The 138707-nt window shown below is 58.2% G+C and overlaps 3 protein-coding genes and 2 long non-coding RNA genes across 11 annotated transcripts in view; 1 reads left to right on the top strand and 4 right to left on the bottom strand.

The window, feature by feature from the left end:
• LOC109497903 overlaps positions 1-743 on the bottom strand; it is a 3846-nt gene extending 3103 nt beyond the window's left edge. Inside the window, exon 1 of the long non-coding RNA XR_002740898.2 lies at positions 1-743. This exon is cut by the window's left edge and continues 400 nt beyond it. This is a non-coding gene — a long non-coding RNA (uncharacterized LOC109497903).
• A 3812-nt stretch (positions 744-4555) lies between these two features.
• PCK1 (phosphoenolpyruvate carboxykinase 1) lies at positions 4556-9530 on the top strand. Its single transcript, XM_003983348.6, has 10 exons — positions 4556-4717; positions 4889-5147; positions 5629-5810; positions 5958-6161; positions 6297-6484; positions 6826-6988; positions 7439-7663; positions 7758-7889; positions 8255-8350; positions 8496-9530. Exons 2-10 carry the CDS (start codon positions 4924-4926, stop codon positions 8948-8950), a joined length of 1869 nt encoding a protein of 622 aa, XP_003983397.2. The 5' UTR covers positions 4556-4717; positions 4889-4923; the 3' UTR covers positions 8951-9530.
• A 6822-nt stretch (positions 9531-16352) lies between these two features.
• Positions 16353-25386, bottom strand: LOC102899910. Its single transcript, XR_002154329.3, has 3 exons — positions 23395-25386; positions 22102-22221; positions 16353-16695 (listed from the first exon to the last, which is right to left on the bottom strand). It is a non-coding gene; the product is annotated as an uncharacterized LOC102899910 (long non-coding RNA).
• Positions 25387-36421: 11035 nt separating this feature from the next.
• On the bottom strand, positions 36422-58377 carry ZBP1 (Z-DNA binding protein 1). Of its 6 annotated transcripts, XM_045053453.1 has the most exons (11): positions 58213-58342; positions 57160-57361; positions 53806-54027; positions 53182-53247; positions 52631-52804; positions 51245-51409; positions 49447-49653; positions 48248-48478; positions 41412-43714; positions 37604-37770; positions 36422-37300 (listed from the first exon to the last, which is right to left on the bottom strand). In XM_045053453.1, the coding sequence occupies exons 2-9, from the start codon at positions 57191-57193 to the stop codon at positions 43473-43475; spliced, it is 1341 nt and encodes a 446-aa protein (XP_044909388.1). In that variant the 5' UTR covers positions 57194-57361; positions 58213-58342; the 3' UTR covers positions 36422-37300; positions 37604-37770; positions 41412-43472. The 6 variants fall into 6 exon arrangements, with proteins under 6 accessions (XP_044909388.1, XP_006929695.2, XP_006929696.2 ...); XM_006929633.4 differs by having other exon boundaries at positions 37604-43714; XM_006929634.4 differs by having other exon boundaries at positions 37604-43714; positions 48248-48433.
• A 10299-nt stretch (positions 58378-68676) lies between these two features.
• PMEPA1 (prostate transmembrane protein, androgen induced 1) lies at positions 68677-124816 on the bottom strand. 2 transcript variants are annotated; one of them, XM_023251075.2, is made up of 4 exons: positions 124276-124816; positions 78714-78865; positions 73243-73296; positions 68677-72780 (listed from the first exon to the last, which is right to left on the bottom strand). In XM_023251075.2, the coding sequence occupies exons 1-4, from the start codon at positions 124382-124384 to the stop codon at positions 72232-72234; spliced, it is 864 nt and encodes a 287-aa protein (XP_023106843.1). In that variant the 5' UTR covers positions 124385-124816; the 3' UTR covers positions 68677-72231. The 2 variants fall into 2 exon arrangements, with proteins under 2 accessions (XP_023106843.1, XP_023106842.1); XM_023251074.2 differs by having other exon boundaries at positions 78714-78868; positions 124276-124815.
• Between the last annotated feature and the right edge of the window lie 13891 nt (positions 124817-138707).

Genomic DNA, 138707 nt, shown 5'->3' with positions numbered 1-138707 from the left:
ACGTGCATCATTTCTGGGTGGCGAGCGCCCCTTGTATGCCTCGCCATAAGCCTGACAGAGAAATCTCAAAAGAAAATACACAAGGTTTTATGGAGCCACTATTCCCACGGGCCACTAATGACTGAAACGGGAGATAACCAGCCCTCTAAGAAGGTCCGAACACCTGGTTATTAACATTCACTTAACAAGCCTTACGTGCCCATCTTCGCGGCAAAGATCAGGCTTTGTGAACGTGCACCGAGCAAAGTGGTTTACCCCTAGATTCACTTTTATTTCTTCACCGTGGAAAGAATATGCCCACAAAACCGTGGCCCTCCTGAGGGAAGATTCCCTGAGGATATAATTTGCTGTCTCTGCTGGGTGAGTGCACATTCAGTCCAAGATTACGGTCTTCGGACGTTGCCAGGCTGTGGAGAGAAGCGAAAAGGGTTAGGTCACAGGGTGGTGGCTGGGTGGAGGGTGTTGGACACCTGCCCACATCCTAGGGAGGGCTTCTGAGAAGCCTCTGCTGTACATCCGCTCCCTACACCCAGCCATTGTTGGCACACCTTCAGAATAGAAGACTGGACCTCAGAATCGTCTTTGCTTCTTAACTGAGGGAAAATACACATAAGACCAACCCGTCTTACGGGGCGCCTGGGTGGCCCAGTCGGTTAAGCGTCCGACTTCGGCTCAGGTCACGATCTCGCGGTTCGTGAGTTCGAGCCCCGCGTCGGGCTCTGCGCTGACAGCTTGGAGCCTGGAGCCCGCTTCGGATTCGGTGTCTCCCTCTCTCTGTGCCCCTCCCCTGTTCACTCACTCTGTCTGTCTGTCTGTCTCTAAAATGAATAAACATTAAAAATTAAAAAACCCAACCCATCTTCAAGTGCACAATTCAGAGGCAGTCCCTGTCTGGTTTCCGACACCTTGAATCCCCTCCCCGAAGGAGACCCCCTCTCCCCGTTAAGCGGGATTAACATAATATTTTCAGGGCTTTTTCAACTACGTGATCCTATGGCTCCGGAATAGAGACTCATTCAGCTCTGCAAAAATACCCTCCAGACTGCGAAGGCATTAGGATTACTCCATAAATGTAAAACAGGTAAATATTTGTCCTGAACAAACACAACTGGGGTGGACCGCTGGGCTTGCCTTGGCAGATGATTGCGTGGCAAATCGTTGCACAGCTGAACATGTTTTCCTGCTGTTTGGAAACCTCCATGGCTGGGCCAGTCAGCGCCCTTGGAGGCCACAGAGGTCCGAGTTGACTTGCACACATGCCTTTGGATCCAGGACGAGGCGTGGGATTCACACCGCTAGTTTCTCATCACCTTCTGGAAAACGGTTGTCCTTTTTCATCTTTACCGAGGAAGGGTCGTGGTTTCCTCCGAGTTCAGATTCCTGAACCGAGGGGCAGTTTTGCGGTCACCCCGATCAGTGGGGGAGGGGGCGGGGTGGTGAGGGGAGGCCACGATCGTGTCGTTAAGAGCCTCAGCTTGGGAGGATGTCCTGTTTGCAGCCTCGGAGCCTCCCCTGTTTTATGTCACCAAGAAAAGAGTTGCTTGTGATTGGTGGATTTTGAATGTGCTCTGGCTGAGTTTCTGGTTCAAACAAAGATCCAATCTGGACGCCCAGTAGGTGCCACCGATGAAGTCAGAAGGGCTGCCTGTGAGGAGGGCCTGAGCGCGGCCCACGGGGCCCTCCTCCCCTCCGCTGTGAGGAGGCTCAGTGGAATCCTTCCACGTCCCTCAGAGCACAGTGTGGACACCACCCATCTAGACTCGCAGGAAATCCAAGCACTGGTGGGGACGGTCTTTGGACTCTCTGGGTTTTTTTTTTTTTTTTTATCAGCCCTCAAGTAACCAAGAAACCACCCTTGCCTGTCTCCTTCAAACTGTTCCCAGCATCCTTTGTGAGATCCTACCCAAGTTCAGGGCTTCCTCTCCCACTGTTGACCCCGAAGTCGGCCGTTCCCCACCCCCACGCTCACCTGCCCACACCTTTTGAGTTCTGGCAAGCCCTGCCCCGGTCTCCGTTCCGTCGTCACCTCTCTGCTCTGCTCGGGCATTCCGGAGGCCTGCGCCCTCCTTCCTCAGACCCTCAGACCCAGCCTGCCGCTTAACCGCCACCGCCAAGTGGGTGTGGAACCCCACAAGGGGAAGTGGAGAAGTCACTTTGGGGTCTGAAGCTTTGTTTTCCCCAGTGCCTCCTGTTTCTTTCTCCTTCTTGCAACAAAAACCAGTTCTGTCTGGGATCAACGTTTTATATGTTGTTAAAAAGAGGAGCAGTCTTATATCTCAGGACACAGGGGGCCAAGCCACCCCCGAAAAGTCAGGGGTCCCTATGGCCTTTACTCCAGAGATGACAGATGCAATTCACATCGTGAGCCCAGCAGAGGGCGCCGTCCACCGTCCCCAGCCACACCGGGAGCATGAAAACTCCTTGCAGGGGGTGGACCAGCCGGTGGTCTTCCTTACAACTTAGCCTACGGGGGAAATGGGGGGCAATCCAGATGTCTCCGGCCCAGCCCCTTGAGATGATTGCTTAATGAGTCCCCTACGGGGCAGGCATCCTCCAGGGAGAGAGACAAGGCGGGGCCCCATCAACAGAGGGGTAAATGAAGTTTGTCCTTACTTCTGCTGTGTCCTCAACACCCCAGTTTCTGTCTGCAACACTGCTAACAAACCCAGGGCTTTCAGGGAAATCCGCAACCCAGTTTGCCTTTTCACATCTTGATGACGGACGGTTGCAAAGGGATAATGCCATCCTTCCCTGAGGCAAATGTGGGTAATTCGACAACGGGCTGGAGGGCGGCGGTGACCGATGCTCCTACATTTTAATTGAGCTAGCTACTTCTCTCCAGGAAGACTCAGAGCATAAACACCTTGAATTTACGGGGAGCATTTAGAAATGCGGGTAAGTTCTGGTTTCTCAAGTTTGTGTTCAAGCTACGTGCTCTTTGAGGGAATCAAACCTGTTAAGGTTTTATCAGCAAAATGGGAACCTCTACCCATTTGGTGAGAGAAACCGCACTGGTATAAATGTGTGTGTTGCGTGTTTATGGTTGTGCATTTGAACGGCTAATCTCACCGGTGTCACATGCTCAGAAAGTGTCCCTTGGTCGCTGAGCACTACTCGTGCTTGAATTTAGATATGACACAAACTTAGACGGCTGACCGCACCTCTAAGAACGAATTCCAGTGACCTAAACAGGAAGTAATTTTAAATAAATGAAAACCTTTTTTTCCTAAACGTTTATTGATTATTAAGAGACAGGGAGAGACAGAACACGAGCGGGGGAGGGGCAGAGGGAGGGGGAGACACAGAATCCGAAGCAGGCTCCACCCAGGCTCTGAGCTGTCAGCACAGAGCCCGACGCGGGGCTCGAACCCACGAACCATGAGATCGTGACTTGAGCCGAAGTCGGACTCCCAACTGATTGAGCCACCCCGGCGGCCCATCTCAGAGTCTTGTATTTCTACAGTTCCTTACAGACACAGTCACGGAATTATCTCTGAACCCCCCATGGTGGAGGCAGGTAAATCCCTACCCCCCCCCCATCCGAGGGACAGGGCACCCCCTGACCGTGCCGGCGGGTCCCCTGTGGAGAGACGGGGCCTGGCTCCGTGCTCCCGACTTCTCACCCAGTGATCTCGAAATGCCAGCAAGCGACTTCAGAATTCATTACATTGGACCGAAGCTCCTACAGCTTGCAAAGCACATTCTTTACAGCTGTTATAAAGGTCTCATTGCTCAAGGGTAATCTAGCGAAACCACCAAGCCCCCTTCACTCCCCAGGCGCTCAGAATTGCAAGGGCAAAGGGAAGCAACTGCATCCAGCCCGGACCTGCTTGGAGGGTACGCGGAAAGTTCCAGAAAAGGGAATGGCACCGCACAAGGGGCGGTATGGGGCGGTACTCCAGAGCCCCGTGTGCTTAGGCTCCAATCTGCCCTCTCTCGCCCTACAGCCAGGAGCTGGGAACAGCCGCTGGGCCTCTCTGGGCCTCGGTCTCCTTGTCAGTTCGTACCTACGAAAATTAACAAAAGAGGCGGAAATCCCTGCCCTCACAAGTTTATATTTTGGGCGGGGGGCCTACAGGGGACTCTCTGGAAGGTTATTTGCCCCCCGTTAGGTCTGACTTTTCCCAATGAGCCACGCGTTCGCTGATACTTGGGCGCTCTCTTTCCATAGGTTTTGACCGTGGGGTGACACCTCACCGTGGCGGCGTTCTGCCAGCCAGAGGCCATCGGTACACGGAATGTGCTGCCCGGAGCCTTGGATGTCCGGGAGGAGCTCCAGCCAGGCCCGCAGGATCCCACCTGCCTGTCAGTGGAAGGACGGACTGTTTTACATCAGCAGAGTGAACTGGGTCAAAGTTTAGTCAATCACAAGTTGTGCAAGGACTTGTCGCGGCCGGTCTGCGACTCTAGGCCGCCCAGCACTCATTAACAGCTATCTGTTCAATGATTATCTCCCTTGGGGGTTGTGGTGGTAAGCCCGTCCAGAAGCACAATGGACCGGGGCCGCGATCCAAAGTCCTGCCCCTGACGTCAGAGACGAGCCTCCCCGGGTGTAGCCGAGGGGCGGGGTCCTCCTCCTCAATGGGATTTAAGGCCGGGAGGTCCGGCCTCCAAACAGCGAACGCGGCCTTCCCATTGGGAACGGTTGTCCACCGGCCGGAAGCGCCTCGTGGGAAACCCTTGGATCTCTCATCGAGATCATCCGAGAAGGAGAAAGGTAGGTAGAGCTTTTTAATTTGCGTGTCTAAAGGTTACGGAGCCGACGCAAACTCGTTTCCTCTTTTCCGCAGCGCTTCGACTGTCTGGTGAGGTGCCACCAAAGAGCCGCGTTGAGTTTCCCTGGGGGCGTCTGTTAGGTCGTTCAAGGGGCCTGTGTTTTCTATTTCAGGGAAGCGTCGTGGCCCTTAGCGCAGCCCTGCAAAAATGCCTCCTCAGCTCCCCAGCAGCCTCAATTTCTCGGCCAAGGTCGTCCAGGGCACCCTAGACAGCCTGCCCCAGGCGGTGAGAGCATTCGTGGAGAGTAGCGCCAAGCTGTGCCAGCCCGACCATATCCACATCTGTGACGGCTCCGACGGCGAGAACCGAAAGCTGCTGGACCAGATGGAGGCCCAGGGCGTGATCAAGAGGCTGCGGAAATACCACAACTGGTAAGCCGGCCCCCAGCCCCGCCGTTCCCACCGTCCCCGCCAGCAGAGGCGGACCCGAGACCCAGCGGGGGCCGGGGTGGGCCGTCGACTCTTGAAAAACTTAGTGAAATGGCCCGAACCATAGAGACTGCAGTTTAATGACATTCATAGAGCGGCTCAAGTCGGCCGTGAGATAGCAACATAGGGACACTCCCTGCGAACTCCATCCCTGACGAGGACAGCCAGACCCGCCCTCTCCTGAGAGACAAGCTCAGTCTGGTAACATCTCCTCGGCTGCGCCCCGGTTGGTGCGGTTGTCCACACGTGTGGGGCACCGTCCGTGCGCTGGGCACCTGTGAGGTGCGGGAAGGGCACGGTGCTGCACGGGACTGGTCCGTTCCCCCCTGACGCCTGGCGGCAGGGAATCCCGTGCACAGAGGCAGCGGGGGAGGGCGACACTGCCCCCTCCGTTCCTAACCAATTTTTTCAAAATTTTTTGCAGCTGGCTGGCTCTCACTGACCCCAGGGATGTGGCCAGAATTGAAAGCAAGACGGTCATCATTACCCAAGAGCAAAGAGATACCGTGCCCATCCCCAAAACCGGCCCTAGCCAACTGGGTCGCTGGATGTCCGAGGAGGACTTCGAGAAAGCATTCAATGCCCGCTTCCCAGGGTGCATGAAAGGTGAAGGAGACAGTTGCTTGACTGGGAAAAATCAAACAGAAGCAGAGGGCGGGTGCCGGTAGGAAGGGCGATGTCGCCGTGTTGTCGTCTGTGATGTCGGGCTCATTTCTCACCCCTCCCCCCCCCCCCCCGCACCGGCCCCTCCAGGTCGCACCATGTACATCATCCCATTCAGCATGGGGCCGCTGGGCTCCCCTCTGTCGAAGATCGGGATCGAGCTGACGGACTCCCCCTACGTGGTGGCCAGCATGCGCATCATGACGAGGATGGGCACCCCGGTCCTGGAAGCGCTGGGCGACGGGGACTTCGTCAAGTGCCTCCATTCCGTGGGATGCCCTCTGCCTTTAAAAAGTAAGTGTACCCTTTCCGGGTCCGAAGTTGCGACGGCAAATCAGCCTCGCCTCGAGCCCTGGGCCTTTGCCCCGGGGACCCCCCCCCCCGGGTGGGGAGGCAGCACGCTCACCCGGGCTGTGTCCTCCTGCGCAGAGCCCCTGGTGAACAACTGGCCTTGCAACCCAGAGATGACCCTCATCGCCCACCTGCCCGACCGCAGGGAAATCATCTCCTTCGGGAGTGGGTACGGCGGGAACTCGCTCCTCGGGAAGAAGTGCTTCGCCCTCAGGATAGCCAGCCGGCTGGCTAAGGAAGAGGGGTGGCTGGCAGAACACATGCTGGTAAGTTGCAGGAAGTCGTGCACCTGCACGGCGGGGACCTGGGGGCGGGGGCGCGTGCGGAGGTCCAAATGCCCACGCGTGTGCAGTTCCCATCAGGCAAGGCCAGTGTGCCCCGAGGACAGGTTTAGAAACCCCACGGAGGATTGTTAATGCCTCTTTTGAATCACTTCAAACCGGAGCTCCCTTAGACTTTCTTATTTAAAATGTTCGCTTTGACAGCTGAAGACATAGGTCTTGGGAACCTACCCTTTTGGGGCTTCTGGGCACTCTCCCAGACTGAACCACTGGCCACCGGGAGGGACCGGAGGAAGCAGATTAAGGAGGAATCTTGTCCTCAACAGATCCTGGGCATCACCAACCCCAAGGGCCAGAAGAAGTATTTCGCAGCAGCCTTTCCCAGTGCCTGTGGGAAGACCAACCTGGCTATGATGAACCCCAGCCTCCCAGGGTGGAAGATAGAGTGTGTGGGAGATGACATTGCCTGGATGAAATTTGACCAAGAAGGTGACTCTCTTAGACCTAACCGTTGACGATGATTGCACCTAGGTGAACTTTTGGCTTTCAAAGCGTACCAGATTCTCCCAAGTCCACGGTATTGGGCTTTTTGAGTCTGTTCTTTCGGATCTTGCAAAGCCCTAGGAATATGTTTTCTGCGAGCATTCTTTAATTTAATATAGGATCTGAATTGAAATGGGGCCCCATATGCTGCTGCTTGTTTATACAATAAATGTGTTAAAACACTCTTGGTGGAAAACCGACGAGGAAGGAAGGGTTGTAAAAGTGTCAAAGCGGAAAATCATGCTCGGATGAGAAAAGAGGAATCTCTTCTAGGGAGGAAGAAAAAAGAAAAAAGATTTGAGAATTCGGTGCAAAGATTAGCCTGGTCAGAGCTAAGAATATCCGTTACGTTTTGTTTGGCATTTGTGTCTACCTTTCTGGTTGACAACTTTCCAGGTAACCTAAGGGCTATCAACCCAGAAAATGGCTTTTTCGGGGTGGCTCCTGGAACCTCTGTGAAGACCAACCCCAACGCCATCAAGACCATCCAGAGGAACACCATCTTCACTAACGTGGGCGAGACCAGCGATGGGGGCTTTTATTGGGAAGGTATCGACCAGCCGCTGGCCCCGGGCATCAGGCTCACATCGTGGAAGAACAACGAATGGTCCCCCCAGGACGGTGAGCCCCCTCCTGGAGACCCCAGGGCCCCAGCCTCTAAGCACTACTGGTTTGGGCGAGATGCTAAGGGGCGCCTCCTCTCTTGCTGTTGCAGGGGAACCTTGCGCCCATCCCAACTCACGCTTCTGCACCCCTGCCAGCCAGTGTCCCATCATCGACCCTGCCTGGGAGTCTCCGGAGGGGGTGCCCATCGAGGGCATCATCTTCGGAGGCCGCCGACCTGCCGGTGAGTCTCTCCTTCGTTCAGGCTGGGAGCATGGGTGTGTTGGCTTCCAGAAAGCGTCCATGGAACCTCTCCTTTTTCGTGACCTCGCCAGAGGGCACCAAAGATCTCCAGCTTCCAGAAATCTGGGATAATTGGCAAGGCTGGATCCTTGACGGGCTGTGGCTCTATCTCATTAAACTTCCAGCTGCGTGGCCTCGGGGGTGTAACTTTGACAGCGGTTTTGTGCGCGTTGGCTTTGGGAGGACAAAAGCAGCTCAAGTAGAAAGATACCGTTCCTCTGTGTCTTTCCATTTTGGGAGATGCCCTCGCCAGCCCAGGGGTCTGTGTCAAAGCCTTTACGGGGTGTTCCTTTTCTCCTGCTATAGGGGTCCCTCTGGTCTACGAAGCTCTCACCTGGCAGCATGGAGTGTTTGTGGGGGCGGCGATGCGATCAGAGGCCACAGCAGCTGCGGAACACAAAGGTAAATCTGAGTGAACGACTCAAACCGCAGACTAGAGGGATTGGTGTGCTCCCTGTCTCCGCGTGCTCGTGCCAATGATAAATGGCGCCAGTATTGTCCCATAAGAGCGTGATTTACCAGCGGGATCCCCCCCCTCTGTTCATAGGCAAGGTCATCATGCACGACCCCTTTGCCATGCGGCCTTTCTTTGGCTATAACTTTGGCAAATACCTGGCCCACTGGCTCAGCATGGCCCAGCGCCCAGCAGCCAAGCTGCCCAAGATCTTCCACGTCAACTGGTTCCGGAAAGACGACGAAGGCAAATTTCTCTGGCCGGGCTTCGGGGAGAACTCCAGGGTGCTGGAATGGATGTTCAACCGGATCAACGGGGAAGCGGGTGCCAAGCTCACACCCATAGGCTACATCCCTGAGGAGGGCGCCCTGAACCTGAAAGGCCTGGGGGACGTCAACGTGAAGGAGCTCTTCGACATCCCCAAGGGGTTCTGGGAGAAGGAGGTGACGGACATCCAGAAGTACTTGGAGGAGCAAGTTAACACTGACCTGCCCTACGAGATCGAGAGAGAGGTCCTTGCCCTGAAGCAAAGGATCAGCCAGATGTAATCAGACCCGAGAGCTTTCCTTTTAAGATCAGCCCCCTTTCCAATGCAACCGGGAGCAAGAGAGAGTGGGATTTTCTCAATGGACACCACCCATACCACTGCCATGACCACACCGATGGGCCGATTCAAAAGACACACTGTAATTTTTCAGATAAGACCACAAAGTACGGGCTGGTAACTATGGGATCGGAAGGGAAATCTCAGCAGGTCTCCAAAATTCACTACCCAGTGCACGTTGGTTCAACCCTAAGGACACCAGGCATTCAGTCTTTCCTGTTTTTATCTCTTTAGCTGTGTCAGTTAGCTGGAATGCACGGAGAAAACTACTTGAACTGTGTGTGTGTGTGTGTGTGTGTGTGTGTGTGTATTTCTTGTTATCTGAGATGTATATAATACCTTTGGAAAAATCGCGGGCAAGATTACCTACTAGTTGTGGCTACAAAGAAACGCTGCTTTATTATTAATATGCACGTTTAAATTATTTTTATATACCCCTGGTTACGTACCTTCACGCGATTTCAATGTTTTCCCCTAACACTTCTTGGAAAAATCACAAAATAAACTTTTATAGAAAACATGGATTCATTCACTTGGTGTTTCTGATCTGAACGAGCAAGAAGCAAGGACTCTCTGATGAAACACGTTGGGGTCCGAATCCCCTCCAAAGGAGGTGGGGACATCAGGGTCATCCCTGGGGAGGGAGGGAGCTGGGGGCGGGGGGAGGGAGGGCACAGAAAGGAACCAGTTAGGAGAGATGAGCAAAGAGATGTCACCCACAGGTGGCATAGTATCACGCTTGGGGCTTTCTGAATTAACCCCAGATAGTATCTAGAAGCCACTGACCAGTGGGTTTCAACACTGCAAACCTTGAAGTGAATGGTAGGCCTTGTGTAACTGAGCGGGAGAGTTTAAAACGTGCTTCCTGACAAAAGTTTGGGTCTGGGGGTTCAGCCTTCCCCGTTACATTGAGGCCAATTTCACGCACTTTTGTCGCTACACTCTTGTCGACCAACACTTTTCTCAACTGTCATCCACGAGGGAGGAGAGTAGAGAGAAAGCCGAGGGGAGTTCTGTGGCACAAGCATTAATTGAGCACCTTCTGTATACCGAGCAGCGTGCCCACAGCGGGCCACCGTGAGGAGAGCGGGTGGTGTGGTTTGGCCTTAAGCCCCTCCCTGCCCCCTCTCCCCCTCCCCCGCCCCAGACTCGGGGTTGGCGGCATTTACTGGGGGGTCAGGAACGAGGCAGACTGGATTTGCACCTGCGCAGCACACGTGCGTTGTGCAGGCAAACACAGCACCCTGCACCCGCCGTCCCCCTCCCAGGGGGCAGCTGGTTAGAGTGACTTCACCCCTCTGAGCGTCCGTCGGAGCTTTAGAGAACTGAGAGCTGGCCCGGCCCTCCCGACAAAGTGTCATGTTCCAATACCAAAGCCACTGATGGGGAAAAAAAAAAAAAACACTTCATGGAATTAAGTGTCATCTGCTGTATTAATTTAAATCGGTGGCTTTCAAACTTGTTTTTTCTTTTCGCTACAGAACCCTTGCTTGACGCGTGCTCTGACTCAGACACCGAACGCCGGAGGGACACAAAGCAAGGGAGCGTCCACCCCCGGGTGGGGGGTGGGGGGGGAAGCTGGGACCCAGGTTCCCGGCTTCTGTTTCCCTGCCCGCCTGGTGGCCTCTGAGGCAGTTCCCTGGACCCCCGAGAGGGCCTGACAGGTACAGTGGGGGCGTCTTTGTGAAGATGTGTGTCCTGGGCCCCAGGGTCCTGTCCTAGGCCCCCAGCAGGCCTCTGGTTTTGTGGCCAAGCTGGCCCTCCTGGAAGTTTTTACGCTCCTGCACGGCATCACCCACGTGCCCCGGGGACTGGCATATGAACCTGTTCCCGCCAGGCCCTGGAAGCCTGGGGATCAGCCTAGAGGAAACGCTTTAAAGAGAATAGAGGTTTTCAGGGGACCACAAGGACTCAACAGTTGCCATTGGCCCTTGACTTGTTTTCCCCAAACGGCCAAGCAAGTGCTCCGTCCACCTCCAGGTCCTGGTTTCTATGCCGGGAGCTCTGGCTGTCGTGGTCAGGATGCTGTGACCTTATTTGCCAATGTCACCTTGCGGTGCCCCAGTCCCTGCGGGGTGGAAAGACAGGCAGACCGGGCCAAGTCGGTTTCCAGGTGCTGATTCCTGCTCAGCCCTCCCCCGGCACACAGGAGCCCAGACCACCGCTGGGGCCGATGTCTTCCACCGGAATCTACCACAGGGGCTGTCCCCCGACTGGCACGCGTCTCAGGGGCTGTGCTGGAGTCTGGGTTAAGGACTAGAGCCCGGTAGGTACACAGCAAACACTGAGGTGGGACAACAGACCTGCCTTTGAGCTCCCTGGAGGCACCTGAGGACCACGTGGCAAGTGGCGGGGGCTGGGGTGCTAGGCAGGGGCACATTTGGGGGTTGGCGGTTACAGGTCTCGTTCTTCTTGCTTTCTCTCCTCAGGCCCACCCTAACCCGGAGCCCCCGGGGTGCCACACGGCCTGTCCCTTCCAGAGCTTTAAGACCACCAGGCACAGGCCCCAGAGGGCTCCCTTGACCCACTCCCCTGCAGAGGGCACCGGATCAGCGACCTTGGCCGTCACGGTCAGCAGTTGCAGTAAATAGGGCACCAGGTTCCCTCATCCATGGGAAAGGGCCTGCCTCCGCCACGGCCGCCCCACCCTCCCGCCTTCCCCCCCGGGATAGTAAACACTGACGACCTTGGACCTGTCCCAGCTCCGCCTCTGGCCAACAGTGTCACCCGAAGTGACCCTCACCTGTGTCATAGGACAATAACACCCCCTCTGGGGGCCTATGAGGATAAGACAAAATAGCCCAGCTCTGGACTCGGGAGTCCAGAGAGTCTGGATGTGAGGCCCCACTCCACCCCTTCCTAGCAGCGTACTCTCAAGTGATTGCACGAAACTCTGAGCCTCAGTTTCCCCAGATGTTAAATGGGCATAATAACCGTAACTTCTCAGGGGGTTGGGAAGGTCAGACGGGATGCTGTGAGCAAGGCATCTGGCACCCAGTGGGGACACGTTTGCTCTGTCCCGGGCCTTCCGTGCGGCTGTGTTGGCACAACAGGTGGGCGGGGAGCTCATTGCCCCCCACGGCAGCTGGCTCCTGATGCCCAGCCCTGGGCTGGCTCCGGGGAGAGCTATCTCTGGGAGGAACACAGGGCAGCTGGGGGGCAGGATGGGGGAGCGCACAGTGACCCAAGCAGCCCTCACACAAGGTCAAGGACACGCAGTCACTCAGACCAAGGTGGAGAGAGGATTAGCCCTACACTGCCCTCAGGGCTGACCTTCAACACAGCCGGGCTGGAGTCTAGAAGCTGAAATCACCCCACCCGGCCCCTTGACTGCCTCCGGCTCACCTATCCTGGGATGGTGCGACCCCCAGACCTTCCCACCCCGCTGAGGGGCTCCCAGACCTGGGTCTGGATTTCTCTCTGGTCATTGCCCCCGCCGGTGGGACCCGTCCTCCCCCAGTGCTGACGCCCTAAGGCTACACAAACTCTCCCCCAGAGCTCTGCTGCTGGCCGGGAGCTGGGCAGGGGCAGAGGATCCCCTCGAGCTGAGAAAACCCTGAGTCAGCTGACCCCATCCCAGTGAACTACCTGAAAGCTTCCTCCTCGGGGTGAAAAGGGAACTTGAGATGGAGACGAAGTCCAGAGGGAGTGAAATAAAGAACGTGACTTTTTCCTGCTTTTTCTCAAGTTTCGCCTCGTGTTTTCCCACCCGGACTCGGACAGCAAGCTGAGCACAGGGGGCCCCTTGAGAGAGGTGCCACACACGGGTTCTTTCAGGGACCACCTCCCAGGACGGCTCTGCGGATGACAGGACGTGACGGGTGCACTATGGACGTGGCTCTGATTCTTAGAGGGCTGGTCCCCGCACAGTGTTCTCTCCGCCATCCGTGCCCCACCCCCGCCAGCAGTGGGACAGAGCCCCGAGGTTTCTCTGGTGCCACAGAGCCGGGATCTGGGGCTGCCGCAGATCACCAACGGACGTCACCGGTCCGCACAGTAGCACCGTGGCGGGGCCAAGAACACATTTGCTTTGCTGACACCTGTCACCGTGTCTGCACGGACGCTTGTTCCTGGGGGCTTGCTTGTCTGACACCTGCTCGGTGCCGTGCGGCCCCCTGGTAATGGGGCGTGTAAATGTGTGAATGCATGCCGGGCTCGTCAGCCCGCTCGGCAGAACCTTTCTCCAGGCGAAGCAATTTGCAGCAAAATATGCTGTAAATATTTGTTCAGCCCAGGAAAATGACTTTAATTGCATAATTAAACTCGTGGTAGGTGCTTCTTCCGGACAAAACGACTGGGGAGAAGCTGAGACCACAGCTGTCCCTCTGAGTGCGTTGAAGACAGGGACCAAACGTCGGTTTGCAAAGATTTGGCTCTGCGTGCACCCCCCCACCCCACCCCGCTCCTTCATGCGATGGGGGTTTTGAGAACAGTCAGGGTGGATGAAGGAAGGGGCTTGGAGGCTATTGGAGAGAGGAGGGAGACGAAAAGTTCCCCAAATCAGAGAACCAACAGCGAAGGTACCCCCAGGCCCCCCGGACAGGAAGTGCACTGTGTTTTCCAAAAGTTCTAGTGAGCATCCCACCTCCCACGGAAAGCTGGTAACTCGAGCAAATGATCGATTAATTGGAACAAAAATAAGCAGCCTGAAAGAAGCTTGTTCTAGAAGAAAATAGTGCCTCCCAACCACTGATTAAAACCCAGCATTCTTTGCTAAAGTAACCACATCAATTCAACACTAAGTGAAAGATGCCCGCTGCGAAAGACACGGCCACTGATTGATTCCGTTTATAGTAAATGTCCAGCACAGGCGAATCCACAGGGATAGAAATTAGATTTGTGTTTGCCTGGGGCCAGGCAGGGGGAGGCATCGAGGAACGAGGAGGGATTGCTAACAGGTACGGGCTTTGTTTTCGGGGTGCCGAAGATTCTCAAATGAGATCTCCACGAAGGTTGCAGACCCTGTGACTATATTAAAAACCGTGGAATTGTGCGTTTCAAGTGGATGCATTTTCTGGTACGTGAGTTACAGCTCAAAAAGTGGTTTTTTTTTTTTTAAAGGGAATACACTCAACGAAAACAGAGGTGTCTCTTAACTCACCTTAGAAACGTGTTGTCTGCCAGGGGGCCTGGGTCGGAGGCCACTCTCACCTTGTCAAAAGGGGACACGAACGAGGAAGAGGGAGGCAGGGCGGCAGGAGCAGCCCGGGCGGATTCCGAGAAATTGGAAAAAAAAGGACAGACTGTTTTTATTACGGGGTTCAATGTCATTTAATGCCAGGCCCGTGAACCTCTCCCAGTTATCACGAGCACCATAAGAATCATTTCTTTCACCGACTTCCAGGAGACACTGGCCAGAGGACAGAAGCCTGACAAAGCCGTGAGGCCAGCAGGTGGCAGTGCTGGGACCACCAGGAGCCTCGGATTCCAGGCCGGCTTGCGTTGGCATTGAGTCCAAGGCTGTAACCGCACACTTCGGCACAGAGAAGAACCCCGGAGTCAGGAGACCCGAGACCATCCCAGCTCTGAGAGCGGATCAGGAAACTCACCCAAACTGGCTTGGCAATAGCAGGGAGGGTTTGGCTCATGTCACCACATCAGGGAAGGTCTAGACACAGGTGCTCCCCTGAACACCTAGGGCTCCAGCCATGCAGGAGGGTCCACTTTCCTCCCCCCTCCCCCCCACCACCCCCCGTAGCAGAAGCGCTTGGAATGAGATCCGGGTCACGAAACCAGTACCCGCCGCAGCCACTAGAATCCTGGGACGGTCTCTTCCTCTCTGAGAGCTCCCCCCCACCCCGCACAGGAGGGCCCTGCCTTGCCCCCTGGAAGTCTTTCTTCCTCCAACCTGTCATGGAGCTGGGGCCTGGTGGCTCTTCGGAGGGACCCTAAACTTGGGGTTTAGGGAGCCCAGGTCCAGGTGTGGGGAGAAGGACAAGGCGGAGAAGACGAGAGGCCCTGGGAGGCATGAAGAACACGGTCGGCCCACAGAGAGTTCACCCGAAGGCCCTGAGCTGGCCTGCGGTCCCACCCCGGGAACGCCCCCCCGCTGCCTGTTCACGCTCAATCGCACCATCTGCCCCTCACATGCTGCTCAACACGGCCGATGCCAAGTCCCCGGGAAGGATGGAGTGACACCAGACACCCAAACTCACCGGCGCCCCCCCAGCCCCCCAGCCCCCCTCCGTCTCCCCGCGGGCCACCGAAGGGGGGTGGGAACTCCCAGCCTGTAGCTGGTTTTGCCTTCAAGGACACGGGCAAAAGCCCAGGCGGACAGTTGAGAGGAGCCCTCAGCATCCCCCGGGAAGATGAAGGGGACCCACTCAGGGGCCCAGGGGCGGCTCCAGGACCACAGCAGCTACAAACCACCCAGCGGCTGGAAGCCTTGGCTGCCATCCAAGCACTGACCCCTGCAGGGTTCAAGGCTGCTCTTTGGGTCCGGGTGAACACAGCTCGCCCTACCCAGTGGGAGCCCCTGGCTCACGGTGGAGTTCTCTGCCAGGGGCTGAGGGCCACGCACCCACCGGCCGCCCAAAATGGCCCCGGGGGACGGGTCTCTCCAGGTTTGAGCCTCCAGGCTGAGCACGGCCCCCGGGATCAACATAAACCTTCCTCCCCTCAATGAGTAAAACTCCCTGCTCCTCCCCCTGAGCCCCCCGCCGCCCCAGGTGAACTCCAGTCTGGCCTCGGCGGGCACAGAGGCTGCGGCGGTCTCAGGCCTCAGCGAGGGCTGCGTCACCACCAAGAGCAGAGACCAGGGGCACCAGAGGCCCCGGTGACTCATCAGGCAGCTGCTGTCCCGTTACGTAAAGCAGAGCTCAGAGCCATTAGCCGATAGGAGATGAAATTTACATTTTGAATTAACTTGGATCATCAGAACGCTTCCTCTCGACCCAGGGAAATTAAACATCAAGTCGGAGGGGCTGTGGGCTGGGGAGGTAGAGGCCCGGCCAAGCATGCCAGATTGGCTTTTGGTTTTTCTTTTCTTTTTTTTTTTTCAACAGGCTGCGGGCAAAAGGGGACAGGAGGACACCACCGCAAAGTCAGCCTCGGAGGCAGAGGGAGATGGAAAGTGGAGATACTCTTTCGCTCTTTTTCCCTGGACAGGAGCACAATAGACCTGCGTGGCAGAATTAAATTCTGACCTGTCTGGTTTCCTCCGTCTCTTCCTCCTCTAATAGTGGTTATTTATTGAGCACTTATTATGTTCTGGCACTTAGCTGAACGCTTTGGAGATAAGGCAGAGTGAATCTGTCTTCCCCTTGCCCCCCCCTTCCTGATTCCCTCCCGCCCCCCCACCCCCCGCCGCCCGCATCCCTCGTGGGGAGGCAGCTGGAGGGAAGAAGTAAAGAGACAGTTTTATTAACAATCAAGGCTCCCCGAGTGATGTTAGGAAATTTGTGAGTTTTTCAGACGCACTGCTCAGGAATGAGAGGCCCCAAAGTCCCGTCTGGCAACCAAGCTGCCAGCTGCCGGAAGCCCACTGCCCTCCCCCCGGTGCGTGTGAAGGGCCCTCCCTGGGGTTTGCACCGTCCTCTCTCCCAGCTGTCCGCGAGAGTCTGCATGGCTGTCCAAGTCAGAATGGCCCTCGCAGGCTGGGGTGAAGACAGCCGGCAAGCTGGAGATGTTGGCACCTTCCCGTGGCCTCTGGGTGTGTCTGTGACGGGCATCTCGCAGGATTGGTCCTTCCTGGAAAGAGACGGTATTCGCGTGTCCTTCTAGCTTCGCGCTGCCCCTCACCGCCACCCCCTCCCCAACAGCTCCTTGGGGTAGGTCCCTGATCTATAGGGCCTTCCTGGATTCGGGGGCGGATTGATCCCCAGGACAGGCTTATCACTCAAGTTGCCTTGGGTTGACTTGCTCCAATCTGAGGTCCTTCACATCCCGAACCCAGATGGGTCAGAGGAAGTTCAGCCTCCCCTGTGCCATGGGTGCTGGTTCTCGTAAGGAAGCATGTGCCCCGGGCCCCTCTATGGTGCGGGTTCTGTCACGGCGCAAACATGGGAGCGAGACCGGAGGCCGGAGGCTGGGCTGCTCACTGCTCACCGGAGGGTCGGTTTTTCCTGCTGTCGAATATGAGAGACTGTGCTCCTGATGAGCGAAATGCCTATGCAGCTCCCAGCTGGCCAGGCCTCCCTAGAATGGCAGGCCTCCAAAATCAATCCGTCACTTTCCAATGAATAGTTATTGAACGCCCTCTGACTGCCTCACATTTAGAGCCGGCCCAAGTGCTTAGGTGAGCTGATCAGGACTGTCCTTCCTAATGAATTGGTCCCACAGGAGCCTTTGTCCTTTTCCCAGGGTCACTGAAAAACTTCAAGCCTCCAGTTATCAGGAGCGCTATTTCCTGTGACCAAGAATCCACACGCACGCTTTTTGCCCCGTCCAGAATTCCTGGATGGCCAGCCTGCTGGTCCACCCCCCAGACTTTGTAATTCTGCCTGGGCAGCCGGGCACGTTTGCAGTTTGCATTTGCCTCCCTCCCTCCTCCGTCCTTTTTTCCATCCATCAACCCAGCCCCTTATCCTTCTGCTTAACTATCTGTTCCTACACCCTCCAACCATCTAGGCCTCCACACGTCCTCATCCACCCAATGGACCACCCACCCTCCACTTAGGGGCTCATCTGGCCTCCGTGGGGTCCATTAGACATAAACTCTGCAGCCGCCCTGATCCATCGTTCCATCTTCTCAAGGCAACGCAGCCACCAAGCTGTGAGGGCCAGAATCTGAATGAGCTCTGCCTCGTGTTTCCACTCTACCCTGCACCTCCAAGACAAAGTAATGGCTGAGCCTCACAGAGCAGAAACACTGGATGGCTCCCAGAGGTGTAGACACATTGCCACAAAGGTTCAGAGGAAGCAGCAGTTGAGCGGTACTCACGACACGAAGTCAAATTTGGAAAGCCGGGATCTAAAGGGCAAAATAGAGGGGTTCCAGGGGGACTCGGTGGGGGGGAGGGTGTGGACAATGGTCAAGGTGGGTGGAGGGTGGAATGTTGGGGGACGGGTGCACTGCGACTAGGGAGTAGGTGCCGTCTAGACGGTCGGGGGCTGAGCGGATGGAAGTGTGGCTTGGTCAGAGCAAAGCGTGTGGATGGCGGGAAGCGGGCCGCCCCCAGGCTGGAGCAGATTATGGACAGGTCGTGCACCTGAGCTGGGATTCATTTTGTTAGTGCAGGGGGGAGACGGGAAGCTGATGATAGAAAGTTTGCAGTGGGAGAAGCCACGACCCAGAGCAGACCTTGAACTTATTTGCTTTGGGGTGCTGGCTGGTGCCATCCTCCTCGGCCTGGGGAGATGGGCCCAGACCCATCTGCTGGCCCAGGGCTCTCCCCATCAAGCCCACATGGCAGAACTCGGCCAACAGGGATCTTGAACGACCCGAGCCCAGAACACGGGTTGGCGTCAGGAGCGGGACTGACCGTGGGCTCGCAAAATGCCGCTGTCCGTGGTCATTCCATAATGGTCATTGCAGTCCCTGCCTACATCCACCAAGAACAAAATGGCACAGGAAATTGAACAGCTTCCCAGGGTCTTGCCTCTGGCAGGGGAGAAATCTAGGTCTTGTATGGTTTCAGACATAAGTGCTGGCCTACTGCTATGCTAAAAATTTCAGCATCCGAAAAGTTCCAAGCTAATTTTCAGGGGGGAAATTAGGGGAGAAGTGTCTTTTAAAACTCAGAGAATCTTGTGTTTAAAAACTTGGTTGCCAGGGAAACTCTTTCTCCAATACCTCCTTGCCACTATGTTATAAATGAAACCCCCTAACTGAAGGGTAATTAAGGTAATTGGTAACACTGCTTGCAGAGAGAGAATGTGGCACAGCAGTTAGGGGGGAAAGGGGCCCCCAACTTTTTAGGGCACACACACCCCTGAGCCCTGGGGAAGCTGGGCTCATTACTGCACACAGGGGGCTTGATGGCACCTTTGGAGGAGAATATAAGCCAGGGAACAGCTGCACGCTGTGTTCTGTGAAAGGCCAAGCAAGTGATTGCTGAAAGGAAATCTTAAATGTCATGCTGCTACCCCGTTGGCTTCGAATAGGTGAAAAGCTCCGTGAGTCAGCTAATGAGCAGATTGTGAAGGCCGCAGTGTTCCGGCCCCCTGTGGCCGTGTTAATGTATGTGGCACCAGGCAGGAGCTGAAGCAATTGTTATCTGCCACCTTCGGGAGGGAGGCAATTTAGCATTTAGTTTTTGGTCCCAGCCATCCAGCAATCCATCTGTCCATTCATCTAACTCTCCATCTGTTCATTCATCCAGTTGTCCGTCGGAACGTCCATCCACCCACCATCCATCCACCCATCAGGCCCGCCAGCCACCCATTTGTTCATTCATCTACCCATCCGTCTGTGTATCTGTCTTCCTGTCTGTCCCACTCACCATCCACCCAGCCATGTGCACATGCACACATCCAACAGAGATGGTAGGAAGGAAGAATGGATGGAAGGAAGGATGGATGGATGGATGGATGGATGGATGGATGGTTGGATGGACGGATGGACAGATGGACGGACGGACGGATGGAAGGAAGGATGGATGGATGGATGGATGGATGGATGGATAAGTGGTTGGATGGACAGATGGACAGATGGACGGACGGATGGATGGATGGATGGATGGATAGAAGGATCAATGGACAGATGAATGGATAGATGGATGGATAATGGATGGACAAACAGAGGATGGACAGATGGATGGTTGGATGGATGGATGGATAGAAGGATCAATGGACAGATGAGTGGATGGATGGATGGATAATGGATGGACAAACAGAGGATGGACAGATGGATGGTTGGATGGATGGATGGATAGAAGGATCAATGGACAGATGAGTGGATGGATGGATGGATAATGGATGGACAAACAGAGGATGGACAGATGGATGGTTGGATGGATGGACAGATGGGTGGATGGATGGACAGATGGGTGGGTGGGTGGATGGGGGATGGAGAGATGGGTAGAAGGATGGGTGGGTGCGTGGGTGGGTGGGTGGGTGGATGGGTAAGTGGATGGATGGATGGATGGACAGACAGATGGAAGGATGGATGGATGGATGGATGGATGGATGGATGGATGGTTAGATGGATGGATCAATGGGCAGATGGATGGGTGGGTGGAAAGATGGGTGGGTGGGTGGGTGGATGGATGGATGGATGGGTAAATAGATGGGTGAGTGGATGGGGGATGGAGAGATGGGTAGAAGGATGGGTGGGTGCATGGGTAGGTGGGTGGATGAATGGGTAAGTGGATGGGTGGATGGGTGGACACGTGGGTGGGTGGATAGATGGATAAGTGGATGGATGGATGGACAGATGGATGGATGGATGGATGGATGGATTGATGGATGGATTGATGGATGGTTAGATGGATGGATCAATGGACAGATGGATGGATCAATGGGCAGATGGATGGATGGACAGACGGATGGATGGATGGAAGGATGAATGGATGGATGGATGTATAGATGGATCAACGGACAGATGAATGGATGGATGGATGGATGGATGGATGGATGGATAATGGATGGACAAACAGAGGATGGACAGATGGATGGTTGGATGGATGGACAGATGGGTGGATGGATGGACAGATGGGTGGGTGGGTGGATGGGGGATGGAGAGATGGGTAGAAGGATGGGTGGGTGCATGGGTGGGTGGGTGGATGAATGGGTAAGTGGATGGGTGGATGGGTGGACACGTGGGTGGGTGGATAGATGGATAAGTGGATGGATGGATGGACAGACAGATGGATGGATGGATGGATTGATGGATGGATTGATGGATGGTTAGATGGATGGATCAATGGACAGATGGATGGATCAATGGGCAGATGGATGGATGGACAGATGGATGGATGGGTGGATAGATGGATGGATGGTTGGATGGTTGGATGGATGGATGGATTGATGGATGGATTGATGGATGGTTAGATGGATGGATCAATGGACAGATGGATGGATCAATGGACAGATGGATGGATCAATGGGCAGATGGATGGATGGACAGATGGATGAATGGGTGGATAGATGGATGGATGGTTGGATGGTTGGATGGATGGATGATGGATAGATACTCATTAATGAATGACTGAACATCCACTACCCATCTATCCGCCTACCTTTATTTACTTGTGTAGGTATCTGTTCATTTGTACATTCATCCATCTGTCCTCCACCCATCCATCCATTTACCCTTTCCTCCCTCCCTCCCTCTAGTTAGTAAACATGTACTGAGCACCCATATGGCTGGTGACAACGGCTGCCACTCACTGAGTGCTTACAGCGTGACAGGCACTTTCCAGGCATGCTACGTTAGCAGCCTTGGGTGTTACTATGATCCTCATTCTATAGATGAGGCAGTAGGGGTGTTCTTAGCGCTGGCAAGGGAGGGAGCTTGGATCTTAGCCCTTGTCTCCACCCCGGGTGCAAATCCCTAGAGGGGGGGGGCCGTGGGTTTGGCATCATCCGTCCACCAGCTTTACAACCCTCAGAGCAAGAGGTGAAGGAGGGCGGGGACGGAGAGCAAGAATGGAAGACCAGGAGGGAGACCTCCGTCTGAGGTTCCAGGAGCCAGAGGCTCTCAAAGACCCGGATCCAGCTGGCTGGCTCGGACCCTCCCCTCCAGTGCGCGTGCACACATATGCACACCAGCCACCCGGCCCCCTCCCCCTCCCTCAGGGTAAATACTGCCAACGTGGTCAGGGAGCTGGTGCCAAGGTGAAAAGTCCATAGATTACGAACCCTCGGGGTGGAGGCCAAGCCCCTGGGAAATGTTGTTCTCAGAAGCTGAGACCTTTCCCCCAGTCAGCTTCCGGCTAGTCCCTCCACCCCTTCCAAGTAGGGAATGCCAAGTAGGCGAGCTGGTGCCCCCAGCCTTGGCCTCTGCCTCCCCCTTCACCGCCTTCCAAGGTACCTTTCCCCCAGAGCGGGGCTGCTTGTTGGAGGACTTCCTAAATACCAGGGGGCCCGGGGCCACGCCAGAGTGGGGAGGGTCGGTCCAGCCAGCGTTCCACTGGGAGGGGGCTCACTATTCGCATTCTCATCCACTTCTCTGTGCCTCGGCTCCCTCTTTTGTACAGGAGGGACAAAACCTACCTCTTAGTGGGAGTTCACAGAAGGGGCGCATGGCAGGTGTTCCGAATCAGCTTGGCACACAGTAAGCGCCGAATAAATGTCAGCTCTTTACGGCGATGGCCTCCTCTGTTCACTGCAGGCCTGCGGGGGAGAGCGTGTTGGACAGAGGGGCCCAGCCGTTGAGTCCGGCTGCGGGGCGGCTGTGCACGCTGTAGGCGGCCCGGGGGCCCGCTGAACACCGGCACCTTGCCGAGGAGAGGGTCGGCCTGCGGTCGTGTAGATCTGGGAAGGGCACCCTGAGCCGACGTGGCAAGCCACAGTCCCGAAAGACACTGCCACGTTGCAGACACTGGTGGGAGCCGGGACCCGGGGAGGGGACGCCCCTCGGCGTGTCTTGGGAAACAGGTGTTAGGAGCTCTACGTGGTCGAAGGGACTGATGAACATGTGTTGAGGGAGCCACTGAAGAAGAGGGCTGACCTGAGCCAGCTCCCCACCACCAGTGACCCGCGCGGTGCCCCGTGTCGGGCAGACATTCAGTGCCACCCGTCGTCACATCCCATACAGCAGGCCGCCTCTCTGGGCCCCCCAGGCTCCCCTCCGCCGCAGCCGTGACATCAGTGTCCAGCTTATGGGGCTCGGGGGGTGGGGGACTTGCCAAGGTCCCCGGATGCCAAGGGCAGGGCCGCGTTTGAACCCCGGTGTGTCTGAGCCCAGAGGGGCTCTCTGCCTTCCAGCCGTCTGCGGACCCCGGGGAGACAGGCGTGGGTCCCCCCAGCGCTTCGCAGATGCTTCCAATGGTTGGGTGGCGGTCTGAGCGCCCGGCCACCGTTTGCTGAGTGTTAGCCCCAGGGCGGGCTCCGGGGCTCCTGGGCAAGCCCGCCGTGTGGCCCTGGGCTTCGGGCAGCAGTCTCCGTCGGGGGTCCCTGCCCAGGGGTGGGCTCTGAGGACGCCTTGGAACTGCTTCCCGAGCCCAGAGCTAAGCCTGGAACATTTGTCCCTTCCTGGATAAGCAAGCCCTGCCCCCTGTCAGGTGCTTGCCAGGGGCACAGCGCTGTGCTAGCTGCCCTCAGCGCCCCCGTGGGTCCCCCGGAAGGTCAAATGTGCCGTCGTTCTCACGTTGTGTACGAGAGACAGAGGGGAGTTGGCCAGGGGGACCACCTTCTCCGTCCTTCCTGCATCCATCCCCAGATGATGCCACGTCCCTCCTGCCTCCTCTCCCCCCCGCCTCCCACCCAGGTAGGCAGGCAGACGGGGCGCTGCACCCCGTCTCTCCAGGCGGGGAAACTGAGGCTCAGAGCTGGGAAGAGGCAGACCTGAGGCTCCCAAGTTTTCTCTTGCTCGCGCTGCAGACAGTCTGGGTGAGTCATCCAAGGTCACCCAGAGCCTCCGCCGCAAGACGACAACAGTGTTTTGACTTCGGGTCAGGCCCTCCTTCCATCCCGCCGCGCCGCGAGGGGAGGGAGGCGTGGGGGCCGCCGGGGGCCTCTTTAATTCATGAGTTACTGGCAAAGGCACAATCTCGGGGGAAGATTGATGACTGGCTGCAGGTATTGGTGGGCGGATTCATAAAGCTGTCTGCAGCGGGCCGTAAATCAGATGAATATTCAAGATTCCGCCTCGGGAGCAATTCTCCAGCTCTGGCAATAACAAGACAGATATGCCGCAGGAAGGCGGGCGCGGTGGCCTCAGGAGCCCCCGCGCGAGGCTCTTTCCACTTGCACAGAACTTCTGCTTTGCCTGGGGAGCCTGGGCGGCTCGAGACAGAGAGGAGATCGTGGGCCCCAACCCCAAAAAGCAGACCCCTTTTTACAGATACGGTTTTGGTTTTTTTTTAAATACTAAGGTCTTTACATGCAGTGAAATACACAGGTCTTAAGGGGAAAGTGGGCTGAGTTTGGACACCTGTGTGTGACCACCACCCGGATCAAGATCTAGAACATTCCATCATCACCCCCCAGAAAGTTCCCTTGGGCCCGGCGCTATGCATCCCACCTCCCCGAGCCCCCAGGCAACCACTGATCTTCTTTCTGTCACTGGTGGAAGGTTGTGCCTTATCCAAGGCGGACAGACTTCTGGGGTCCCTGCCCAGGGGTGGGCTCATTGCCCACCTGGGTTCCTTCTCCGGGTCCAGGTTAGTGTTCTGCTCAGCCTTGTGGGGGGGGGGGGTGGAATGCATTACCGGGACCCTCTCGTGCATGGCTGCGTGGCCCCCTGGAAGCCTTGGCCATGGCGGGTTGAGCCGTTCGCCCAGCGTGGCCGCCTGGCCTGTTCCCAGCTCTGCCCGAGTGGGGCAAGGCGACTGGATGCCCGTACTCGGCTCTCTGGGGACCTCCTCTTGGAGGTGGCGCTGCTGGGCCCAGGGGCACATGTCTGCTGACCTGTGCAGGGAAGCGCCCCACAGATTTCCAAGTGCGTGAGATGTTGGTGCCCGCCGGCCCAGACCAGCATCTCACGGGCGCTTGGCGGTCTGTTGTTGGACCCCCTCCGGCAGGTGTGTGGGGGCGTCGGCACGGGACCGTCCTCTGTGTGATTCGGAGTCTCCACTGGTCCCGCGGAGGCAGGCTTTCCCCTCCCCTGACCAGCCGATGGGGACGCAGCTCGGCTCCGGCTGAGTTCAGGGGCTCAACGCCTGGGCTCCACCTTCCACGCGAGGCTGAAGCTTCTTCCCGGGGGCCGCTGAGGCCCAGCTCAGACGGGTCCTTACAAAGCTGTCCCCCGGCTGCCCACTGCACCCAGGATACAACCCCGACTCTTCCTGTGCTCGGCCGCAAGGCCCTGGGGGATCCCACCCTGGCCACCCCTCTGCCCTCAACTCAGGCCACAGTCCCTCCTGCCAAGCTGGCTGCTCCTTCTACCTGGAGAGTCGTAGAGGTGGGGTCTGCATTTTCACCCCTGCCCCACTTTGGGGTCCCACAGCCTTGTTTTCAGGGAACCCCTGAGGGTGTAGAGGCTTCAGAGAGCCCTGCTGCCCTGCCATCTGCCGTTCCCGTCTGTCTGTAGACGGGGGGGGGGGGGGGCCCTGGGAGGGGTCACCGTCGCCTCCTGCAGCAGTCAGCTTGCTGGCTGTGGGTTAGGTGCCGTGTGCCGTCGCTGCCCCCACCGTGATCCTCACCTAGAAACTGAGGTCACCGTAATGCCAAAGACCCCCCCTCCCCCCCGCCCTTCCCAGTCTCCAGCCTCTCTGAGGACTGGAAGCCCTGAGTGGTCTGGCATCTTGCCTGGTAAGGGAGCCCTGGGCCGGCTTCGGGCAGAGGCCAGCCTCCTTGAAATGCCTCCCTCTGGGGACTCACACCCTCCCAGTAAGGCAAAAGGAAGGCTCTTGCCTTTTCCTCTTCTGGAGAACATCTCCCCGCTCCCCGGCTGCCAAGATGAACTTCTCTGCTAATTCTGGGCTCTATTATTTCATTGGTATCAGCTGGCACCATAGGCAGATATGAAGTTCATACTTTGGAAGGACCCGTCGGCATCCCAGAGGCCAGAGCCGCACCCCCCACCCTCCCGCCCCAGGGCGGGGAAAGCCAACACTCACTTTGTCCGCAGCAATGCCCTCCCCCTGGTGTTCTGTCCTGGGGTGGGCGTGTTGACAGAGGACCCTCTCCCCACCACCCCCGCCCCTGCAATCTCTCCCCAGGGCTGCAGGCACTAACACCCTAGTGCCCGGGGAGGGGAAATGTCCCGGGTTATCCCTCCCCGGCCCTTCCAGCAGCCCCGATTTCTATGCATGAACCCCGGTGCCATCCACCAAGCCCTCGGACCAGCTCCCCAAAAGGCAGTCACCCCGGCTTTCTCCCCACCGAGGGAAAAGTTTCTTGTCCTAGACTTTCAAAGTCCGAGAAAGAACCTTAGCAACACAGGCACGTCCACGGGCAGACATGTGCGTCATGGAAAACTTGGAGGCTGGTGATTGGGACATCTCTGCTGCAGCGAGCCAGGCCCCCGAACGCTTGAAAAACAACATAATGTATTCCTGTCTGCAGCTCTGAGCAAAAGCTCATTTTGTGTCTTGTGTTTCCATTTCCTGAGGATTAATAGGTGTGGAGGGGGACTCGGGCTTCGTGCCGAATATTTATTTAGTCAATATACACATCAATTTAGCAAATTAGAGATTGCAAGCCATTTCTAAGCAATGCTGTAAAAATAATAGCTGTACTTTAAACTTGTAATGGATTTTGGTGTGGGTGGGGGGGTGACTACGTGCCTGGTACTTTATAAGCACAGAGTTTAGTTCTCCTTAAACTTCAGCAAATGTCTGAGTCATTGTGGGTGTTTGTTAAGAAAGCAGACATCTCAAGCCCGTCGTCTGGGGTACGCGGAAGGGGGTCTGGGGTGGGGGCTCTGAAACACACTTGGAGAAGCCGGAGTGGGCTCTGGGTGGAGGGACCCTGCGTGTAGACCCCGGCCGTGCTCCTTCTCGCCGGGTGACCGCAGAGGACGGGGTTCTCGGCACTGCTGACCTTTGGGGCTGGGTGGTTCTCTGTCACGGGGAGGGGGCTGTTCTGGGCCTCAGAGGATGTTTCTGGCAACATCCCTGGCCGCCCCCACCCACCAGATGCCATTAGCAGCAGCCCCAGTTGTGGTGATCACTGATGTCTCCCGAAATGGGCCCGTGTCCCCTGGGGGCGGGGGCACGATTTCCCCCCGTTGGGAATCACCGGTAAACAGCAAGCCTCTCAGACCCTCTGAGCCTCAGTTTCTTCCCAGAGGCCCTGCTTCTGCAGCGCAGTGAGAGCGTGGCTGCTGCCCACGAGGGCTCAGGGACCAGCAAGGACTCGCCCAGGGGCATTCAGCCAGCGCCCGGCTGAGCTGGGGGGTGCGAGCCGTGTCCTGCTTCTTGGGATGCTCAAGGGCTTCTGCTCTGCCTCCGTCAGCCGGGGGAGCTTTCCGCCCCTCCGTCTCCCCTGCTCTCTCTCAGCACCGCTGCTCTCTTGCCGGGACTTCACCGACTGTCTCCCGCTGGGATGGGGACCCTGTGAGTCGCCCCTCCTGGCTTCTGCCGTCCTGGCAAAGAATGATAGAATGGCTCCCCTGCACAGTTGCCGAGGCAGAGCCGCCGACTGCCCCACATCATCTACTTTCCCCATCTTCTCCAGGAACGAGGACCCCGATTTTTAGCTCCTGGCCACATGGATGTGTGACTGAGTGCTGGCCAATGACATGTAAGTGGAAGTCTTGTGTGTGGCCTTCCAGGAAGTTTCCTCACAGAGAGGGAACAAGTCCTTCCTCGCGCCTTTCTCTTTCTTGATGGCTGGAATGAGGACGTGAGGGCTGGAGCACAAGCAGCCACCTTGGTCTGTGAAGTAGAAGCTCTGTGTTGAGGATGGAGGGGCAACGAAGTCGAAGGGACCTGGGCGCTGGTGACTTCTGGTTTGATTTCTCCGTTCCACATACCACACTGAATCCTAACCGATGTTCTAGGCTTCGGGGAGTGGCCAGGACCGAGGAGGAAGCAAATGTTTCTTTCTGTTCCGGCTGCTCCCACATCAATGGGTGGCATGGGGCCTGGCAGTCAGAAAGAGTTCCCGCCTACACTGTCAAGTCAGGTCCCCCCGAGCTCCCAAGGTCAGAGGGGAATCTGAGGTCCCGGGAAAGAGGCAAAGGGCTGAGGAGCAGAGGCAGGACACAGGAGTGAGAAATGGGCCGGGCTTCCAGCCTTGAGATGCCCACTCGAGAGCCAATGTTTCTTCCTTGTCATTACCGCTTCTCTGACTTCCACTCAAGTACTCCATTCATTCACTCGTGCATTCATGCAATGAATGCCACGCTAAGCCTGCCGGAGGCCGGGGCCTGGAGCCTGGATGATAAGGATTACAGCTTCTGGAATCCTGGAGCGAAGCCAGCTAGTCGGGGGAGACAGAACACAAAGCAGCGAACGGGGAAGGGGACCGGGGGTTAGAGTGGCCTGCTTGGCTGGGAATGAGGGGAGGCGCAGTTGAGGGTGTCTGAGCGGGGGCAGCTGCGGGTCGGAGAGACAGGAAACACGCCGTGGGAGGTGACAGGTGCGGAAGGAGGGCCACAGGGAGCTGCCATGGCGTCGGCAGAGGGACCAACCTGCGCAAAGGCTCGTGAATGCGGAGTGTTGCAGGGGCGGGAGGATAGGCAGCCAGAAGGCTGGAATGGGGCGGGGGGGCAGCCTTGAAGGCGATTCAGTTGGGGGCTCAGGTCAAGGGGACCCCCGTCAGGGAATTTTCCAGGGGGGCTGGAACCACATAAGCGCCCGCCCGGGGCTTTGCAGGCTGTGGCTGGTTTTCTCTGCAGCCCCTTGGGTGCCCTGGGCACCTGCCCGTGACTCCGGGAGCTGGAGGCCTTTCTCAGACCACTCGAGCGGCTCCTCCCACATGTGGGGCAGGCTGTCCACACCCCCCCACGCCCCCACCGGGCGCGGCTCTCAACCCATTTTATTGGGCCCATTTTACCAGGAGGAAAATCGAACTGAAGCCCAGGGAAGCTAAGTCATTTGATCAACGACACACAGGATGTGGCAGCCAGGACTTGGATCCGGAGAGGCTGTGCCTTGACCACCTGCCCTGTGGCATAGGTCCAACTTGGTTCTGATTTTGACTTGAAGGCCCCGCCAAGCTCAGGGTAGACCCCGTCCTTCAGCTGTGACAAGCACCTGGGGACTTTGTCACGAGGGCTGGGTTTGGGTAAGAGAGAGGAGAGGAGGCGTCAGATTCCGGCCACGTTTGGGGGTTGAGCCGACAGACCCAGAAACGCAGATAGTATGTCGGCAAGGCGGAGAAGCAGCAAAGCAGCCCCTAGATTCTTGGCTTCGAACAGCAGGCAGGGCCAGTTGGGGCCGGACCACCCCGCGGCCCCTTCTTGGTTCCGACATCCCGCTCACGGAGGAAACTCACGAGCCGTGTTCCACAGTCGCGCCCAATGCTTTAACGCAATGGCTGCTCCGCCGGGAGTGGGCTTTCTGAGGATGGCCACCTCCCAGCAGCACCAAGGGGGCTCGGCTGTGACACGGGCAGGCTCACCACGAGTGCCCACGCGGGAGCACAGAGCCACCCTAACATCGGAAGCTGACTTTTAAAGGGATGCCCGTGTGGGGCGCCTGGGGGGCTCAGTCGGTCGGTTAAACGTCCGGCTTCGGCTCAGGTCACGATCTCGCGGTCCGTGGGTTCGAGCCCCGCGTCGGGCTCCGTGCCGACGGCTCGGAGCCCGGAGCCTGCTTCGGATTCCGTGTCTCCCTCTCTCTCTGCCCCTCCCTGCCCGCGCTCTGTCTCTGTCTCAAAAATAAATAAATGTTAAAAAAAAAATGGGTGACCGTTTTTTAAAAGCATTTTAAAGTAATTCCATTGCGTGCATGCAGTTTTTGGCTGCCCAGGAAAACAATCCTCAACATGGTTCAAGGGTGTTTGTGCAGGGGGGGTGGGGAGAAAGGAGAGAGTTTGGAGAGACAGCACGCCAGGCAGGGGACCGACGGAGACAAAGGACAGGAGGCAGAAAAACAGCTGACCGTGTTTGGCCCCGGCCGGTAGGGTGGCCCTCTGAGCCCTTCTAGAAGATGCCGGGGCGTGGGCCAGGGTGGAGGCTGATCAGGCTGGGAAAGGAGTTACGGGTTCACCGAACGTAGCAGTGTGACCCCTCAGGAATGACAGGTGGGGCGTGAAAACGGATGCTTCTCTCTCAGAGGGGCTTTGGTTTTATTTAATCTGATCCGACACATTGTCACTGAGGGCCCGCCACGTACAAAAACTTCATGAAGACACGATGGGGAGCCAGACAGACGTGGCCCCTGCCCAGGGGGCACCCGCTCTAGTGGGGCAGCTAAGAGACCATCGTGTGAGGTCACCCTTGGGCAGGCCCTTCTGGGGAGCAGGCTGAAACCTGGGGAGCGAACTGCCCTCAATCCCGTGGGTTGTTCTGGAAGGAAGACAGACACATTCTTGCTGCCTTGAGGAACCTGCTCGTCCACTATCTTTCTCCATCCAGAAAGGGGTTCCTCAGTTTGGGACTGACTCAGACAGAGGACAGAGGGCCCCCGGGGCAGCTTGGGTGTCCCTCTGCATGTGTCCCGTGAGCAGAAGGCAGCCGTCAGGATTTAACTTCTTCTTTGTCCTGAGCAATTCGGCTCCAGCTGAGCACGCTCAGTTGAACCCGAGTCCTTTGGAGCAAGGCTGCACCTCCTCGGAAGGCCCGAAGGGGGCGCCCCCATCACGCAAGCACATCTGTGCGCAAGCCGTCTCCTCCCCGCCCAGCAGGTGGTTTGTCCTGAGATTTCTTACGATTACAGACACACTGGACCTGCGAGGAGCTCTAATAAATATGAATTTCTCCAATTTGTCACATTTCCACGGATGTTCTAGCACTTGAGCAGCTGGGGCTCAGGGATGCGAGACCCACTCCTTAATTGGTCCCTAACTTAATTCTTAACCCTTCAGCGATTTCTTGCCCGGTGTTTTTCCTTCAGGCTGTGCACATGGGCATACAGACAAAGCCAGGGACTTCTACAGTTTGGGACCGGAAGGGACCTTTAAAGAATAACCAGCCCCTGTCGGGCTCTGTGAGCCAGACGTTGTTCTAAATGTTTGACCGGTGCTCATTTACTCCCCACCCTCTTGTCAAACTGTCCACCCTCCCGCCCAGGGCAAGCCACCGCAGGACCCACAGAGGACGGGACGCGCCTTCCTGCTTGATTTCTTCCAGGGATGGGGAGCTCACTCCCCGTTCCTCACGCGGCAGCAGAACACCTCTGTACCCAACAGTGCCAACAGTGATGAGCCCCTCTCTGAGTCCTCAAGGGCTCCAGGTTTGTCTCAGAAAACACTCGAAGTCACCTTCGCTGTGATAAAGACAGCCCTTCGTGGGTCCAGACACTCCTCCCTCGATCCCGCTGCGCTGCTGTGGGTGACTCCACTCTTGGTCACCCGACCCAGTGCCTGAAACAGACCTCGGGGAGGAAGGCATCCTCTGGGGTTTACAGAATTCCGGACCTCGTTCGATATTAAGCAAGGACGAAAAAGAAGCAGGGAGAAGCATTCTTCTCTCGAAGGGCGCTCACTCCAACGGGCCCGGACCCTTGAGCTGGCTCTGCAGATGCCAGTGTGTCCCGAAGAGGCTGGGGGGCGGGAGGGAGTTCTGCCTGCTTGGGAGTGGTGACAAAGCGGCCCACACATGGCACTCGCCGTGGGCCACGTGTGTCTGAGCCTCTCAGAAGCTGCCCAGGGAGGTGTGGACCGGCTGCCCCACACGTGCACCTGACCCGTGGAGATATGGGGAGGACCGAATGAGAAAACACACACAAAGAGCTTGGAACGAGGCCTGGCAAACGCCTGAGAAATGCAGCTTGTGAACAGTCCCGTTTAACAGATGGGGAAATCGAGGCCAGGGAGGCTAAGCAATCAAGCCAGGAATACGATGGGGCCTCCTGAGCCCTGGTCCGCATCCTGGATGTTAAAACCCGGGACGCTAGCCCAGGCCCCTCGGGGAATCAGGTGCATGACACAGATGATAGAAATGAGATGCTTCTGGAGGCCATTCCGGAGAGACGCTTTCTGAGTACCGTCCATTAATGAGTGGCTATCATTGTTCTCTCTGGGGACACTATGACCGGGGAGACTAGACCTGGCCTGAGGCCAAACGGGGAGGCAGGACTTGAACTCAGGTCTCTCAAACAACCACACGGTACTGTCCTTACTGCTGCTTCCTCGTGGGCAGAACAGGCAGGCTCTACCCTAAGGCAGCACCTTTGCGGTGACACCCCATGGCATGCCCAGAGGTGGCTGTAGCTCATGTGGCATCACCAGGAAGGGCAGGGCTGCCTTTGGTGGCCAAAGGGAGTCACAGGGAAATACGTGGGCTCAAACCCTGCAGTGAGGCCCTCAGCTGAGCACCTGCGACCAGTTGCCTCCCTGCCCTGAGCTCAGCTCCCCGAATTGGATTATTGTGCCTGTTTCGCCGAGAACACCGTGGCACAGGTGGGAATGAACCCAGCCGGTGAGGCTCCCGGTCGGTCGCGGCTCCTCCCCGCCGCCACGGCCGCCGGAAGATGCACCAGCTGTGTTCCGACCGGGGCCTGGACCCGGGTGAGAGCTTCCGTGCAGAGGAGGCCTGTCTAGGGCAGGGGTCCACGCTGGGGCCGTTGCCCTAAGCGAGTTTCTGGCCCCCTGGGCTCCCAGGCTTCGAGGGAGCAGCTCTGTCCCCCAGGAAAGCCTCCAGGTTCAAACTAGCCGAGGGGCAAAGCCAAGCCACCGATGCAGCCGAAGAGCATTGCCCCACCCTTGGCCTTGGGGAGTTTTGGGGAGTTTTGCTGTCTGGCAGGTGGCGATGAGGTCCACCCAGTTTCCCCCTCGCTGCCTCCCTCCCTGCTTAGACAGGGCTTTGTGAGACCTTGCTTTTTTTTTTTTTTTTTTTTTTTTCACCCAAGTCCCGAGCAGTGTGGGCAGAGCTTGGACAGGGTGCGGGTGCTGTCCCCAGCTAACCCAAAGCCAGTGTCTCTGACAGCTTGGAAGTTTCTAGCAAGAGATCCAGCCTGAGCTGGTTCCATTAAGCATTCCCTGTAGACTTGACCTGGTGGATTCTCCAGGCCACAGGAGAGCCCAGGCCCTAGCTATGAGCATTACAGTGGGGGCGTTTTGGTGACGGCCCCAAGGGAGGAGGGGGTTCGAGGTCAGTAGGGAAGGAGTGAGCTCCCTCCCGTGCCTGGGGTCACACCCCCTGCCTCACATGGCCGAGAGCCACGATGGGGTGGGTTGAGACCAGACAAGAAATGGGCAGGTGCATCCAAGCTGGGCAGGGGTCCCCGCGGAGACCGGGGTGCCTCTGTTTATTAACCCAACACTCCCCCAGCGCCCAGTGGGAAGGGATGTGCTGGCTGCAGACATGATGAAGAAAGAAAACCATGGTCAAGGCCGGTAAGATAAAGAAAGAAAGGCTGTGTTCACGGAGCACTTCCCACCCCTCAGGCCCCGTCCTGCGTGTGCCCCCCACCCGCCCGCGTGGCCCAGAAGTGGGCGGAGCGGTCCCTGCCTCCACTCTGTGGCTCAGCAAGGTTGGCCCCTCGGCCAGGGTTCCCACGCTGACAAGTTTGAACCAGGCATCCAGCTCCAGGGCCTGAACCCTGAGCCCCTGAGCCACTTCCGAGCCGCCGTGGGAACAGTCCTGGGAGGGAGATCGAGAACGACCCCAGTCCGATGACCAGTTTCCCGTGACGTGGTGCATGGGACGGCTGGGGACTCCTGGGGATGTGCAGGTCCTGGAGACCACTGGTGGCCAGGACCCAGACCCATTAATAGCAGCTGGGGGGGAGGCGAGGGGGCTTCCCTGGGAGGCGACTGGGCAGAGGATGGGGTACGAGGCCCGGGTGGGGAGCTGGACCCGCCCACCACACCGCCTTGTCACCCCAGACCCACGACAACGACGGCCCAACAAGGCTGTCTCCACTGGGGACCGACCAGCAGGTGAATGCCAATTCCAAAGCCACAGGCAACACCAACATGGTCCCTCCGTGGGGGTGAGAGACACGAGCCTCCCGCCTGGAGGAGGGACACCTGAGTCGAGTCCTGGCGCCACCTGAAGCAGCAGGAAGGGCGTCCCACGAGGCGGAAGGTCATGTAGAGTTGCTGAGGCAAGTGCAAGGCCAAAGCGTGCCCCGCATGGAGGCAGCCGCGGGGTCTGGCGTGCAGAGCTGGGGGCAGGGAGCAGGGAGGTGAGGGAAAGGGTGGAGGCCCACGTCTGGCTGATCCCGGGGTCCATGGTGAGCCACTGAGGGATGTGGCAGGGAGGGCCAGCAGCCGCATTTCCCCCCGTCCCTTGGACGCTGGGTGGAGAACAGATCGAGGGGCAACAAGAAAGTCAGGGGGAAGGCTGCTGGAGGGGCATGGCCGGGCCAGGGCTGGCTTTGGAAGTGAGGGAGCAGGCAGCTTCGAAGGCTCTAGCAAGTGAATGTTGCCAGGACCTCCCCCAGGAGACTTCTCTAGAGAGATCTACGTGGGTCCTGGGGAGGGCGGGATGAGCAGGGGTTGGGGACACGGAGAACCACCAGGCCAGGCCCGCCCTGCTCCCGGGGCACCGGGAGGGGGCCGAGCCCCCAGACCTGGTTCTGAGGAACCCCTCTCACCCAGGAGGGGGGAGTCCGCCTCAGGGCGGCCAGAAGGGCTGGAGGGGGGCCGGGCGGGCTCAGGGTGGGGGGCACGCTTGGGGTGTGCAGGCGGGCGGGGCTGGGATCGGGGCCCGGGGGCCGAGGGCAGAGAGGACGTTGGGGCTGGGCCCGGAGTGTCAGCAAGGGAGAGGGCGGGGCAGGGGCAGGGGCCAGCCCCCAGCTCAGCCAGGAAAATCTCCGGGCCTGGCCCGAAGCCAGAATCAGCCAGAAAAATCAATGCTTAACCTGGTGACTCCCACAGGGACATTGGCCACCACGTCAGCATGTGGACTGAGACCTGGGTCTTTGTAAATACCCCAGCAGGGAGTGAAGTCCCCGCCCAAAGCCGCCTGCCCGTCCACACGCAACTTGATGTGCTTGTCTCCACGCGAGGGGCGCTTGGCAGGGAGGCCAAGGGAAGTAGTCAAAGACCATGAGACGTTCACAGCGCACCCCCATGGTTTGGGGGCCCGAGTGCAGTCTTTGGGGGGGGTCGAAGAAGCAGCCTAGCTGTGAGGGCCTCGCCAGGGGGGATCACAGTCCCCTCTCACACGAGGAAGGGGACAGGACCATCGGGATGGGCACAGGGACTGGGGGCTGGGGGGGCAGGGAGGGTGAGGGAACAGCCGCTGTCACAGTTCGGAGGAAGGGGCAAGCCGTGAGCCAAGCCCCGCCTCTGCCCCGGCGTGAGGCCAGGTGGGCGAGGACCTCCCGTTACGGACCAGGAACCCCGGGCTCAGGGGGTCCCTCGCCCACCCGCCGGCTCTCCGGATGCCGCACACGGGCTGGGGAAGCGACACGCCTCTCGGGAGCTCGCTCTCTGCTTTGCCTTCTCTGCCAAACAAACACCTCTCGCCCGCCCGTCAGCCCATCCAAGAACGTCAGCTGTGGGTGCCCTGACCCCCCACGGCAACCCGCGAGGCTGGGGCAGGTGGGAAACGGGGCACAGAGAAGGTGCACACTCGCCCACAGCCGCACAGCCGGGGGGAGGGTCTGAACCACCGAGGCCGCTCTGGGGCAAAGCCTCTGCCTGGATGACAAGTGGACCAGGAGGCCTCGATTTACCCTGCGGCACTGGGCCAGGAGCCACTCCTTCTCGTTTCTGGGCCCCCGGGCTTCGTGCGACGCCAGTCACAGAGTCCACCAACTATAGCGGGCATCAGCCCTCGGGGAAGGGGTCTCAGAACGCTCCACTCTGGCATCGGGGGATGGGCAGTACGGGCTGGGCCCCAGCACGGCCCGACTTGAGGAGACAGCCAGTGCCTTGGGCTGAAGGCGGAGGGCCCCACAAACTGTGGCATGGAATTCATAGGACAGAGAAGTCGCTGTGGACTCAGGGAAGGGGCCGTGACCAGGAAGCCTCCGTGGTGAAGGTGGAGGCTGGGTGGGGCCTGAACGGTGAGAGTTGAAAGGAGGGAGCATCTGCGTGGAGGCCACGGCCCAAGCTAAGGCCCAGAGGCTGGAAAGGGATGTTTCTGGGCTGGTCAGGTCTGGGGAGCGAATGGGGGGCGAGGTGTAAGGCAGTGAGGACAAGTGGTGAAGCCAGATCTTGAAAGGGTCTGAATGGTAGGCTAATCGTCCAGGTTTCCAGCCCCCACTGGACATCAGTCCCCTGTGGGAGGTTGTTCGGTCGTTCATTCATTCATTCATTCATTCCTGTGAAATGAGACCCTGGAAACAAGCCAGCCAGAATAGACAGGGAAAGGAAGCCGCAGGGAGAGCATGTGCAAAGGTCCTGGGCCAGGACAGATAGACCCCAGTGACCCCCGTAGGGACTGGACAAAAAGGCACCCAAAGGTCACTTCGAGGACACACACTTCCGGGCAGGGGGCAACAGATGAACGGAGTGGTCACCCCCCCTCGGCAGAGGAAAGCCACACGGTCCACAGAGACAGGGTAGGGACAGGGGGGTCTTAAAATGCAGAGTTCCGGCCCTGGAAAGGACCTCCAGCGCCAGCCCCCGCCCCAGGGGTCCTGGGCTGAACTGAGGCAGAGAAGTGGAACCCCGTGACCCCTTGTCCCACTGCCCAGTTAGTTCCCAGATGGGGCTCCGTTTGCAAAAGTAGATCTGGAGCGCCACCTGGTGGCCAGGGGCAGGGCCACGGCCCAGGTCACGGCCCACAGTGTCCAGGCCACAGGGGGGCCCGTCCCCACCGATCCTCTCCATTCTTGTAGGTGTTTGTAGCTACCCAGTTAGCACACGTGCCCCGCAGATAAAGTCGAAGATCCAGAAAAAGCCGAAAGAAACCGACCGCCTGGGACCTCACAGCCCCACACCTGCAGGGACACGTTCTTTCATCGGAAAAGTGAATCACGCCCCACAGGGAGCTCTGTGGCCCCCGGGCTCGTTCCCCACGCGCCGCTGGGTGTGGATCTCGTTCTGCGTCAGGGAACATTCTCGAACCACGTGATCGGAGCAGCAGCGCATACTTTTGGAAGTGGTCCAGGGCTGACTCGGGCCTGCTGGGCGGTTGGAGTGAGTTTTCCAGAATTTCTTGGTTTTGCTTTTGCTTCCCTTGAGGAAGATCGAAACTTCAGAGTCTTTGGTGCCGTGACGCAAAGGGGGGTCTTGAAGAACCCACCTTGGGGGCCAAACATCCTGGCGCTGGGGACCGGGCCCACCCCGGCCTCCCAATGTCTGCTCCATAGCCATTCCGTGACCTGCCCCGGGATCCTTTTGGAGTCAGAGGGTCCTGAGTGCCCGTAAGGGACACTCAGAGAGTGGACGCACAGAGGGGACCAGTCAGATCTGCCTTTAATCTTGGGCGGTGCGCTTGCTCCTCTGAGCCTCAGTTTGCTCGTCTGTAAAATGGGCAAAATCCCAGTTTGTCCACTTCGTGGGGTCATCGTCAGGGTTAAACATGTGACCTCTTAAAGCACTGCCTTACAGGCCCAGAGCGGGAGGCTTGCTGTCCTCCAGGCCTGGACAGGCATCGCCAGGGGCAGGCAGATCCCGATTCCGACCTGGCCCAGCCGACTGTCAGGCAAAACTGGGGCGATGCCAGGAGTCAGAGAAGGAAGAAGCCGTCTAGGAGGGCGAGGCGGGGAGGGAGCTCCGAGGTGTGGCTGGCTCAGAAATGTGCAGTGAGCGACACTGACGCGGGGTCTCCTGTGAGCCAGATGTTGAGGTCATCCTGAAAACGAATTTGAAAGGAAGGAACGACGATCCCTTTCACACACTGACATGTGGGGCTGAACTTTGACCCCAGGGTGGCCCCGAGCTTGTTCACTTGAGCCCCGCCCTGTACATAGACCAGGTGGCGTTGCGGGGGGGGGGGGGGGCGGTCCACCTGCGTGGTGGGCGAACGTGAGGACCTGTGGGCTGTGTGCTCCGAGAGGTTGTCACCCCCAGCCCCACCTCCCCACCTCCCAAGCGTCATGTGGCCCTCCATGTACGAAGGATTCCTTCCGCCCCCATCTGGGCTGTCCTCACTCACTTTGCCTCCTAGGTTTAAAATCCCAGCAGGCTCTTCCCGGGCTGTGTGACCTTGGGAGAGTAGCTTGACCTCTCTGTGCCTCAGTGTTTTCACCACGTGAAAGGGGTAAGAATCCCCTTCGTCATGGACGACATGGAAGGATTGAGTGAGTCCGTACGAGCGGGAATCTGGAAAAGGCAGCTGTTGTAGGGACTCGGGGCTGCAAGGCCACAGGCGTGGTCTCAGGTGAGATCCCTGGGGCCCCTGCAGAAGCTGGGCTGGGGATTTCCAGGGGTCCCAGCTTGCAGGAACGTTCCCCACGAGAGACCATCAGCCCTTGCCCGACACTGGGGTTTTGACTTTGGGGCCCTAAGTGGGAAGGGAGACCCTGATGAGAAGGCAGAGCAGGGATTTAACCTGGGACCTGTAGAAGGGCTTAGGGCACCGTGAGCCCCCCCAGAGTCGCAGGTAGAACGTTGTGTGTCTGGCCACTTTTGGGGGAGGGAATGGGGCCGCATAACCACCCCTGGCCTGGTCCCCAGCTGGGACCCTGGCAATTCCCGAGCCCAGCGCGTGCTGCAGCCAGCTCGCGGCCACCAGAGGGCGCTCGGCCCAAGGCTGTGAAAAGCGGGGCACCAGCTTGGCTGCACTGGCCGGCTGGGCCCTCTGGGGTCTGGCTCCTGTCCTCCCTGATGCCCTCTTGTCACAGAGACCGGACAGAGCGTGATGCTGGGTGAGGGGGCTGCCGGGGTCACAACTACGGCCGTGACCCATTGGTATCTTGGGTGTGCCCACCTGGGGTCAGCCCTGGACAGCTCAGCGTCGGGGGGAGGGGAGGGCTCCTTGGGACCACGGGACAAGCTTTGAACAATACGCCTGCCCACCCCCCACCCCTGCCCCAGACACTGGGTCGGTCTGGGGTGAGCCCGGACACCAGCGTTTGTTAGATGCGCCCTGAGCTGAGTCACAGTGTAAGACCTCGGCATAAACTCTGTGGATAAGGTGCTGTCCTTATTTCTGCCCATTTTACAGAGGAGAAAACCGAGGCCCAGAGCTGCCGGGGTTTACCTGAGGTTACACTCAGGTTACTCCTAGCACCGCAATGCCACACCCCACTCATGGTTCGGTCTTCATGATGTTAATGATGGAAACAACAATGTCACCTATGGCAGGCTTTCTCGGTGTGGCTCCGCATGCATTTGGGGCTTGGTGGCTCTTTGTTGTGGGGGGAGGGGCTGCATGATGCCCCCCAGTGATGTCCCTGCCCTAATCCCCAGAAGCTGCGACCCTGCGAAGCAGACTTCGCGCAGATGGGGGGAGGGGATGGTCCCGGCTTGTCAGGTGGGGCCCGTGGCATCCCAAGGGCCCTTAGAGGAGGACGGAGGGTGAGAAAGAGAGAGAGAGCGGAAGGTGCGATGATGCTTGAGTCGGGGGTGGAGGACGGGCCACGAGCAGGGAACGCAAGTGGCCTCGGGAAGCCAGAAAGGCCGGGAGACGGATTCTCCCTAGAGCCTCCAGAGGGAGCCGCCCTGCGACACCCTGACCTGTCAGCGGGGCCCGTGCGGGACTTCTGGCCCTCCGCCCTGTCGGAGAGGAAGCCTGGGTTCTTTTGAACCCCTTCATGGTGATTTGTTACAGCAGTAACAGGAAACCACCCCACCCTCTGTCTCTGGGACAACCAAACATGTCTGCAGACTTTTGCCACGTGTCCCTGGCAGAGGGGAGATGTGGGTGACACGGGCCCTGAGGGGGAACCATCCATGCTGGGTTTCGTGCGCGTGTGGCCCGGCTGGCTGTGACTCAGCACCATCTCGTCTGACCCTCTAGCAAACGTGCCTCGATTGCCTCCCCGGCCCATTCTGCAGAGGAGAAGACTGAGGCCCCGGGCCGTCACAGGGGCACCTGAGGGCGAGGTCGCACAGACAGGGAGGGCTTCCGTTCCAGACTGTGTCTGTGCACCCCAGCACCTCCCACCGGGAGACGGGCCTGGCTGTACTGCCCCCAGATGATGCCGGGCCTTCTGGGGGCTTCAAGGCCCAAATGGGTAGCAGCCAGACCTCCGTCCCCCCTCCAGCAGCTCGTGGAGAGCCCACTGAGGGCAACAAAAGCCATAGGGTCCCAGGTGGGGGTGGGGAAGAGAGGGAGGGAATCCCGTGTCACAAAAAGTGAAGCCAGGCGGTGGGAGCCAGGCTGCTTCTCCTGGCTTAGGAGCCCAGGGGCCTGGGGTCTCCCGTCTCTACCTCTTGGGCAATTGTCTAACCTTCCTAACCTTGGGCAGTTGGCTAACCTTCCGACTCAGAATCTGGAAGGCTCCGCCCCGGGGCGTGGGCTCCACTTAACAAGCCCCCCCAGGCCTGTTACCGGTGCTTGACCAATCCGAACCCTCTCCGGGACATCCTACCCGCAGTATCTGGCTTGAAGAATCCCTTTTCTGCTGGAGTTGCCAAACTTGCAGGCCCTAAGCCTTGAGCAGCAGGCAGACACATGAAGAGAGTCTCTCGGAGAGACGGAGAGAGAGAGAAGCCTGAGTGTAATGCTTGAGTCCCTGGATCTAGCCGTTCCTGAAGCTAGCTGTCTCTTGATTTCCCAGTGGCACGAGCAAACAGATTCTTTGGTAAGTCTAGGTGAGCCACGTTTCTGTCACAGCCAAGATGCTCCCGAACGACTCCCTAGACTGCTGGCTGCTCAGAGTCCCCCACCTTGGCTGTCGGCTAACACCCCCCAGGGGAGGGGTCCCACCTGGGCTCATCCCGAGACAAGTAGGGAAGCTGGACGAGAAAACAGAATTGCATTTGTGAGCAGTTTGCGGTGGTTCGGGAAGACCACCTCTGACTCATGCAGCAGACTGCCCCCCATTCAAGTCAGGGGACTGCAAACTCTGTCTGCCCAGCTCAGGGAGGAAGGGAGGCTGCGTGGGTGGAGGGCTGGTGAGAACAAAAGGCGGGGGGCTGCACGGACTTCATCAGTCCCGGCTAGCTAATGGTAGCTAGTTAATTTCTCTCCTGAAGAGCCCAGCGTTGACCTTCACCTCCGGCCCCCATTAACCGCTGGCAGTGCTTTGTCAGCGTGTTTACGGCGAATTAATTATACAGAGAGGGGAGATCTCGCAGGAACCGGAGCGCTCCCGCCCGGGGCTGGCGGTGCGGACTGAGGCTCCTGGATCCTCCGCTGACGGGGCCTGGTTAACCACAGACCTGGGGCAAACTTGGAGGCGAGCCGTTTTCAGCTCGCCACAGAGGAAAGGCGATGCCAGACGCAGCGAGCCAAAGCCAATCTCCAGCCCCTTAGACCCGGTGGCACGTGGGCCAAGCGGATATCCCGGGGGCGGGGGGAATGATCTGGGGGCCCCAGGTCAACACGGTGGCAGAGAGAACTGTCCCCCAGCAGGCCGGGCAATTCCAGCCCGTGGGGCGCCAGGTCGTCCCTGGGAGACAGGTAGGGCGGGGCTTGTACGGCGCTCAGGGTCGAGCCCAAAGTCCCAGGCACACGTGGTCGGGCACCCGGTTCCCTCCAGCCAACCTCCTGCACGTTTTCTTCGCACCGTGCTTTCCAGCACCCAACCCACGGTGGAGCTCTGCACGAGGTCCCTTGTTCCGGTCCCGGGCGTCTGCCCCGCCCGTGGTCCCGCCTAGAACGTCGTTCCCACCCCACCCGACCTCGCTCCGCCAGGGGTGGGAGAATGGGCTCACGGGTTTCTCCTCCCCCAGGAGCCTCGGGGACCTTCCAGACAGTGTGTCGGGGGGTTCCGCCCTCCCCCACCCCCCTGTGCTTAGTCGTGCTCGGGACCCATGGCGATGCCCGCCTCTCCCGCCGACTGCGAAGTGCTCACCGCGGTCAGGGCTGGGTCGCCCTCCGCCGGCAGCCCCAGGGCCGGGCCGCATGGCGCACAGCGAAGGGGGTCTGTCCAGCATTCACCGGGGGTGCAGAGGGGAGAGACCAGGCCCCCGTGCCCAGGGAATTCACCGGCCGATGCCGGGGGGAGATGCGGTGGACTTCTGAGCTCCGCGCCTGTCCCTTTTCTGTGACTTTAGAGCACTGGCCACGCCCTCAAGCCAGGTGATTTGGGGGTGGCTGACTGACCCCCGTTGTGGTGCCAGGGATAGATCATGTGACACCAGTCGGCCAATCACAGCATCCCGTTGTTCCGGCTAATGACCTCAGCCGGGAGGTGGTCACATGACCAAAGCCATCCACCTTGGCCTCGGCTATTGGAAAGCGGTGCTCAGGGTGGGGGCCAGGAGCGAGGTCGCCAGGGGCCATCTTTGCCAACCCAGAGGAGAGCAGAGCAGAGAGACGGAAAGAGGGAGGCTGCGTCCCGAGACATTGTCTGCCTTCCGGGACGGAGACGCTCCTGAAGCAAGACTCGTGCTTGGCCTTTGTCTGCATGAGAAGAGTCAGCACATCCCCTTTTGTGGGAAGTGGGTCCCAGCTTTCTGTCATCTACAACAAAGTGAGTTTTGGGAGACAGACGAGTAACAAGGCAATGGCACGGGTTTGACAGGGAAGCACAGGAGGCCTCAGGGGCAGCGAAGAGACACAGGCTGGGATGAGAGCTTGGGAAGCTTTCCTGGACGAGGTCGCGTCTCAGCCGAGACCTGCTGGCTGCGTAGCGTAGAGCTAAGGAAAGGCGGCGGCAGAGGTGAGAGGGACATACCACACTGGGAAACTGAAAGCCGCCTGGAGCGGACTTCCACACTAAGGAGACAGACACATGGGCTCATCTAATGGACAGGAGCAAAGACAGATCCTGCTTCAGGAATGGCTGGATCCAGGGGCTCAAACAATGCCTTAGGACGCGTCCCCTTTAGGGGACATACCAGAAGTACTATATATTGGTCCGGGCACTGATCAACGTGTCGAGGAACTCAAGATCTTTCCAGCCAAGCTGAAAAGGCATAAAGGTTTGATCCGTGACATTAAAATATATATATATATTTATTTTGAGAGAGAAGGAGACAGCGAAAGAGAGAGCGTGTGGGGGAGGGGCAGAGAGAGAGGGAGAGAGAGAATCCGAAGCAGCTTCCAGGCCATCAGCGCAGAGCCCGACGCAAGGCTCAAATCCACAAACCCTGAGATCATGCCCTGAGCCGAAATCGAGTTGGACGCTTAACCGACGAGCCATCCAGGCACCCCTGGTTAGTGACCTCCTTGACTGAGTCTCTGTGATGAGCCAGCCCTTCCTCCACCAAGGCGGATGCTAGCCCCAGGGGACGTGGCTCCTGGGCGTTGGACAGTCATGGTCCAGTAGAGTTAACACAAAAGAGAGTGACGTACGGGCGTGGCATTGTGTATGTCGTGGGCGTAACGAGTGGAACACACGAGTCCACAATAGCCCTGCCCGGCTGACCACCACCTTCTTCTCTCCTTCTCTGTCTTCCTCCCATCATCCCTCCGCGAGTGTCCTCTGAACCAACCCCACTCCGTTCCTTTGTTCTGGAAATGCCACTGCGCCCACAACCCTTCCAAGGGAACCCCGTCCACCCGCGAGCACCATGCTGGCGTAAGACAAACATTCCTTGATGATTGGCCAGCAGAGGTCCCCTGGCCCGTGGGCTGGCCAGTGACTCCCACTGGGGCCCGGACGGGAGGGATCTGTTTTCTGGAAGTTCAGCTAAGAAGGGCCGAGAGATCAAAGTCAAGGTAGGGAAGTTCTAGAAAGGTCGAGTTGGAAAGAGGTCAGGCAGCCATAACAGGCCTTGAGGAAGTCAGGTCTTGAGTGAGAGGACAGTGGGTAGCCATGATGGAAGGCAGGCTAAGGTGGTGGTAGGGACAGAGGTGACCCAGCCCCAGGCCAGGCCCAGCCCAAACGCTGACCCTTGCCGGTCGCGTGTCAGGAGGCAAGAAAGCGAAAAGGACACTTACAGAGCCCAGAAAGCATAGTACCGGAGGTTCACTGGCGTTCGCCTGCTCTTTCCGAGAGAGGCTGGCTGTCTGTTCTGGGCTCGACCTCCCCCTGGGACGCCACGGCTGGGGTTCTGTCCACCCGGCCGCCGTCTTCGGCGTTGTGGGGATCCCTGCTTTCAAGAGTCACGGCTTCTAGGTGGGAGATGAGCTTCGAGACGTTGGTGCTGAGGGAGGAAGCCGGGTCCGGAGGGAACTCCCTTCTGGGCTCCGCACCTTCGGAGAGGGGTCCTGGGGAAGACAGAAACTGTTGCCAAAGGGACACCCGGGCCCCCTCACCTCAAATAACCGGAGCGATCTGGCTCGCTGGGGACCAGGGCACTGCCCGCCCCTCCCCGGGTTTCACTGTTGGTTTGCTCACAGTGCCACAGCCTCTCTTGCTTTGTGAGCTGTCTCCGGTCCTTCCTGGACTATTTATCTGGTTTGCTCATGGCTGGAAGTGCAGGTGAGCGAGCGTTTCAGAGCGGGGACAGGGGCAGAACTGCTGAATGAGGGAGTGAGTTGCTTCTTCCTAACACTGGAAAGACGGAAGAAGCTTTCAGGCGGCTGCAGCATCATTTCTTGGAAAGACCCAGTGGTCTGAGCGACTGAGGAGTACCGCACAGAGGAGGGGTCGTCTTCCAGAAGGCTCCGAGGAGGGCCAGCTTCACAGCCACGTGGCCTGGGCCTGGGTTCAGAGGGACCCTGTGCTCACTCAGTTTAAAGCTCCATTAGGGGCGCCTGGGTGGCGCAGTCGGTTAAGCGTCCGACTTCAGCCAGGTCACGATCTCACAGTCCGTGAGTTCGAGCCCCGCGTCGGGCTCTGGGCTGATGGCTCAGAGCCTGGAGCCTGTTTCCGATTCTGTTTCTCCCTCTCTCTCTGCCCCTCCCCTGTTCATGCTCTGTCTCTCTCTCTCCCAAAAATAAATAAAAAACGTTGAAAAAAAAATTTTAAAAAGCTCCATTGTGTCTTGGGGCGCCCGGGTGGCTCCGTCGGTGGAGCGTCCGACTTCGGCTCAGGTCATGATCTCGCGGTCCGTGGGTTCGAGCCCCGCGTCGGGCTCTGTGCTGATGCCTCAGAGCCTGGAGCCTGCTTCCGATTCTGTGTCTCCCTCTCTCTCTGCCCCTCCCCCGTTTGTGCTCTGTCTCTCTCTCTCAAAATAAATAAAGATTTAAAAAAATTAAAAAAAAAAAAAGCTCCATTGTGTCTCGAGATTCGGACGTTGAACAAGGAGCTCCGCTTTTCCACGTCGCACCGGGACCCCCAGATCATGTCACCCATCCGGGCGTCACAGCAGTGAGCCGGGCAGGCAGGCAGCCGAGAGCTCCCCGCGCCCCTGCTGATGGCCCATGCAGGCGCCTCAGCTCACAGACACCCCAAAGAGGGCACCACAGTCCACGGCACTGATGGTCTGTGATTAACCATCCCCGCCTCCCCCCAGAAGAGGAAAACCTGCCAGACGTTACACTTCTCAGGACGGGATCCTGCCCATCACCTGAGTGACAAGTTAGACCTTCTTCAGGCCAGCGAGGAGGGTGGATAGGGGTGCAGAGTGACTAAGGCCTCGTCAGCGCCACTGCTTAGCCCTTGGGGAGGGACAAAATTTTTCAAACATGGAGGGCTGAATTTCCTTCCATCGAGAGGGTCTTGGCCAGTCCTAAGACCACGTGGGGGTGGTCCACGACCCCTGGGGCTCCTGTGTGCCTCTGTGGAGGTTTCCGGGGAGTGAGGAAGAGGGTGCCCTCTCCCTACTGACTCCCCTCCCTGTTGGGAGCTCAAGGTCCCCGCCATCAGGATGGCAAGACCCTCTCGCATCCAGCACAGATGCCCCCCGGGCAGGTGGATGCCGGCTAGGGCACCAGTCGCCAGCCAGTCTAGGGTTTCCGACCGCGACAGGGACAGTAGGACGCCTTCATCCCAATCCCAGAGAGTCAGGAGCTGCAATCTTCCCCGATCCTTCCTTCACACTGCCATACCCTCTCCTGCTCAGAGCTCCTTCGTGGCTCCCCGTGGCCCTGAAGAAATGCCAACGTCTCCATGGGGCCTGGAGCTGTGCTCTGGCCTCTGCCCTTCACGAAGTGTGCACGGGTCACACTGACGCTTCGGTTCACCCGCCATCCTGCTCTCACCTGTTGCCCACGCTCGTCCCCAGACCGGGACACCCTCCCCCTGCCGCCACCACCTTGCTCCTGCCTGTGCAGCAGAGTTGAAGTCACCTGGCCCCACAACCGGGGCCAGAGCTGTGGCTAGGCGGCTAACTGCAGCCCTGTCGTCCTGTTGGCCGTGGAGCCCCCTCCTCTGAGTCTCAGCGGGGTGCGGGTGACAGCTCCCAGCCCCTCGTGAGGCCAAGGGCAGGCCGTCGGACTGAGACCAGGAGCGTGGGTGTGCTTGGTCGAAGGGGAATGGCTGGCCCTCTATAGCCCCTCTGCCCACAGACAAGGACAGCACCCAGGTGGAAGAAAGCAGGGTCTGTCTGTGCCTCCCGCCAGCCGGGACGCCCCCCCCCCCCGCCCCCCCGCAACCTTGCACGTGTGCTGAGCCTCCAGCAGGTGGCGGCCACCATGCAGGGAGAGGTTAACCTCTCTCTGAGACAGAGCTTCACTCACTGTGGCGCCCCAGTGCTTCCCATGAGGCCTAAAATAACACCAATGGTAATGATATTGGACGCTGCCTGAAGGCACGTGCAGGGCCAGGCACAGGGCTGAGGCTTTGCCTACAGAGCCCACCCAGTGCTCACCACGACCAGAAGCCACAGGCAATTACCATCCTCATGTCGCAGATGGGAAACAGGCTCAGAGCTAAGTGCTGGGCTAGGTCGCTTGGCTAAAAAGATTTCACTCCATACACTGATTCCAGAGCTGCTCTCTGCTATGACCTCTACTGCCTTCCAGACATCAGGAAATGGGAGACTTGAGAATGACTGTGGATAGATGGATGTGTGGGTGGATAGGTGGATGATGGATGGATGGATGGATGGATGGATGGATGGATAGATGAGTGGATGGATGGATGGATGAGATGGATGGGTGTGTGGGTGGATAGGTGGATGATGGATGGATGGATGGATGGATGAGTGGATGGATGGATGGATGCATGAGATGGATGGGTGTGTGGGTGGATAGGCGGATGATGGATGGATGGATGGACAGATGGGTGGATGGATGGATGATGGATGGATGATGGATGGATGGATGGATGGGTGGATGGATGGGTGGATGGATGGACAGGTGGGTGGGTGGGTGGCTGGATGGATGGACAGATGGGTGGATGGATGGATAGGTGGGTGGGTGGGTGGATAGATGGATGGGTAGGTGGGTGGGTGGGTGGGTGGATGGATGATGGATGGATGGATGGGTGGGTGGGTGGATGGATAGGCGGATGATGGATGGATGGATGGGTGGACAGATGGGTAGATGGATGGACAGGTGGGTGGGTGGGTGGGTGGCTGGCTGGCTGGATGATGGATGAATGGATGGATGGGTGGGTGGGTGGGTGGGTGGCTGGCTGGCTGGATGATGGATGAATGGATGGATGGGTGGGTGGATGGATGGATGGGTGTGTGGGTGGATGAATGAGGGATGGATGGGTAGATGGATGGGGGGGATGGATAGGCGGATGATGGATGGATGGATGGACAGATGAGTGGATGGATGGATGGATGGGTGTGTGGGTGGATGAATGAGGGATGGATGGGTAGATGGATGGGGGGGATGGATAGGCGGATGATGGATGGATGGATGGACAGATGAGTGGATGGATGGATGGATGGGTGTGTGGGTGGATGAATGAGGGATGGATGGGTAGATGGATGGGGGGGATGGATAGGCGGATGATGGATGGATGGATGGACAGATGAGTGGATGGATGGATGGATGGATGATGGATGGATGATGGATGGATGGATGGATGGATGGGTGAATGCATGGACAGGTGGGTGGGTGGGTGGGTGGCTGGCTGGCTGGCTGGACAGATGGGTGGATGGATGGATAGGTGGGTGGGTGGGTGAGTGGACAGATGGATGGGTAGGTGGGTGGGTGGGTGGGTGGATGGATGATGGATGGATGGATGGATGATGGGTGGATGGATGGGTGGGTAGATGGATGGATAGATGGATGGATAGATAGATGGACAGATGGGTGGATGGATGGACAGGTGGGTGGCTGGCTGGCTGGATGGACAGATGGGTGGGTGGATGGATAGGTGGGTGGGTGGATGGATGGATGGGTAGGTGGGTGGGTGGATGGGTGGATGGACAGGTGAATGGATGGACAGATGGGTGGGTGGGTGGGTGGGTGGATGGATAGGTGGGTGGGTGGGTGGGTGGATGGATGGATGGGTGGACGGATAGGTGGGTGGGTGGATGGATGGATAGGTAGATGATGGATGGATGGATGGACAGATGAGTGGATGGATGGATGGATGGATGATGGATGGATGGATGGGTGGTTAAATGGATGGGTGGGTGGATATGTGGGTGGATGGATAGATAGATGGATGGATGGATGGGTGGTGGATGGATGGATGGATGGATGGATAGGTGGGTGGGTGGATGGGGGGGTGGGTGGGTGGATGGATGGATAGATAGGTGGCTGATGGATGGATGGATGGACAGATGGGTGGGTGGATGGATGGATGGATGGGTAAATGGATGGGTGAGTGGATGGGGGGATGGAGAGATGGGTAGAGGATGGGTGGGTACGTGGGTGGGTGGGTGGATGGGTGGATGGATGGATGAGAGGAAGAGAGAGAGAGAGAACACAGGGCCCACCTTGTCCCAGGCTCACCTGCATCCTTGTCCAGCTCCTCAGGGCCCCTTCTGCTATCCTCAGGCTCTGCAACTCCTGGACCAGCTGTCCCAGAGATGACAGTCATTCTGTTGCCATTGCCAATGGCAGTGTCCTCAAGGAAGCATGAACTGATGTGGACTCTCTGGATCCCATCTGCCTTGCAGTCAGGTCCTGGTTTGGACCCTGGAATTTTGAACGAAGCTCCTGAGCCAACAGTGGTGGCAGAGACTGTGGGTCAGTCAGAGACAGAGATGTCAGGAGGGCTGCACAAGCAGCTGGATGGTGGCCCCCAAACCCTGACCCCCCAGCCTGGCTTTCAAGTCCTCCCTGGCCCGCTCACCTCCCTGAAGGTCCCCCCGGTGGGCCAGACCAGGCTTGGTCCACAGCAGAGACCCTGCCTCCCTCGTGCCTCTGCACACAGCCTGGACTGCTGGCGGTCACTGCCCCCCAGGGGCCACCTGCACCCTTCCCCTGGGACTCGGCCACCGCCCCCTCCTGCCGCCTGCTCCCGTCTCTGCTGCTGGCTTCCCCACAGCTCCGGAATGCCGCCTCCACCTTTGGTTAAAACCTTCATGCAACCATAGCCTGTCCCCAGCCTCCCCCAGCCCCCACCTGGCTCCTTTCCTATCCAAACTTTGGACAAGACTTGCTCACAGTACTCCCACCTCCTCTGTGTCCTCAGGTCACCACCGACCGCTGCTGCCGGTCCCCACGGAGCTCCCCGACCTCATCGGCCTGCCCACTTCTGGAAACTCTCCTCCTGGTGTTCCCTGGCCTCTTTGCTGTCATCCCTGGCCTGTCTCTGGACGACCAGGGCTGGGGACGACTTAGCCTGGGCTCTCTGGTCACCATCGACAGTGCTTAGTAGGGCATCTGGTACTCAGATGACTCCTGTCTACCCTCCTTAGATGCCATTCCAGTCTGGCCATCTCCTCTGACTCTGCCTCAGCTGGTCTGGCCTCTGCTGCCCTGTGTCTGTTGTACAGATGAAGAAACTGAGGTTTCCTGAGCGGGGGTGGTGGTGGGGAATGGGATCCTGAGTGCGAGCTCTAAAAACCCCACCTGCTGTACTCTGTGGGACGGCCTCCTGGTGGAAGGAAAGGAGTTTCCCATCATGCCTCTCTCCCCGCAAAGACTGGCTCGTGTTCCGCGCAGCGAGGGGCTGAATGGGGTGGGGCGGGGGCGGGATGGGTTACCTGGGGGGCTGCCAGTGGGGCTGCAGGCAGCCGGGCCTTCGGCCGGGGCACCGGTAAGGCTCATCTTGTTGCCATGTCCCAGCAACACCCGTCTGAGCACAGACTTCTCCAAGCGGATGTCCTGGGGCGCCCAGGCTGCAGCCGGGGAGCTCTGCGTCGGGGGATCTGCTGGTGCCATGGGAGGGAGGTGGAGGGGAGCCACGGAACCTAGCAGGGGACACAGCAACATGACCTCTGACGCCCACCCTCTGCCCACACCTCCCTAACACACATACATGCAAAGTCTTGGCTGGACGGAGAAGACAGGCCGCTGCCAGGCTGGGAATGAGCATTTCAGGCTGTTGATGGAGAGCAGGGGGGCCCAGCAGAACAGTCAGTGTGGGGGTCCCCGGGTTTTTATGACTGGGGCCTCGCGTCACCCGGGCACTCAAAAACCCAGTCAGTGAGCACAGCCTCTGCCCCCTAGTGCCCTCCACCCTCTGACCCCACCGGGGCAGGTGTCCTCAGGTGCTGGCATATCTTTAACGCCCCCTCAACACGGGGCTTTTAGAGCCCTGACATTACTTTATTTTCTCAGTATTTATTTTCATGGTAAATCGCCTGGTTTTTAATTTCAAGTAGTGCTATAAAAGTTCACTTTAGAATAAATTCAAGTGGGGCGCCTGGGTGGCTCAGTCGGTGGAGCGTCCGACTTCAGCTCAGGTCCTGATCTCACGGCTCCTGAGTTCGAGCCCCGCTTCGGGCTCTCTGCTGTCAGCACAGAGCCCACTTTGGATCCTTTGTCTGTCTGTCTGTCTGTCTGTCTCTCTCTCTCTCAAAACTAAACATTTTTTAAAAGATTTAAGATAAAATCATAAAATAAATTTGAGTAGATAAAAAGGGAAACCATTTAACAACATGAAGAAAATAATCCGACACGGGCATGGCCCAAACTGGGAGGACTAAGGTTGGGGAACCATTGATCCAGATTCTAAAACAAAGTTCCTCATTTCACAGTTGGGGAAACCAAGGCCCAGAGTAGGGAAGGGCTGTCTTGAGGTCACAGGGAGTATTCCAGCTTTCGGGCTGATGCTGTCCCTCGTGTTCCACGGCTGGTCCGAGAGGTGGCCCCGTCCCCTCTCACCCCAGGGCCTGGCATGGAATAAACACTCTTCTGCGGGATTGTATTTTATCAAAACTAGGACGCCACTGGCCAGGTGCATCCCAGTTTCTAAGCCGTTAAAATGTGGGGGGAAAGTGTGTCTTAGAACAAACAAAATACTACAATGACCCCTTGTGACATTCTACTGGAGGAGAGTGAACCAAGCTATGTCTCATCGAAAAATATCAGATCCCATTGAAACGGAGGCCAAAGGTTATCGGGATGAAGGGAAAGCAGGAGAGGTTTGATCCAGGTGTGCAGGAAGACTTCCTCATGCTCAGGAAGGCTGTTAGGGATGACCTTGGAGATGTGAAAGCTGCCCTTTCTCCTCAAAGGTTGAATGTCCTGGGGGGTGCCTGGGTGGCTCAGTCGGTGAAGCGTCCGACTTCAGCTCAGGTCATGATCTCGTGGTTTGGGGGTTCGAGCCCCACGTCGGGCTCTGTGCTGACGGCTCGGAGCCTGGAGCCTGCTTCGGATTCTGTGTCTCCCTCTCTCTCTGCCCCTCCCCCACTCATGCTCTCTCTCTGTCTCTCAATAATAAATAAACATTAAAAAAATTAAAAAATAAAAAAGGCTGAATGTCCCCCTCTCGGCCCCCACCCAGAGGGAGCAGGTGCCCCTACGGGTCCCTCTGAGGGTGCCTCTGAGAGGACTCACCATTCTCCCCAGAGGCGGTTGGCTTCACTATGACATTCCCGTGTCCAATCTGGATGTCTTCCGAGTTCTCAATGGAAATATAGTTATTTGGTCCATTCTGACAGATCATGTTGATTGGATTTTGCTGGTAAATAATCGCGGGGGACTCGCTTCTTCCTCCACAATCTGCAAAATAATATTCCACCCAAGCCCTCTGCACCTCTCCGGGGGTTCCAAATACCGATGGCCGCGACAAAATCCGCTGTGGAGCTTATTAAAACACAGGTTCCCCCACGTCCCCCCCCCCCGGGGGTCCCGAGTCAGTAGGTCCAAGGAGGGACCCAGGAGCCGTCGTGTTTAACAAGCCCCACAGGGGTCTCAGATGAGCCTTGCTTGGACGTCACCACAGAGGGTCACCCTATCTGTGCATCTTCTGCCGACCTCAGGAGGCTCCTGGGAGCCTCACTGCTCACCTCCTCCTCTGCGGCTGTCCCCTGAACCCCAGGACCCCTCTCCCTTTAGAGAAGGCCGCGAGGTGGCCATCCACGGGCTGTTTCTGGCCACTGGATGAGCTTTGTTTGGCTCACCGGACATTTTTAAGAATTCAGAGTTTTCACCAGTGTTTAAGATCTGGCCCTGTCACATGCGACCGTGCCAGGGACACTGAGACCCCCTTTGGGGGCCGTGAGCTGGGTGTCAGTCCCATGGGGGCCAGGTGAGCACCTGCCGGGGCCTCTGCCGCCTCCGCTCACAGGGTCACGTCCCACCTTTGTGGCCCCTGAGCTCTTGTGTCTTTGTGGGTCCCTTTCTCCATAAAAAATATTCAAAATTACATTTCGCGACTGTGTTGGGATGAGAGACAAATGTAATCTAAGCTGGGGTCGTGATTAACCATTTATTATTATTACAACATTCATCTTTTCTTCCGATGGTAAGAGAAATTAGAACGTCCTCGTGGACCCCAAACGCGGGGCTCCGCGCCTGCCGCACCTGGTGGAGGGGTCACCCGGGACCCCACCCTGTGGGTGTCTGAGCCCAGCCTTCCCTTCCAGCAGCTTCGAAACTGCACGTTGGGCAAAGTGCTGAGAGAAAACTGTTAGCAAACTCAGGGTGAGCCCCACATCCCGGGGCTGAGACAGTTAGGAGCGGGCCACCTCCTTTCCTGGCCCCTTGCTTTCTGCAGCTGCAACCTCGGGCCACTCCTCCAGGAAGCCCTCCTTGGTCACTCCCACCAGCACACCTGCCCCCTTCTAGTGATCCATCCGCAAGACCCCTGCAAGCCTCTGTGAAGGTCTGGCGAGGAAGGTGGGGCTGGCAGGGCGCCCAGGCAAGGACCAAGCGTCAGATGTTACGCTCTCTCTCCACCACCCTGCCCCACCTACCTGGGGGCAGCAGGTAAGGACCTACCTGGTCGATAAATCGACCATAGACTTGATTTCTCATCAAGACTCAGAAGGTGCCTCTTTCTCATATCATACAAGTGTGGGTTGACTTCTTTTGCTGTCTTCATTCCCAGGGCCCGGGCGATGATCAGGGCCTTACAGGGCCCGGTGCCTTCCAGAAACCTATAGATGGCTTTCTCTGCGAGGCAGGGCGGTGGGTGGTTAAGGGGGACCCCGGAGCTTGAATCTGTCTGCTCCACTGTCTGCTGGCTGTGCAGACGTGGGGGAGCCCCGGACCCCCTGTGCCCAGTTTCCCCGTCTGCAGGACGTGGTCATATCACAGCACGGAGGTCGTTCTGTGGCTCGGGGGCCGACGGGCAGTGGATGTGGGCCACTGATCGGAGAGGTGGCGCCTTGGCCACGCGCGTCCTCCGCTGTGCGGGCTGAACCTCCCCCCCGGATACCGTGTGGGGACCCCTCGGTGGGTGGGGCACGAGTAACATCTCGAGGGGCCCAGGAGGGTTTGGGGTCAGGGGCCCCGGGGCCCGGCAGCTGAAAGAAAATGGGGGTGCTTACGCTGTTCGCTGAGCTGAGGGTCAGGTTCCTCTGGAACCGCGGCTGCGTCCTGCTGGGGCCTCGCCGCTGGAGAAAGAAAGGTGGGTGGGGGGTGGAGGGGCAGGAGAGGGGACGGGGACTCCATGGGACCAAGGCGGCCTCCGCACGTGGGAGAGCCGGCCTCCGCGTCCAGGGCCGAACAAGTCTGCCTCCAGACCCGCCCTGCCTCTCCTCGGCCGACCCAGCTCTCTGGGCGGAGAGCAGAGGTGCCCTCCACCCGTCTCCACCGTCAGCCGCTGTGGGCGCCTGACGAAAGCCGGCCCTGTTGGTCTCTGCCCTGCAGAACTACGGAGGAGCTAAGTCTGTTCTATTCTTATCGTCGCCGTGCCCGTATCATCACTATTCAGGCTCTGCTGAGTGCCTGCCTCGCGAGGTCAGGAGGCTGGGCCCTTTCCGCCTCGCCCCCTGGCAACCCCAGGCCTGCTGTCACGTCCGGTGGTCCGAAAAGGAAATCAAGGCACGGCCAGGGGATGCCACGCACCTTCGAGGGGCAGGGCCCGTATTAAAACCCAGGCCCGGACCTTGCTCGTCCGCTGCCGGGACTGCTCGCGCTGGGCCCACCCCGACCCCCGGGGGGCAGGTTACCCTGGCTGAGCTGGGCCGGCTCTGTGGGGACCACTTCTCCGGTCCCTCCCTCGCCCAGGCGCCACATCGCCAGGCCCGCCAGGGAGACTTTCGACTCCTTCTCCATCCGGTAGAGGACCTGGTTGAGCTTCTTCTTGGGCACTTGGCATTCCTTTGCCAGCTGGACGGACTTCACAGGGGAGCCAGCGTCCCTCAGCACCCGCAGGATCCTCTGCTCGAGGTCTGGGAGAAGGAGAGGGGGGCAGAGAGAGAACGGAGCCTCCCTTGGATCAAGCCGGGGCCGGAAGCTCGGGGCGGGGGGGGGGGGGGTCCCCGTGCGAGGGGTCCAGGGCAGAGGCAGGGGCGGAGACCCGAGCAGACATTCACTAACAACGCCTCTGTTCGGTGACGGGCAGATGGGCTGCTCAGAAATGACCTTGGCCAGGGGCACTTGAGTGGCTCAGTCAGGTAAGCGTCCGACTTCGGCTCCGGTCACGATCTCGCGGTATGTGAGTTCGAGCCCTGCGTCAGGCTCTGTGCTGATGGCCCAGGCCCTGGAGTCTGCTTCGGATTCTGTGTCTCCCTCTCTCTCTGCCCCTCCCCCGTTCATGCTCTGTGTCTCTCTGTCCCAAAAATAAATAAAAAACGTTGGAAAAAAAAAATTTAAAAACAAACAAACAAAAAAAAATAAACGTTAAAAAATAATTAAAAAAAAAAAAAAGAAAGAAAGAAAGAAAGGACCTTGGCCAGACAGACTGATGGCCAGAGAGGCACCCCAGCCTTCTGAACACCCTCTGCCTGGTGCGGGCGCTTGAGGGCCAGGGGCGGGGTGTGGGGGGAGGGGAGCACTCAGCCCTCAGACATCCTCAGAGCACAGGGGAGCGGAAGGTGGCAGGGTGGGGTAGATTGAGGGCAGAGGAGCAGGAAGAAGCGGGGAGGGAGGCAAAGTCCCTCCTGGGAGGCCTGCTGTCGTCGCCCCCCTGCGCCCTCTGTCCGTCCTCGGGGGCTCCCTTTCCACGTCAGTGGTGGTGGTCATCCAAGCCAGAAAGCTAAAGACATTCGGAAACGGATCTTTCTCCCCAAAGCCCAGGTCCAGAGAGGCCTAGAAACACTGTTCCCTGCTCTCTCGAATCCCTTGTCTCCCTCTGCGCCCCCCCACCCTCCGCCCGTCCCTCACCTCCGTCTCCCGGAGGACGGCAATAACACCACCGGCAGCCGGACCCTTCCCTCGACAGCCCTCGTGCTCTTTCCAGCCTACTCACCCCCGGGCCTTTGCACGTAATGCCCCCTCTGCCAGAAACACCCTCCCGCCTCTCTACACCCCCCAACATCCACTCAGTCTCCGGGTCTTGCTCAAACACCATCTCTTGTGGGGAGCCGTCCTGGATGCCCTGGGGAGTGGGGTGCTGTGTATGCGGGTGGGGCCCTTGCAGAATGGCTCCGGGGACCCCCTGCTGTGATTGCGGGTCCACCGTAGCACCTCTGGTGTCCAGCACAGCACCGGGCACACAGCAGGTGCCCGGGAAACAGCATTTGAATAAACGAGTGACCCACCGCTGGGACAAGTGTCCGCCCAGAGGACCCAGGGCAGGGCACGGGCAGATCCCTCCCGGGTCTCTGTTTCCCCTCCTGAGCTTCACGACCCTAAGCAGAACCCCAGGGGCTCTGAATGGCCCCTCTTGCTTTCAGACAGGCTCCCACAAACCCAGGCCGGTAGCTCTGTGGGCAGAGGAAAGCAGGTCACACGCAGTGCCCGGCGAGCTGGAGGGAGCCCTGTGGGCAGCAGCCTCAGCTTTTGCCAGGAAACATCTGTCCCCCAAGTGCCCAAGAGAAATGCAAAGCAAGACCCTCCCAGGGAAGACCCGGGGCCCTTTGCAACAGCCCCATCTGCCTTCTGGGTTTTTCCCGGGTTCCTTGGTGGCAACGCTGGTCGGGGAAGGGGTGATGCATTTGCTGCCTCCGCAGCTGGGCCGTGAGGCTTGTCCTGTGATCAGACATGTCCGTCCTTGCCGGCCGCAGGTGAAGTGCCGTCGGGACACCCGGGGACACCCCCCACCCCCTTCACCTGCCAAGTTCTGCCTCCAGCGGCCGGAGAGCCCCAGCCAGCCAACAGCAAGCCTGACTCTGCCTTGTCTTGAAAAGAGTTCTGATTCTTGAAAAGCCTGCCCCTGGGTAGGCCTCCTCGCCTCCCTCCACCTCCACCCCAAGCAGGTCAAAGTGAAGGCCAAGTCCGTAGGGCTGGCTGGCCTCTTGTCCTGGGCCTTCCGGCTGGTGAATCTGTACACGGGAAGTTGCAAAACGGTTGAGGTGTAAGTGACAAGTTGGTAAGGAAAGAAAAACCTGGAAGGGAGAAGTTAAGTGCAGCTACTGAGTGGTGAGCACGTGCGTGTCCCCGGGGGGGGGGGGGGGGAGACATACAACAGAAACCTGGAAACCAGCCCCGGCCCTGGGATGCCCCGTGGTGGCACCCCTCCCCAGCACACCACTTTTCCTCTTTTTGGTGCCCTGATGGCTGGTTTCCTGGGTTTGAGCCCCAGCTCTGCGGTCCGCTGGCTATGTGGCCTCTCTGTGCCTCACTTTTTCCATCTGCAAAGTGGGGATAAGAGCAGCTACCCCAGGGGCGCCTGGGTGGCTCCGTCGGTGAAGCGTCCGACTTCGGCTCAGGTCACGATCTCACGGCTCGCGGGTTCAAGCCGCGTTGGGTTCTGCGCGGACGGCTCGGAGCCCGGAGCCGGCTTCGGATTCTGTGTCTCCTTCTCTCCCTGCCCCTCCCCTGCTCATGCTCTGTCTCTCAAAAATACATAAATGTAAAAAAAAAAAAAAAAAAAGTTTTTAAATTAAAAAAAAAAGGGGGCAGCTACCTCCAAGATTGTAGTGAGGAGTAAATGAGCTAATGATAACAAAACGAAAAAACCGCCCACAGCCCACAGCCCACAAGCCCTTTAGCACACAGCACTTGCTCAGCATGTGGTTCCTTGGTCTGTTCTTCCAGGAGTGAAGGGGTATCTGAGGAAGAAGGGGACCGCAGGTGTCCCCGGACGCCTCTTCTCGAAGCAACTCGCTATTTCTTAAAATGAACACGAGTTCAGAGCCCAGTGTCGGCTGTGGTGGGCGGGACGCAGTGATCTCCTGTATGAAATGCAAACTTCACAGCGCTGGCCCCTGAGGGCTCCTGAAATGCATGCAGACGGTACTAACCGGGGCAGAGCAGGTCCTCCCCGACCGGTCCCTGGGCCCGCCTCGTCTCTCCTGACCCCTGCGCTTAGGGATGTGTGGTCGGCTACCGTTGCTGTGATCCGGCCAAGGAAAGGAGCCAGAAAGAGAAGTAAAAGTCCCACTGGGAACCCCCGCTATGCCTTAGAAGGGAGAAAGTACCTGTTTCGCCAGGGTCCTCGGGGGCCTGGGCCATGCTGGTGGCCGCCGCGAGACGCGCGGAGACTTGGGGACAGCGCGGGAGGCCCCCGCACGGGGGCTCGGAGAGGAGGGGCCGGGTCGAGGCGAGGGGTGCTTGCGTGGCTGAACTCGGGTGTTTGCTGTCCACGCTCCAGAAACAGGCCTAGTCACCCCGATCGGCTTTCTGGTGAAAAAGAAAACGAAACTCCTGTGTGTGGCTTTAGGAAGAAACAAAATTGAAAGCAGAATCGATGAGCAAGGCCCCCGGCCACATTCTGGAAGGAAGGAGCTGAGATTGGCAAGCCCGGAGCATTCTCTGGAAACACGGGGCTTTCCGGACCTTCTGGGCGCCCACCGCAGCCCACCCTGGTGCCCACACATGGGCCGAGGCACCTGGAACCATTCGTGTTTGTATCACAATGACAGCTCTTTTTAATGAGCATCTACCATATGCTTTCCAATCTTGTATGCCCCTCTCACTGCCCCAGGGGACGGGCCAATCCTGATCTCTTTTCTCAGAGGGGAGACTGAGGCTTAGGTCAGAGGGGGTCACTTGTCCAAGGCTGGGTTCTCATCCAGCCCCACGATTTACTGGCTGTGCGACTTTGGACAAGTTACAGAACCTAGTGGTGCCTCGGTTGCCTCATCTGTAAAACGGGGCTACATGAAAAAGTAGCTGCATCTCCTTTAGCGAGGACTAAAGGGGATGAGCCAGTTGAACAGTTTGGCCAGATGCCCGGGTGCCATCTCCGTTCATGAGCCCAGCTAGGCACCCACATACCCGGGAAAGGGACCCATCACTTTCATTTATTTCAAAGGGGCCACTGACTCCCAGGTAGTTCCGAGCCACTGTTCTTCACCAGGTAGTAGAAGGGGAAACCGGGGCCTGCAGTCGCCAGGGGGCCAGGAGGGGCAAGAACTCAGCCCTGGAAGTCTCTGGGCTCTGGGTCCCAGCGGCAGAGGCCTGGGGAGGGTCCAGCCCTGCCCTCGGGGGACTTTGCCCCAGCACGTCTGGGCAGGGAGGGGCTGGCTTACCTGGAGCGGTGTCTGCAGAGCAAGCTGGGGACAGTCCCGACGCCCACAGGGCACCCAGATCACTCACAGCCTTGCGCTGGGGGCGGGGCGTGCGTCCCAGGGGAGGCTGCGCCCTGCCCCTGCCTCGTGGGACGCTCAGTAGCAACAGGAAATTACAATGGTGCTTTGTTCTTTGGGGTAAAATCGAAAACTTGTTTCTGCCTAGGAATCGGCAGTATTGACTTTAAATGCGGGGTAACGGGGGTGTGGAGGGTGATTGCGGAGGCGCCCTCAGGGAGGAGGCTCTGGGGAAGCCCCCATTGGGAGGTGGGGGGGGGGGCGCCGTGCCGCGATGGGCCACCAGGTGGCGCTCGATCACCAACCTGGACCCCGGGGCTGCTCGTGGTCTCATTGATGTAGGGGGACCTCCCACCCGTCACCATCTCCCGGGGAAACCCCGACTCCGTCTGGTCCCACTCCGGGCTTCCTGCCCATCCTCCCTGGCCTCTCTTACCCGGGCTCTTTGGCTCCTTCCCTGCATGCTGCTGACCTCTTAGGGTAGAGGCCTGAGACCCCAGCCTCGAGCCGGGCGCCTATGTAGGGTTGCAGGTCAGGCTGAATCCTGAGGGTCAGATTCGCTTCTGGAAGGTTGAGCTGTGCTTCAGTGGTGGAGGCTGGCACCCTCATGGCCTGTGTCTGTCTGGACAGTGTTTGGATGGCCCCTTTCTTTCTTTTAAATTTTTTAAAATGTTTTTTATTTATTTTTGAGACAGAGAGAGACAGAGCATGAGCAGGGGTGGGGCAGAGGGAGGGAGACACAACATCCCAAGCAGGCTCCAGGCTCCGAGCGGTCAGCACGGAGCCCGACGCGGGGCTCGAACCCACGGACCGTGAGATCATGACCTGAGCTGAAGTCGGATGCTTCACCGACTGAGCCACCCAGGTGCCCCTGGATGGCCCCTTTCTGTCCCTTCATGCCCCTGTCTCCCTGTGTCCCCATCCCTCCCTGCCCCATCCTGAAGCCACGTGGGGCTTGCACACTGGCTCTGGAGCTGCAGGAACCAGTAGGAAAGCCAAGCACTCCTGGGAGGTGCACCTAGACAAGGACTGTGCCTTCTTCTCCGGGCGGGTCCCAGCTACAGCCCTGTCCTTCCCTAGCTCTGGGTCCTTGCCTCACTGGGCCTTGGTTTCTTTAATGATAAAACAGAGATAATAAATCAGATAAAGCACATCCCATCTAACACTTAATCGGTGCTCTCAAGGGCGGCCAGAGTTGGAAAATGTGACGTGATGCATCTTTGCAATATAACTTTAGGCACCAGAAACAAACAAACAAACAAACAAACAAAAACAAAAACCCAAGGCATTCCCTAGCATTCCATCACACGTCTGGAATTTGGGAGTGTCTCAGCGCGTGGGGTGGGGTCCTCACTTAAAAGATCTGGATTGTCTTGAACTGCGTTTCTCAGTTTAAGAGGTTTTCAAGGTAATTTTGCTGTTGTTGTTGTTGTTGTTGTTTTAATTTTTTTTTCAACGTTTATTTATTTTTGGGACAGAGAGAGACAGAGCATGAACGGGGGAGGGGCAGAGAGAGAGGGAGACACAGAATCGGAAACAGGCTCCAGGCTCTGAGCCATCAGCCCAGAGCCCGACACGGGGCTCGAACTCACGGACCGCGAGATCGTGACCTGGCTGAAGTCGGACGCTTAACCGACTGCGCCACCCAGGCGCCCCTGTTGTTTTTTAATTTAACTTTATTTTTTATTTTTTAAAATTTACATCCAAATTAGTTAGTATACAGTGAAGCAATGATTTCAGTAGATTCCTTAATGCCCCTGACCCATTGAGCCCATCCCCCTCCCACACCCCCTCCAACAACCCTCAGTTTGTTCTCCATATTTGTGAGTCTCTTATGTTTTGTCCCCCTCTTTTTTTTATATTATTTTTGTTTCCCCTCCCTTATGTCCCTGTTTTGTTTCTTAAAGTCCTCATATGAGTGAAGTCATAGGATTTTTGTCTTTCTCTGACTAATTTCACTTAGCATAATACCCTCCAGTTCCATTCACGAAGTTGCCAATGGCAAGATTTCATTCTTTTTGATTGCTGAGTAATACTCCATTGTATATATAGACCACATCTTTCTCCATTCATCCATCAATGGACATTTGGACTCTTTCCATACTTTGGCTACTGTTGATCGTGCTGCTATAAACATTGGGGTGCATGCGCCCCTTTGAAACAGCACACCTGTATCCCTTGGATAAATGCCTAGTAGTGCAATTGCTGGGTCAAGGTAATTTTAACTCTAAAGATTGTCTTTGACCCAAATATCAGTGGCTTACACAATGCGGATGCTTCTTTCTTTCTCCCATAACAGTAGGATAGGCGGTCCCGGTTTGGCGTGGCACACCATGGTGTTGGGTCCTCTGGCCTCGCTATCTTGTTGTTCTGCCCTCTGTGGCCTCCATTCCCAGGTTGGCCTCATGATCTAGGATGGCTGCTGAAGCTCCAGCCATCACATTTGCATTCCTTCCAGCAGGAAAGAAGAAAAAGAAGAAGGATAAGTATCTTAAGTTGCACACACGTGAAACTGACATCCCGGTAGTACCATGGCCCAGCAAGGAAGGCAAGGAGAGATGGTGCTTTTTCTGGGTCACAATGCACTGAGCTAAAATTGGGGGGAGGTGGTGGTTATGATTTCAAAATAGGAGACAACAGGTATTGGGGGAAAGCAAGCTGTCCCTGCCATTTCGAGGCTCTGTTGGTCCCCCAAGGAAGGAGCTTCGATACTCCCTCTGCGCCTGTAGGTATGGCCCCTCACAAAAGCCTATCTACTGAGCAGGCTCGAGGCTGAGTTCAAGGGCAGTCTGCACATTTTCAGAGCCTCCTGTGCAGTGCGGAAGGCAGACCAGGAGAGGAAGGGAATAGGTGCCTCCCTCCTCTGCGTGGGAAGGGCCCCGGAGGCCACAGGAGTTCCAAGATGGGGCCACCGCATGCCGGAGCCCAAATCTCTTTTTGCCTTGGAAAGCACATTCCTTTTTCATGGTTTGTGTTTTTCTGGAAACTATTAGAACTCTCCGCCCAAACCAGATGATAATTACATGTTACTGATCTCCAGTCTTTAAATTTCTCTCTCTCTCTCTTTTAAGAGATATTTTTACTGCACATTGTGTTGGCAAAACCCAGTCTCCCTTCTACCAGGCAGCTTGGATGTTATTTTCACATTTTCGCTGTGACTTCACCTCGGGGGAGGGAGAGGAAAGGTCTGAAGGCACCAGATGTGGGTAATGACGCGTCTTCGGTCGGGGGCAAAGGCCGGAGATCCAGAGGTGGCCAGGGCAGACAGGGAGTGCACACGGTTACAGGAGCTATGAGCAGAGGGTGAGGACCAAAGACCAGGGGAAGCCGCTTTGTCAAAGGCAGCGGGTTCTCCGTGGCAGCCCCCGTCCGGATCGGCCTTGACTCTGTTCGCCGCCCTTCAGGGCAGAGCGCAGCGGGTTTCTATTTGTCGTCTGCGTCCACCGGAGCTGGACGGACGTGGGGCTCGGGCTCCGGCACCCCTACCTTCTAGATGAGGGCCGGGGGCAAGTCACTACTCTTTCCCAGCCTCAGTTTCTCCTGCTGGAAAAGGGAGCTCCGTAAACAGAAGCCACTCATATCATCATTCTGTGACCCCCAGCTGTCCTTCTCTGCCCTGACAGAGCTGTCCCCATTTCTTCTGGTCTTTCAGCAACTAATGCTTTGTGCTTTCTTCACCCCAGCCCTGGAGCTGGGGCCCGCGGTGGGGGAGGAAGAAGGCCTCCCCTCGCTGGTTCCTGGATCTACTTCTCGCTCCAGCCGTAGAAGAGGCCACACTGCCCGATTCAAGATTGACGCGTGGCTCAGGCCGAGTCCAGGGTATCCCACATTTCCCAGCTGTGCTGGCCGGGAAAGTGAGCCGGGGTGGTGGGGGGGGGGGGGGGGGCGGGGCAGGCAGGGGCCGGGGGCATCAATGGCCGTGGTAGAAACTTGAGATTTTTCGCTGGGAACAAAGAAAAGGCCACTGGGAGATTTTCCTCCCAGGTGAGCTGGGGAAAGGTAGCCGTGGTGCTTGAGGAAGGTTGGCGAGAGACGGGCAAGGGGAGGGAGGTGAGGCCACCACCAGGCTGTTCTCGCTTCCTCCCCACCCCCACCTCTCTGCAGAAAGCCCTTCCCGACATCCCAACAAGTGTACTGGAATGAATTCACATCTAACGTTTATTTTGATAATCAAAAGAGATTTCGATGATGTTACTACCAAAATTATTTGCCTACAAGTAATTCATTAATTACAATTGGCCACGATTTCTTCACTGGGCGTCCAGTGTTCTCGGGATTTCTGGCAACATGAGAAGATTTCACCTATAAATTCGTTTCAAATATAATGAAGCGTAATGACATTTTTATGATGACTAGAGGAAGCAATTAATGAGCTAGGTTTCCTGGACGTTTAATTAAACATTTATGGATCCTGATTTTGCAGTGTGTGGCCCTTCCCTTCCCCCACCCCATATTTTGGGGCTCAAACATGTTCAAAGGCTCTTGAAACATCCATAGGCCTGAGATGCTGAGACTTCTATGCCCAGAAAGTATGATGGGGGAATTGCAGAGACGCACATCATAGGGGCAGGAGTCCTGCCTTTCTGGGACTTGTGGCCCCTCCTGGGTTGTGGATGGGGGTGTGCCGAAGGGGACAGGGGTTGCGTCGAGAATAGAACAGTTTTACATGTTAATGTGTAACTTCTTTTTATTTAAAAATTGTTTAATGCTTATTTATTTATTTGAGACAGAGAGAGAGAGAGAGAGAGCACGTGAACAGGGGAGGAGCAGAGAGAGAGAAGGAGACACAGAATCGGAAGCAGACTCCAGGCTCTGAGCTGTCAGCAGAGCCTGATGCGGGTCTTGAACCCGTGAGATCATGACCTGAGCCGAAGTCAGACGCTTCACCGACTGAGCCACCCAGGCGCCCCTCTTTCTTTTTTGAAACAGGATTTCCTGTTCCGAGAGTTGACCTAATGAACAACAAGGGTTTGAACTGTGCAGATCCACTTATACCCAGATTTCTTTTGGGTAAATGCGATCCAGTAGGGTAAATCTGTTGTCTCTTTCTTGTGATTTTCTTTGGAACATTCTCTTTCCTCAACTTACTTTGTTGTAAGGATGCAGTATATAATACTATACACAAACAAACGTGTCTGTGTAACATACAAAACACGTTAACTGACTGTTCATGGTATCAGTAAGCCTTCTGGTCACTAGTTCTGGTGGGTTTTTGGGTTTTTTTTTTTTTAAGTTTATTTATTTATTTTGAGAGACAAAGTGTGAGCGGAGGAGCAGAGAGAGAGGGAGAGAGAGAATCCCAAGCAAGCTCTGTACTGTCAGCACAGAGGCCGACACAGGGCTCGGACCCACAAACTGAGATCATGACCTGAGCCCAAATCAAGAGTTGGACGCTTAACCGACTGAGCCACCCAGGCACCCTGGTCACTGGTTATGTTTTTAGGGAGTCAGAGCTATACATGAATTTTTTTTTTAATGTTTATTTTTGAGAGAGAGAGAGAGAGAGCGAGAGCACAAGTAGGGGAGGGGCAGAGGGAGAGGGAGACACAAAATCTGAAGCAGGCTCCAGGCTCTGAACTGTCAGCACAGAGCCCGGTGCGGGGCTCGAACTCGCGGAACCGCGAGACGGTGACCTGAGCCGAGGTCAGGTATTTAACCGACTGAACCACCCAGGTGCCCCTATACCTGGATTTTTGATTTCACAAGATGTTTGGTGCCTCCAACTCCCGTGTTGTTCAAGGTTCAACCGTATTTACTTAGAGCTTGCTGGAGACCCCATTTCCATTATTTCACTGAACCCTTGGCAATCCTGCAAGGGAGGGGTCAGTCATATTAAATCTGCATTTTACAGACAAGACAGAGAGATTACTGAGTAAAGCGGTCAAGATCACAGAGCTCGTGAGTGGTTAAGGTGGAGCTCCAGCCCAGACCGGCAGGCTCTAGAATCTAAACCCTTGGCAGTTATTTCCAGCGCTGTGAGCAGGTATGTGGCCCTACGGCTGAGGGGTAAGGAGCATTCCTCTCTCTGCTAAACATTTGCGCCGCGGAGCATGACTCATGGAGCCTATCAGAGACAGGAAGGTTGATACTCGATCGTTTTGTAAGCTTTCTTTAACCGGGGGTGCCTCCATCAGTTGCCTATAACCAGTTCAGCGGCTATAACAAAACAGCACAGACTGGAGGGCTTCAACAACACTGTTCTGGAGGCTGGGAAGTCCAAGGTTGAGGCGCCCGGGGTCTGGACATCTGGTGAGACCCGCTTCCTAGCTCCCAGAGGCTGCGCCCTCACGTGGCGAGGGAGGGGGCCCAGGAAACTCCATGACTCGACTGAGGGCGCTAATCCACCCTCATGACTCCCCTAGACCCTAGTCACCTCCCAAAGGCCCCTTCTCCTAACACCGTCCTGTTGGGTGCATAGGGTGTCAGGGCATGGATTTAGGGGGCACAAACATCCGGGCCATACCGGGGCCCATGCGAGCAGAGCACTGGGCCAAGCACTCCGAGGCACGGAAGCCCGCCAAGTTCGAAGAAAGTCTAACACTTAAGATTTTTTTTTTTTTTTCATGAACAGTTTTTATGCCGATTCCACGTCGAAATGCTATTTTGGATACATGGGCTTAAAAAAAAAGACTTGGTGTCTGCGTGTCCACAACTGAACGGGCGCCCACGGCCCTGCACACACGTGCGCGGGCGCGCGAGCCCCTCTGGGCCTTCTGCTCAGCGAACCCTTTTCCCTCCTTTGCCGACTTCCACTTTCCGGTGGAAGGAGATACCGGGAGATACCAGCAAATCCTGGGAGGCGGTGGGGAGGGGGGCCAGGGGAAGGACGGCGCCCGATCAGGGGTGTGCCACCGGGCAGGTGACCTCAGTGCGCTCCTGGCGCCCAGTGCCTCAAGCTCACTGGAAACACTGGGAGCATGCGGAGTATCGTCCGTGGTGGTCCCCCCCCGCCTGAGGGTCAAGGAGCTGGGGTGTTTATCCCCTAGTCCCATCCCCGGGAGAGGCCGCTCCCATAGCATCAATTCCCCGGCATCTCTGGTCCGCGGCGTGACGGGCCGAGAAGCTTTCAGAAGCCGGAGAAAGCCTCAGACGGCAGAACTCCAGTGAACCGGCTGGAGGGTGGGCCCGTGTGGACAGGAAGGGAAAGGGCCAGGGGGACACGGGGGACGCATCGATGACACGGATCACGGTTCCCTGCACAAGCCACTCCTCTTGGAAACAGAAGCCCGAAGGGTTAACTAGGTTAACTAGCTGGAAAGGGACGGGGGGGGGGGGGGGGGGGGTCGGAGGGGGGTGGGATTTGAATCCAGATCAAATGGCCACAGGCTCCCTACGCTTTGCTCCCCTCCTCTGCGTCTGCCCATGGCTGCAAACAGCAGGCCGGAGTCTAACGAAGTCCATGCATTTTAAAAATTCATCTTTAAACTTGTTCACTCAATTGAGTTGGATGCTTTTAAAGACAAATTTAATTATTTTGAGTTCAATAAAAGCCTTTTAATAAGATGAACATCATGATTTCAGGCCTCCCCTTTCAGGGCTATCAGTCATGCAAGGTGGGGACAGAAAGGGAGGGAGGGAAGAGGGGGCGAGGGCACGGGGAGAGGGGCACACGCACCCCGGGAAGGGGGGGGGGGGACGGGCCGGGGCGGGGGGAGGGGTGGGTGGGGGAGAGGGGGCGGATATTTATTTTAAAAATGTATTCGCACATTTAAATCCATCACTTGTTCCAAATTATTTGTGAAGCTTATAATGTTTTGTTTTATTTTTAGCCGCAGTTCTGTTCCTTCGGTACAACTGTACAAAGTGTTAAAGAAAACGCGATGCCGCTTTGGCACGGGCTTCCTGTGTGTTCTGTCTCCCCTGTTGGCGCGCCCAGCCTTCCTCGCTGCGAACGTTCCGTCTATGCCTGCGACTGAGACAGGAAGCCAGACACACATGCTGAAATAATTTCAACAAATATCAACTCAAAACCAACTTGAAGCAGCCGAAAAAGGCAGGGCTGGTTGGGGCTGCGTTCCCCCCCCCCCTCACCCCCCCCCCCCCCCCCCAGCCTGGTGCCGAGCTGACCGCACGGGCTGTGCGACGCTCATCCAAAGCCTTCTTCCTTGAGGGTCCGTGCACTCGCCTGTCCGGCGACCCGGCAGCTGCTGGCACCCAAAACCCCCCTCTTGGGCGAAATCACCCCAGTTTTCCTCCGGACAACGCTCGCGCAGGTGGAGTGCAGAGAGCCGGCCCCGCCTCCAGGGCGTGTGACTGAAACCTGGCCAATCAGAGCATGCTTTCCCTGGCCCATCAGAGCAGGGCAGAGGGGCTGCACTGATTGGCTCGGCTTGGGGCACATGATCGCCGCCAGGCCAATGGGATCCAGTTCTGGGACTTTGGCTGGCAGAATTAGAAAGGAATTTCTTCCCACTTGATTCAGAGCAGTGAGAAAAGGAGCCTGGGGAGAAGCTGGGTACCGGGAGGGGAGAACCTACTTGAAAGGGCCGTCAGTAAGGGGGAGCGCCCTTTGATGGTGGAGACAGACATCTTCCTAACGTCACAGCGTGCCCGTCTGGATCTGGCGGCAAATAATCTCGCCCCGCTCTCCCTGGTGCTTTTGAGTTACAAGAGTCAACGATTCCCTCTTCTGCTAAAGCCAGCCTGAGTCGGGTTTGGCTCACTTATTAGAGAAAGAATTAACAGATTCCAAGGCAGCGCTCTGCCGGGCTGTACGGGGGCCCTGCTAAGTCTCCTCCCAGACATTGCCCACGCAGGCACCTGGTTCGCTCTCTCCCCTCCTTCCCCCCCTAACATCTCCGGGCTTGAAATCCAGCCTCCCCTCACCCTGACAGCACACTCTCCTGCCCTCACTGGATGGTGCTGTGGTGCCAGTCCGTCTCTAGAACCAGAAGGTGGGATCCTTGAGGTCAGAGGTTGGGCCTGGTGTGCAGGCACCCCCGAGCAGCACCCAGCATGCGGCTGTGCTAAAAAAAAAAAAAAAAAAGTCAGATGATTGAGAGGTGAGACCTCCCCAAACAAGCAGCCAATTTCAGTCAAGAACTTGGCACAGGGCTTTCACTTAGTGGGTACTAGGCATTCTGATTTCTACCTTTATTCTGGACCGATTCAGCTCTATCTGCTTGAGCTGAAGGCAAGGTGTGGGAGGGTCTCCTTTTCGTTTAGAACCCGAGACGCCCTTCTCAACCAGCTCACAGGCTCTGCCCTCAACCCCTTCTGCAGACGAGGTGACTGAGGGCCGGCAAGGAGAGTGACCGCTAATGAGAGGACTCAGGCCCCGGAGCCAGGCTGGGGCACACACAACACCGTCGGGTCCCTCTACCATACCAATAGCGAAGAGTAGAGAGCTGTTTGGGGTTTTTTTCCTCAAAAAAAAAATTATTATTATTATTATTTTTTGTAATCTGAGGTTTTCCTCCACCACAGAAAAGTTAGATAGATGTATGCCCCAAGCTCTGCTCTGACTGTAGGGCTCTGTGCTCCAGAAGCTTACAGAACCCTGGGGTTGAGGCCCGAACAACGGTCATCCCTGGGGAGTCAACAGGCTGGGCTGATTTTTAAAAAACCTTGACCATCTGGTCAAGGTTAAAGATGGCTCTATTTAGAGAAAGAAACACGAGTTTCTGGGATGGGCACTGTGGGTAGCTCACTCAGACTCCCTGCGATCCCTTTTAAGGTCCTGTCTCCCCTTTAAGGTCCTGTCTCCCCTTCCTCGGCTTCCAGGTGTTTCTAATGGTCGGTACCTGGGAACATCCCCTGAGGGCCGCCCCGGGGCTTGTGAAACGCCTCACCAAACAGCCAGGAGCATCTGAGAGTCTACCTCTCATCCGGAAGCAACTTACCCCCAGAGGTGCCCACAGGTCCCTTTGGGAGCTTTGGGATCAGGCTGAGACGGACTTTCTCCAAAACCATCCCTACCTTGCTTTGTTTCTCCTCCTTCTCGGTCTTCTTCCCAATCCCCTTAACCGTCTCCCCTAGGAGCACCCCTGACCCATCCCCTAGCACAAACCCATGCCTCAGGGTTTACTTCTGGAAGGGACCCACCTCAGGTAGCTTCTTTCTTGCAGACCTTATCAGAGCTTTTGGCACGCTACAGAGAAGGATGATTTTCTAAGAGGGAGGAAAAGTAGCCAGTGTCTTGCAGACTCTTTCCACCCCAATTAACAAAAGCGGTGGGCTAATTTTAACCCCTTTTATTACAACCCCCTGCCTGAGCTGGTGTCTTCACTGGGCTCCCCGGAGGCTGCCCGAACTGGAGCAGAGGTCCAAGAGATGGCTCAAGGGCCCACAGAAGTTCAGCGGGCTCTCCGGCACCCCACTAAATGGGCCCTGGGGCTGTTGCCGAGGGCGGTGAAGAGCGCGGGGGGGGGGGGGGGGTAATGTGACGCAAGAAGTCAGAAAGCCTCGTTCCAAAGAATTGTAAAATTTATTGTATAAGTATTGCAGCTTTTCAGAAAGTCATCATTGCCACTAATGATTATTGATACACAAGAAGCGATTTCATCAGGCCCGTGGATTGGCATCCAAATACAGAGTCTCACGTGGCAGCAACGTGGGCGCCGCACCCAGCGTGCCACGGGGAATTTACATGAGTTTAACTCGAACAGAACTCGGGAAACAGGGCTGCAGAGGAGAGCGGCTTCAACGCCAAGAACGCAACGTGAATCGGGCAGGCAAACGAGAAGGCGTGTCCTTCTAGGCTCTATAGTACAGCAAAATCCGAAGCGCGGCTTCCGGGACAAACAGAACAAAACAAAACGACACTTGCAGTTTTCCTGATCGCTGGGATGTCGTATGGATCTGGAAGCTTTGTGGGCACGTAGGAAACAATTTCGGAAACATACCATTCACAGCGGAGACAAGGACAGGGGACAGACTCGGTTCTGGCCCTGGCCCGGTGTTCACTAGACGTGGGGGGCGAGGGGAGTCTCAGCTCCTTGCAAAGAACACTTTGTGGGGGACACGGGTGGCTCTTAGGGCCCCTGCTGAGTCGGCCTGCGGAGACCCGGGCTTGGGGGGGGGGGGGGATGCTCTTCCTCGGGAGGAAATGCGGTTGAGAAGCAGGCAAACGAGGACAAGAGAAAGCCCCACCCGGTCCCCCTCCAACCAGCCACTGCCGAGGACCCCAAACTTTTTACTGGCAAAAGGGGGCCTCCCGAGGGGTGCTCAGAGCCTTTTCAGCGACAACGGCATGGCGGCCAGCATCTGGAGAGAACGAGTGCACCCCCAGAGACCAAGAGCTTAGTGCTAGCAGTTTCCAGAAACACTCCCCACCCCCTGGTTTTCTCGGGATGCGCCCCGACTTCGCCCGGCCTCTCTGCCGGGAGCCTCTGCAAGGGGCCTGTGCTGGGCACGAAACCCTGGGGCCCTGCGGCCCAGCGGTCCCGGGATGTGATCGCGGAGACGCGCTCTGCCCTCAAGCCCGCTGAGGTCAGGAGCCCACCCTCCTGCTTCCTCCCACACAGACCACACACACCGCCAGGCAACAGGATCCACGCCGAGACCCGGGCCACGCCTGGGCCCGACGTTGCCCAGGCAGACGAGGTCGGCGTCCGGGCTCACAACCCGCCCGGGAGGTGGCACAGGACTGGACCCAGTAGGTGACAAGAAGGAGGGGCAGGAGGGGGTCGCCTGGCTGGGCCAGGCGCCTCCACGGTGGGAGGGCGGGCGGGACCCGGCACCGAGAGGGCTATGGGGGTGTTCGAGAAGCAGCCGCAGCCCTCGAGTGGAAAGGCCAGTCCCCGGGGGGGGGGGGGGGGGGGTGACGGAGACACTGCCCAGGGATGCCCCCCAACCGGTGACGAGAGGACACTGCTTCCTCAGTAAGGCACTAGGGAGACTGACTCTTCACGGAAAGGAAAGTTACAGCTTAAAAAATTTTTGTTTTGTTTTGTTGTTGTTGTTGTTTTTTTTAATCTATAAACGTGTCCCTGTACCTTTTAGGACAAATTACACCGAGTTCTCAGCACGACTTGCGAAAAGCATCCTCTCTGAGAGAGGAGCGAAGTTTAGGCCGAGGACCCCACGGAGAGGCAGCTTTTTATTGTCAAAGTACAAGAACCTTCTGCCAGGCTGGTCAGCAGCGAACGCCCAGAGTCCGCGTTTATCTGTTGGTCACCACGCTCTTAAAATGTGTATATAAATAGAGTTCAAATGGTCAGAACTTCAAAACTGTTCTCAGGTGTTTAAGTAATAAAAAAGTTGCTTAGAAACAAGTTATTGCCCATATGCGACGGGGGGGGGGGGCGCGTGGGGGGGGGGTCACCCCCTGGAATGTGAACCAGTAGATCCCAAGGGGCGCCCCCCCCCCACCGCTGGCCGGCCTGCCACTGTCACACACGTGTGCCCACTCACGCGCCCTCGCCTGCACAGGCCACCCGAAATCCACTCGGCAAAATCCTGGCAAACGAGACTCGTATCTGATACAGATGCTGGGAAAACACAGACACACGGACACGCCAAACACGACTGTTTCCACGGGGAGAGGAATGGACGTGTGGGAGAGGAGGTAAAGAATTCAATTCTGATTTGAAAACATAAAGCACAGGTTTACGCCGGTTTCCCCGTTGTCGGTGCTGTTTCTCTTCGCGTTAACCCTCTGTCGCGTCCTGGGAGACACCTGCGCGTGTCACTTTTTCTCTCTGGTGTCCCGTTTGTTGGCCTGTTCGGTGAGAATTGCTACGTAAAGAGAAAGCCAGGGATGAGGTCGAATTCCTCGGGGGCCTTTCCAATCTGCCGGTGGCCTCCGCCACCCTCAGCTGAGAAGTCCTGGACCCGCCGGATCGTCCGCACGGAGAGCAGCCACCCCAACCTCTCCGGCGGGTCCCGGCAACGTGCTCCGGGAGCCGCAGTGGCAGCGGCGGCAAAGGGGGCGCCTCAGCCCCTTCCTGGGGGAGGGGGAGGGGGCTCATGCTTAAAAAACAGGAGGAAAAACTAAGATCCTTCAGGAACAGTTTATTTTCATCTGGGGCAAGGCAAAGCCACCACCCTGGCACTGGGTGACCGATTTCCCCGTCTCGTCTGCCATCCAAAGGCTGTGCCGGCCCAGAGGGGGAAATGCGTCTCCTCCGGTGGGGAATGTATGAGGCGGTAACAACCGACCGCTAGACAGAAGCTTCCACTTACGCAGGAAGAGCGCCCCCTCCGGAAGCCTCCCCCAACTCCGTGCAGAGCCCGCCCTCTGCCAGACGGCCGCTGCCAAATTCCACCGCTTCTCCCTTAAAAGTCTCGACAGACACGATAGAAGTTTCCATCAAACAAGCACTGACATAGTTATATTAAAAAATAGTGCAAAAGCTCAACATTTATATAAATAACTCTAAACCCCTGCTTTGTAGTTTTTTTCTTTTCTTCTTCTTCTTCTTCTTTACAAGGTAATACGCGCTTTCTGACCTGGCACTCAAAAATTGCCTTTTTTTTCTCTTCTAGTTCAGAAAACAACTTTGTTTTTTTTTAATAGGCCTCTTCTAATACAAAAATACTCCTGCCCTCACAATACTTCTCTTATTTTATATATATTTATATATATAATATTGCAGATCTTTAAACAAAGGTTTTGTGCAAATAGGTCTTTAAAGTTAAGTGAAATCATCATAAACAAACGAAAGGAAATACGCATTCACGCACGCAGCTCAACTAGGAACAGAAAAGACTAGGGTAGGTTTTTCTTTTTTTTTTTCTTTTTTCTCTTTTGCCTTCAAGACACAGCTCAACAAAGAAACGTGGTTGTTTTTTTGTTTTGTTTTGTTTTTGCAAGCTTTCTTAGCTTGTGCATTCAGACCAGACAGAACATGTAAATATTTATACACAGAGAGAGGGGGAAAGGATGGATACGCGCCACATTTTCTGGGTGCCGCCCGGTCCTCCTCTGAATTCTGGTTTCGGAAGTGCGGAGTGTTTTGCCTTTCTGTTTTTTCTTTTTTTTCCTATACTCACTGCTGCCCGGCCCCGGCCCCGGGATTCCTAGAGAGGGTGTCCTTTCTGTTTATCTTTCTCTTTGCTCCAGGCGGGTGAGCTCTCCAGCGGGGCGAGGTGTGCGTGGGGGAGCCGGGTCCCCTCCAGCAAGGAGGGCGGCCCGCTGCTCTGCTGGTGCTGGAACGAGGGGGACCCGGGGTAGTGCCCGATGACCTCGCTGTAGGTGGGGGGCGGCCCCTCCATGCGCCCGCCGCCCCCGTAGCACGTGGCGCTGATGCCCGAGTTACTGCTGGGGGGGCAGGGGCCGCCCAACATGGCACTGTCCATCAGGTCGCTGTCGAAGATGGTTCTGTTCGGGGGCGCGCGCACGGACTCCCGGTTCAGCTCCAGCTGCTGCTCGGGGTCTCGCAGCTGGAGGGTGCAGGGGCCCTGGTAGGGCGGGGGCTCCTCCCCGTCCGACAGCGAGATGGTGGGCGGCAGGTCGATTTCGTGCTGCAGGTACGGGTAGGTGGGCTGGAAGCGGAGGCAGCGGTCCCGCTGGGTGAAGGGGGGCACGGCCAGGCGGTCGGTGGGCCTCGGAGGAGCATAGACCTGCGGCTGGAGGGAGGAGGGAGGGGGCGGAGCGGAGTGAGGGTCCCTCCGCGCCCCCGAAGCAGGACCCGAGGCGCGGGGCCCTGCTCTCCGGGGGATGGGACGGCAGGTGGCGGCGGCGCCCAGCGCGCGGAGTCCGGCCGCGCGTGACGCCGGGGGGACCCCCGGGCTGGGAGCATCATCCCAGGGCTGAAATCGGGGCAACTTTTGCCCGCGCGTGTTGCAGATGCTGTGGGCCACTCCCTGCGGGTAGAGCGTTACGTCCCGGCTTGGGTGATCCCAGCAGCCGCGGACGACGACTCTTTGGAAAAGGGCAGAGGTGTGGGCCAGCAGCCACGCCGTTCGGGCCAAGGGAGGTGCCCCTGGTTTGGAAAGGGGGACCTGCTGGGAGGATGGCCTTCAGGCGTCCACAACAGCAGCCTTGGGGGACAGGCACGGAGGGGGGCGGGCGGCAGCACAGGGTCTCACCTCTGGGATTCCGTTGCCCGACACGGTGCTCTCCGAGGGCCAGAGACATCCTTCCTGTGCGGGGAGGAGAGGGGCGGGGTCAGCAGGATGAACAGAGGGGAGAGAGCAAAGGGGCCGACTGGCTTTGACCCTGCGATCTTGCATGTGCCATCAGATGCAGCACCCGGCCACGGCTCCCCATCCGCACCTTGGGCCCTGGGCGGTTCTGGCAGTAACCAAACGGCCTTCGGTGACCACGTGAAGCGGCGAGGTCGCATGTCCGCTTGCACCCTAACACCTGGAACATACTAGAGACTCCAATGAGTCTGCGCGGGCTGAGGGCTTTCCGGGTGGGACAGTTTTGAGAGCCGTAGAGCCCCCTCGTGGCCACGTGGGTAACTGCAAGCCTCGCAGCCACCCGCCTTCCCCCGGCTGTCCCCCGAAAATTCACCCTCCACGCTCACGCTTTCCAAAACCTACATCTAATTGGTGGGCCCCTCCTTCTCAGAACTCTCCAGCAGCTTTTCCCAGGCACCTTAGCACGAACCCAAGTTCTCTTGTGAAATGGCTGGTAAGGAAGCGGGCCTCATCCAGCCCTCCTGGCCTCGACCACCACTTGCTTGCAGGGTGACCTCGGCAAGTTACTTAACTTCTGGAAGTTTCCACGGGTGGAATATGCTTGGAGTGCCTGTGGCCCTGAGTGAGTATATGGAAGTGCTGGGGGCCACGCCCACCCACCATCTAGTGCAAAGCGCATGCACCCACGGGCCTTGGCACTGGCCGCCCCACTGCGTGGTCAGGTCTGCAGACTTTCTCGAACACCCCTGTCTCAAGAGCTCAGAGCCCGGAGCCTGCTTCCGATTCCGTGTCTCCCTCTCTCTCTGCCCCTCCCTCGCTTGCACTCACGGAGCTGCTCTGTCACCAAATCGTGATCCGGTCGGTCAGCAATGGTGGAACAAGGCACCGCCTCTTGCCAAAGGGGTAAGTGCCACCTCACAAAGCCCGCAGCCTCTGCACATGGGCCCATGCCCCCCCCCCCCAACCCGTGGACAGGCTGCATGGGAGTGGGGGACAGCTGGCCACATGCGGTTTCAGGTCTGGGGGAAGAGACCCAAGGGTCAGGGAAGGGGGACCCCGTACCAGGAGGCAAACCCAGCCAATGCTGGTCACATGATGCTAGACAGCCCTGAGCCTGGGGGCAGGGGGAGGGATGTCTTGTTAGAATTTTACAGCTTTCTGTAGGCGTAACTGATAGATAATATTAACTGCGCATATCCAGGGTATACAATTTGGTTAAGTTTTGGCATGTGTATATACCAGAGACCCATCACTACCATCGAAATAACATTATCACCCCCAAAGTTTCCTTGGGGGCACGTTTTCCCGAGGGGTCCCACCTAAGACATTCTCACCCACCAGCCGGGGCTGGAGCAGGAATTGGAGGGGGCGGGTAGGCTGAGGCTTGCAGTTACCGACACGGCCACTAGGGGGCTCTATGGCTCTCAAAACCGTCCCACCAGGAAAGCACTCAGCCGGCACACAGACTCATTGGAGTCTCTCTCCAGTATGTTCCAGGTGTTAGGATGCAAGCAGACATACGACCTTGCCCCTTCATGTGGTCACCGAAGGCCGTTTTGTTACTGATATCAGTAACGTATCAGTCACTGCCTTGGTGGCAGAAACCACACTAAGCACTCTCCTGGGCACCTGGGCGGCTCCGTCACTTAAGCATCCGACTCAATTTTGGCTCCGGTCCTGACCTCACAGTTCGTGAGTTTGAGCCCCGCATCAAACTGTCAGTGGGGAGCCTGCTTGGGAGTCTGTCTCCCTATCTCTCTGCCCGCAACCCCCGCACCCCCCTTCGGTCTCTCAAAAATAAATAAATAAAGCACTATCTATCTCATTTCTCCCGACAAACCTACAAGGCAGGCTGAGGTCGGCTAGCCGAGCTGAGTAGGCCTAGCTGGTGAAAGGCAGTGCTAAGATCCAAACCCTGACCTGCCTGCCTCCAGAGCCACCCGGGCCCAGGCTGGTCCTGGCAGGCTCCGCAGCCCCCCGTCGGGCCACTGGCACAGTCCATATGTGCCAGGAAGCAGATGGGGACATCTACCTGCTCCTCAGTAGGGTCAGGAGTCCCGGGGCGTGATGCACGCAGCCAAGGATGAAATGTGACCCAGATAAACTCCTGCCTAAAACCCTCCTACGAGTCCCTCTGTCCCAGGCTCTGCGTGACGTGGCCGCCCAGGACCTCTGCCCACCACTCCCCCGACTCCCAGCCCTAGCACAGGGAGTATCTACCCGGCTGCACGGTGACACCACCCAGGAAGCTTAAGACAACACCTGTCGCTGCCCCAGGAGCCCCACCACAGACTCCCAAATCACCCACCAGCCTCATCACCTGACTGCCTCCAGCTTGTGCACCTAGGAGTCATTTCCTCCTCCAGGGAGCCTCCCAGGAACCACCCACCACCCCCCTCCCCCCCGCTCCACTGCCTCCCTGGCTCCCATAGCAACTCAGCCCCTCTAGCAGCCTGGCCCGTTTGTATAGTGATCGAATGTCCAGCTGGCTGCACTGGCCCCGATCAGAAGCCTTGTGCCCACAGAAGCCATGTGGGAGGCAGGAGACCCACGCCAGGGCTGATCTGGGGACAAAGAGAACAAAGGGTTGCCCCATCCAAAGCCCTGGCTGAGCCCTAGTCTGAATGCATCCCTGCCCCACGCTGAGCGGGCCCCGTGCACAAACCGTCTTCCGGGGGTGGGGGCTACGGGTGAAGTGACCATCGCTGCTCAAGTTACATAAACTTTGCGGGAACAATGAAGGCCGCCAAGGAGAGGAATTCAAAGCGGGGAATGTTTGTCCAAAGTGGTGTCTGAAAGCAAAGTTCAGAGACCCGGGAGCAGCTCAGAAATGAAAACAGGACGCTTCCTGGGTGGGGCCTGGCTGCACCTGTCCACCTGCTCAAATGCGCCCGGGTGGGACGGTACCCGCCTTCACAGGTAACATTCCCCTCACCTGCCAACCCCAGCGCAAGACCCTTCAGACCCACAGTCGGTGCCACCGTGGTGGCTGGATCATCACTGTTGTTACCATTATGCGCTAGACCCTGGCTTGCCTGGGAGCAGCACCAGACAAGGAAGTGACATTCTGGGGCCACAGGCTTACCTAAATGTGGGCCTCATTCAAGCGAATGAAACGGGCTCACCCTGAAAAGGACCCGAGGCAGGACAGCCATGCCAGGGGCAGGGTCAGCCCCAGGCTGACAGTGGCCAGGTTTGGGCCCCTGTGGGAGGTCACGGGGCCCTGAGACTCCTCTGACTCGCCCTGTCTGGCAGGGGGTCCCCAAGGGAGCTGCCACACTCAGTTCAGGCCTAACGAAGCTCTGTGTTTACCCTGCCAGGCAGCCCCAGGGGTCCATGCAGGCGGCTGGGTAGATGGGGGTGGCGACTCTCCTTTGGCTTCGGGTGTCCAGGAACCGGGGCCCGAATCTTCACCTCTGTCTGGGTACAAAGTCCCAGGTGCTACCCACAGGGCAGTCTCCCCGCCCCCGGTGGCAGCAGGGATCCCTCCCACCGGAACCTGTGTCCTTTCCCCAGCTCTCTGGGCAAACGTCATCCTCCCCGTGACTGTACCTATGGGGCAAGCTGCAGAAAGGCTAGCTCCACCCGTCTGAGGGAGACTGAGGCTCAGAGGGGCCCAGGTGGCCCACCCTGGGCAACCCCCCCCCCCCCCCCCCCAGCTAGTGCTTTCTCGTTTGTTCCAAGTGCCCTCCCTTGCCCCAGCATCCGAGGGAGGAAAAACGGGCCTGGGCTCTTCAAACTGCCACTTACAGGCTGAGAGGCTTCAGGCAAATGCTCCCACCTCTGCGGGCCCCAGGTTCCCCCCCACGGAGTGGGGTTTCCAGGCTGCCGCGGGCGGGAAAGCACCGGGCACAGGGGAGGCAGGTGCGTGCTCGCCACAGTGCAGCTGGCAACGCCGTCACTCGGGCAACAGTCACAGCAAACAGACACAGGTGAGCCCGGGCCTTAGCCGCAGAGGATTCCTTCAGAGCAGCAGCCCGGGTGCCCCCCCCCCCCGGACACGCCGAGCCTCAGGTCTGGGGCAGGCGGTGTTCCCGTCAGAGGGACCAAGGGGGTGGATCTCCTTGCCCCGGCTACCTGTGGACGTGCTGCGGCGGCAGCCGGATGCAGGAGGAGAAGCCTGACCCTGCCGGGGACAGGCCTGCCAGCCACCCCTGGCTCAGCCCCACCGCCAACCGCAGGCGCCCCCCAGAACCGGGAGGCCGGGTTGTTCCATGGCTGTCCTCACGGGCTCAGAGACGTGCTCGGGCGCATAGCCCCGGGCCACCCACGTGCCACCTTCTCCCTGCAAATCCCAGCCTGTCCATCAGGCCTGGCCGCCCGCTCCTGCCCAGGTTGTGAAATCACACATCGCGCGCACGGGGACAGACGTACTTGGGGATGAACCCGGCAGCCCCTGCGGCCCGCCTGCTGAAGAGCGGCCAGCGGGCAGGGCACAGTTGAGCCCCGCAGGTGCAGGGGGCCAGGCGGCCCTGGACGCTCAGAGCCGCAGAAGGGCCAAGTTCCGGGCCCGCAGGGCCCCCCCCCCAACGTTGTGGAGTCGAAGGGATACTGGTGGGGCTTCCAGAATGCCCCGTGACGCTCGTAATCCTAACGTCACGTCAAAATGCCGTATTCTGTGAACGGCCGGGACCCCTCCAGAGCAGCGTTCGTCCTCGCCCTCCGGGACCATAGTCACTCTCCTCCTTCAGAGCTCGGCCTAAGAGGCTCGTCCTGACTCTCCTGGCCAAACACACCACGCTGGGATCCTCGGGGACAGTCACTCTGGCTTCCTTCCGAGCGCCTCTCAGTATCATCTGATTTAGGTGTCCCTGTCTGTGTGGATCCAGCCACCAGGCAGCAACCACAGGGGGCTTGTCCAGAGCCATTCCGCCCCCCCCCGCCCCCCGCCAGTGTCTGGGAGGTTCTAGGCCCTCTGCTCCGTAGGCGTCTGTGCGGTGAATGCATGAATGGGTGGGTGGGTGATGGAGTGGACGGGAGTGTCTGGGCCGTCCTGGCCAGCAGCGCCCCAGCCGTGATTCGGCGCTGAGCCCCGACTCCTCTGCGGAGCGGCGTGAGCCCCGCTCACGGTAAACGGCAGCCCCATTTCAGCAATCGGGACTGGTCCGAGGGCGCACGGCCAGGACCAGTGGAGCTGGGAAGGCCCTTTCCAGGGTGACCTGTTGTCCCCAAGACACCGAGCCCCCGGCCCAGACGCCTGCAGGGTATAGAAGAAAGGGAAGGGCCGCCTCCCTTCCGTCTGGGCTAAGGCGGCAGGACCGTGGGCGCCTTCCCCACCAGCCCGTCCCGTCCGGCCTCGGCCTGTACCTCGAACACCCTCCTCCATCGCCTGCCCAGCAGTGTTCCCCGTGGCCGCCGACTGCCTCCCTCCCGTTCCTGTGAGCGCACCGCGAGGCGGGACGCCAGACGCTTACCGAGGAGAGGGCGTCTTCTCTCCTCCTGCCCTGGCCGTGCCGGCCGATGAAGGAGCGCGCAGACAGCTTGTAGTGGCTCAGCAGGCACGTGATCACCACCACCATCACCATCACCACCACCACGATGATGGTGATCTCAACGAACTCCAGTTCTGCTGCAGGACCAAGGGAGACACGTGAGCCCACGGGGACCCCGACGCCGGCCCAGCCCTTCCGAGGGGACCCCGACGCCGGCCCGGGGCTGGATCCCCTTCTGGGGGGACCCTTATGCCGGCCCAACCCTTCGGAGGGGACTCCGATGCAGGCCCGGGGCTGGATCCCCTTCTGGGGGGACCCTTATGCCGGCCCAACCCTTCCGAGGGGACCCCGATGCAGGCCCAGGGCTGGGGGTCCAGCCCTTCCGAGGGGACCCCGACGCTAGCCTGGGGCTCGGGACCCAGCCTTTCTGAGCATTCACTCACCTCCCTGCAACACCCCAACACTCACACACACACACACACACCCTCCCCAGTGCACACTCACGCGCACACATACACACGTGCACACACACAGGCACGTCTATCACAAGCACACCCCACCCTGGACGGGACAGGAATGTGTGAGAAGACCCGAGCCCCCGGCCCCCCCAGCTCTCGGGAAAGAGGCCTCAGAAAAACCACATTCAGCGTGGCTGCAGACACTGCAGCTCTCGCTCCTTTTCTCTCTCTCTCTCTTTTCTTTCGGTGTTGTTTTGTTTTTCCCCTCGAAGGCGGAAAAACCCTCAAGTACTGGAAAAGGAAGGAGGTTATTTTGATCCTGCCAGAGCCGGGGCGGTTTCTGCTGACTCAAGCGGGTCCGAGTCGAGGCGGCTCGGCAGCTGGCCGTGCTGGGTGCAAGCAGAGCCCCCGGCGACGGGCGGGACGCCAGTGCCGGTGGAGCCGGGGACCCGGGTGGCGGCACGGCAGGCGAGGGACAGCTCGGGGGCCCAGCTGGGCCGGCCTCCTCCAGCCCACGGCCGCCCACCGGGGGGCAGAGCACCCCGACGCCCGGCGCTAACAAGCGATTCGCTGAGGGCTCCCCAGGGCACAGGTTCAAGCTCAGGGCCACTGACTCAGCTCTCCCACCTCCGAGACAAACTGACGCTGGAGGCGTGGGGGCGGGTGGCAGGTGGGAAGCGGGAGGCAACAGGCAGCAGGAGGTGCGCCGGGTCAAGGGCTCTGGGCCCACCCAGACTCCAGCCCTGCGGAGGCCACTCCTTCCTGCCTCAGTTTCCCTGCGGCTTCCAGCAGGAAAGCGATGCGTCCTAGGTGGGAACGTTACCGTTTGCAGAACACTGGGCGCTTCTCCACACAGAACCCCAGCCCCCAACACCCTCTCCAAAGCCCTGGCCACCCCCTTCCTCCCACGCAGGCTCTGGGAGGACACCCCCCTTCTCATGCTGCCTTACAGGGGTGCCCAGCTGCACCTACAATGCCTGCTGCTGTTATTAAGTCGAGGGAGCCTGCCCACCAGGGGACATGTGACAATTTCTGGGCACATCAGTGGCTGTCACAATTGGGTGGGGGCCCCCTACGTTGCATGGGGATGCCCCTCGACAAGGAAGGACGGGTCCACGCTTGGGCCGTGGCTCTGGTTCCCAGGCGGGGCTGCGTCCCATCGTGCCTTGGAGGGCCCAGGAGGGAGGACGAGCTGGCCAGGGACTTCAGGAAGACTGTCCCGAGTGCCCAGAAGGCTGGGGCCCTGCCCGGCAGATTAGGCAAGCCTGGAACCGGCGGAGGGTCACCCTCACTTTCCTGCTGGGATCCAGTAACCGTGGCCACACCTCCTGCCTCCCCAGACAGGCTGGTCGGCCTCGGCAGCCTGTTCTGACTCCCTAAGGGCAGGGTCCGGTCTATGAGGGCCCAGGATAAAGCCGCCCATTCAGGGAACATACAGGCTTGCTTTGTGCAACCCCCACGCCCTCCTTCCTCAGAGGGGCCTACAATTCCCCTCCCCCAGCCCGGTGCACTCTTCACCCTCGCTGGGACCACGGCGGTGGGTTCCCCTCTGCCCCCTCCCCCTGCCGTCTCCAGGGGCCCTGCCCACGCTGGCCCGAAGGAAGGGACACGCGTGCCTCCGGTCTGCCTTTGTCCCAGGCCCTGGCCCTCCTCCTGGCGTTTTCCAGGCCCCAGAACGTTAAGGTGAGACAGCTTCTGAGGCAGGGTGGCCAGGGGACAGTGCATGAAGAGCTGGCAGGCCTGTGGGCGTGAACAAGCCCTCCACAGCTCTCCTGACCCCGCCAGGCTGGGCCAAAAGGGCAGGAGAACATAGTTCTGGAGGCTGGGGTCCAGAGTGAGACAATCAGCCCCAGAAAGAGCACGTGAGCACCCTAGGCCTTTGCTGTCTCCCTGGGCCGCGACCCCAGTACGGCCGGGACCCAGGCAATCCACACGGGTGAGGAGAGGGAAAAACTCTCAGAAAAGAGAGAAGCCGTGACTGATTACATTCTGGAAGCCAAAGGCCTGGGTCTAGGCTCAGAAGAGGAGAGAGACTCCTAAGGGTTCTTAAGCTCTGTTACAGGTCCGTCAGGGTCCCTAGGCCCCAGTGTGACCCTGGACCTCACCTAGGAGTCCATCCCAGCCCCCCGACGTAAAAGGAGGCTAAGGGCACCTGGGGGCAGCACTGTGCACGGACAATGTGCTCAGCACTCGGGGAGCCGCTCCCTCAGGATTAACGGGGGGGGGGGGGGCTCCCCACCGCCTCGGTAGAGCGAAACAAGGTATGCCCACAAGCCGGCAAAGAGAGGGTTAAGCAGGGCCGCGCTGGATATTCCAGGCCAGGCCCAGGCCCGGCGGCACGAGCGGGTGGGGGCACTCAGGCGTCCAGAAGAGGACCCGGCCGGCAGCTGGTTCGCACCAACCCCTAAGGCAGAGCACCAACCGCTGGGCTGAGGGCTCTGGCCTTGGCAGTCCACACGCTTCCACTCGGGGGCCTCCTTCCAGGAGGCACCGCCTTCAGGGGACAGAGCCCGCTTCTCCAGGAAACGCACCAGGACGGCACCTGCTGGAGAGGCGGCAAACTGGAGACCACGTGCATCAACAGCCTCCCCCTCCCCCCTCCCGGCAAAGGAACAGCTGCGCCCTCTGCTTGGCCCCAGGCACCGCTCTGGGTGACATCACCTGCCGGGCCCCGGGGCTCGGTGGGGGGGGGGTGGCCTGGGCTCCGGCACCCCGACTTCCCTCTTCCGCGCGCAGGCAGGCATGGTGACTGGAGCGTGGGCCCGCTCCCCCTAGCCGGGCACTACTCCTTGGAACCCCAGCCGCCCCAGAGGCCGGCGCCCGGGGCAGGCCGGCCCAGTGCGGTCACACCTCTGCTCTCCCCAGAACCCAGAACCCATCTGTGAAGCTGCCCGGCCTTTGGCTGGCAGCACATTCAAGAGGCTTGAAAGCACTGGGCAGACCGAAGCCTGCAGGGCGGGCAAGCTGGGGATCTCCAGCCCCGAGAGAAGCCCAAGTCACCGATCTGCCGCGGACATCGGGGACGGGGCCACAGCGATCCTGCCTCGTTTCCTCAATCTGACAGCCCTCCCCTTCAGCGGGGCCGCAGGCCAAGTGCCCAGCGTGGTGCACGCAGGGGCGGGTCCTACCCCTGCCCACCCCCTTCCCTGGCTTTCAAGTCTCCCGTGACCACAGGACCCACAGCCAGAGGCTGCTCGCGGACAAGGGCGGACGGACCGGAGCGGGAGGAGTGGGCGGGTCGGTCGATAGCCCCGGGTCACCATGGTCACTGCAGCCGTTATCATGACCCCAACAGCCGCAACATCCACAAGGAGCCCACCTCCCCTAGGTCTGTGAGGCGGGAGCCATTGCCACCGGCACTTTGCAGATGGGGACGCTGAGGCCCAGGGTGAAGGCGCACCGAGAAAGAGCAGGGCTGGGTCTGCAACCCAGAGCCTCCCTGAGAGTCCTGTTCTAAGAAGTTCTTGCAGCTTTTTCCCCTCCCCACGCCCGGAGCACCTGGTCCTGCCTCCCTGTATCTGCCAGCTACACGCTGTGGGACCCCGGCCACGCAGGCCTCTGTGGAGTCCCCGTTACGACCCAGCATGGGGGAGATGACGCAGGAAATGTAAGAGCTCAGCGGACTCCGCCGTCCCCACGTCCCAATTCCTGACACCCTCATTCAGGCTGATGCCCTAGAAACGCCGAGGTGCGCCTGGCTGGGGGGTGCCCCAGGGTTGGGGGTTTGGAGCAAGGTCGATCCGAATTGCTCACCCCGGCTGGCAGCTGGATGCAAGGCCATGAGGGACGGACAGACACTCGTCCCGCTTCTGCGCCGAGGGCACAGCTCCAACAGGAGCCTTCGGGAGAGAAACACGTTTCCCTCATCTCGTTCCGGGCGTCAGGTCCGCTCACCGTGGGGAGGGCGGGGGAGCGGCTGTGCCATTTCTCTCCCTAATTTCCCCCTTGGGGTGGGTGATGGATGCCGTAGGCTCTCGGGGGTGGCCAAGCCCATCTTCGGCATGCAGAGTAAGGTCACTCTAATTTAATTTAGCGTCTTCTTTCCTGGTGAATAATTTCAAATTAACAGGCTCGTCTGCCTCATCGGAGCGGCCTGACCCTCCCTTTTGTCTTCTCCTCCAGAGACAGACACAGTCACTTTGAGATGTGTGCACGCCCATCTCTGGTCCTTTCCCAGCTGGCCCGACAGTAGAGAGAGGTGGCGTGGGCCCAGGGCCCCCCAAAATGCCAGGCACGGCCCACATGCTCAGAAGCATCGCCTTACCGAATCCTCACCGTCCTTCTGTGCAGCAGATACGAACATGCCCACCGCCCCCTGCACCTGCTCTACGGACGAGGAAGAGGGGGCTGACGGAGGGGATGGCTGGCCAAAGACCACACCACCCACAGACCCAGGACCGTTCCTTCCTCCCGGCCGTGCGGTCCATGCAGCCGGTATTCGTGGTGGGTGACACCCGCCTCCCGCCCACGGTGGAGGGAAATCACAGGACGGTCAGGAAGGTCATCCCAGGCACTCCGGGGGAGCTCTGGGCACCTCTCAGGGCACTGCGGAGAGATACGAACGGCGACCGTCCCTCTGCTGTGGAGCACGGAGGGCCAGCCAGGACAGGACCTCCCTCTCTGAATTCCCACAACAGCCCTGGGGGTGCAGCATGGGCCCAGAGAGCAGTCCTGAATCCAGGCCAACCCCGATTCCCCTCTTCCCTGCGGTGGGGCCCTGGCAACCCGGGGAAGCCAGGAAGGACGCTCTCACTCTCTCTCTCTCTCTCTCTCTCGGAATACGGCTTTTAAATGAAAATTAAATAAAACCGTGGCTTAAAAAGGAAGCCAACTATATTAAGGCAGTTATCAAACTCTCAACCAGATGCGTGATATGGAAAGAACACCCAGAATTATTTTTGTGACGCAGGGATAGTATCGCATTAAACAGGACCTGGCAGGTTTTCGACGTGATGCGAAATCCGTGGTTTCCACTGGTGACCACGCGGCAGGTGCTGCTGACGGCTCCGTGCTTTGGAGCCCGTGTTCCTGATCGGGTGGGTGAAGGTGAAGATGCAACGAGTTCTTCTGCATCCGAGCTCACGGTCCCCTGTTCTTGGGGACGGAGCCTCGATCGGAACCAAGCTCAGGAGCCCGGGTTCCAACCCCCGTTCAGCCGGTTCCCAGCTGTCAATGGGGGTGCGGGCTGGTGCAGAACTGTGCTAATACGCGCTATTCGCTATACGCGGGTATATACGTGTTCAGTAGGACGACGCACCTCCCCGGTGCAGGTAAGCGAGGGTGACCGTCACCACCCGTTCGGTTAATCACCGGGGTTGGCCGTTGGGTACCGGAGCTCATTCTGTCTTTCCTGGGCTGGAGTCCACCCGGCTCCCGCCAGCCCACAGGAGGTTTCCAGACCAGACGACCCCCCACGGCCACCACCCCCCCCTTGTGTCTGCTCCCAGCGGAGGGGGCAGCTGGTTTGCTTCCTGGTTAACAAGCAGCCCGTGCAGGCGGCCCTGTCTGGCCTCCCGGCCGCACACCAAGGAATTAGGAATTGGCCCTGTCTGAAATTTATGAAAATCTAATCTTGTTAGACCTGCCTGGATGAGACCCACTGGGGCGGGCTTCATTGTCATTCCAAGGAGCCCCAGCCTGCCTGGGGTTCCAGCCACTTCATTACTGCCCCCCCTCCCCCCCCCACCCCCTCCCTGCATTTGAATAAGAACCCAGCTCCCTCCCCACCTAGAATGTCAAATAGAATTGAACCAGACGTCAAAGGAATAACTTTCTGATCACTCCTGGTGCCATTTCAAACACCCCCCAACGGCACATTTATTTCTTAGGGCAAGACCATTTATAGGGGGAGGGGGGAATGAATCTGTCTTTCTTTTGAGGCTTGAGAGGTGGGCAGCAAATCTAGGCCAGTATTCTCATTTTTAAAAACAGACCGAACCGCTTACCAAGCGCTCACTCAGTGCCAAGCACACAGCTGGGCGACTGGCACCCGTTACCTGAACACGTAGCCCTGAGATACTGTCTGGCGTTGTCTGGGTAGCCTCAAGGAAGAAGCCACAGGCTGGCTGGCGAGGGGGCGGGGACTGAGCCTCTCCGCACCGCTGGTCACGGTAAGATCCCAGGGTACAGGTTAAGGACCCGTCTGGCCCCAAGGCTCCCGGGTTCGAATCGTAGCTTTGCCGCTTACCACGACCCTGGCCAGGCAAATGACTCCGTGTCCGCATCTAGGGAAAAAAAGAGGGGTAACCGCACCCCTCTTCACACGGTTGTGGCTACGAGCCGCACCGGCTAACTTGGAGCCAACATTTCCAGGAGGGAAGCCCTGGAACCAAGGCTTATGGGCTCTGGACATTGCCCGCCCGCCCTCCTCACACAGACCTGGGCTGGGGCTGTCCGAATCCGCAGCAGCTGGCCACGGCTTCCCTAAGTGGGTCCCCACTGCCAGCGCTGTAGCTCACGGACGGGATACATCGGGAGTGCTTCTGGACAGCGAAACTAACAAGCTCTCAAAACACGCAAGTATGCCCGCTTGACCTTGCAAATCAACTTCTGGGCCTTTCTCTCCACATGTTCTTTCTCCTGGGACTCTCTCCCACTCGCCCACGGTGCTCTAACCACGTGTTCCGTAAAAGGGCCAAGCACAAGCCCCACCTCAGGGCCTTTGCACATGCCCTTATTTCTGCCTGGAATGATCGTCCCCCAAGTACACGTGCTTACTCCCCTCCTTCCGGTCTCTGTGGCAATGCCCCTTCCTCAAGAAGCATCCCCGAGCACCGTGCCTGGAACAGGGCTCTGCCCCAAGCCCGAGGACCCTATGCCCCGTGCCGGCTTTCCTCTTCACTGAAGCACTACTCCGGAGTGCTAACGTGACCTGTCTAACCATTTGTTCCCTGCCTCTCCCTACTAGAATGCCCGTGTCACCAAAGGTGACTTTTTGCTTATTGTGTGTCCCCCGCACCTGGACCAGCACCTTCCCCTGACAGCACACGCATGAAGCATGCTGCATAAATGGCCACATTTCTTCTCGCGTGTGCAGATGAGGGTCCAGAGGGGGCACTGCTGGTTTGCACCGAAGGGCTCAAATCCCCAGGAGCCACTTACACGTCCCCCAGAGGGGCCGACACAACCCAAGAAGCCACAGCACTGGCACCAAAGACACCCCGAAGACAGAAAGAGAAGCCACCAGATAGGACGAGTCTGTTTTTGTTTAGAAGAAAACAAACGTGTGTGTGTGTGTGTGTGTGTGTGTGTATTTTTTAAGTGAATCTCAGGATGCACACCTATGTCTGCGGGTGACTGTGTCTGCACAGACCAGGGACCAGCGGGCCACCTGCAAAACCAAACTTCTAGGCAGAAGTCAGTGAGTAACAGCTGCGGGGTGGGGGGGGGAGGGGTGGAGAGGATGCCCAGTAGGGAAGCGTGTGCAGGTGTGCGTGTGCCTGTGACCAAAAGGGAGAGAGAGAGGAGAGAAGAGAGAGAGAGAGAGAGAGAGAGAGAAAGAGACAGAGAGTCAGCCAGGCAGATGAGGGAAGGCTAGAAATGGCCTCCAGGCAGAGGGGAAGGCAGGTGCCCCGACCACCTCTCTTGTCCTGTTTGTTCCACAGCAGTTCGAATGCCGAGAGGACACGACACCCTCCTTCGTGGATTGGACACACTCCATGCTGTGCGTGTGTCTCCTTCTAACTGCTAAGACGCCCTGTCCTAGTGCATGAAGGGTCACTCTGGCTAGTGGGTAAAATGCCTTTTACACCCTGGGGGTAGCAGGGTGCGGAGGCTCATTCATTTCTGGGGCTTCACCCACGCGTCCTGAGGTCACCTTCGGGGGTGGCTGCAGCTGCCCCGTAGGTGAGCTCAGGGCTGGAAGCGTGAGTGGGACCAGCACCGCAAGCTGAGGCCCCAGGGACAGCACAACCTGGGGACCCAACGCCCCTTCCCTCGGGAAAGACAAAAGCCGAGCCTTCTCTCTCTCTTGCTATTATCCAAATGGAAAGAACTAATGAGATTTTTTTTTCCTTTCTATTGTTACTGACATCGAACTTCTTTAAACACCCGCTGTCAGCAAAATATCAATCACCGTTGGAGAGTTATTGGCAACACGGAGTAAATTCATGGTGAAGAGAACCGTTCCCGCCAATGGTCACGTTGGAGGTGCCACAGAAAGTTCTTTAAAATAAATCACAGGCATTTCGTTAATTGAGGAGAACGGGGAACAAATGGGGAGTGGGTCGCATGGGTGAACCTGTCGGCCGGTGGCAGGGCTGATGGCCATCACCTTCTGGGAGGGCATTTTGGTGCCTGGGGGGCTCAATCGGTTAAGCGTCCTGCTTCGGCTCAGGTCATGATCTGGGGGATCGTGAGTTCGAGCCCCGCATCGGGCTCTCTGCTCTCAGCACAGTTGAATCCTCTGTTTCCTTCTCTCTCTGCCCCTCCCCTGCTCGTCCCCGCCCCCGCCCCCCCCCCCCCGATTTCAAAATAAATAAATAAAAACTTAAAACAATCAGAAGCCATCCAAATCCCCCTAAAGAAAGCCTGGAGCATGACATCACGCTGTCCAATGGGGCCGCTCAAAAGGTACCTACAACTACCCCGGGTTTCATCACCGACATTTTGAGCTGGGTCGGTCTCTAATGTGGGGGCCGTCCTGGGCGTCACAGCATGCTAGCGGCTTCCCTAGCCTGGACCCGCTGGATGCCAGGAGCACCCTGGCCCCTAAGTCGTGACAGCTAAAAATGTCTCCAGACATGGCCCAGTGCCCCCTCGGGGGGCAGAATCGGCCCCCGCTGACAACTAACTACTGGTCGAGGCCTGATGTTGGACGGATGTTAGCCATTATTCTCGAGCAGAAAGAATGAAAACTTGGAACAGCAGAGACACTATGGGCCCCTCTTCACGGCAAAACAGGATAATCGTCACATGGTTAGCACGACTACTTCTGGAAGAGGGGGTCTATGCCTCTTTCTATGCTGTCTGCGTTTTTACGGCAAACCTTGGTAACTTTAATTCTTGAAACCTTTACGGAAACAATTCGGGCACGTGTGTGTGCTTGTGTGTGTGTTTCCCAGTGCGGCCGACAAGGCCACTCGTGCTTGTCCTGGCCACTCGGGAGGCCCCTGTGCTCCTCGAAAACCACAGATGTTTCTCTGATTTACCGGTTTTCAAGAGCCTGGTGTTTCCCGACAGGAGCTGGGACGGCAGCCCCCGGGGCGGGGGGCGGCGTGAGCCCAGGCTCCCTTTCCAAGCCTCTCGGACCACAAGCGCCACTCTGGAACGGCAGCCACAATGCGAGCCGTATTAAGCCACTTGTCCACGCTCTTCAGTCACTGTGACGAGGGCCTCGTGCTGGAGAGCCTCCGAGGATCCATCCGGCGCGGCCTCAGAGCTGCCTCCTCCTTGCAGGACTGAGGGGGGCCCAGCTATTGTGGGGCTCACCCAGGGCCAGGGCAGGGACACAGCCTGATGGCCAAGGTCAAGCCCAGCCCTGGCTGCCCCAGAGCGATGGACTGTGATGTCAAGTCCAGGCCACTGTCATGTGGGACTCCCGGCTCCAAGGGACAGAGTGCCCCCCCCCCCCCGGTTTCTTCCTAGTGTCTGGGCCCCCACGGGTGCTCAGGCAGCAAGACAACTAGCAGCCAAGCACCAAGGAGCCAGGCAGGGGCTCCAGGTGTCGACCCAGATGCATCACCCACGTCTCCGGGCTCTTTCCTCCACCTTCCGACCTCACCGGCACGTGGGACCTCAGCGGCGGAACCGACCTGAGGACTGAATCCCCCAGAAACACGGCTCCTGTGGCGTCAGGCTCAGAGCAGACCCTGCAGGGGACAGGGCCGCAGAGCCCACAGTTGTCGGCAGCTTTACCAAATCCTCTGTTTGGATCATCAGACGGGGCGGGGAGGCCTCAGGCTCCGGACTGAATGACCCTGCCCCCCACCCCTTCGCCCATGCTGAAGCCTTAACTCCCAGCGTGGCTGTATTTGGAGAGGAGTCTCTAAGGAAGTAAGGAAGGTTGAAGGAAGTCAGAAGGGTGGGGCCTCGAGCTTATAGGATCGGTGTCCGTATAAGGAGAGACACGGGGGGCACGTGGGGGGCTCAATGGGTTCAGGTCACGATCTCACGGTTTGTGGGTTCGAGCCCCGCGTCGGGCTCTGTGCTGACAGCTCGGAGCCTGGAGCCTGCTTCGGATTCTGGGTCCCCCCCCACCGCCTCTCTCTCTGACCCTCCCCCACTCATGCTCTGTCTCTCCCTGTCTCAGCAATAAACATTAAAAAAAAAAATTAAAACACAAAAAAAGAAGAGGTGTAAGAAAGCTCACTTTCTCTGCACCCACACATCGAGGAGGCCATGTGATGGCTCGGGGAAGGTGGCCGTCTACCAGCCAGGAAGAGAGAGCTCCCCCCAGAAACTGAATCTGCCGGCACCTTGAACTTGGACTTCCAGCCTCCAGAACTGAAAGAAAATGAATTTCTCTTCCTCAAGCCTCCAGGCTGCGGTGTTTCCCAGCTGACTATGATACCTGGCCCAGGGAGAGCAGCTGCGTGGAAGGAATTCAGCCCCCGGTTGTGAAGGGCACGACCCTGGGAGACACAGATGCACCCCACCACTTCCTGTGCACCTGCTATGTGCCCGGCCCGGCCACAGAGCTGAGGTTTTCCAGGGCAGTGAGTCACCTGAAACCCTACCCTGATTTGTCCCTTCTGTGGCAGAACGAGTCAAATCCGTGCTCCCGGACACCTGGCCGGGTTCGTTCGTGGGACAGGCGAACGACGATCGGAAATCTAAGGCCCTTGGGACCGCGAGCAGACGCCAGCACGTCCTCTGTGGTCTCCCTGAACCTTCCCCGCAGCTCTCCGGGACGGCCTTGGTCCTGCGTCCCCATTTTAGGGACACGGAATCCGAGGCTGGGAAATACAGAACAACACGGCCACGTCACACAGGCGGAGGCAGCAGGGCCTGGGACATGGGGGCCTGGTGTCCGAACCACAGTTCTCGCGCCAGAGCGGACAGGAAGCTCAGCAAACGAGCCACATCGACACCCCCCCCCCCACCCCGAAAGCCCCGACGGCTAACTCGCCACGAGCCTCCGCTCATCTCTGAGAAGGAGGGGCGAGGCGGCAGAGACCAGAGTAGGTCACACAAGTGCCGCCTTGCCGGTCGCTGGAAGGATCCCTTGCGACGAAGCATTCCTTGCGGCCAGACTGTCTTACAGCCTCGTGGGGAGGCTCCAGGAAACAAGGCTGGACACACGGACAGTGGGCCACGCATGGACCCCCAGGCTGGGCAGGGCCCGGGACTGGGGGGAGCACAGGTGGGGAGAGTGGCATCCTGGCTGGAGCAGCCCCACCCACGCCCTCAGCCCGTGGGAAAGCGAATGGCCCCTCTCTGCTTCTCTCTGAGGGTCCGGGAGTCTGGGGGTGTCTGTGTATCTGTCTCCCATCTACGATCACCTGGGTGCTTGTGTCTCAGAGTATTTGTCTGTGTTTCTGGGTGTTTTCTGTGCGTGTGTGTGTGTGTGTGTGTGTGTGAGAGAGAGAGAGAGAGAGAGAGAAGAGAGAGACTATCTGGGGTCTAAATCTGCCAAATCTTTCCCTATGACTCTGCACGAGCGCTTCCTCTTTTCAGGTGACAGTCAAAACAAAGTCCCAGCGGGCAGTTACGAGCCTCCCAGACACCAGCCGCCTCTTCCGCTCCCCACCCCGTAGGCAAGGCTATTCCAGCCCTTAGTATCGTTGCCTTTTGAAACAGCATCTTCCAGAAGCAGAAACTCCCAACGGCTGGCAAGACCCAGGTTCTAACCAACTGTTCTCGGAAGGAAGGAGAGGCCGGGGACGCGGCAGAGCCGTGGGAGGCAAGTGGTCCAGCTCTGGATTCAAATCCCGTATGTGTGGCCGCAAGCAGTCATCTGGCCCCACCTGCCTTAGACTTTCCCCATCAGAAATAAACATGGGTCCATAATGTGCAACTTTCCAGGACCGCGGAGACTAAGCGAGCTAGCAGAGGTATACTAAGTTCCCTCAGCACTAGTGGGTACCCAGCAAGGGAATAGTAAGTGGTGGCTATCATTAGATTTAAAAAAAAAGTGGGCGGGCACCTGGGTGGCTCAGTCAGTTGGGCGTCTGACTTCGGCTCAGGTCATGATCTCGCGGGGTTGAGTTCAAGCCCCGCGTCGGTCTCTGTGCTGACAGCTCGGAGCCTGGAGCTGCTTCGGATTGTGTCTCCCTCTCTCTCTGCCCCTCCCCCCCTGCTCACGTTCTGTCTCTCTCTCTCTCTCAAAAACAAAACAAAACAAAACAAAACAAAACAACAACAACAAAAAAAACATTGAAGAAAAAAGTGGGCAACTCACATGACCAGGCAAGGCATCAGGGCTAAGAAGACGTTGGTGTTCATTTATTAAATGATCTGGAGCGGCTGATACTGAGCACGTAAATTGAATTTGTCTGATAACAGCTGGCGTGGAGACAAGGAGATGAGGAACAGCAAGAGAAACCCACATAGAGCCCAAGGTCGGGCTGCAGACACCCAAGGGGGTGGCTGGCTGGGGTCCCGCCCTCGCAAGGCAGAGCTGGGGAAGACGTAGGGGGTCATCCCTCGAGACCAAAGACTTTACCTACATGTCCTCCCCTATCCTTGCCTCCCCCGTGGCACACGGACGCCCCCTACCCCGGTCTGTTCTGCACCCAGCAGACAGAGCAATTTTTTTTTTTTTAACGTTTATTTATTTTTGAGGCAGAGAGAGACAGAGCATGAACGGGGGAGGGGCAGAGAGAGAGGGAGACACAGAATCCGAAGCAGGCTCCAGGCTCCGAGATGTCAGCCCAGAGCCCGACGCGGGGCTCAAACTCACGGACCGCAAGATTGTGACCTGAGCTGAAGTCGGACGCTTAAGTGACTGAGCCACCCAGGCGCCCCAGAGCGATTTTTAAAAGCATCAACTGAATCACTGACTCATGCTCCAATTAAAACCCTCCGAGGCCTTGCTCACTACACTCCAGCGTGCTGGTCTCTTTCCTGTTCCCACCCCAGGACCTTTGCACACGCGGTTTTGCCCTGGGATCTTTGCACGGCTTTCCATGTTACCGCATCAAGGAGGCATCCCAGGTGCCCCGTTCCAAATACCTCTGGATCTGCCGGTGGCCCGTGTCGGCCACGAGGGGCAATGCAGCGTACTGACAGGGGCCCCCATGGGTTTTTCCTGGCTCTCTCTGTCTCATTCCGGCTCTCCGTGCCTCTGCCTCTTGATCGTCTGGGGTGAATGACAGCCCCACCTCACTGGCCTGTCTGAGGATCGTAAGGAACCCAGGACCCACGTGGCACGTGGGTAAGTGTCGGCTGCCATGACCGACTAACCTCCTTTAGGGACACGCTTGCCTGTTCGTTGCTGATTTCAAGTCACTAGCAAGGGATCACCAACAGAAGGTCCTAGCGGATCTTGTTCTCACAGCATCCCTGGTGGCTAATCCCTGCCTGGCACGGCCCACGGCCCACGGCCCACGGCCCACGGCCCACGGCCCACGGCGAGCATCTGAGGCAGGAAGGTGTTCACCCTCCCAGGATTCGCACCTCTCCCCGGAGGCCGGAGAAGACACGGGTGTTGACCAAAAACGAAGGGTCTCTCACAACACTAAATAGGCAACCACCGCGGGACCCAGCCGCACTCCTGGGCTTCGATCCCAGAGAACGGAAAACTTGCGCTCACACGAACCCCCGCGCACAGATGTTCACAGAAGCCTCCTCTGTGAGAGCCCCGAACCCCAAGGAACCCAGACGCTCGTCGACAGGCGACCCGTTAATCCGACTGCGGCACACCGCGCCTTCCAGAACGCTACGCACGAGGAAAAGGCACAAACTGTGGACACACGAACAGCCTGGACGGATCCTCGGAGAATTACCTGGGTGACAAAAGCCAGTCGCAAAAGGCTGCCCTCGAACGCTCCCATTTATAGAACGTTTCCAAACTGACAGAATCAGAGAGATGAACAGATTACGGGGTTGCTGCCGGGGGTTAGAGAAGGCGTGGGTGGGAGGTGGGCGTGGCCACAAGAGGGTGGCATGAGGGGGTCCTCGCGATGGGATCGTTTTGTGTCTAGACAGGCACGCGACAGAATTCCACGGAGCCGAACACGTACGTATGCACGCCCGTGTGCGTGTACAAATACACGCTCACCCAAGTGAGTGCCCATCAAGTGGGGGTGTCTGGGTGAGGTCGACGGCTCGTACCAAATGTTGGTCTGCGGGAGGTGATACTTGTATTCTAGCTACGAAGGCCTCACCCCTGGGGGAAGCAAGCTCTGTCTATGTCATCTGGCTGCAAATGCTGCAAACCAGCAATTGTATCAAAACAAAAAAGTTTTTTTTTTTTTTTTTTAAAAAGGAAAAATATGGGGGGGGCCCCTAGCATTGCCCTGGCGGAGGGCAATGCCTGCAGCCCCAAGCGATCCCCGGGGCTGGCACTAGAAGGGTGCTTTACTGCAGGGGGGGGGGGGGCGGGCAGGAGCTGAAACAGAAGCCGCCTCCCCCTCTCCCAGCCTCCCTCCCGTCTCCCGCTCCCGGCATCTGCCATGTGGCTGCCGCGGCCAGCCAAATGAAACCACCTCTCGGCTGTCATCTTCCAACTTGCAGGTCTGGCTCCCAGGTTTGAAGATTAAATTCTAAACACGCCACTTAAAATTTAGAAACGGAGAAAGGAGAATTTCAGTCACGTCTCAGCACTGGCTGCTAGTGGCTTCCCCCCAGCACGGGGCGAAGAACCTCCAACTTCTTTCCCGAGGGCGGGGGGAGAGCAGCTTGGGTCCCCGCACCCCCCCCCCCCGACATAAAGTATCATCCCCGATACAATCAAATGTCCCCAATACGATGCCTCAGGGGGTCGCTGGATCCCCAAGGTAAAGGATCACCGGGAACGTGTCAATGCAGAGCCAGTGGGAGGGAGGGAATCCGTCAGGGGTCACCTCAGGCGCCCAAGAGGCAGGAGCTGTGGGACCTTCTGAGGACACGGGCGTCTCTGAAGACACCTGAGTGTCCTCCTTTCCAAGAAGGCTCACCTGTCTTCTCAAGAAACCCGAAACTCAGCTGGAGCTGGTCTGTAAGGAACGCTGGCCCCTCACATCTGAGATGGGTACTAGCTCCACAGAAGCAGCCGTCTGGCCCCACGGGGCCCACGCCGACCAGGGGGGACCGATGCTGGGCCAGCAAACATGCAAACAAGCAGCAACGCGTACCAGCGCTCGGCAGAGACCACGAGAGGGTGGTGACCACAGTGTCCGGGAAGGAGGTGACCACAGTGTCCCTTGGATGGGACGTCAGGACCGCCTCTCGGAGATGTGACAGGTGAGGAAAGCTGGGGGGGGAGAACGCACCTGGCTGGGTGAATGACCAGTGCAAATGCCCTGAGGTGCGAACGTCGGTCACATTCAAGGGCAAGACAGATGGAATGCGGGTAGGAGGAGGGGTCAGCTGCTGGGGTCTGGCGACGGCTGTGGGCGTGTACCTGGGCAGGGGCGGCACAGAAAATGCGAGTCGGAAAAGGGTTCGGGTGTCACCTTCTGACGTGACGTTCCAAACAAGGCCACACGTCAGAGCTGCCGTGGCACGCAGAGCCCCATGTCCCCCGAGTCCAACGGACTGAATCGCCGTCTTTCCGACGGGGGCCCACGACCTGCAGGCTTCTGGGTGTTTTACAAGCGCCCCGCTGCAGACTAACCCGTCTCGGTCAGGCTCTCTCTCCTTCAGTGGGCGAACCATTTGCCCAAATAAACTCCTAGCTGAAGTCCCGGATGCAAAAGCGAATGCGGGAGCCTAATATTTAGCTGATTATGGTACAAAAAAGAGAGAGGTCGAGGGTGGGCAGCTGGCGCCTTGGGTGGTTCAGAGATCCCTGAAGCAACCGGGGTCCCGAATGAACCTAGGAAAAGAACCAGCCCGCTGGACAACGGGTCTCGGGAGACCCTGGCTCGGGTCACACGCAACCTGGATGGACCAGAGAAAAGCCAAGGGCCAGTGCCAGCTTCCCGGTCTTCTGGGGGGCTCTAGCATCGCCCTGGCACCCACACTAGGGCACCTGGCCAGGGCCGACTCAAGGCGCTACCCCAGAGGGTTGGCCATCCTCGCCAGGTGGTTCCAGCTGGTAGCGTTGGAGCCTGGCTCGCGCCCACCATTAAGCCCCGCGAACCTGGTCGGACGAGTGGATGCAGTGACTTCTCTGCCCATCAGACACACCAGCGGGGACAGCGTCAGCCGCTGAGGCTTAGCCAGGCTGCGCAGTGCGGTCTATCACTCGAGGCTCCCGCCCAGCGGCCGTGGGGAGGCCTGTCATCACCTGCTTTTGACAAAGAGACGCCGGGCCTGCCCACACTCACTCCGCGGCCTCCAGGGCAGGAACTTGGGGTGAAAGCAATGATTCTTACTGGGGACAATTCTGCCCACCAGGGACATCTGGCAGTGCCCACAGACACTGGTGGCTGTCCCCCACTGGAAGGGGGTCCTATTGGCATCTAATGGGTAGAGGGGCCAGGGGCGCTGCTAAACGGTCCCCCCCGTGCCCAGGACCCCCCACTGAAGAGAACGATCCTGCCCAGATGTCCGTGGTGCAGAGGCTGAGAAACCCTGGACTGAGTAGGGCGGCGGGCGAGGCCTCAAGCCCAGTGTGTGGCACACAATACGTGCTCAGTAAACACGGCCAGGCAACCAGAGATCCTAATTAGGCCCCAACACAGAGACAGCAGCCGAGACTTAACTCACACACGATTGGTTCAAAGAATAATAAAACCACCCAGTCCAAAAACTGGATTTGAAAGCACACGATTTGGGGAAAGCCACTTGTCCATTTAACACCTGGGCAGGATACGGCCGGGGGTTGCGGCTGCCTCGCCCCCCCCCCGCCCCGGTCACAGAAACATCCCCTGCGCCAGGCACACAGTAGGCGCTTCATGGATGCTTACGGCAAGAGCACGCGTGAGCGAGGAGAACGGCAGCCCTGTGCGCACGCACAACTCGTTTCCGGGCCCCCGTCTGGCGGAAGGAGAAGAGAACTGACCATCGGTGGGGTTCAGGTCAAGGAGAAAGGGGGGGTAAAGGGTTACTCTCTGAGAGCCCGTTCGCCCAAGTACACAGGAGGCCGCAAGCCCGGGACCCCCCAAGGGACCAAGGGCCTGCAGTCTCTGGGCCCAGCGGCATGGTCCTGGAGGGGCCTCCTAATGGCCAGGCTGCGCCCTCTGACCGGCCGGGGAACCCTTCACTGCCAGCTCTCCAGCTAAAAGGCTTTGCACCAGCCCTGGGCCTGGGAGCCCCCAGCCGTCCACCCCACCTTCCACCACAGACAGGCCCAGAAAGCGTGCTGCCCACGGCCAGTCACATCCATCCAGGGGCCAGCGGGCACATGGGCAATGTGTTTGCTTCCAACTTCCCAGTGGGCTCCATCCATCCTTGGTGAACAATCACAGGGCATAATGAGAAACCCAAGCCTCCAGACGTCATTCTGCCCCCAGGATCCACCCCGCCCTCCAAGCCAGCGACCGGCCTGAGACCCCGAGGACACCCTGACCCCGGCACGGGCCTCCTTCCTGCCAGGGCAATGAAGGGCCACACGCAAGCTTCCCTGAGCCCCCCAGACCCCACGCTTACAGTGTGCAGGTTACAATGAGGGGGAAACTTGGGGCGCCCGGGGGGAGGGGGGAGCTCAGTCGCTTAAGCCTCCGACTCTTGTTTTTGGCTCAGGTCATGATCTCACGGCTTTGCGGGTTCAAGCCCTGCGTCGGGCTCTGCACGGGCAGCACGGAGCCTGCTTGGGGTTCTCTCTTTCTCTCTCTCTGCCCCTCCCCCACTTGCACAGTCTCTCTCAAAATAAACAAAAACAAAAACAAAAACAAAAACAAAAACAAAAACAAAGAAGCTACCCGGGGTTTTCCTTTCCTGAGCTACGGTGGCAACGAGGATACGATCTGCGCCAGGGCGGTCCCAACAACAAGCAGCTTCCCCTTTTTTAAAAAGAAATGTTATTCTCAGGTAACTGTACGTCTACAGAAATTGCAAGAAATAGCACAAGAAGATCTCCATACACCCCACACCCCGTTCCCCAGCAGCAGCATCTTGCAAAACTGCATCATCTGTGGCTGTCCCAGAAACTCCCACACTGTTTAGTCTTGTTTTACAGACCAGGGGACGGAAGCCCGGTGGGCACCTGCCCCAGGTCCCCTGCCAGCAGGGCTGTGCCTCTCTCAACCCCCCTCGCCAAGAAATTCTCCACCCCAGAGCTTCCCATGGTTTTCATCCCACCCCTCAAAGCCCCGTGCATGTGTCAGCTCCCCTCGCCCCCCGCAGAGCCTTCGGAATCAGGACCCCCTGCGAACATCTACCCCCCGCCACCACCACCACCACCACCACCGCATGCTGACATGACCCCGTTTCTCCTCCTCCCTGGCATCACCAGCATCGGAAACCACGTCTTTTGTCTGCTCCCCACTGGAGTCTAAGCTCCGTGAGGGCAGGCATCCCCTTCCGCCCCCAGCTCCTCCAGTGGCTCAAAGGAGCGCCGCCACCTGATGGATGAACAAACAGACGAGCCTCTTCCCCACACTGGGACCTGCCCTCTGTCGGGATACAACCTGCTTATCGTGTTTCCGCTGCTACATTTAGCGGGAGGCTGCAGCAGCTGTCCGGACAACCCAAGTCATTTCTGGACCCCGCCTCCAAGGCAGGGGACCACCTCCACCATCAATTTGCCGCAGCCTTGGAGCTGGCTGCTCCTCTCTCAGCCTTGGTGTCTGCATCTGTCAAATGGGGGAAATGACTCTCACATTCCCTTGCAAACCAAAGCAAAGTCTTCCCGGAGGGGTGGGGGAGCCAGCTGCTTGCCTGGCTGGTGGGGGGGCTGCTCTGTAACAAATGATGGAAAACAGGGCAACTTGGCCAACAGCCCCCACACTCGGAAGACCAGAGGACCCACTGACGAGGTGAAGCACAATCACTCTGACTGGCTGGGACCCCCTGCTCCCTTTCTTTTTAAAATTAAAAAAACCAAAAAGCAAAATCAACTCCTTGCAATAACACCTATTCCCCGTCGAGGGCCCCGGGCTCACAGCCCCAGTCGCCAGCAGAAACCAACTCATCCTGGAGGAAAGAAAAGTTCAACTGACGAGCTATAAATATTTCTGCTAAATGCTGCTGGGAGTGGGGCTTTCTGCATGAGCGGGCCCCACTGAAAAGGAAGGCGGCTCACCAGATTTGTTTCGAATTATGAAAATAGATGTTGTCTCCCCACATCTGTTTTGCCTGACAAATGAGCGCCAGTTTGCCTCCTAAATAAGGCAGCACACCAAGGCCGCCCCAAAACCCCGGCCTCTCCAACTCTTCAGACAGGAAAAACAAATAAGGCCAGGCCTCCCAGATTTGAGCTCCAAAAAGGAGACTTTAAAAATCTCATCTCTCAAGCTGCGGGCTCTTGGGGCGTCTGGGCCACCTACATGCTTCAGCTGGGCTTTCAAAGCTCATGTCTCCCCGCACAAACTGAAGCTGATCTCATTAGGAGGAACGGTGTCTTTGGCTGCTCTTTTAAAAGACCAGGAGACACGATCAATTATACAAACGTGAAAACGCAAAAGCGGGGGCGCCTGGTGGTCGGTTAAGCGTCCGACTTCAGCTCAAGACATGATCTGGCGGTTCGTGAGCTCGAGCCCCGCGACGGGCTCTGCGCTGACAGCTCAGAGCCCGGAACCCGCTTCGGATTCTGTGTCTCCCTCTCTCTCTGCCCCTCCCCCACTCGGACTCTGTGTCTCTCTTTCCCGATAATAAACATTTAAAACTTTAAAAAAAAATTTTTTTAATGCAAAAACACTAAAAAATAGCCCCCCAAACTCAAGCCAAGAGTGTGTTCCTAAACATGCTGAAAAAGGCTAATTTTTGGAGGGAAACATCAAGGCCAGTGCCACTCCTCTGCCCCGCTGGCCGGGTGACTGGGTTAATATCATCCTTCTCCTTTAATCACTCCCAGACAGACCCAATCCCAGCACAGACACGTCCGCCAGCCCGCGGATGTGATCCTGAGAAGCCCATCCTTCTGCCCCGTTCTCGCCCCAGCACCTCGGGGAGGGAGTGGGGCCAGCAGCAGGCATCATGAACCTGGTGATGCTGTTTTGGTCTCTCTCTTTTAAAAAAATTTTTTTTAACGTTTATTTATTTTTGGGACAGAGAGAGACAGAGCATGAGCAGGAGGGAGAGAGGGAGACACAGAATCCGAAGCGGGCTCCAGGCTCCGAGCCATCAGCCCAGAGCCCGACGCGGGGCTCGAACCCACGGACCGCGAGATCGTGACCTGAGCCGAAGTCGGACGCTTAACCGACTGCGCCACCCAGGCGCCCCTGTTTTGGTCTCTCTCTTAAAGAAAGGCCCCTTTTTCTTCATTTTGGACTTTCCTCCTTAAAGATGGACACTGTGGTCCTGGGGGAGTGGAAAGACACCTCAGTGACCGCATTAACTCAAAACAGAGCAAATTCGGCCACCCGACCTCTGTCTTCCAGGGAGAAGGGGATTACAGGTTTTCGGGCTAAAAACCAGGAAGAGGTCTGAGTTCTCCCGGCAGCTCGTCGTTTTGCCGCCCGCACGAAGCCGGGAACAGTCAAGAGAGCCACACGGGCACAATGGGAGTACTGCCTGTGGTTTCTGTTTTGGGAGGAGAAATGAAAGAATCGGGCCCAGAAGCCCAGGGCTTTGGGACGTTATTTTCTGTGTCCTATCTCCTACAGATGAAATGCCCAATCTCCAGCCCCCCAGTGTCCCCCCCGCCCCCCCAAGGAAGCAGACGGATAGGCTGGATTTGCTTGGCCTGGCAGAAATGAAATGCAGTTTAGGGATCCCAGGAGACATCCGGTCGGCCCCCCCTCCCCCCACCCCCAACCCCCAACCCTCTCCCCACCTTTTGTGCCCCCTACATGTAAAACCCCGGAGGCAGATTGATGCCTCTGGCTGGAGGGTGGAAATTTATGGCTTTGCAGCCAGGACAATAGTTTTCGGGGGGTCAGTCGGGGGCGGGGGGGGGGAAGCAAGGCACGTGGTCTTTCTACCTCTCCATCCTGCAGCGCCCCCTTCTAGTGTCCCTAACATACACCCCGACTGTAACTCAACTCCATTTCCTAAATGCACTGGCTCTGTGGCCGCCTACAGGGGACGGAGTTGAGAAGCCCCCCCCCCCCCCCAGCAGTCGGGAGAAAGCCCAAAGTGGCCCACTTTCCTGGTGGACGGCAGGACAATGCCATTTGCGGGTTCAGTTCCTGCAGGGACAGCAATGGTGGCTGCCCCCCCCCCCCCACCAGCGGGCCCTCCGCTCCCACTGCCCGCCCCCTTTCCACCCCTGCAACCATCACCTAGTCGCCATGGCAACGAGGTTAATTAATGCATCTATTTCATAGAAGTAAAACCTCGGACCCATTCAAGGTGCCCTGATATTGTCATCCTTAAAAAAGCCAACCTCTGATGTTTGATGTGTCTATGCGTGCCATGAAAAAAAAAAAAAAAAAGGCAAAAGTGATAAGAAGTGGGGAAAGTTTTGGGAAGGGGCTGGATGGGAGGGGGTTTCTGCCCACCCGCACGGGGGGAGAAAGCCAAGAATGTCACTTTTCTCTCTCTCTTTTTTTTTGGTGATGGTATAAAATTAGCACAGTCAAGTAAATGTGTTATAAACACAAAGACACTGCCGGGAGGCGACGCGCCTGAATGTTAGGGAGGGAAGAACGGGAAGAATCGCCTGAGAGCAGTTTGGGGAAGGGGGCGGGTGGTCAAAATGGTCGGAGAGAGGGTGGCGGCTGCAACCCTCGCGAGCTGCCCGAACAGGCGAAAAAATTACATAAAACAAGAAAAGCCAGTGTGGGCTTAAGGGGGAGGCCGGGGCAGTCTGGGGCCGAAAACAGTTTATGAGCAAGTGTTTTGAAATCCTGCTTTAAATAAGCCGGTAAATGAATTCAACCTTGTCAGATCTCTCTCCCTCGCGCAGACCAAATACCCCGCTGGTGTGCTGTCTAGACAGATAACAAAGGACTTTTTACAGCGCCCAGAGACGCGCTGACAAAGTAGCCATTTAAAGATGCAGTATTGCTTTCTCCGTCTGAAACGATTTGTCAGATGGGCTTAAATGAAAACGCTAAGTTATCGGTCTGATTTGGGGTCTGCTAGTGGCCGGGGCTGGGGGTGGGGTGGGGGGTGGGGGACGGCAGGGGGACTGGCGGCTCTGGAGAATTCGAAAACGTATCATCTCTGATTGGGCTACGTTCCAGGTCGCTCCAGGCCCGTACGCGGCTGGCCGGCGAATAATTCTCACTCTTGTTCTCAGAAGCCGAGCGCCAACACGTTCCCGGCGCCTAGTGTGGGCAGTCTCTTGCGCACTTAAAAACAGGGTGGCAATGGGGTTAAAATAAAACGCATTGTGGCGGGGAGGCAGGAACTTGTGCCCCCTGCCTCTGGGGACCCGGAGAACAAATGGGAGAGCAGGAAGTCGGCGTCACCTGCCACTTGGTGTTTTGTGGGACGTTCTTGCCCCAGCTTTTACCAAAAGGGCTGTCGCAACGCGGGCCGTCGCCCCTCCCCGGGAAAGGAGGACAGGACCGGGCCGGCTGGCCTCAGGGTGCATCTCTGGGACACACCCCGTGACCCAGACATAGGCTAAACCAGGGGCTGGGCCTCCACGCAGGCAGGGCAGGGCAAAGGGCGCAGAAGCTGTCCCCAAGGGCCGGTGGGCCCGGTGCACCGGGGGCCGGTGCTACCACCTGGGGCGCCCCGAGAGGGCTGGGTCCCCTAGATGCGGGTCTCTGGTCCCTTCCGTTCAGGACCGCCAGCTTCTGGAGCAAGGCCCGGGGGCCACCAGGAGCCCAACGTGGTGATTCTCTCCACCGGCCTTCGCTGCCTTCTCTGCTGGGGTGCTGGCCAAGCGGCCACTTCCCCCAAGTGCCTGTCCCTGCCAGAGGCAGCCTCTACTTCCGAGACTCGCCTGCCCTCCCTCCCGGTGCCCCTCCCCTCCCGCCCGCCCTCAACCCAGCACCAGGGCAGGCCCTGCTGGCCTCTGCCCCCAGGGGGCAGCGATGTGGGGGGCCACCTCGCTCACATGCTCCAAGCTGAGCCCAGGCCTGGACACACGGCAAACGGTGCAAACAAAACCCTACAGGATGAGGATCCCTACTGAGAAAAGCTGTCTACACCAGAGAAAAGCCGTCTACACCAGTCCACTAGGAGTCACTGTGCAAGTGCCATAAATCCTGATGCCTCTCCAGGGGGTTATAGTGACTGAAAACTACTCAAATAAAGGGGGGGGGGGATTACAGGCTACATGTCCCCCCTTTTTGGTTTTTGGTCTCCGCACGCTCATTTTAATAACTGCTTTTTTTTTTTAAATTTTTAACTTTATTTTTGAGACAGAGAGAGACAGAGCATGAACGGGGGAGGGTCAGAGAGAGAGGGAGACACAGAACCTGAAACAGGCTCCAGGCTCCGAGCAGTCAGCACAGAGCCCGACGCGGGGCTCGAACCCACAGACCGCGAGATCACGACCTGAGCCGAAGTCGGCCACCCAACCGACTGAGCCACCCAGGCGCCCCAATAACTGCTCTTAAAAGGCTGCTCATCTCCACTCCTGTCTGCGGGGCACGGCTGTCTGTGGACGGAACCTCTGGTTTCACCCGGACACGCGGGGTGGAGATTTGGGAAGATGTCTCCGCTGTGGGGGGACGGGACTCCGGGAGTTAGAACAGCGTCCTCGTTGGTCAAGGGGGTTCGGACGAGGCGGTGGGAAACGGAGGTCCTCACGGTCCCCGAGCTGGACCTTCAGAGGCCAGCCGAGCTGCATGCCATTTACCAGCGGGACCCCCAGCCAGGGGCGAGGTGACCCAGTCAGCACTAGAAAGATCCCAGTTCCTCCCTGCACGTGTGAGTCCCTGCCCCCAACACACACCTGCTGTCACTCTCACCTGGTAACCAGGGCGGACGGTTACCCCACTCGCCCGGGGTTCCCTCTCCCCAGCCACCCCGGAAGTTGGCCAAGCCGGCACAGGGAATGTTTTTGCCAACTCGTCCCCAGACACAGCCGTGGAGAGTCCTAGGCCTGAAAGGGAACGAGAAAAGGCCTACAGGGCAGGCTCGGGGCAAATCCCCACAAAAGCGGCCAGCCCCTCTGGGCACCTTTGCTCCCACCGGGGCCCCCTCCCTGCCCGCCCTTCCCGACCCCGTCCTGCTTTTCCCAGCCTCCTCTCAGCCCCGTAAGAGCTTACAAACGGCTCCCGAGAGACTGGAAACAGCTCTCCTTCCTCTCCCTTCCCCGAGGCTGGGCCAACAGGTGCGGTGGCTTGCGTGGGCGATCGGTGCCACGGGCCACCCCAATTCTGGGGGCTTGTCCCCAGCAGCGCAGAGCTGGGAGAGGCCTCCTGGTGGGAACAAGCCATTCGAAGAGGCAAGCGATGGGCCACCTCACACAGCAGCAAGTGCTGGGCAAGACAAGCCCCGTCTGTGGCTGCCCCCGCCATCAGCCCGCCCTCAGGGGCCTCCGCCGTGCTCCCCACTTGCTCCGGATCCGGAAGGGGCACCTGCGTGTTCCCTCCCCACCCCAAGAGCGATCAACGTCACAGTCGGCATCAGGGGCGAGGGCACCCACTCTGCACGGCGCAGGGAACGTGGATCCGCTCACGAAATCCCCACCCCGGTTCGCCCTGTGAGCAATTACTGTGCCCCCTCATAACCCCATTTTACAGATGAGGCTCTCAGAGGTGCCAGGCCTTGCCAGTCAAGACTGGGTCCGGAAGCAGAGTATCAAACCAGAGACTGTGTGTCCCTCCTGGGCCAGCGCCAGCTCCCAGCGTGGCCCCGAGCTTTCTGCCACCAGTGGCCACAGACAGGATGGCTGGGAGGTTCACATCACAGGGAGGTTTCTGTCTGCCTGCCCTTTACGAAGCACCCAGACGGCCCCTAAGTGGGCGGAGGCCGGGAGACGTGGCCTGGCTACAACTCTTCGCAGTTTCCTGGGCTCGGGCCTGGCTGAGCGCTGCCTCTGGCCCTGGGGTTCCCGCTGGCAGCCCGGCCCAGACCTACTGGCACAGGCTGTGGGGTTTTATTTAGACGATGTCAGCTAAGCAGGCCTGAGGGGGCGTCAGCCTGATTGGGTTTCACAGTGCGTTTGTCAGGAGCTGCCTCCATCACAAATCGGGGAATGCTTTGCTGGTAGGACTGCTCACTCGACGGGCAGGCGGGGACCACGGGCTGCCTCCTTTGAAACTGTTGTCCCTGCGCCCACTCCCACCCCCCTTCCTCATTCGGGGAAGGTTTCTTCCTGCCTGGGCCCGAATCCCACTCTCTGAGGCCCCTCCCCAACCCCTGACCCCCGCAGAACAAAAGCGAGCATGAGCGTCTAGACCTCCAGTCTGAACGTGAGAAGGGGGCATTGTACGTCGGGGCGCGGGGGCGAAGCGAGGGTGGCTCCAGCCGGGCCTGCCTCTCCGGTCCCACGCACTGCCTGTCCCTCCTGGACAACAGATGTGGCCAGGGCTCCGCGCCGGGAATCCGGGCTGGGTCACTGCCAAGGCTGGACGCGCTGTCTCCAAACGAAAAGTGGGGAATCCCTCGGCCCATCACTAAAGGAACAAATCCACGGGAGGCCCTGGATCCAGGCAGCAAGCATACATAGAAGCCACTTATCAGGATGACCAGTTTAGAAAACTCCACGTGTAGCCTGGGCGGACGTGACAAGGACAGAGAGACCCCCGGCAGGGACTCGAGGGTCTTCCTGAGTCTGGAAGGCCTTGTTCCAAGCCCGGGGGAGGGGACACGCTCCTGGATACCTGGCCATGGCTGCTGGCTGTGTGGCCCCAGGCCCCTATGCACCCTCTCTGGGTCTCACTCAGGGACCCTCGTCTGTTAAAAAAAGAAAAAAAAGAAAAAAAAGGCTTGAATCCCATCTGTGGTTTTGCAGACTTATCTTACCAGCAGGAGCCTTTGTTGCGGACGAAAGTCTGGCTTGGGAGCTCGAGGTATTACACAGACACAAACAGCACTACAGAGCAGTGACACGCGGCCCGGGGGAGTGAGGCTGTGCATCCACAGCGGCTGAGGTTTACGGGTCACTTACTACGTGCCGGGCACTGGCAGAGCCTCGCCCAACACTTGTGTCCTTCTCACCTTGGTTCTGAGACAGAAACGGTTGGCATCAGCCCATTTGACAGACAAGGAGCTTGAGGCTCTGAGGGGCAGAGAGCCCTGTCAGAGGATGGGCAGGAGGTCCCCACGGGGCTTCCCCGTCCCAAGGAATAGATGCCGGGCAGCTGTGACAGAGCAGACAGCCTGAAGGGGACGTGTGCTTCCCCTTCCCCAAAGTGCTGGGGGCGGGGGACGTGGGCGCATCTCCCCCAGCCTTTGCCACCAGCTCTCTGATCAGCCTTCCTTGCAAAGGCCTGGAGCTCGGCCGGCAGGGTACTTTCCGCAAATTAAACCCACCTTCCCGTGATGGGATGACAGCCATTTGGACTTGTGTCTTTGTCATTTATCAAATCCTTTGAAATTTTTTCAATAAGGAGCACAGGCTGCCTTTTACCTTCAGAAGCACCGAGCTATGTGCACATTCTCCCCTGCACGGGAGGGTGCTGCGCGCTGCCCTGGGCGTCCTCGGGGATCCTCCTTGGAAACAGCAGAAGCCAGAAAAGCAGGCCCGCAGGTGAGCCCCGGGATCCCCTGCCAGGAATCCGTCCTAGGAAGCACTCAGGGAACCAAAGTCTCACGGATGCCCGCCTCCGTCACTGCTGCCCAAGGCTGATTAGGATCCGGGACCCGGGTCCCTGAATCTGCATCTCCTCCTAGGAAATTGCGGAAATGCAGGTCCCCGGCCCACTCCCCAAGTTTCTCGATCAGCACCCCGGCAGGAAGGCGGGGAAGCCTCTCCTTTTCAGAAAGTTCCATATCGAAGCGAACTGGTAAATTAGGATGCGTCCACACCACGGGATCCAGGTTCCCCTCAACTTACAAGGTTGGTGGGAAAGCAGGACCAAGAGAGAAAGACGGTCCCGTCGTACCCAGCCCGCCTGTGCCTCTCTCGAGTCTCGTCCCGTAGGACTTCCCACAAGCTGTGCCACACATTGAGTGGTTTTCTTGTTCAGTTTCTGTCGGCCATACTGGAGTTTGTCTTTTTCATGGCTGTATACTTCTAGGACGTTCAGCCCAACCCACGGTAGGTACTCAACAAATGTGTTGAATGAGTTCATGGATGAAGGAGTAAAACGTTGAGGGAAGTGACCCATCCGAAAGGTTGCTAAATGAACACGAAATCACAGGTGATGCACCCCGCCCAGCCTCTGGTGGGGGGCGAGGGGACCCTCCTTTCTCAGCTCTTCTTCCTCATTAGCACACCCACAGAGGGGCTGGGCTGGGGTCCCCGGAGCAGGCTCTGAAGGGGGAGGGGCTGTGACTCGTGGCTGAGTCACAAAGGGTCTCTCTCCAGGCAGGTCGTGGCAAGGGTGAAGGACTTGCCAGGACTTAATGACAGAACACGCTGCCATTTCTGGAGCATTTACAAGGCACCGAGCACTGAGCTAAGCACATATTGTCTCATTTGATCCCCACTGTGATCCTATGAAGTGACTCTTTGGATCCCCACGTTACAGATGAAGAAACAGAGGCTCCGAGTCGGGAAGCAACCCCAGGGACGCTCCCCTGGGGATGGGGGCCGTCTGGCTCCACGGCGGGGGCCCCACGGCCTCCCCCTTCTTGGGGCTGGGTCCTCCGTGTCCGCTCACTCCAGACACACGGGGTCTGGCCTTCTCAAGGACCTCGACAGGCTGCAGGCATCCGGACGTACCCGGGAAATCACGGGGGTGCAGGGGTAGGTAAGGGGGCCATCAGGGCCAGAAGCAGGAAACCACGGGTGGCCAGGAGAGAAGGGAAGAGGCCCCAACCTCGCCATCCCCGGTGCGAGGTGTCTCTGGACCTGGTCCTCCTCCGGAAGACCCCTCCTCGGCTCAGACCCTCGTTCCTTCCGAGGAACCCGTATCATCCCCGCCTGGCAGCCAGCGGGGGATGGGCACACCAATGGCCACTCTGGCTCCAGGGCGAACTCCTTGGGGCGGAGGTTGCCAGGTGCAGAAGAGGCAGAACCGCCTCTCCTGTGCCGGCTGGGGCTGCTGGCCTGGCACCCACTGGCAAGGTGGCCCGTGGAAGTCGGAGTCCACCCGGAGCTCCCAGCCTCGCCTGGACACTCTTCAGGGTGGAGACGAAAGGCAGAGCTCTAGGAGCCCTTCCCGGTGACTGAAAGCTGACGGGCAAGGTCAGATCCCTGAGAGGCCACGATTCTTCTCCTTTGGTGGACCCCACAGCCCACACTCAGCTATATTCGTGGGCATGAGAGCCAGACCGCTAGGTCTAGAGTCCTGGCTTTGCTACTCACCCGCCGTAGGACCTAAGGCCGGCGCCCTCTAAACCTCAGTGTGCACATCCCTGCAATGGGTCTATCGACAGGGAATCTCTGGGGGCCGGTAGGGTTCCAAACCACCAGAAGAGTGCTGGGCAATGTTCCCAGGGACACAGTGGGGGTGCCCAGGAGCTGTCAGGACCATTTTCCCAGCTGATTCAGTCCCTGCTGTGGGTCAAGGTCTCCGGGAAAGCGGTCAACCCCAAATCTGGCCAGAACTAACCAAGCAACAATCAGGGCACAAAGAGACAGCACAAAGCCCAGGCAGGCCCCCGCCCCTGCATTCCCACCGGTGCGGCCAGGACCTTACGCATTCCAGCCGAGCTGCAATGCCTCTGTGGGTTGCCCATAAAAATTCCTAGACAGGTAGTCAGGTAGGAGGCCGGGCCCGGGATGAGCAGGGAGAGGGCACGGAGGTGAGCACCCACGTGCCCTTCTCGGCCCTACCAGTAAGGCCGAGGGAGTAGCCATCTGGCCTCTTCCTTCCTTGCAAAGGTCTCTGCGGTGGGAGCCTGCCTCACCCCAGCCAGAGCAGCCGCCGGCGGTGGGTCCCTCGAGGGACTCGGGCCTCTGAGGAGGCTCAAGTCTGGTTCACTGGGGCGGGGCGGGGGGGGGGTCTTCGAGCAGCTCCCTCCACCACTGGTCACACGCAAACGGTTTTGAAAACGGTAGACATAAGCACAAACTCTGCCAGACCCCAAGCCAGAGAACGTCCCCCAAGGCCTCCGTCACGGGGGCTTTCCCAGCAGTGACCAGGTGATGGAGGGGTGACGCGGTGTGGACAGCGTCAGCAGAGGTGCTGGCAGGAGCCCACGCACCCCTGCGGGGCCCCCCAGCAGGACACACCTGGGGCCCTTGCTTCGCTGGTCTCCCTACGCGTCTCCTGCTCCCCAGAGCCAAAAACATGCGTTAGGAGGGCTAGGTGATAAATCACAGATCCACCCCGCAAAGCATGGAACCGTTTCAGGCACCGGAGGGCGATTCAGTTAGGGAGGGTTTTTTTCCATTACAAAAAAAGAACTTAAGAGATCTTGGTTAAAACACACACACGGATCCGGATGACAGGCACCCCCCCCCGCACACTTTGTGGGGCGCCCCGAGAGTCCAAACGGGCACCGGCTTGGCTTCCCCGGCACGAGCACCATCCCGAGAACAAGGCAGGAGTCCCATCACCTGCCTGACGCTGCTCCGTGTCTGACCCCACCCCCTCCACCCCTAACTCTCTGCCTGTGAACTTGCCCTTTGGGCCCCCTCTGTTCGGGGTTGGGGGGGGCGTAACCCCGTGACCTTGATCTCATTAGAATTGAGTTAACCCTGACCTTTGAACAGCTGGGTGACCGCAGAACACCAAAGAGCGAGGTGCTTCCCTTCCGCAGGAGGCCCCTGGAGTCAGCTATTCAGGACCCCCGAGGAGTCCTCAGCAGGAACCTCTTAGAACAGGACTCTCAACCAGGCTTCCAGATTTCTGCCATTTCCAGATACCAGTTCAAGGAAGTAAAATTCCTAAATATTTTAATTTTAAAATTTAAATTCTTGGGGCGCCTGGGTGGCGCAGTCGGTTAAGCGTCCGACTTCAGCCAGGTCACGATCTCGCGGTCCGTGGGTTCGAGCCCCGCGTCAGGCTCTGGGCTGATGGCTCAGAGCCTGGAGCCTGTTTCCGATTCTGTGTCTCCCTCTCTCTCTGCCCCTCCCCCATTCGTGCTCTGTCTCTCTCTGTCCCAAAAATAAATAAACGTTGAAAAAAAAAATTTTTTTTTAAAAATTTAAATTCTTTTTTTTTTTTTAAGTTTATTTATATTAAGAAATAGAGAGAGAGAGAAGAGGGAGAAACGCAGTGGGGGAGGGGCAGAGAGAGGAGGACAAGGGCTCTGCGCTGACAGTGCAGGGCCTGCTTGGGGTTCTCTCTCTCCCTCTCTCTCTGCCCCTCCTCCTCTCTCTCTCCCTCTCAAAATAAAATAAACTTTCTAAAACAATAAAATTCAAGTTCTTAAATATTCCACTCACTACCTAGCCTGGTCCTCAACAACACTCATGAAATCAGTGATGTGCTTGTTCCATTTTTCCTAACACATTTAACATGCATTAGCCCAAGTACTTAACTACGAAATCTGAAATGCCCATCCCCGTGCCTTCGGCAATTTTCGCACAGGCTACCGGTTTGCCGTGGGCCTGTCGAGTTCTCCAAACTCACGAGGCAGGACAGTTGCGACACAGGTGGCTTCAGCGGGATCCAGGGGCAGCTCGGCCAATTAACCCTGGACGAGCGTGCCCTGGGGCAAGTGACTTCTCCTCTACACCTCAGTCAGCCCGTCCCGTCTGAAAAACAGGTCTAGTAACAACGGCTGCCGCTGGGGCTCCCCTGGGGCTCCCCGTGGCCCGGCGCCTGGCACACGGCAGGCATTCGGCGACGGCCGGCAGCGAACCCCACTGCCGCTCACAGCCACAGACCAAGTGGGGACCCACGACCGCGATGCAACCCCTGTTCTGAACCGGCCCCTGAATCTGAGGCCACTCTGCGGGTTCTGTCCCCTCTGCAGAGAAGGCTGGCCGGGGGGACCCCAACGTGTGAGCCCCACACTCCCCAGGGAGGCATGCTCTGCCCAGGGACCCACAGCAGCATTCTGAGGCCCAAGCCATCTGTCAGCCGGCAGGAACGCGGCCTCGGTGCTCCGGCCTGAGTAACCGCCTCCCCCAGACATGATTCATACCTGTCTGGGGTCACCCACATCCTCACTCCCCGCAGAGGAATGCAGGCCAGGTGAGGCGGGCAGGCGGGCTGGCATCGGTGGCCGGCGGGGCCGTGCCAGGCTGGGGCAGAGGTGTGGCCTGCGGAGTCTCCAAGGACTCGGCTGCGACTCCGAGTGCCCCCACCCCACCCCGGCTGGGGCTGGATGGACGTCCGGGTCTCATGGACCCATATATGGGGCCCAGATTCAGGTTACAAAACCTTTTCCCCCTGGAGGCGGCTGGCACTCCACCAGTGAACAAGGATTCCTCTGGGTCCGGCTTGGCCCATTTCCAGTCCCCTTGCCCCAGTCCATACCGCAACTCTGAGATTCCTCCACACAGGGAACACTACTCGCAAATAAAAAGACATCACTACCGACCCACGCTACGCAATGGACCCCAAAGTCGGGAGACTGAGTGAGCAAAGCGGAACAAAGACAGTGAACACATGTACACGGGGGGGGGGGGGGACTTCATTTATGCAAAACTCTCCACGAGGAAAGACTGACCCACAGCGACTGCCTGGGGGAGGGGGTGGGGCACAGGCCGGAAAGGGGCAAGGGGCACTTGTCCAGAGACGGAAGGAGCCGCATCTCAATCTGGACAGGCGTCCCATGCACACATTTGCCACAACTCATCACAGTGTATGCCGTGGCTGTGCACTTTGTGTCTGTAAATTATGCCTCAATACACATGTCACAGCGGGGAAAACAGGTTCCAGAGGAAGTTGAGCAACTTAAGGGAAGAGAAGGGACAGTGAGTGCACGAAGTCAGATGGGGTCTTCTTTCTTGCGTAGGTTTGATCACGCCCACTTTACAGAGAAGAACAAGGACGAGGAGACTGTAGGGGAGAGAGCCGAGCACGGGCTCATCGGGCAGGTCAGGGACAAGAAATCTGTCCAGAAAGAACAACCGGGGGCCCGCCAGTGCCCTGTCTCTGCCTGTCTTCTCCACCGCTAGCCCTTGTGCCAAGAAACCTTTTCTTTTCTTTTTTAAAAATTTTTTTAATGTTTATTTATTTCTGAGAGAGGAGGGGGGAGGGGCAGAGAGAAAGAGAGGGAGACACAGAACCCGAAGCCGGCTCCAGGCTCCAAGCTGTCGGCACAGAGCCCGACGGGGAGGGCGGGGCTCGAACTCCTGAACCGCAAGATCGTGACCCGAGCCGAGGTCGGACGCTCAACTGACCGAGACCCCCAGGCGCCCCCAGAAACCTTTTCAAAAAGGCGGGTGCCACCTCTGGTGGAGGAGAAGGCCTCCCACGGGTCCCTGAGGGCCCAGAAGGCGAAGGTTGCGGGCAGGTCCCTCCGAGCCCAGGCTCAGGGCTGCATGGGGCCAGCCGTGGGGAGCAGAACAAGAGGCCAGGACGCCGAGTGCCCACCCAACCCCAGGCGACGCCCCTGCCCCCGAGGCTGAGTGGAGGCCTCAGGGGTCCCTCAGCTGGTCCAAGCATCTGGTCCAGAACACAACCACCGGGTCTGCTCTGTGCCAGGCGTCAAGAACACCCTGCGTCCTGCTGCTGACCCCAGGCGGGACCCACGCGAGAGGCAGCGCCGTCCTGGCGCACGGAGTTCCCGTCGGTGGGGGGTGTCCTTGCGAGGACAACAGTAACAGAAGCACGCCTCCAATTAGCAGAAGGGCTTTGGGCTGAAAACCGGCCCTGGTTTCCTCCTCCTCCTGGCTGGGCTCAGCTTCCCTGCGGCCACCCCCTGGAACCAGCCAGAGGGTTCTGCATCCCGGCTGCCCGGCCTGGGGTGCACCTGAGGGTCAGGTTCACCAGCCCCCAGGTGGCCGCAGGAGGGGCGTTCCAAACGTGATGTTCTCTAGGCTCACTGCACGCCGTCTCAGGAGCCCCCGGCCCTGCCCAGCACCCAGAGGTCACGGTGACCCTCTCTCCCGTCAGCTGCGGCTCAGCGCTGAACAAATTCCTGCTCTCTTGGGCCTGAGTCCCAGGGACGGCGGCCAGGTGACCCTCCCAGGAAGCGACGTGGAGGAGAGGCCCGAACAAGGTGGCGGGAGAATCCCGAGGGCGAAGACAGAGAGGACACACCCTTGCGGTGGGTGACAGGTGGTTCTGACATTTCGGGGATGGTGGGCAAAGGGGATGATGATCGGAGCCCCGCTGCCCAAGTTCAAATCCTGTTCTGCTCCTAGCCATCTCCCACCTGTAGCACACGACCTAGCTCCGCCTCCTCAGGGGCAAACCAGGGCTGCCACAAGGACAGTAAGGAGGGCACGAGGAGCAGCCACAAGGTCACTGCGGGCAGACACTCAAAAAACGATCAGATGGACAAAGTTGCCGGCACCAGGTGCCCACTCCCTGAGCACTGCCCTTGCCTCCCAGCCTCTCCTCTTTCTGGTTCTTCTGCCCAAGCCCCAGCCCTCCTCGCCTGAGTCTGTTCTGGGGAAAGGGTCCAGAGCTCATTCTCGCTAGAGTGTAAAGGAATGCTATGACGTCCAAGGGGAAAGAGGCTGTCGAGGCAAAGTGGAGGCGCTTCTGTGACATGCGGGCTCGTGACCCCGATTTTAAAGAGAGACAAATGGAGTGCTGTCGGGGAGCTAAGGAGTAACAGGGATGGGGTCTCGCCAAGCACGAGCCTGGAGACGGACCCAAGCCTGAGAACAGAAGGCAGGGGCTGCAGCAACCCAAGGGCGATGGCGGGGGTGGTGGGGGGGCACATTCCTAGAGCTCACAGCAGGGGCTGTCCGGGACTTGTCTTGCACTTGGGAGGGAGCCCTGTAGCCCTTGTCCCTTCCCCCGCCCCACCTCTCTGCACAGACAACTCCCAGCTTCCTTCCACAGAATCATCTACGTCATGGTCGAGCTCTCTCTGAGCCCCGACTGGAGTGGACAGGGGACCACCCTGGGGGAAAGTCTGAACCCAGCAGGAGCAGAGGCTGCTATGGGTTAGCAACGTCACAGGCAGGGAAGGGCAGTGCGGGACCGGCCACCATGCACTCATCCCTGTCCACACCCTGAAGTCACAAAGCCGCTCAGTGAACATGGGCTGGGTTCTCCCACAGCTCAAGGGTCACAGGAGCTGGGGATTCCCAAACCGGAGAGGCAGGCCCTCCTCACTCGGGGATGCAGAGGGCAGGATCCAGCAGAGTGAGTTACGCAGACGGAGCGTCGCCAGAGAAGCGGGGAGGAATATTCCTCAACTACAGGATGATGCACCTGCAGGCAGGGCCTGGATTTACCTGGACAACTGGAAGCTGGGCTCATAATTACACCTCTGGGCCATGCAGCATGCAACTCTAATTAGCCTCTAGATGGGAGGGTAGTGACAATTTTATTTAGGGCCAAAAGTGAAGTAATAAAATGAGGCAAAACAGCAGCTTCACGCGCAAGTCCCCAAACTTTGCAGAGTCAAGAAAGACTTCACAACTGCAAACATCTAACAATCGCCATTGTTCGAGAAAGGACGGGAGGGTGGGGACTGGCCTCTGACCCTTAAGCCTAGACATGTATAAACTGTTCCATGGGTGGACCCAGTCGATGGATTTTTTTTTTTTTTTTTAATGGCAACATTCTCTGTATTGGTGCCTTTAAGAGGAGGCTCTGCTCCAGGACACCGATGGGGGAGTCCCCGCGTGTCGGCCCGCTGGGGAACAGGGCTCCGTAAACACGGGCGAGATACACCTGAGATACAAACACACTTAGCTGTGCTCCAGCGTTAACGATCACCAGCAGCAAAGGGCCTGTTGGTGTTACTTAATCGGTTCCGTTCGCCGATGTAACTGACACCCTCTCCATCATCTCAATACACCCACCTCCTTCTCCCCTCCCATAAATAGATTAGGAAAAATCGTTTCCTGCGATGGCCGTGACCCCGACGGCTGCCAAGCTCAGCCTGGTATGAATCACTCCAGGCTCCCCGCGACGGCATTCTGAAATGACTGAATGATAACGGGGCGGCACAGACACCAATAAATGAATCACGCCTTCCGCAAGACCAAACCTCTGGCTTTTAGACACCAATTAGAAAGTAGAAAGAAGAGAACAAAGAAATTACTCAGGGTGTTTGCGCAAAGTTGATCCACAGGTTTACAGAATTATTACCGACTACATTGTCTTTAGGAAGGCAACAAGGGCCGTGACCGGGTCCCGTACGGCGGCCTATCGACCCGGGAATTTGTAAAACGGGGCGGGGGGCTCCCAGGGACCTCACTTTCCACTGGCTTCTGGCGGGTTATTTAAGACCTTAACGAAATCCTTAACACGCGCAGCCGCGGAAGCGAGGTACAGGAAGTAAGCACGTACAGCCACAGTCTCAGTCAAGATCTTGGTTTTAACTTTTATTTTCTGTTCTTCACGCGTAACAGAGATTCTCTCTCCTGCGGCCAGGATCCTGCAACACGGCGTCGACAGGAACCAAACACGCGCACGATGTCTACACCGACGTCAACCGCAGACAGTTCAGCGCGAAGCTATTTTAGCTACTATCAAACAGAGGGTGTAATGAAGGAATAGCGTGCGCGGGGGTCCCGTGCAAGTCCTGGGCCCCCCTAAAAAAGGACGGGTTACCCCCCCCCCCCCGACACCCACACCCACACCCACAGGGCTCGGGTTCAACCTTGTCGGCCAGGCTTCCCGCACAGCTTCTGGAAAGTATTCAAGCATCCCCCATCAGGGCTGTCAGACCCTTGTGGGCAAAACGACCCGGGGCCAAGGGCAGTTTGCTTTCCCCCAAATGCACCGGAACACTTCTCTCAGCCCCCTGCTTCTCTTGCTTCTGAAGGCGGAGCCGGGGAACCCTGACTTCACCGGCCTGGTGGAGCCTGGGGCAAAGCCAGGGGAAGGCTCGGGCTCAGTCCTCAGCAGACCCGTGGGAGACAGGGCCACCACTGTGGCATCCAGTCAAGGGACCTCAAAAAAGTCTCCCAGCCAGAAAACATTCTGCATATTTTACATCATAAAATATGTCTCTTTTATATACGTAAAAATACGCGTTTTTATGTAGTAAAGCACACATTTCTGTATTCTTTTTTTTTTATCTTACGTTTCTTTACTTTTGAGAGGCAGAGAAAGACAGAGTGTGAGTGGGGGAGGGGCAGAGAGAGAGGGAGACCCAGAATCCGAAGCAGGCTCCAGGCCCCGAGCTGTCAGCACAGAGCCCGACGCGGGGCTCCAACTCACGAACCGCGAGATCGTGACCTGAGCCGAAGTCAGACGCTCCACCGACGGAGCCCCCCAGGCGCCCCCACACTTCTGTGTCCTTAACCACAGGCACTCAAACAAATCCACGGCTGGATATGTCACTTTTACCGCCTCCCCCAAGCCCAGGGATGGAAACATCATCTCCTGGAGACCTCAGGACCAACAGAGACTCTCCCACATGCGGATGTGACCTGCATGCCAGGAATCGATGACTCCCCACTGGTGACAGTAAAGGCTGGGAGCTGCTCCAGACAGACCCCATCATATGTCAGCAGTTCAGAAGACATCACCGCACGCGCCCAGCAGTCACAGGGGCACGTGAGGAACCCCATAAATCCGTTCATTCGCCATCTGTTTCACCGCGTATCGAGCATCTACTCCGGGCCAAGAGCCTGCAAAAGCTGTATCGGTCCTCACCGGGGTCGGCAAGGCTGCCCCGCCCCCAGCACCACCGAAGTGCACACGAGGGACAGAAGACTTGGGACAACTTCTCCCAACTTACAAGGCCCGCACGACCGACCGTTCGAGGCTATTGCTGCGTCCGTCCAGCCTGGGGGAGCCCGACGCCGTGTGCCACGGAGCTCTGGCAGGCGTGGCTAGTGGACGGCGGAACTTTGAGAGCCGGCTCCTAGAGGCCAGAAGCAAACGTTATCCGGCATCCAGATCCCAAGTAATTAAAACTCTTTTCTGCAAGTAGAGCTATTTCCCCAACCCCCCGACACAACGCTCGCTGACTTTAGTTACGATCCATCGGAAGGCGAAGAAAGAAACTCAGACTCGACGTTTCCCGAGGCTTCTCCCAAGATACTGCTGCAGGCACCGACTCTCAGCCAAGTGACCCAACGGAAAACAAACACGTGTTAGAATTTGCTGGAACACCAGGAAGATCCCACGACCCCCGAGCGAACGCAAGCCACGCTGGGGGGTGACGACAGGTGGGAGAGCGGCCCCCAAACGCTCCAGGTCCGAAGCAGGGGACTTCTCCGGGGGCAGGGGGCGGGCGTCCCTGCCCCATTTCACAAATCCCCAGGGATTTTTGTCCTTCTGATACTCTAAGCCCGGGGGCGACCTCCCCCCGGGACCTCCCGGGACAACTGGGGCAGAAGCAGGGGAAGCAGGTGTGCAATGGATCGCTGCACCTGCCCCTCGGAGCCAGGAGGCCAAGGCACAGTTCCTGCCCAAACAGCGCATTCCAAATAATATTCCAAATAACACCGAGCCGGCGCCTTTCATACTCAGCAACCGTCTTACCAACCTATGAAGCAGGTGCTACTGTTCCCTGCATCTTGTGGAGATGCCCGTCGAGGCTCAGGACCCACGGTGTGTTCGCCCCGATGGTTTTCAGAATCTTTATCTTGACTGCGTCCTGTCCAGTTGGGACTCAGCTTCCAGTCCGCCCACCTGCCTTTCCCACGCTCACTCCCCTCCCTCATACACATACGGGGTTTCTACAGGCTCGGGAGATACACTGGGCAAAACGGGCAGGGTCCCCAACCCTTCAGTGGCGACCAGAAACAACGCAGGGGACAACCGATTACACACCACCCAACCCAACACGACGGGTGTGACAGGGGAGGCCCCCCAGGGTGCTCGGAGCCCAAACAGGGCGTCTGGGATCCTGGGGGAGCCTTCCTGAGAGGGGCTTCGAGAGTGCCCCCCCCAACCCCCGTTTTCGTTTCTGGAAATAAACTCCCTTTCTGTCTGCTCCCTAGACGGGCAGCTCCCGGGGGGCAGGGTTTCGTCTGTGCTGTCCTGACATCTGCAGCGCCTGGGACGGCACGGTGTGACCGAGGCCCCCAAAGGGGGCTGCATGTGCCCCACACGCCCCCGTCAGGCCTGCATTTTCATAACCTACCCAGCAAGCTGGAATTCGGGGGAGGGTTAACAGAGAGGGTCCCTCCAGGAACAGCCTGGGCCCCTCAGCGATCTCCTGTCTCCTGCTCCAACATCGGACGGGCTGTACTGGGGACGCAAACAGAGACGCCAGCCCCTGGGGCAGCCTGATAGGGGACACACCTGGCCGGCGGACCACACCTGGCTGACAGACGACAGCCCGACGGACGACAGCCCACGTGCCTCCAGAGTGGGAGAACAGACCCGACGGGGCACCCGAGATTTGTTAGCGTTCCTGCCTCGTGAACGGTCCCACGTGGGCTTGCGGTCCTGCGGAAACATCTAAGCCACCGCTGCCGTGTCGACCCTTGCAAAAGCGACGCTGGGGCTCAGGGAGTCGGCGTGGTGTCGAGGGGGGCGGGGGGGAAAGTCAGGATCAAGGCGCTCAGGTCTGAATCACCAGAGCATCAGTTCCTGGCTCTGGGACCTGTGGCAAGTGCCTTACCCTCTCTGAACCCATTTTCGAAGCTGCAAAAGTGGGGACAGCAATGGCTCGCTCACGGAGCTGTTTCTAAGACGGAGAAACATGTGTCACTAGCACCCGGCACATGAGAAGTGCCCCACATACAACTAAGAGACGGAGTGCAAGCAAAAAGCCAATAGTCACCCTGGAGACAGAAGGTACGGCCGTTCTGTGGCTCTCTCGCAAAGCCTGGGGACGCCCCACCCCTTCCCGGGCCCGTCCGGGGGCCACTGAAGGCCCCGCTCTCGATAGCAAGTCCTTCTGGGACTCTTCTCCGCTTGGTGACAGACATTTCCACCGGCACCTGACAAGGCCCTGACGAGACCCAGAGACGTCTGCGGTGTCACCCGAAGGGAAAGGGAGACTGGCTGTCACGACTTCACGGAGGGGCGCCGCTCACCTGGGAGGGGGCAGGGCAGCGGTGAAGACACAGGTCACGTGTACTTGCTGGGAGAAGTCAAGCAGAAGACGTGTCCCCACCGCACCCCACCTGCCGCGGGGGGGTGGGGGGGATCTCAGGCTCCTATTTTGATGGCTCACGGCCTGTCTACCCTCACTTGTTAAAAACTGGTTAATTTTCAAAAAGAAAAAGAGCACTGGACCTGGTGGGGCATCTAGATGTCACGGTGCTGTTGACCTCACGGCCCCACGCAGCCCCTCCCCCTTCCGAAGCTGCCATTAGATCTCAGGAACCCACAGGGGTCCCTAGGAGACGGTGGGGGGCTTCCTTATGGGGGCGCAGGTCTGCTGGGGGTCTCCCAGCCAGCTCTGCGGTGGGCCTGGCAGGGACAAGCAAAGTGACACATTCAAGCACCTCCACCTTCAGGGTCACGCCCCCCCCCCCCACGCCCGTTGACTCCAACATCCCAGCGACTGCCAGCACCCCAGCCCCCAGGAGGGAGAAGGCCTCCTCATCAGGCAGTGACCGCCAGGGGACAGAGCAGAGTGGGCAGCTGAAGACTGACCCCCCTCAGTTACCGCCAACCCGCATGAACAGCGAGCCGTGCAGACACCGGACCCCACTCCCCGACGGTAACCTCGCAGGCGTCACAACGCCCCAGCACGCAGGACCCGTTGTTCTTCCCGCGTTCCAGACGGGCCAAGGCACGGCCAGTCGGTTCTGGAGCAGCGCTGAGTGAGGCCCGTCCCTCTGGCCCCCGTCGCACCCTCAGCCCCACGGCACCCCGGGGGGAGATCGGGCCTGTGAGCAGGCTCGGTGGGGCCCTCGAGGTGAGAGAAAAAAAGAACTGTCAGGCGTTTTACATCAAATTCCAGCCGTCTGTTTCCCCGAAACGGAAAGGCGGGGCTGCCCCCTGGGCAGGACTCACACCCCCAGGGCTCTGCAGGCCCCTCCCCGCCAGAGAAACCTAGGTTTCCCAGCCCCCCAGGCTCTTCACCAGCCTGGGGAAGCCCCCGGCACAGCATGGGGCCATCCTCACTGCTGCCAGGCACCGAGAGGAGCGGGCATGCCGGCCCACGGGGCCCCCACACGTGCCCCTAAGCGTGCCCTGGCACGCGCACGCACACACACGTGCATGCACGTGTGCACACGACACCTTTCAGAAAGCACAAAACAGGCCCTCGGCTTCGATGGCCTCCTCGGCGCGTCCACGGCCGGCAGGAGGAGAGCCTCCCAAGTTCCCTGTGAAAGCCTTCCTTGTCTCCACGCAGGACCCCAGACCCCGAGTTGCCCGCGAGCTCAGTCTCTGGATGACAAAGTCCGATGAGGAGAAAGGCCACGCGGACCCTCTGCTGCGGACCCCACCGCGAGGCACCTCCTCTAGGAGACTTTCTTCCATTGTAACAACTCACCAAACCGGAACCAGACGCGGCCTGGCCCTGGGCGGGGACACGGAGACAGCAGGTGTCCAGGCTGAGCACCCCCTGATGTCCTAAAAAAGCTGCCGCTGCCCCATCCTCCCCAACAGCCTCCTCTCCTGGGCAGCTGCACACACCCATCCGCTCCCCTTCTCTCTCCAAGGCAGAGAGCATAAATTTGCACAACTCAGAGGGCACGCTATGCACGCGAGCACGCTTGCCCTTGTTTTCCTTACATGCCCAGAAGGGGAAACCATTCCCAACCCAGAGAGAGGCCGGCGAGGAAGGCGGAGAGTGGTCGCGGCTGGGCCTGTGTGTGCACGCGTGTGTGCATGTGTGTGTGCATGCCCAAGGCCGTGGGTGCACTAGATATGCACGGACACGTGCGTGCGGGTCTGCGTGCATGCATCCCGGAGCAATGACTTACTCTGTGCCTTCACGGACACGAAGCCCGCCCCTGACCTGGGGTCACACTGGCTGGCATGGCTGGCTTGCCCCAGAGCTCCGGGGAGCCGCGGCCAACCGTCTGCCCTGACATCCGGTCTCAACTCAACCCCTGTGCACCTCAGCCTAAACCCGGGACGGTCAGAAAACACGTGGGGTAAAAGTCCCTGCTGAGGGGGCCCGCGGGGTAGCCGGCACGAAGGCGGCCACAGGCGGAACCGAGTCCGGAAATCCAAGCTCGCACGATGCCAGAGTCTCTCCTCCTAAAGAACGCAAATCCGAGACGAAAACCGGGAACTCCAGCGGAGCCCCCATCCCAAGTGCGCGGCACACAACAGGCACTCAGTAAAGGCCAAGGGAATCACTGGTGGGCGCCAACTCCGAGCAAGACCATCGGCCTCCCCAGGGGCCGCTCGCCGAACGAGACCGAGGTTCAGTTTCTGGCAACTCACGTCTACTCTCCCCCCCCCCGCCAAGCCCCTCGGAGAAACTAATAATTGATTCAAATGGCAGGCGCTCAGCTAGGGCAATGTGCCCCCCTGCCCTGCCACCCCAGGGGACATCTGGTGAAGCCTGGAGACTTGTTGGGGTGCTACAACTTGACGCGGGGGGGGGGGGCAGAATCCTACTCCAATGGGCATCTAGTGGGCAGAGGCCAAGGGTGCTGCTGGATACCCAGCACACAACGCACCCTCCCCCTCCCCCACCTCAAGGCAGTCCTAGTGCCCGGAGTGAGATACCCTGGATCTGAGACATCACTACACCAGGTGGCCGGTGGCTTTCTCCTGGCCGGCGACTCTCTCCAAGTCTCCAGTCTGGGGGATATCTGTTTGGAACTGGCTGCAGAAGAGGAACCAGAGGTTGAGTGACGTTGGTGGTGTTAGGGAACAAAGCTGCCACCAGAGTGACTGGCAGGGGTCCAGGGTGGGTCCGGGGCAGGGCCCTCCAGACACGCTGTCCAGGCACCAAGAGCTGCATGGCACAAGTCAGTCTGTCCAGGCATCCGTCTGCCCCCCAAAAGCCGCAGCAGAAGCTGGAAGAGAAACGCAGGGGCTAATTTCTACGAGACACAGACCTGTCAAGAGGCCAACAAGAATGTCACGAAACACACGTGCAGCGAGGAATCCTTTCCTGCAAAGTCGCCCGGCCAACTCCCTACTGTCGGCTCTGGGGGCTGTCACCTGAGCTGGCTGTTTTTAACCCCAAGACCCCTGGCTTTTTTTTTTTTTTTTTAAAGAATAGCGTATTCTTCTGTGGGGTGTCTTGGGAAGAGCGCATTCCCATCAGAAAGCACCCCTCACCTCCTGACTCTCAGGGTGGATGGGGGACCCCGGAGTATGGTGGCAGTATCTTATGAAAGTCGAGACCATCCCAGAGACCTGGCTTCCCCAGACACAGCCCGGTTCCCACCCTCCCAGGTGCAACGGGGATGCTACTGATTTCTTCCAGCCCCCAAGTTCAAGGTAGACCCACCGTGGGGCCCAAGTTCCAAGTTCCGAAGACGGTGTGTGTGCTTCCGGGGTCTGGGTCTGGCGTGGCTTGGGGGCCCGGGGCAAAGCTTTTTCACTGCCACCTTCCCTCATCTATAAAGCCCGAGCTGGCCAACGCTCCACCCAGCTCTGAAATCTAGGGCAACAGACCCCCACAGCAGCGACCCAGCACTATCAGAGGGGAGGGGAGCCAGTGCTGACCCTGAAGCCTCCAGCCAGGCTTTGGAAGGCAGAGGCCCCATCTTAAAACATGGTGGAATGTCAAATTTCAACCATCAGGATCTCATTTTTCAGATGAAGAAAGTCGAGTGGCTTGAGGAAGCTACCAAGAACAATTTCCTCTCCTCTACAAAGAAGTCACCGGACGCCCCTGTGCAGCCCAGCTCCAAATGCATCTTTAACGTCCTACTTGCAAACCGTCTTGAACTCCTGTCCTGTGAAATGTGGCCTTCCTTCCACCTTTCAATTTTTCCTCCCCATCTTCTTGTATGAAGAACCTCCAGGCCTTGAAAGCTTCCTCCCGAGACCCTTTGGGGGGGGGGGGGAGATCTGATTAGCACTTCCAACAAACTGTTATATTATACGTGCATTTTAAAGATCACTTCCTTTCCTGCCCTGGGCTTTCTTCCAGTAAGTAGGGGGCCGTGTGTAAAAGACACACTGAACACGGTGACTCATGTCCCATCCTGGGGCCAGCTGGAGCAGGCCAGGGTTCCAGGGGCTCCCCTCGAGGGTCCCGTTCAGAAGCCCCACGGTGGGAAGCGCACAGGTCGAAGGCGATGGGACGGAACACCACCTCGGTGTCAGCCAAAATATCATCAGGGCTGAACAGCCCAAGAAGGGGCAGGAGTAAGAAGGCATGTTTTCAGAAGTCCTCCACACAAAGGACAAGAGCGAAACGCCTGTGCCCAGTCCTCATAATGATAAGTTAGACACAACAGCGCGGACCCCCCCCCCCCCCCGTGGGGAGTCCACTGAGGCGGCTCTCCAGAAGACAGGGAGCAATGAGGCACTGAGGGTACTTAAGCAGCAATCCATTCAGCACTGGCGAGGCTCTCTCCAAACATGTGCGAACATATTTTAATAATATCCCCGTGCATTTCATTAGCCTCCTGAGTTCACAAAGGGCCTTTGGGAAACAATCTGGTTTAATGCAACTCAGTTCCGCAAACGCTGGCTCTGGCAGGTTCTCCAGGCCCCTCGCTGGCCTGGCGCGTCGGGGGCACCTGGGGGGGGGGGTTGGGGCACCTTGCGGGGGCGACAAGGCTTTCAATTCCTGGACTGGAGGGAGGGTGGGGGAGTCACGGGTGGCAGGACCCACCGCCACAACTGGCCAGCTTACCCCAGCAGGGCCGGTCACGGGCTATTTTTACCTCTTGTGCCTCACTGTACAGGCTCAGGGGCCACAACTGTGGCAGCCGCCTGCGGAAACTGGCTTATGAGTCACCCGGTGACTGCCCTGCTCAGTGGTGTCTGCCTCTCCAGGTCCCAGCTGGAAGGAGGCTGGCCCTTGCTGAGAAGCGCAGTGTGCTCCCTTTGCCTGGGGTGCTGAGAGGCGAGGGCGGAGACACGGGAAGCCCGGAGGGGCAAGAGGTCCCCCCCAGAGGATGGGCTGGGGGACGGGGTACCGGTTAGAAGGCAGACCCCAGGGAGTGGCGGTCCATTCCCCACCCAGCCCGACCCCCACCTGAGTGGGCTACGCACGGGCAATCTGAGGCTTATTTGTCTGAACTTCTGGACGTGTGGGGCGAGCTGGTACCAATCTTCAAACACCCCCTCCCCACCCTCGTCTCCGTCCTCCTTCCAGGGCAAGGCAGTCCCAAACACAGACAGCCCCAAACTTTGACTCATTTGTAACCACGGTCCCAGCCAGGCTGAGCCAAGCTGTCCAGACAGAGGCTATTTATAGGTGCGTCGGGGACACAGACACTCACACAATGAGACACACACTCCAGATCCACCTTCGGCCAGACCCACCAGCGCCGAGCCCTGGATTCAGACACCTGGGCACAAATGGTCCCCCGAGCCCCCGGACAGATGCACGCACTCAAAAGACGCACCCAGAGCCGGACGCAGGCGGAGCCACAGGAAGACTTCATATTCCCGGGACAGACCGCAACGCAGACACACAGACACGGAGACGCGCCAGACACAGACACACAGACACGCACACTCCACAGACGCAAGGAGACCCGCTCACACAGACCGAGACGTGAGCGCCGCGCACACTCCAGACACACACCCGGGGCCCCAGACACCCCGCAGGCCAGACAGTGTCTCACACGCCCGCCACCCCCCCCTTCCCCCGGCCAAAGTTGATAAAGAGCCGGCCTCATTGCTCCATCGAGACTGCCCCTGAGGGAAATAAAATGGAAACTTCGCGGATCCGACCGCCCCAGCCCTCCCGCGCCGGGCGCCCCGCCGCCCTCCGCGCCGCTCGACCCCGGGTCCGAGTCCCAGCGGGCGGGGCGCGGGCAGCGGGGGCCGTGCCAGGCTCGCCGCGCCGCGGGACAAAGCCGGGCCGGCCGCCAGCTGCCGCGAGCCAGGAGGGCGCGCCCGGGGCGCAGGGCGCACGGCCCGAGGGGGCGCGCACGGCCCGGGCCCCCGCCCGCAGCTGCGCGGGGACTCGGGGTCCGCGCCCGACGGGGCCCCAAGGGAGGGGGGCGCGGGGTCACTCACTGATCTCCATGCTCTGGAACAAAGAGCGTTTGCAGTTGCACGTGCAGGAGACATTGGGCTGCCCGGCGGCGAGGGCGGCGGTGCTGTTGACCCCCATCAAGCGGTGCATGGACGGCGCGGCGGCGCGGCGCGGGGCGCAGGGGGCACGGGGGCGGCCGGGGGGGGTTCCGGCCGGCGCCCGGCGCTCGGGCCCCGCATGCAGGAGGCGCGCGGCGGGGAAGGCGCACCCCGGCTCGCCGGGCTCGGGGCGCCGCCAAGTTCCCGGGGCGCCGCGGGACTCAGTGCGCGGGGCCGCGCTCCTCTGTGCCCCCCGGCCGCCCCTCGGCAGCCCCGGGGGCGTCGGCAGTGCCCGCGGGTGGCGTCCGGGAAATGGGCCGGCAGCCGGGGCGCGCGCTGCCGCCTGGGCTGAGCCTCCGCTGCTGGCTTCCCGCAGCCGAGCGCCTCCGCCGCCGCCGCCGCCGCCTCCTCCTCATTCAAGTCCAAGGAGATCGGGTTTCGCTCCGAGACCGCGGTCGGAGGCAGGCAGACGGTCTGACGTCAGCGCTAGACGGGGCTGCCGGTTCCCACCGCGCGGGGGCCGGGGAGGGGGCGCGCGCTGCGCCAATCCCCGCCGAGGTTCCCCCGCACCCCCCTCCCCGGGCCGCGGGGCGGGGTGACAGGGAAGGGGGCGGGCTCTTAAAGGGCCAGAGCCAGGCGGCCCGCGTAGACCCGGGACCGGCGGGGCGGAGGAGGGGCGTAGCGTCCCCGCCCCTACTGGGGTCAGTTTGGAACACCCGCCCGGCACACACTCCGTCCCGGGCTCACCCCCCCCCCCGCCCCGCCCCGCCCCGTTGCGGCTGCGTTCTGGGCCCCCGGGGTTCTTGACCCGGGTTTGGGGGGAAGCCTGCCCCCCACCCCCCGCCGCCACAAAGAGGTCCCTGAGACTCCGGGTAGGAGGATTGGAGAAGATGGGGGGAGTCCTCCCGATGGCTCCCTACCTGATTAGCAGGAAACTCCCCGCCTCCAGGTCTGCGGCCTCACGGGGCCTCTAGCCCCCTGCGCCCCCTGCGCCCCCTGCGCACTTTAACCCGACCCCAAGGAGGTCGACTGGGTAAGACTGGAATTCGCTTAGACACGCCCCGGACAGCCCGGAGAAACGCCCGGGAGCCCTTGTCATGTAAATACGTGTCGGGGACTTGTGTAATGTCCCAGCCCGCAGGGCCCGGGGCGAATCCACTCCCATTGTCTGCTGCCCGAGGGGCCGCTGGCTGGGGGGGGGGGGGGGGGGGGGCCTCCGGAGTTCAAAGGTGGGCGAGGAAGTGCGGGGGTGTACTTTTATTTCATTAAGTTTTAATTACCCGAGTGCTACAAGAACACATTCTCCTGGTGAAAAAGATATTAAAATATTACGTCAGAGGCCCCCTCCCTGGCACATCTCCAAACTCTCCACAATTTGGTGTGCCCTCTCCTAGACCTCTGCCTAAGTCTCTGGTTTACATGCACTTGTGAAGCGCCTACCTTGTGCCAGAAACTTACCAAATATTAACTCAACCTGATACCTATTCCCCCGGGCAGAAATGTTTATCCCCATTTTCCAGACGTGGGAACTGGCCTGGCCTGGGGAGTTGGTTGCTTAGGGCTATACGAAGGAGGACACAAGTCTCTCACACGAGCCAGGTCCCTGGGGTAGCTGCACCCCCCCCCCCATATTTTTCTCCTTCTTTACCTTTCCACGTATCCCTTCAATTGCTGGAGTTTAGTTATGAGCAGAGGCTCCTTTTGTATTGGGCGAGGGTAGGAGGGGTGTTTAAAAATTATTATTTCCTTTTAATAGATGGTAACCCGCCCAGAGACTTGCAGAACTTTCAGAAAGCCAGCCCCGGGAGTGGGTGACATCTCTCCCGGCAGCTGGTCATAGTGATGTCTCTTGTTCTCTTAAGAGGGCAGGCAGAAAACTTTCTGGAAGACCCCAGCTCAGGGGTGATTGGGGGTTTCGGGGTTTATGGAGGAGTCCAAGGGTGTCCAGCACAGAGGGAGTTTCAAAGGCACCGACCATCATTTGGGAAGAGAAGCTGACTCTCGGAGCTGTGCCCAACCCTGGGGACCGGGAGGTGGGCAGCGCTCAGGGCCTGTATGGCGGGCGCCCCGGCAATGGGCTGGACAGTCTCAGCCCCGACCTTGAGGAAGGATGGACTTCGCCAGCAGATCTGGGGTCGGGGGACGTCTTCCTCCAATTCGTCTTCTTTGTTTTCATTGGACTTTTTTTTTTTAACCATTAGCACAGAGCCTGACGTGGGGCTTGAACCCACGAACCGTGAGATCACGACCTGGGCCGAAGTCGGGTGCTCAACCAACTGAGGCACCCAGGTGCCCCATTGTTATAATTTGGCTTCTGCAGCTTGGAGGAAAAGCTGGAGGGTCCTGATCATTGCTTGGGGGACCCTAAAAATGGAGGCTGGGCTTGGGGATAACCATGGGTCCCACCCATCTCCTGGGCCAAAAAAGACCACTGTCATAGCCTCCCCTTTCACCTATTCCTTCTTTCACTCTATCCACAAACTCTCAGGAGCTCCAGCCCCTGGTGCTGGGGATTCAGGACACCGGGAACCACCCTGTCCTCTAAGTCTCTTGCAGAGGCTCTGGGCTGTCTGGCAGTGAGAAATCAGGGCGCTCTGATTGTCTTGGAAATGAAGCAGTATTTACACAATTGAGGCTGAACCACCAGCAGGCAAAAAATAACCAGTGAATTCAATTCATTAAAAAACAACAGCGACAACTTACCCACAAGGTTGACCTCTGGTTGATCTTCCTGGGACGACGGCAGTGGCCACATTTATTGAGCGCCTACAGTGTGACATCGCTGTTCTAATGGTGGCACCTGGGAGGGACTGTTTAGTGCCCTGGTTCCAAAAGTGGGGCGTCGGGCACAGTGGTCGCAACCGCCATCTCCAGAGTTGAGTGGGACACGTGACCTTGGCAAGTACCTTCACCACTGCTGCCTCAGTTTCCTCCTCTGCAAAATGGCATCTTGAATGATGTCGTTGTCCGGGATGATAGGGTTAGGGTTAAGGTCCAGGGTCAGGGTTAGGGTTAGGGTTAGGGTTAGGGTCTTCCTGTTTACAGAGGAGAGGATTGTCAATTGGGAAGACTTCACCCCATGATGGGTCCTCGGCTAAGGTGGGTATTAGGAAAGGACAGAATTGCTTTGGAAGAAGCATAAACTTGAGAAGCCACATGCATGGGAAGCTTTGTGTGTGCCTGGGGCTGCCAGATAAATGTGAATTTCCGATAAACCACAAATAACATTTAGTATAAGTATATCCTGTTCAATATTTGGGATATACTTATGCTACAAATTCATTTCTTGCTTATCTGAAATTCAAATTTGACCGGACGTCCTGTGTTTTTATTTGCTAAATCTGGTTGCCCTGTGTGTGCCCGGCACTGTGGCCCTGGGAATTCGGTGAGGAGGAGGACAGTGCCCACTGCCAGACCAGGCACAGGAAGAAGAGTTCAAAGCTCACGGATTCTGTCCAGGGTCACGCTGCAGGGCCAAGGTGTGAATGGTGCAGCGTGGGAGCACTCACCCTACGGGGAGTGTGGGTGCTAGAGGGTGGACCAAATCTGCTGGACTAGAGTCTGTGGGAGGGAGGCCATAAATCAGGGGAAAAAACTTCCTTCATTCATTCAACAAATATTGCGTTCCAATTTAGTGCCAGGCTCTTTGCTGGGTACCAGACACAGGGCAAGAAACAAAACAAAATCCCCACCCTCGGGGCGCTGGGGTGGCTCAGTCAGTTAAGCGTCTGATTCTTGGTTTTCCTCTCAGATGTGATCTCTGGGTTTGTGAGATTGGGCCCTGCATCAGGCTCTGTGCTGACAGGGCAGAGCCCGCTTGGGATCCTCTCTCTCTCTCCCCCTCTCCGTCTGTCTCTCCACACACCCCCCCATCCCCCTACCCCCGCCTCTCAAAATAAATAAACTTCAAAAAAAAAAAAATCTCCACCCTCATGCGACATGGGGGGGTCACATGGGATAGGACTGGAGAGGCTACAGACTCACAGACAAATTCATAGTTAAACTAGGTCCCTTCAGGTATGGTGATGATGAGTTAGAGGCCAGGGTGGTGGTCAGGGAAGCCCACCCTGAGGAGGTGGCATTTCATTCAATTCACAGTTACTGGGACTCTTCCTAGAGCCAGGTACAAACAAACCCTTTCCCTCCTGGGGTTCCTTTTCTTGCAGGCGAAACAGACGACAAATGGAGAAACACAGAAGTCCGGGTGTTGGTTTCAGAGAGGCACTGACTGCAAAGCTGGAAAGAGTATAAAGGGCCTTGGTCTGGATGCGGCTGGAGCCCAAGAAGTGGCCTCTCTGGGCAGGTGGGACAGCGAGACGGGAGTCCCAGGCCAGGAGCAGCCAGTGCCCAGCCCGGTTACGGGGCGTAGGATTGTGAAATGGGTGTATGTCCTCGGGTGACCGGCAGGACGGGCCTGACAGTGCTGCGGTCCGCCCTGAGTGTGGCTTTGGAACCACCAGAGGGGCTCTTTAGAGAGAAAAGGTCCTGTCCACGCCAGTAAGGAGGCCTTCCTGCTAGAGGCACATCCCTGCTGGCTGGGCTTGGGCCCGTGGCCAGCTTCACAAGTGTGACCCGTGTAGGTACCGGTGGTGGGGGGGCGGGGGGGGGGTGGTGGGTCCTCTCACAGAAGGGCCCCAAGCTTAGGTTAACTCTCTCCTGTCACCGTCTTGAAGTTCTTAATAATGAATAATTTTGGAACCAGGGGGCCCTGCCGCTTGGGGGCCAGGCCTGACCTGGCAGCCAGTCGGGAAGCCCGGGAGAAGGCTGCATGGGTTTTGGTGGGGCCGAGGGTGGCTGGCCGTGTCCTGTGTCCCCTGGGCATTGTGCAAAGTGCCCTGCTGAGTCTGCTCTGGCTGTGGGCAGTGGGGACAAGGCAGATCCCAGCCTCCTCGGGTCCAGCCCAGTGTTTTGTTTCCAAACACTAATCAGGGCTCATGTTTTTTGGACACAGCCGGGAACCGGGCCCTACTCTAGACACTTTGTCGCCACGCCACAAATACGCGTGGGGATCCACAGTGAGTTCACTGGGTCCCTACAACAGCCCCAGGAGGTCCGAGCTAATATTATTATTTCCATTTGACAGATGGGGGCACCGAGGCGTGGGTGGGCACCCACAGGTGAGGCCGGGCAGGGTGTGGATACAGCTCCTTGGGGCCCGGAGCCCAAGTCTAAGCCTCAGCAGAAGAGGCTTTCTGCTCCTCTCCTCCAGCCTGAGCCCCGTTCCCACCTCTGCCTGGGGCCACGCGGCCTTCACCAATGGGCTTTGGGCTCTTCCCTGGGCTTCCTGGAGGCTCCCCTGGGCTCCCCCTGCCCTCGGAAGCCGAGGAGCAGCTGACTTTTGCGGGGAGCAGGGGGCAGGAGTTAGCGGAGGTGGGGGAGGGGAAGACCAAACTCAGAGGGACACCTGCTGCCAGGAACCCGGCATGGGTGGCCTTGGCAGGCGGCCTCCCCTCGCTGAGCCTGCCCCCCCCACCCCTCAGTGGGGGGTGGACCCAGAATTTCACAGTGAGGGGTGGTGTGCGTGTCAGGTCCTCAGCCCAGGGACCAGCGGCAGCGGCCCCATGTGGTGGCGCATTCATGGCCTGTCTCCACATGACGATTCTGGAGAGCCAGTTCGGTCTACACCCCTGGCGGGTGAGTGACGGGGGTCTGGCAGGCAGCGGGCACTTGGCAAGTCTCGGTGGGGTAAGTGGCACCCACACATCGCAACCCGCAAGTCGCCCTGGGGGCTGCCTCTGTCACTTACCTGCCGACACCTGTCTCTTCCCCGCTCGCTCGCACCCCCCCACACCTGCACCTCTCAGGTGGATGGATGCCCGTCCTGGACAAGCCTCTGGCTAAGTATCCGGAAGCCAGAAGCCTGGGCCAGCGCCCGCCAAGGGGAACAACTCCTTGCCTGGAACCAGAAGTCCCAGCCCTAAGGATGCACTGGGGGTGGGGCGGGGTAGACCGTGTGCTGTGGGTTGTGGGTTCGTGCGTGTGGCACATACCCGTGCTGGGGGGAGGGCAGGTGCGCGCGGGCTGTGTGTTTTGTTGGTGGTGTCGTGCGTGCTTAGGTGTTGATGCAGGAGCTTAGCTCTGGGACCCATGTCACGTGGTTGAGCTCTCCGGCAGCAAGCCGAAGAAGGCTGGCTGAACTGGCCGTAGAAGCACCCCCCACCAGGGCAGACGTCTCTTTTCTCCCATCCACTTTCGTATTTCCAGGTTCTAGGAGAACTGGGTCGTACCGAGAAGACAGGGCTTTGGGACCAAGGCAGGGAGAAGAAGGGTGGGCAGAAGGGAAGGACAGAAGGAAACGTTAGAGCCAAATCCTGTCTTGTGGCAGATGGGTAAACTGAGGCCCGGGCCAGGACCAGACTTGGCCAAGTCAAGCTGCCGGGAGCTAAAATGCCTAGGGGAGCCCGGATCCTGCTCCGGTTCCAGGCTCAGGTCCAGGGTCTCTGGGTACCGTCCATAACTTAATATGCAGACCTTTCTCTCTCAGGCTGAGAGGAGATTCAACGCGTTCAGACGTATTCAGCTCGCGTCGGAAATGCGCTTCCAGAAAGGACTGTGCGTCGTTCCAGCCGTTTTTACTGGCCAGACACACCCGAGAAGAAGTGTTCTGTGTCTCTGTGCTCGTGAAGGATAAATTCTGCTGTTGTCAGGAGTGATTAATAATGTAAAACAGTGATTCTTGGTGGCATAAAAGGCATTCGGGGCCAGGCTGGGCTGCCGCACTCTGCCGCTGGTTTTGAGGGGGCGATGGAAGGGGGCTGGATGCGCGGCTGCCGCCAGGCTAGTCACAGGGAGGGAGGGAGGGCTGAGTGCCTGGCTGGCGGCTGGGCGGACGACTGGCCTCGCACCTGCTTCACACAGACTGGCACCAGGCCCCGGGAGCCCATGGTGACCGGACAGGCTGGGCCCTGTCATCACAGAGGTTGCCCTCTGGGGAAGCTCGCTTACTCTTTGATCCAGTCCCCAAACATTGAATTCTGCAGGCCCCAAACTGAGGCCGGACAAGTGCACCCTTCCACTTCTACTGTCGTGATCTCGATCGGGAAAGTTCATTACTGACCCCGGGCCTCAGTTACCGCCTCCTTAAAATGGAGACCACCGGGCCACCCGGGTGGCTCAGTCAGTGGAGCGTCCGATTTTAGGTCGTGATCTCACGGTTCGTGGGTTCGAGCCCCACATCGGGCTCTCTGCTGTCAGTGTGGGTGGAGCCTGCTTTGGATCCACTGTCCCCCCTCTCTCTCCGCCCCTCCCCTGTGGGTTCTCTCTCTCTTTGTCTCTCTCAAAAGTAAAATAAACAGGGGCGCCTGGGGGGCTCAGTCGGTTAAGCATCCGACTTCGGCTCGGGTTATGATTTCACCGTTTGTGGGTTCGAGCCCCGCATCGGGCTCGGTGCTGACAGCTCGGAGCCTGGAGCCTGCTTGGGATTCTGTGTCTCCCTCTCTCTCTGCCCCTCCCCCACTCGCACTCTGTCTCTCTCGCTCTCAAAAATAAATAAACATTAAAAAAAATAAACATGCAAATGAATAAATAAATACATAAATAAATAACTAAAATGGAGATCACAAAGGTCCTTACTCAGAGAGCTGTTGGGGAGATTAGATGGGAAACAGACAGGAAGGCACTTGGCATGGGACATGGGCAGGAATAAGCTGTTGAGAAGTGTATTATCATCGCGTGCTCCATGCTCCGGGAATTTCCAGTCTCCTATGAAATATAAAGGAGCCCCAGAATCCCCTTCTTCCCTTTGGAGAAGTTACCCCCAGCGACATTTCTCATGACTTGTAGTTGCTTTATTCAGTGTCCCTCACCCCAGCTGGACGGTGCCCTGTGTGTCCTCAGTGTCTGTTTCTGTGAACAGATGCTCAGATGTCCCCGGGGCCTCTAGGACAAGCACCGTTGGAATCCAGGGGAATGGGGCATAGTGTGGCCCCGGCTGTCCCCACACAGGAGTGGCCCCCAGAAAACACCCTGGAGCAGCCCCCTCCCCCCACCTAGAGTTGGAGATATGGTCGCTCCTGTCTGCACAAGGAGCCCTGTGCTCATAGAGGGGCTTGGGAACATGCGTCCAGGAGCTGGCTCCAAAGGTGATGAAATAAATGATACCGCACGTTCGAGAGGGGCGTGGGGTACCCCTGTCTCAACCTGTGCGGTGTTATCCTAGCAGCAGTTGGCACATATAACACACATCCACAGAATGCATGAATGCAAAACACTTTTGCGACGTGTATTAGGTCCTGAAGATACGGGTATCGTCAGCCCGTAGTTCCAAGTTAACAACATGTTTTAAAGAAATCATCGGAGAACTGATTATTAAGGACAAGAATATTGCTGCCAGCTTCATTGTTCATAACACAAGCAACTAAATTAAGAAAAAAAAAGGGGGGGGGGATTAGTGAAAGAAGGTAAAGAAGGTCAAAGAAAAAGCATTAGTTAAAAACAATGTTTTCGGAGATTATTTGATGGTGATTTGAAACGTGTTTTATAAAATAAATTTAAAAATAGGCTGCAGAACTGGATCGCAATTTTACACAAATAAAATTAGGCTCTTAGGGAAAAGACTGGAATGCTACACGCCAAAATGTTAGTGGTTAGCTTTGGGGAATGGATTCAATGAAATTTACATTATTCTTACACCGTTTGCTGTACTTTCTACAACGAACGTTAATTTAAAAGACAAAAAAAGTTCTTCAGGGCTGCCTCAAAGCGCCTCGGAAGGAACACGCGCGTCTTCCGCCCGCGGCTCCTTTAACTCCGAGTCAAGACGCGAGGGGGCGGGCGCCAGACAAGGTTGGCGGCTGGGGCAGCCCAAAGTGACACAGCGGACGGGCCAATCCGAAGTTCGGATTCCGGGAGCTGTTATCCGATTGGACACGAGTGCGGGCGGCCTCGCCCAATGGTGGAGGAGGGGCAGGAGCCGGGCTGCCGCGTGGGTTTTAAATCCACGTGGTGGGCGGAGGGCGGGGCTGGTGGGCGGAGGGCGGGGCCCAGGGACTCGGGTCTTGTGCCCCCAGGAGTGAGCGCCCGTGCCATCGTCCACGCCTCCTGGGCCCCCCAGACCCGGGTCCTCAGCCTCGCCCCGCGCCTGCTGTGTCGGCAGGTACCTTGTAGGATGTTGAGCAGGTGCAGTGGCATGCATCCATGCGACAGACGTTTACTGAGCATCTACTCAGTGCCAGGCCGATGGCGTAGGCTAGAACCCATGAGAGGCACGCTGTTGAGTCCCACGCTTCTCTCCGCGGAACCACGAAGCAAGGCGGCTTCACCTTACTTCCCCCCTGCCCTGCTCCATCATAGCTCCTACTCTGTCTCCCCTGCAAGGACGTGAGCTCCACAGGGGAAGAGGTGACTGGGCAGGTACCCTGTGCTCGTGGAGGATTTATGTTCCATATGTACTTGTTGAATAATTATTTCAAAGACCAATTCTTAGCACCGTGGTTGAATCTGATAGATGGTAACCGTTTATGTGATAAAGAATGTCAGTTAAGGGGCGCCTGGGTGGCTCAGTCGTTAAGCGTCTGACTCTTGATTTCACCTCGGGTCGTGATCTCACAGTTCACGAGATCAAGCCCTGGGTTGGGTCCCACGCTGACAGCATGGAGGCTGCTTGGAATTCTCTCTCGCCCTCTCTCTCTTTCTTCACTGCCCCCCTCCATGTGTGCTCGCTCACTCTCTCTCTCTCTCAAAAAAATGACAGTTAATAACGAGTAGATGAGTAGATCCCTATTATGTGCAAGGTGTTCTGGGATCTTACCCATATTACCTAACTGAATATTCACAAAATTACGTGTCTTATCTAACTTAATATTTACAAAATGGCAAGTCTTCTCTAATTGAATATTCGCGCACACACACACACACACACACACACACACACACACACAAGTTCTTCCTTACGTCCCACTGAGATGGGCCTGCTGAGAACTTTCATAACATCACGTGCCTGGCACCAGAAACGTGTTTCTCTTTGCATAGAACGGTCCTTCAGGGATTGAGGAGGCTGTTAAACATCACGGCTTCCCATTCAAGACCTGCGACAGAATTTGTGCAGCCCAGAGCAAGCCACAAATGTGGGCCCCTCGTTCAAAAGTTATTTATCGTGTCCAGGTAACGACAGAGCTCGGAGCTCCTTTTGAGGCCAGAGTCCCATGTGACCGACACAGGTCTCACCCCCCGAAGGGGGCCCTGCTCCTACTGGTGGTGCACAGGTCTGCCGAGTCCTCCGGAACCGCACATGGCTGGGTGGGGTCAGCCTGGGGCAGGACGGAGCAAGAGAGTTCCCAAGCAAAGGCACCTGCAGGTGTCTGTACCTCTGCCACTCACCTGGGGAGTCCTGGTTCATGGACCTGCACCTGCTGTAGCTGTCCCCTCTATCCCGGCTTTACCTTTTGCTTGTTATTGTGACAGAGCATCTCCCTCTGGAGTCAAGTGCGTAAATCCCAAAGTAGTAAAGCCTCGGTTTGCGAGCACGATTCGTTCTGGAAACACGCTTGTAATCCAAAGCACTTGATATATCAAGGCGAAGTTCCCCAGGAGAAATAACGGAAACGCAGGTGAGAAGTTCCACAACCTGAAAATAGTCACATGAAAATGATCCCAGTACCGTAACATACGACATGATAAAGGAAATACAAAACACGAAGAAAAATAAATTAACCTGCCCTTCCCTTTGAAAGCCTTCGTGGCTGGTGTCAGGGAGACAGGAGAGAGGAGGGTTGTCGTGTAGGACGGCTTTCAACGATCACTAACGGAATCACTGCCGTCTGCTGGCTCAACGGAACCTTTCTCTTTTTGTGCAGCTTTAAGGAGGAGCCTATCCGGTGACCTAGAGAGGAACCATTGGCTCAGTTGTGATCATGTGACGTTCAGCCTCACGTGCTACTAGTTGGTTGAGCATGTGACTTCAGCTCAGGTGATGATCTCACGGTTCGTGAGTTCGAGCCCCGCGTCGGGCTCGGTGCTGACAGCTCGGAGCCCGGAGCCTGCTTCCGATTCTGGGTCTCCCTCTCTCTCTGCCTCTCCCCTGCTCGTGCTCTGTCTCTCTGTCTCCCTCTCTCTCAAATAAATACACATGAAAACATGTTTGCTCATCTTGCAGAACACTCGTGGAACAAGTTACTCGCAATCCGAGGCTTTACTGTATATAGCTGGATGACTTTTACACCTAAGTATACCACCCAGACTGAGATAGAGAACATGTCTCTCGCTCTAGAACGTTCCCTCCTGTTCCTTCCCTGTTACTACCTACCCCACCCCGTTGCAGAGATAACCACCCTTCTGGCTTCTTCCATTGTGGGTTTGCTTTGCCTGTCCCTTAAGTTCACATCAACAGGATCATACAGTCTGGGCTCTCTTCAGTCTGACTTTTGCAGTCTGACTTTTTCCCAGACTTTTGTGAAGTCTGGGAGACGCATCCTCCTTGGTGTAACGATGGTTTGTGTCTTTTCATTGCCCAGGAGCATTCATGACACCCCGGGATTTAGCCATCCTCCTGCCCATTTTCTTGAATCTCTTGTTAATTGTGTTTTTTCCCAGCTGCTGGCTGTTTCAGATGGGGCTGTCATGGGCGTCCTGGGGCTTGTCTCTGCGTGAGCACTCACGGGCTCACTGGCAGGAGTGGGAATATGGGGCCAGAGGTTTGGCTTGGGCAGACATCGCCAGGCAGTGTTCTGAGGGGGTCATACCACTGTAAACCCCCATCCACAGCCATTTGAGACTTGCTGGTGTTTCCCCCCCCCACAACACCTGATGTTTCCCAGGTCACCCTTGACCTCTGGAACTGGCCCAAGGAAGCCCAGCGCCGAGACTCACGCTTTCTGTCCCTTACTGACCACTGGAGAGACCTTCTCGGACCCTGGACCTTCACCCACCGGCCCAGAGCTCCTTCCTCCTCCCCCTTGGGGTCACTCTCAGATTTCACAAGCATGGGGCTTCACGTGAGTGCTCCCTGAAAACCCTAAACAGGACAGACCCAAGGCAGGCAGAGTCCCGGGGCCTCCTCTTGGACAATTCCCTCTCGGAAGGGGCCTCCGGTCTGTCACTAATCTCTTCTCCCAAAGAGAGTATCACGGACCTTGCATTTCCACACCTTGAACAGGAAGCTGTCTGACCTTTTTGAAGTCCCACAATCTATTCAAAAACAAATTTTAGGGGAGCAAAAGGGGCAGAATGGTTGTTTGGGTGAATTTTACACAGTGATTGTAGGTTGCGTCCAATAGTAACGGGCAACCCTTACAGCCCCGTCCCTCTGGGAGGCCCTGTGCTCTGGGCTTTCTGCCTGGAGCGTCTCCATATAAACTTCCAACAGCCTGAGGTGTCTCATCGCCCCATTTTACAGATCAGGAAACTGGGGCTTGGGGGTTTTAATGGGCTTGAGGCCCCACAACCCGAGTCCATTTGTCCCCGGGGCCTCAGTTGTTGGGCCTCCTTCCCATACTGCTCCAGAGAAGACCTTCCCAGATGCGGGCAGGATTCTGATGGACCCCACTGGCTGTGTCTTGCCTGATCTGAAGAACACCGCAAATTTAAAAACATGAGTTGCTTATTTAATAATGAGGATGTTTCGGGGTGCCTGGGTGGCTCAGTCGGTTAAGCGTCTGACCCTGTTTTCACCTCAGGTCATGATCTAGGGGTTGGTGCATTCGAGCCCCACATGGGTCTCCACACTGACAGGCGGAGCCTGCTTGGGATTCTCTCTCTCCTTCTCTCTCTGCCTTTTCCCAACTCATTCTCTCTCAAAATAAATAAAGTTGAAAAAAAAAAAGATTTTTCACATTAACAGATCTTCATTTCCGGCTTTTCCTGGTAAATCAAAAGATCACACCATAGCAGGAGGGAGCTGGGTAGGTGTGGTCCCCTTTAGGAGAGGACTCAGGCTTGAGTTTGCCTCAGGTTCCCCACTCCTTTCGTTGACTTTCTTTGCCCGTCATGATGCCCGTCTTGAAGGCACTGACATGGCCTGCAACGGGGGGTGGGGGGGTGGGGAGGGCGGGGGGGGTCGGGGGGTGGGGGGGTGGGTGTCTCCTGATGGGAAGCGAACGCGACGTTTATTCCGCACGAACCTTTGCTGGCTCCCAGGACTCACCCCTTCCCTTTCTGGGCCCCTGGGGTAGGGCCTGTCATGGGACTGTTCTAGAATGTTGCTGGAGAGAGTCCAGGATTGCCATGTGATTGAGGAAGCCAGTCTGGAAATCATGCGTTTTGTTCTCTGCTTGCAAGGTGTAATTCAGCTAGGGGTCTTGAGTCGGGAAGTTACCTGGGTTGTCCAGGTAGGCCCGATGCAGCCACACGTGTCCCCGTCACACAGGCAGACGGAGAGCTGACACAGAGAAGGCCCTGTGACTCCAGGGGTGGAGACTGCAGTGATTCGGGCCAAGCCAGGGAGGCATCACAGCCACAGAAGCTGGAGGGCCCCCCTCCGTGCCCCCCCGGAGCCTCAGGAAGGAGGGTGGTCTGGCGACACTGTGGTTTGGGCCTTGGGGTCCTGGTCTCAGGCTCCTGGCCTCCAGAGCCGTGAGGGAAGGCTTGTCTCAAGCCGCCAAGGTTGTGAGGACGTGTGGAAGGTTTGGAACTCTCTTTGTCTGATGTCTGGCCTGCATGGCCGGCCCTACTCTCAGCAGCCACCGTGAGCAACGGGGCGGGGAGAATTGGCAAAATCGAGCTCAAGACGTCTGCTTCTCACCTCTGGGGCAGCTCAAAATCAGAGAGATTTCGGAGGCCAGAAGTCCAGCATCGGGACGTCAGCAGGGCTGGGTCCTTCTGGGGCCCCAGGCCTCTCTCCCGCTTCTGGGTTGGCCAGAAATCCTTGGGTGTCCCTTGGCTTATAGACGCCCCATCCGATCTCCACCTCTGTCCTCACTTGGCCTCCTTATAAGGACACCAGTCCTTGGATGCACACGTAAATCCTGTGTGACCTCATCTTAACTAATGACATCTGAGAAAGGCCCTATTTCCAAATACCGTCACATCCTGAGGTTATGGGCGGGCCTGAGTTTGGGGGGCGCGCTCTTCAACCCGGGACCTTCCTGTTCCCCGAAGTTAACGGTCTTCGGTTTCTGAAACAGGGACGGTGGGTAGACACGTTTCGTTCGGGGCTCCCTTTCCCGGAAACGTTACTGAATCCATGGCGTGTTGATCGCTTCTTAGAATCGAGGAAACACTCTGTAAGTTTTCTTCCAAGAAGCGAGCCAGGGCGGCCACAGCGTCTACCAGGATTTTACTCTTCGTTCCCTCGTCCTACTGGCTCGTTCAGTGTTCGGGCCGCAGCTGATTTGCTTGTGAGCCACACAGATGCGGTCCCTGACCTCCTGAGGCACAGAGCCCGGGGATCGCAAGGGACGCCCGAGTCCCCCTGCTTCTCTGCTCATCCCTCTGAGCGCAGA

This window comes from Felis catus, chromosome A3 (assembly GCF_018350175.1).
Source record: "Felis catus isolate Fca126 chromosome A3, F.catus_Fca126_mat1.0, whole genome shotgun sequence".
Taxonomy (NCBI): domain Eukaryota; kingdom Metazoa; phylum Chordata; class Mammalia; order Carnivora; family Felidae; genus Felis; species Felis catus.
This window is presented reverse-complemented; position numbering and strand designations above follow the sequence as displayed.

What these genes read in the sequence shown, in the direction of transcription:
- ZBP1 (XM_006929633.4), bottom strand. Translation starts at nt 57,193, where the DNA reads ATGGCCCAGGCCCCCGAGGACCCTGGCGAAACAG. An exon ending in CCCTCAGCTCAGCGAACAGC is followed by an intron (nt 52,805 to 53,181) that starts GTAAGCACCCCC and finishes CCTGCCTCGCAG; the next exon opens with AGAAAGCCATCTATAGGTTT. An exon ending in CCCCACTGGCAGCCCCCCAG is followed by an intron (nt 48,479 to 49,446) that starts GTAACCCATCCC and finishes ACTGACCCACAG; the next exon opens with TCTCTGCCACCACTGTTGGC.
- PMEPA1 (XM_023251074.2), bottom strand. Translation starts at nt 124,384, where the DNA reads ATGCACCGCTTGATGGGGGTCAACAGCACCGCCGCCCTCGCCGCCGGG. An exon ending in GAGAAGACGCCCTCTCCTCG is followed by an intron (nt 73,297 to 78,713) that starts GTAAGCGTCTGG and finishes CTCCCCGCACAG; the next exon opens with GAAGGATGTCTCTGGCCCTC. An exon ending in CGGGCAACGGAATCCCAGAG is followed by an intron (nt 72,781 to 73,242) that starts GTGAGACCCTGT and finishes TCCTCCCTCCAG; the next exon opens with CCGCAGGTCTATGCTCCTCC.
- PCK1 (XM_003983348.6), top strand. Translation starts at nt 4,924, where the DNA reads ATGCCTCCTCAGCTCCCCAGCAGCCTCAATTTCTCGGCCAAGGTCGTC. An exon ending in CTTCCCAGGGTGCATGAAAG is followed by an intron (nt 5,811 to 5,957) that starts GTGAAGGAGACA and finishes CGGCCCCTCCAG; the next exon opens with GTCGCACCATGTACATCATC. An exon ending in GATGAAATTTGACCAAGAAG is followed by an intron (nt 6,989 to 7,438) that starts GTGACTCTCTTA and finishes ACAACTTTCCAG; the next exon opens with GTAACCTAAGGGCTATCAAC.